The 144,179-nt window shown below is 40.3% G+C and overlaps 1 protein-coding gene and 1 long non-coding RNA gene across 2 annotated transcripts; one reads left to right on the top strand and one right to left on the bottom strand.

Annotated features, from left to right (window-relative positions):
• Positions 1–27,430: 27,430 nt before the first annotated feature.
• LOC140564598 (uncharacterized) lies at positions 27,431–61,802 on the bottom strand. The gene is made up of 3 exons (XR_011980538.1): positions 61,788–61,802; positions 61,414–61,498; positions 27,431–27,442 (listed from the first exon to the last, which is right to left on the bottom strand). It is a non-coding gene; the product is annotated as an uncharacterized lncRNA (long non-coding RNA).
• A 235-nt stretch (positions 61,803–62,037) lies between these two features.
• cdin1 (CDAN1 interacting nuclease 1) lies at positions 62,038–131,697 on the top strand. The gene is made up of 12 exons (XM_072690309.1): positions 62,038–62,145; positions 64,075–64,176; positions 80,591–80,636; positions 81,629–81,687; positions 82,339–82,399; positions 88,203–88,275; positions 97,369–97,448; positions 99,145–99,194; positions 100,982–101,049; positions 103,120–103,185; positions 103,502–103,607; positions 131,022–131,697. Exons 2-12 carry the CDS (start codon positions 64,076–64,078, stop codon positions 131,155–131,157), a joined length of 846 nt encoding a protein of 281 aa, XP_072546410.1. The 5' UTR covers positions 62,038–62,145; position 64,075; the 3' UTR covers positions 131,158–131,697.
• The last annotated feature ends 12,482 nt before the right edge of the window (positions 131,698–144,179 follow it).

Below are 144,179 nucleotides of genomic sequence, written 5' to 3'. Positions count from 1 at the left end.
GGTAAGATATAGAAAAAAAGCAAGCTGATGTGAGCAGCTCAGGCAGATATCAGCAATGGGGAAAGAATAAGCTTGTAAAAACTGATCAGAGGTCAGAAAAACAAACAACAACAGCAGCAGCGAAATCTAGAGTGGTGGGTTGCTTTTTAAAATGTTTGCTTCAAGATCATTTACTACCAGAGTCTATAAGTACAAAAGGGCCAGAGAAGATGCCCTGATAGATCTGATCTAATTCTTGCCAAAATACAAGCTAAGGCAGTTCCAGTTTAAGGTGGGCATTATGAGCACATTTTATTATATTCTGATCAATTTTATCATTTTTTCTGAGCATATTGTGCTTAAAGAACACTGCCCAACTGCCTGTTGTATTACAGAGAGTGTAAAGCTCATTGTAAATGTACCACTTGAGGCACCGCACCGTGTCCCGACCAACATGCTCCCATAATTAATATTTGTAGCTTTCCTTACACAGATTGTGCACATCATACTCAAAAATGAAGTCTGTTAATAGTTCATTAAAAAAGCTTGTATTCCAGTCACAGGGAAAACTTGTGCTGAGTTGTGTGAGAACAGCATACTATGGTTACAGCATACTATGTTCGCTGTGATGCTTCTGGTGTGAAATGGGGTTAAGATGTCCAGTTTTACTGGATGTAGTGCAGCAATATATTTTTTTATTTTACACAATTTTCTTCCTCAATTTGAGATTTCTTTTTAGCCAACTACCCAACCTACTCGTTAGTTACCCTTATCTTTTCTAACTGCCACCGATGCAAAGTCACAGGGCAACAAACGCACTCTGAGGAAAGCGCTGGGTACCCAGCTCTGATACATCGGCTAGCAGATGCCCGTTCCAATCAGCATCATACTTAAGTGATGTGGAGAGAGAGAGAGAGACATCTACCCACCTGGAGAGAACAAGGCCAATTGTGCTCTTTCAGGCTTTGGCTGCTGATGGCAGGCAGGATGACCTGAGATTCTCCTAGGATGTTTTATATAAAGATCACTGTACTATGTATAGGACAGAATTAGCAATTTCTCAAATCTGCTGTTGCTGGTGCATTTTTACCTGATTGTTAAAATGTCCCAATAAACACTGTCATTAAAAAATATTTAAATATTGTGATTGTGATTATATTTGCCATATCACATCCCCTATTCCCATGCATAGACTTAATACTGCTTATTCCTCTCTGAATAAAATTTTTAGCTAAGCATCATTATAAAAATAAAAAAAATAGGAACGTTATTTGAAGAATTCACACAATGATTCTGGGTAGGCAGCTGTTTATATTTATTCATTAGATTAATAGGCTGAAACTGTTGCTGCCTATTGAGAAGCGCATGGTTAAAATGTTTGCTCTAGATGCATAGGGCTTGTTTTTATCACTGGCACCAAGCCATTTATCATGATGTAAGAAGAATAATAAAACAAACAAAAAACATTGTCTTGTGTATCTTTGAATTAATATACAAAAGACAACTAACTGTATGCTTAGAATAATAAAGATGTTTATGTTGGGTGTGTTGATACATGGTTACATTTTGATGAAATGATGGTCTGAGACACTGATCTAAACCCAGCCCAAGCCTTTGCATGAGATCACACAAATGGAAACAAAATGGGAACTGTGTATTAAACGAGTAAGCTGTGCTAACCCAGCGCCATAAGGCAAATAGAGCAATGATGTGGAATAATCTTTCATTGGTTTTTGTGGCTGTCAGCACTAAAACATGATGCTCCATTCCATTTCCCTTCAAATGCCTGTGGACTTCTTAATGTGTTAACCAAAGACCCTGCAGGATCTAGACTGATGATAATGGATAAGGCAAAACAAGCTAAATCCAACTCCCATAAATTGATTTGATCTCAGATGAGAGGCAAAGGGATATAATATTAACAACTCAGGCATCAATAACGCACAGACCACTCAAAGGCTTTAGAAATAACAAGTCTGTTTGAAATACAATCTGAGGCTTTCGGAGAGAAAATTAGCCAACTATTACTGCAGCGCTAAGATGCGTATGTAGGTCCTGCTATTGACTGCAGTTTGCCTCTGACTGAGAACTCTTCATTTCTAAACAGCTACAGTATGAACCTGTTTATTATTTAAGTAATTATTTGTGTTACCAACGTAGCCATCCAGACCCAAATTGGTACTAATTTATCTTATCTCAGAATCACTCCTCAGACTTGCATCAGATGGCTCATAAATTAGGTATTGAATTAAGTGGTCAGATTACATTAAAAGCCTTTTTTTTTGTATCCGCAGTCCTCTGCTATAAATTAAAACCACGTGGAAGGGACTGGAGAGTGCATTTCATTTTGCGTTGATTCATGAGCAGTAATACAACCTCCCTCGTCTCCTGCTCCAGCGCGCCGGCGAGCGAGTCAGAGAGAGAGAGGGCCGAGATTAAAATGGAGAGAGCGGTGAGATTGAAAACGGGATGGAGGCATCAGATAATGTAGTAGAGATATAATGAAAGTGTAAACAAAAACCTGGCGCAAGAGAAACGGCTGCTCATAAAAAGCCCTCCGCCTTTTCCCTCACAAAAGAGATTTCACAAGCCCGCTGCCACCAAAGTTATTAACTGCTGACCAAATTACGTTCTGTTCAAAAGTTGAATCGATTTGATTTTTTCCCTTCCCCCCTTCTTCTGCCTTTCATAGACTGAGAAAAGGAGATGTGTGCGGTTGAGAGGGGCCTTCTTCATGTTCTCTGTCACTATGTTCCTCTGTGGTGAAGTCACAGAGGAGTCACTATGGGGTGGAGTTAAGAGTCAATGTTGAATAACCAGGCCCTATTTTACAACACAGATTATGAGAAAAAACTGCTGAGAAAAGAACAGCCTATTGTAAAAATCCTGAACTGTTCCTTCATCATCCATATCAGAGAAGGTTAAACACTAAAGACCACTACAACGCTAAACAGCCCCGCAGCCTCTGTTTTAACCTGGAAATGAAATGAACAAAATGATCAGCAAGGTATGTTATTAGCACTTTGCTATGGCACCAGGCATCATAAATAAGAAATGAGAAATCAATACAAGTCATTATACAAGTATGCAAGATGAAATATTAACAGGTTCTGAAACTGACCTGAGGATTGTTTCTGATGTAAGGTGGTACGGTGTGCTGGTAATACATACCTTCGGTGAAGCCGCAAGGAGGGAGACATTACACACTCCAAATAACACAGGAAGAAATCAAGACACAGCTGAACGTCCTTCGCCCTTCTTATGAAAATCCATATGGAGTTTTCCTTTCCATATAGAGATAATATCAACCGTTATTTAAAGGTATATTTTGATTGATGATGAGCTTCACCAAAGTCCTTGAGCAAGATTATAGGTGTGTTACAGTGCTAGGTGTATTTTAAGATACTGTGTATGCTGTGTGGTATATCTTCGAACGGGTAACTGTTCAGGAGACGGCAAAGTTATTCTTAATTTTTAATAATTAAGTTATAGTAAGAAGATCGAATTTCAACTCATTTTGAACCAATTATATTGATCCATTCATTATGAAGTTCACCAATATTGTCCTACATTGTCCTACAAAACAGCTGTGGTGTAAAAAAATGATAACTGGAAAAATGTAAAGTAACTGGAGATCCTACCAATAAGTATTTGACCACCTTAAACAATGCAGTAAATAAAATTAATTCATGTGATTATTTTACACTCCCTTTTAAAATCCAAATTCATATTTTTGACAATGGTATTTCCAATTGCACTTGGCCTACTTCCTGCAGTTTTCTGTTGATCAAGCAACATTTTTGCAGTTTTACTGTTAGATTTTAGAATAAAATCTGGCGTGCTTGATACTTTATATCACTATATTCTATACACTATACTATATATAAATTATATAAAACAACACGCTGGACTGATTCTTCTTAAAGAACATAAAAAGCTCCAGATCTCCTACTGCAGTACCATTGGTCCATCCTGCATGCCATATACATTCCTATTCTTCTAATTATAACAATCCCTCTCTCAATTTACTAAAGCAGATTTCGGGAAGGTTTTGGGAATGGATATTCTTAGCAGTCGTATCGACAAGGATTTCACAAACAATTTATTGTAAATTGCAGGAAAATTGGCTACAGATCTAACAGGAGGGGAAAAAAAGACTAGGTTAAGATGATCTCTGTATTTATTCACCGAGGCTCTCATGACTGTTCTACAGGGTTCTCCCCTTTCAAAATAACCCATGACTCCCCTCGCAAGCCTGCCAGCCCCCTTTCATTTGCCGTTTCAAATGTATTAATGGTCCGGAACCTTCCTGTATGATCTTGGACCTCTCCCTAATGAAAACACTCTGTGCCTGGGTCCCAGTGCGGTAATCAGCCTGGGCCTCTAGAGCACGAGGGCTGCAACTGCAGCGCAGGAAGAGCCCTGCCGTGACCTCTAGCCCAGGCCCTCTCACCCCGAGAGCTGCCCTGCCTCAGAGCGCTGCTCCTTCAATGCAGCAGAGCTTAGCCACATTCATAACCCAACAAATTGCAATCAATTTGCAGCGTTACTGTACCTTTCATTTCTTGCAAACTAAATTTCCGCTGCACTGCAACGCGATAACTCAAACTCCTCGCTTGGTAAGAGCCACAGAGCGTCATCTGTGAAATGAATCTGAAATCGCTTCAAAGGCATTGTAACATTCAAAGGGTCGTCACGCTGTCAGACGGCAGGTATCTGTGACTCAAAGTATTTCCTCAAATATTCAAACGCACACCGCAAGCTTTTCTACTGCATGGACCAATCACGTGTGATGGAGACTGGCAGTGCAACTGTACTTTGTGTGTTGTTAAGGAGTCTCTAGCCCTGTGTTTAGGCTGAGAGGTCTCCTACCGTCTGCAGTGCCATTCCAGAAGCGTTCGTTAAGCTCCAGGTGAGAGCGCAGATGTGCCGTCCCAGAAACCCATGCAGCTGCACGCAAACCTGCGCTAAAGCACTGGGGAGGCTGCCCCAGCTTGCGTCATCTGTTTTAACTTGTCCATCTTCCCTGACAGGCCTGCTGAGTGCTGCTTTCATTTCCCTCAGATAATATCTTTTACAGTTTCGCAAAAACCGTCAGCGGACCACAAGCACAAAACACCACCTGCCCACAACCAAGCCCATCACCCGTAATCATTAGCAGATAAACGTGCACACCGAGTACACCCAGGTTGACTGGAGTTAGTATCTCTGTGTTGGATTTTAGAATAATTGCATTATCTCTATTCTGAACTGTAGCTGAATGATCAAGTCAAAGTAAAAATGACAATATTTTAGCAATATTTTTCACTGTCACACTACAATTTCTCCAAAATGATAACTGTATAGGAGATGTTTATAAAATCAATATCAGAAATATTTTTTCTTTATTATTTACATGTGCCAAATGTTAATTAACAGTCTGAGGAGGAGTAACTAATACAGGCATAAAGTCAGTATTTTGAATATTCATCATTTTCAGAATGTTGCATCATGTGACTGCAGTAAATCTTCAAACATGCTAAAACACAGTTATGAAATTTAATGTTCAGCGGCATTTTCAGAATCTGGCTTGCAATACATTTAAAGTTATGACTGTATGGATAACTGGATTCATTCAAAATCATTACTCTACTACAAGGGACGATTTATGTCCACACTGGCCAGACTTAATCAACAATCACACAGTCACACTTCTAGTTTTGTCTCATATCCATGATTTCTGGAGTGGAGGTCATTTTTGGTCAGAGGTCATGGGCAAGTTATCTATGATCTTGGGCTCCAGTCTGCATCCCAATCGGCAACTGTAGTATTACTTGATTACATCTCTTTATTCAATCAATGCCCATCTGTCTCCAGCCCTTCATATTCATAACACTCATAGACCACTCCAACCTGTAATGACTCACTTATTTTATTTTAATTATTATTTAATAAAATAAAATAATAATAATGATAATAATCATAATCATAATAATAATAATCATCATCATCATAATAATAGAGAATCTACCCACATCATGATGGTCATAGTGTGTGTTGCCATCATTTACTTACCATCATAAATTAATAATCTGATGCATCATAAAACTTATGCGAGTGTATGTACACTGCGGTTTTGCTTGCTTGTCAAGGTTCTTATTTTTGCTGTACTGTGGGATGGTTAACCAATGACCTAATTGACATAATGATGGCAATAATGATTAAGGAGCGATACAGTATATTGTGCAGCCAGTCTCTAACTAACTCAAACTCTGCTCGAACCTTCTGTCACGAAGCAGGTCATTTTGCCCTTTATTTATTTATATATATATATATATATATATATATATATTTTTTTTTTTATTATTTTTTTTTTTTTTTATTTGGGCAATTTGTTTCTGTTTGAAAGCGAAGTCTATTTTGCTGCCAGGCTACAGAGAGCACCTCACCACTACACCACAACATGCATTATTCTTCCTGCAATATCTACTCTGACCTTGAGAATATATTGAGATGCTATGGCCATCTCTGGGCCTCTCCCTGGGCAAACACATGCATCCAAAAGAGCTGCTTCTTCATTTACCATGTGAGGGAAAAAAGGACTCTTACCCAGCATCATTAAAACTACACACCGCCACATCTATGAGCTTTGTGGTGCTGCATTGTCAATGCTCAGCTGAGCATAGAGCATCTCACTCTGTCGCTTTCTCGCAGACCGCAGTTCCATCTTCCCACGTAATCATTGTCTGGGAATGACGGAATGGAAAGCTTTCCGTTTTCATTTCAAACGTCCCACCAGCTCCATGTACCCCCTCGTCAGAAAGCCTCTCCTCAGATTGCTCTGCAATGTTCAGCAGTCCGGCCCTAAGTTAAGAATCAAATTTGGTGGGCGGCAGCAGGGAATGAATCTCTAAGTCAGAGCGAGACCCACATGAAAAAGCCTCAGCCGGCATTATTCAGAGCGCACTGCTGTGTGTTTGCGGGGAGCCGGGCCCGCGCCGCACCTGCAGCCCACATTCCCTGACAGCTTGATAGACTCCTTAATAGTGATTCACAGGGTGTATCTTGGGAGATAAAAATGGAATTCTGAGAGAGCAATTTAATAACAAAATAAAGCACTTAAAGGTACCAAGGTCTTGGAGTGCCCTTATAGACCCTGCTCTGTTATTCATTCTCCCTGAATCAGAAAACTAGAAGATGTTAGAATTAAGAGGTTACAATTTTAATCAATACACTTTTAAAAAGTCCCTTAGATGCACAGTTCCAGATAAAAAAAGAAGACCTTAACATTCACTGTAAAAATCCCAGCATAACATTTTGAACAACTAGGGGTCAGAGGGGTCAGTGTAGCATAGTAGGTAAAAAGGTTCTAAGGTTCAAGTCTCCACCTGGGCAAGCACAACACATTACATCAAGAAGTGTCTTTGGACCAGATGTCTACGCTACACCCTTCTCCGTAACATGATTACAACTGTAAATTTGCTCGGATAAGAGTGTCTGTACTAGGAAGGACTAGATTTAACTAGTCCATCCTAGTTCTTTTTAGTGCACCTTCATTTCATTTACATTACTGCAGGTCATTTTTACAACTGCATAGAGTAATACATTTTGACAATACAAATTCCAATTATGGACAGCTGTACACGCGCATTTGTTGATAAGTAGAAGTGAAAGAAGCATGCGTACCAATGCGGTAGGGTAATATTACAGAATTTCACACAAACACGACTCAGGTTGGGCAGTATAATGCAGTTCTCACAAGACATTTTGTGCAGCTCCATCAAATTCTAATTGCTAAATGATGTTCCTTTATCATGATTTTAAACACCTCAATTAAAAAACTACTGTCATATCAAAATCATGTCTTCATGTGGTTCAAAGGTCTAATGTGCTGCCACTATGGCCTGAGGGTTGTAAGTTTGAATCCCGAGCCATTCCACTTTGCCATAAGCAGAGGAGTATATATGCATGTAATGGAGAAGACATATGCTTAGTCCTTACCCTTCTAGTGTTTAGCTCAATATTAAATGCTAGGGGGAGTTACAAACGGGTGGGTTAATTGGCAGTATCAAATTGGGAAAAAAAGAAAAATTCTACCAATTCCATTTTTTTCAGTGAAAGCTCCAAACTGACCAATATAAATGGTTCAAAATGTGTGAAATAAAATTCTATGTTATACCTTCTTCTGTAAAGTTTCCATGTTCTGTTTGCACAGTGATATTAGTACAGTGATGGAGTTAAGGAGTTTCCAGGAATCCAGTAAAAGGACAAGGAGAAACCTTTAGAGGAAGCAAAATCTCCATCTTCCACTACTTATAATGATTGATACAGTCAATGTACCACCAAAACTAATATAATAATAGTATGGAATAGAAAGAATAATGAAAGCAATAATGAATATTGGTGGTGATAATAATAATAATAATAATAGTAGCAAATAAAGAGTAGTAGTAGTCGGTACGCAGGTAGAAATAGCAGGAGGGTAAGCAACTGGTACGAAGTTGATAGCAGAAGAGCCTGGAAGTCAGTCTGGTGAGGAAAAAAAGAAGCTCAATTGAAGAAAAAAAAACTTAAAAATGACCAAAGACTTGGAGTAGTTCCAGAAATCTTGAGAGATTTAAATGTTTTAAATGTCTATACTGGGGTCTCAAAACTCAGAAAGAACGTCTCCCAGAAATTTCAAAGCAAAAGGGAACTTTAATTTTACCAGAATATTTATTAACACTTCCAGTGGCTTTAATAGAGTCACTGAGGTCTACCTGGATTAAACACCCTCTACATGGCACCTTTTCCTGGGCTTCTCTAGTCAGCACTGTAATGTATATAGACACTAAGTGGAATATATAATGTTGAACAGCGTGTAGCCATTAGAGCCTCTGTAAGGAGCTTGAGGATCTAACCCAGAGCCCCCATTGATTTCCAGTTTCATATATCTTTAATGAGGGGATTAAATACGTGTTTAGGAAGCACAAGGCTGGGCTTAAGTGGTGTTTGTCGGGGAAGCTCATAACGGAGAGGACCCTCGCAAAAAATCTCCCCAAGGTGAGGAAGCTCATTTAGGGAGAAGCCATTAGTGGAGTGATGTCATGGGTTCTCTCATCACCCAACCTGCCGCTGACCGAGGGCAGACCACCAGGCACTGCCAGTACATACACACACATGCACATACACAAATTCAAGCTCATGATCATGGAAAGAAAATCTTTGCTGTTGTCATTTCGGTCTATGTCATGTTACATAAAAACAGAATTATTCTCCAGCATAGCTTCCATTTATAACCTGCTGAGCGCTGAAAACCATAGAGGTTCAAAACTGCAAATCAGACGCCACATAGTGTGGTATAAGCAGGTTGAGCAGGGTGGATACTCAGCAAAATGAACGCATAATGCACATCAGTGTTATTGATCAGTCTAAAATCTGCCCTACACATCTCACCCGCGGGTTATCATAGCATCATTACCATCCGGAGTTTGGGGATGTGGCAATGATACGGCAAATGGAGCCACTATTGATTTTGCATAGCTGGCCCGAATGGCAGATGGAGAGCGAAGACGAACATGTGGATTGTACAGCAGGAGGAGAAGAGGGCAGACTGGGTCTCTACTGTCAGACGATACACAGCCGCAGTCCTCGGGGCCACAGCTCCAAACACACAGATCACTCATGTTTCACTTCCACCAGAGGAAATCCCCCCACAGGCCGGAAAAGTGGACAGCTCACTTGACAAATGATGCACATTTAGCATGGAACATAGCATGGATTTTTTATTTTATTTCAACTCCAATCCAAATCTAACACACCCCATTCAACCAATCAAGGTGCTTCTATAGGCAGAAATGTGTTGGATCAGGAGGGGTGGACTAGGGTTGGATCCAAAATCTGTGGGAAGGTAGCTTTCCAGGAGCAGGGCTGGAGACTAGTCTATACAGGCCATAAAGAGAAACTGCAAACCCAGCCCAGTTTAAATTCATTGCTTGTATAGTGTCTCCAAAAACATCACATTTACATAATTCCACCTATTTGGTCCACGGCAGTTTAACCCTTTCACAAGTAAGTTCAGGCTATCTGTAGGGGTCAGTACAGAGACAAACATCTACATGTACCTTTAATGTGTGGCATTTTAACAAACATGTACCAACAGTTTTAACAGGCTACACATGCAGGCAAAATCTGATAACCTAAGTTTGTTTTTTATTTGGCTTCTGATTCTTATACTGACTGAAACTGGAAGATATAATGCTTTAATGATGTGCTAAGCATGTAATATGACCCTGAAGTTCCATGTTATAATGGTGCCGCAGTTGGTGCCACACATACAACCTATTTGGCCAGTTTTTTTCTACCTGTGCACTGGTACACACATATGGATGAGGAAGAATTGATAAAACAGCGCTAAGAGATCATGTTGGGGAATATCCTGCTGTTTATTAACTTTTTGGAGTTAAAAAGTATTGGATTTAAATTGCCAGAGAAAAGGCAAGAATTGATCTTTTATAAGGTTAAAATAAGGGTTTAGAATAAGGTTTAGGTGTAGATTAAGATTTTACAGTTATAATGTTTTTTGCCTTGTTACAGTACTGTTGGATTTAAAAAAGTCAGCTCTCAATTGTGAGTCGTTTCTCAGTTAAATTCCCCGTAGTCTTCTCTTCGTCGCTAGAGGTTTAATTTCCTCTAAATGTAAAAATGGGTCATTTTCACAAGACAAAAACCAAATGACCAATGTGGACATTTTCACTGTGAGACCAGGCTGTTTTAGAATGAGGCACAACACAAGACAGCCAAACAAGGGTTAATTTACATTTACCAGTTTTAAATGGCCCAAAGTGATTCACTTTATCATGATTCATTTTAACAGACCATTTATCTTCCCTTTATCCCAGGCTGTATTATGTTTGGAGATATGATATTATGTTTTAATATATGTAATGATACACACTATATGGTAATGAGACACCTACACATTACACCTACAGGAGTTTTTATCACTTCTCTTTCTAAATGCATAAGCTTTAATATGGAGTTGGTCCCTCTTAGCAGCTCTAACAGCAGGTTTGGAACTCTGCAGGAGCTTTTATGCACTATGCTCTGAGCTCGGCACTCGGCCCTGACCCCGCTCTGTAACTTTACGTAGTCTTGCACTTAATGGTTGTGGTTCTTAAACGCTTCCTGTTTTCAATATACCACTCACAGTTGATCATGGAATATCTAGGTGGCATCCTGTCACAGTACCACACTGAAATTCAGGGAGCTCTTAAAAACCACCCGTTCTTTCACTTATGTGTGTAAAGGCAGACTGCATGGCTAAGTGCTTGATTTTATGCACCTGTGGCAATGGGACTGAATGAAACACCTAAATTCAAGGTGTGTCCTAATACTTCTGCCCACACTGTCTATGCAAATGGCATTTAATTGGTTGCTCTGTTTTGAGCTTAATTTAAAAAGCATTCAGTGTTAAAATACTCAATGTCAGTGTGAAGGGGTTAAACTGCTGTAGGCTGAAGGGATGGATAACTGTATATAATTACTTTTGTGACATGGCCTGTATTTGTGGCATTTAGCTATTTTTTATATTTTTACATACTAAAATAAAAGCCTTTATTAAAAAATAAACTTCTTTCTAACTTCTTTCTATATATAAACTTTATTTCTGTTACAGCTTATTTAAATGATTGGTTACAGTATGCAGGTAATTAATGCTATGAGCAGCAAAGATTTCTTGTCATTAGAAGCATTCGATTGCTGGAAGGACATGATCTTAAAGTTCAGAGCACGACATGTGATGTGCTAAGACACACGCATACACCCACACTCATCATAACTTTACCATTCAAATAGGTGTGAGAAAGCAAGCGAGGGGAGCAATACTTCCTGTCGGGAAAGGGATATCCTGAGGCACAGCGATATAGACCTTCAGTGCTGACAAAGAAGATATTGTGTTTTCCTGAGATTGCCTTTTGAATTTACTGGACAAAAGCAGAGTTCAGCCTGGTCATCCAAAGCATGACTGTTTTTACATGATACGCGTCCATGTTTAGATGACATCATCGTCACAGAAACACTGAAATAAGGCCCACTGGAAAACTGGAAAGGCTGCTCCTCAGCTTCATGTTGCAGCACATCACTGCTGAGGTAAATAAAGACAGCATTCTTCTGGGATCGACTTGTCCACTGGCCAGACTGTCTTTTTTTTAACCCCCTTTGTTTCCCCTTCACTCATTTGTTTTGTAATGGCTGATTAACTGAGAATGCGCACAACTGTATGTGTTGTTTCCGCGCTGTGAACAGTGCCGTAAATATTAGCTGTGCATTAAATACTTTTGCAGAGTCAGAACCCTTTCTCCCGCGTGTCCATGCGAATAAAGGCCAACAAAAATATATGTCTGGAGCACAACAGAGGAGGAAAACACGTCAACATGCAGCTCGCTCACCGAAGAGTTCCTGTCTGTCAGGTGGGGCTGACTGGCGGCTGAGATTAGTAGGGATTTGGTTGATGTAGCACAACCTTGACACTGAACTGTGAAATAGTTTCACGCAACATTCCAAACGAGCTGTCTGTCAGCTGCCTCTGATTCTGACAGACAATTATCAATGTGCTGTTCCACAGTGTAAGTCTGACAGAGAACTATACCCTGAAAAAAACCCCAGAAAGAATGAGAAAGAAAACTGCTTTTATTAATAGTCACACAAACAGTCACATGAAATTGGATTGCTGTACAAAATGCTGTGGTTTCATTTTAAGACAGAATAAAGGTTATTCTGTTGTTTTTAAAGGGATGTGTATCATGGATTCTGCTCTTCTTAAATAAAATACTTTCAACTAATATATATATATATATATATATATATATATATATATATATTCACTTTATCCAGTCCACACATGGAAACTACATACATTCTTACTTTACTGTTTCTGGTACATAAAAAGCAAACGTCACATTGAGGCTACAGATGCCCCCCCCAACACACACACAATGTCATTAATCACTGGATTCGATTGTATAAATGTTAAACTGCGATTTTGTATTCTAGCAAGTGATGAAAGAAAGACATCATAGGAGTGCACTCTTGCTCAAAACGCATGACGCTTATATCCGCACTTGCTCACATCTGTACTTGCTAAAGAGATCACCCTGCTGATTTACACTGACGTTATGGGGTATGTTTCAACATGAACTGCGTTTTCTGTGAGGCACAATGTCATTCACATACACACATTCACACATATGTCAGTCTTTTAATTGAAAATTGGAGATTGAAAAAGAAAAAAAAAAACTCTTATTGGTACATAAACATGCAAAATAAATCCCATTGATTTCTAAAGAATATATATATATATATATATATATATATATATATATATATATATATATATATATACACACACACAATTAGACACACAATTGAAGAACTAGAGTATTGGCCCCCAAACAGGCATACATGAAATGTGCACTGCAAAATATCCAAGTGCATTTATTGCATTTCCGTCTGTTCAAATGGATGGATGCCCCTTTGAATTATTTTCAGCTTCATTGTAAATTACATTTTGCTTGATTCTACATTGTATTTCTGCACATTTGGTATTTTAGAGTAAACTCTGAAAGTGACATGAACCTCTCAATGGTCTGAGCTCTGTTAAAAGACAAGAATATACAGGAACTTATTTGGTGACCATCTGTACTTTATTGCCAAATAAAACCATAAATTCATCCCAACATAAGGCAGAGTAATAGCAGAGCCTCACTTGGCTGTAACTCTTTTTCTTTGAACAAAATTGCCATTAGTTTGGGGAATCCTTCCTCTCACGCTACATTTGCGAAAGACGGCCTTGAGACAAAGCCATGTTTAACTGCCACGTCCAGCTGCAGAGGATGTGCCCTCAGACCCAGTGTCCATCAAGAGACTGTCTGTTTTTACTTTCTACTCATTAGAACCGGTGCAGGTGGATCCTCACGCTCTGCTGGGGACGCCAGCGTTAGCGTGCACTGCACACACACACCTAGATCCCAGGAAAACTCCTCCTGCCCACCTCTTCGTGCCTCCCCCCGACTACTGTGAGTGTCATTAATGTGTGAAAGGGAGGCTGTGTGAAACATGAGGAAACACATTTTTCAATACATTAAATTTCGGGAAACATCTTTCAAAAATGTCTCCGTTATTAGTTAACCTGCGACTAGGGGTCACGGAAGTTTCACGAAACGTTCAAGGTAGGGTAAAAGTACTTAGAGAGGGTGGGGGTCAGAGTGCAATGGCTTTCATAAAAATGCTGTTCATGTTTCGGCAGAAAAGATAGACGAAGGGAAGAGAGAGAAAGAGAGAAGCATAAAATTTTTTATGCTAAATGATACAACAAAAAGCCATGTGGTGAGTCCTGAACGTAAGGAATGGAGGGATGCGCAGATTACAGTAAAAAGAAACAGCAGGCCAAGAACAGTGGAGAATCTGAAGATCAGGTGGCTTTATTTCTGCACACTGCACAGACCATGAGAGTATAAAACTTGATACAGATGAGCTGGCACAAAGCACGCTGATGCGCTCTAGAGTCTAAAATGTGGATTTTACATTTATAGCAAAGATCTACAGTACACTATAATAAGGGCAATAAGGACCAATAAATACAGCTTTCTTCACTCTAACGTTTAGTGCAAATGTTCTCAGTGACTTCTCTCTGCGTATTAACAGGAAGTGTGTGTGCTGGGCTGCTGGAAGTGGGGTCTACTAAGGGCAGAGTCAGTAGGAAGAGAGGCAGGACCACGTTTGGGCCAAAGCTTGTCTCCCCACTGGGGTGCATAGCGGATATTGGTGTGTCAGCACTGATGCATGCTCCAGCATGGCCTCCTGCATGAGAGGGCACAGGGAAAAAGATGGATTGCCGTCTCATAAAGCACAGCTATTGTCAAACAGATCTCTGCTGATGTTTCTTTGGGGTTTCAATCCTACTGCATTTTTCAAAACCTTTTGTTATAAATAAAGGAATTTGACATAATATTCAAAGCCTACAGTTTACTCCTCCATCTATCCATTCCATTTACAGAAATGAAGTTGATTCATTTTAGAAATAGCTGATTTCACAGTGGTAACTGTCAAAGTGTGGGAGCTACAAATAAGGCAGCTAGTGATCAGTTCTTAAAGGTGGAAGCTGGAAATATGAGCAAGCATTAGGATGTCAGCCACCTTGACAAGAACCAAATTATGATGGCCAGATGAGTGGGTCAGAACGTCTCCAAAACATCAGGCAGGTCTTGTTAGGTTTTTGTTTCTGGTTGTGGTGAGTACCTACCAAAAGTGCTCCAAGGCAGGATAAGCACTGAACCGGCGACAGGGTCAATGGTGCCCAAGGCTCCTTGATGTGATCCATGGAGGCCCCACCTCACCACTTACAGGACTTAAAGGATATGCTGCTAACATCTCGGTGTCAGATACCACAGGAAACCTTCAGAGGTCTTGTGGAGTCCGTGCCTTAACAAGTCAGGGCTGTTTTGGCATCACAAGGGTGGTTTTAGTGTTATGGCTGATTGCTGCATATCTGCCTACTGAGGGTGCTATAGTGTTGCTCTCCAATTCACATTGAAGCTATAAGGAGTGCTTTAGGGTGTGCCGCTTTTTAAATAGGCTACTATGATAAAAAATATTTTTTATGACATGAGCATAGTAACAAAATAGCCTGTTCTTAAAGAATTAAATGGTCAAGTGAATGTGGATTGAACTGTTTTTGGTACATAAACCCAGAACTGTAGTTTTATTTATAGTTAAATTACAAGAACATTAGGATAAGAAGGATAAGGACCTTTTTACACAAATGTAGCTATTTGACCCATGTAATTAACTCTTTTCTGTATCTGTTCACACTTTCAATGCTTATTTCTTGCATTTATTTGATATGTAAAGATTTTTATTTTGTTTGTCTCACTACTAACTACATTTATGAACAAGCAAGACCATTAAAAGCAACTCAGACTCCACATTAGTAGCATTTTATTGTTACTCTGATGAATTAAACTAACCAAAGGTCTTATCAATCAAAACTGCACACTGAATTATGTTTTTAGAAAAAAAACAACAACATAGTGTATCCAACAATAAAGTCAGCCGTGTGGATCTGTAGAAAGTAAAATAGAACGTACAGGTTCTGCATGCTAAGATTTTTAATTGTGGACAATAAGGACATGCACCTGCACATGCAAACACAACTGTGACTCCACTGTTGGGAGATCTACCAAACACCAAAGGTGCCAAAAACATTATGAAGTTATGCTATAAGTTAACCTCTCAAACGTCCCTGAAGAACATTTTCACTAATTGTTTTGAGTTTAGTTTTTTTTTTTAAGAACCATCCGTTCGAACGTTCCTTAAAAAGTGAAGTGGTTCTTCTATGGCATTGTTCCAAAGAGCTCTCTTCTGCAGGTTTTTCATTTCTAACACTGTAAGTGAGTGACAGGCATACTTGATGCAGGACTACCCGATCCGACACCGACAACGGCGATAGATCACTGAGTCAGGATAAGTCACAACACTCTACAAGGCCATTCTGTCACACGGGCTAAGATGACAACTGCGCCGTCATGGGGAAAAAGTGGGTGAGGGACTCCCTCAGGAGGTTGGAATAAAGTTGTGCTGGATGAGCTATAAGAGCAATCAGCGTGCCAACCATGATGAGCCCTGGCATCCACTTTGGCGTCCCCCTCAACCTCCTCCAATGCCACAGGGGTCTTAGAGGGCATGAGAGGGGGGATGTAATTAGGAATACAATTGCCCACTGGCCCCATCCATGGGCGCTGCTGAGTGTGGAGGGAGGTCCGATGAATATGCATGCTGCTAAAAGCGTACAGGGCATGCTCATCAGAAAAGTGACAGTGGCACTTTGACTTTTCGGGGCTGACTTACCTGTCATCGGCGCTGACATTTGGAGAATGAGCCTGTGGAGACGGGACAGACATGAAGTATGAGAAGACATGCCAGCCGGAGGGCTCTGATTAATGACATGTTCCATGTACATGCAGAGGATTTGTCTCTGGAGTATTTACTAAGGAGAAACATCAGTGGCCTCATAGTAATGAACTAGAAATTAAGCTGTAATGTGAACCACATATTTCCTGACAAAGAAATCTGTAATTGGTATGTAGAAGATGATGTTTTGTTGGTTTTTCTGCTGGCAAGTGAAAAGTAGGGGCATTACTAGCTGAATTCAATGGGAAAAGTAGCTAAATTGACAGAGTGGATCTCAAAATACATGGTTTTCAAATGTAGAATGAAGTAAAGAATCCCAAACTGGTGATACCTTTAGCCTTATTCCAATAAGAAGCACAGCTACAGGAAAATAATGTGCTCATCCTTCTAGATCCACATAAACCTCATAAACCTCTCCCTGAACTTCCACTGGAACTTGGTTAGTCTGTGACAGAGGCACTCAAGCAATGTTAGCAATAAACAAGAAAGGACAAGCAATAAGAAAGCAAACCCCATTCTATGAGGAAAGTATGTCTCACTTAAAGAGAATTACATTAACATCTTGTGACTTGAGCCAGAATTGTGGATGATAGATTTGCCTGGACAAATGTCAACGAAGAGCCAGGTTTCACATGTGGTCACAGCATAGTAGTGGAGGGACACCAGCCCAGAGCTAACAGCTTACAGTTGAAATAAGGGATCCTTAAACCATTTCTAATTCTGGCCCCAGGCGTATCAAAGCACACACCATAAAATATGAGCCAATCAGGCTAAATCGTCCAGAAGGGGAAGAATTCTGGCTATGTTGAGCCTAGACATGCCCTATCTCTGCTTCTCTCACCCCTCCCCAGCCGCTCTGATGTCAGGATACCTTCCCAAGCTGATTGGGGTTAATGCGCCGGACAATGAGCGAAACACTGCCCTTCTGTTCCACATTATGCTCTTCAGAGGCCCAGTATGGTCCTGCTTTGGAGAGGACGTGAGCCATCACCTCAAAATAATATTTACCAGATACACAAGCAGCCCTGCATGTGGTACCACTCTCCACCAGGCCAGTAGAGTGGCTCGTATCATCAACCACGCTGTTTTCTCAGTCCAGTGTGCAGTTTTTTCACCGCATATAATCATTAAGAACCTTTCTTGCAATTCCGTGCCTTCCGTTTGCTGGGCAGAATAAACTTTTTAAGTAATGACCTTGATGGAGGCAGGGTTGGGAGATGGATCTCTTCTTGCCTGGGTTAATGTGGGGTCAGCCAGAGGTGTTGATTGGCCAGGGTGCTTTAGGCCATTTAAAGCCTTGTCTAGTCATGTGATGCGTAGCTATGTCATAAAGCACACAGGTGCTGTGATTAGTCCTGCATGTTCCAGCACAAATCCACAGATCCAAGGAAATACCCCCCTCCCCACCTCAAGACCATCTGCCCCGGGGACACACTGATCCCGTGTATCTTGTATCAACACAAATGTGGTACTTTTTAGTGCTGGTGGAATATGAAGCGGAGGAAATTGGGTTTGGGGAACACAAGGAAGACGGGTTGATGGGAGAAGACAGGCATTAGTGAGAACAGCAAAAGTGTGATCCAATTTTAGAAGTATGAGCACTGGGTCAACTGGGTCTGATTTTATGTTGGTTGGTTAATGCTTGGAGGCTGCTGTTATCACCAGTGATTTGATATTAATTATTTCTCATTCAAATTCTGTTGCAAGCAATACCACATTGACTGGGTGTGTACCCCACAATGGACCGGCGACCTGTCAGGCCTGATCAGACTGGTATTACTGCCTTGTTCTCAATTATTCTGGGTAGGCTCTAAATGCAGCATGGCCCTTTCAATGAAGATATGGATAATAAGACGAATGTCCAATTACTTTTTTTTTTTTTTTTTTTTACTTTTTCTTTAATTAAACTAATAAACAATATGTTGCAACAAAAAGAGAATATACACTGCATGGAAAAAAATATTGGGATCATGGGTATTAAAAAGATTTGGAGTAACTGTCTCTGCTGTCCGGGGAAAGATATCTACAAAATTTTGATGCATTGCTGTGAGGATTTGATAGCATTCAGCAACATGAGCGATATTGATATCAGGATGTTGGATGATCACCACCCTACTTCACTCCCAACTCCCCATCCCATCCCAAAAGTACTGGATAGAGCACCATTATTCCAGAGAACACAGTTCCACTGCTCCACAGCTCAATGCCCCTCTAGCCCACACCTGGCATTAATCTGCTCCAGAGAGTCCTATTCTATTGCCAACACTTCTCTACAGGGACAAGACAAGCTGTGTGCGTGCATTTGCAAACCTGTGTCAGCAATGTGTCACAGTTTCGTTATTATAATATTGTGGGTAGAGTGTTAGATTTGGACCCTTTCAAGAACAATTTCGTTCACATATTTTGCTTTTACAATTCATCGACACATTGACATCGGGACATTTTTCATTTCCATGTTTAAATGCAAAGAAACCTATTCTGCATTTTGTGCATCATTACTCCCCACTGTAACTAAGTATAAACATTTAAATGATGCCACACATTGACAGTAATACATCTTGATTTCTCAGAATCAATTATATCTTTTTTAAGTATCAAGTATTTACTAATTATTTATTAATTATGTTATAAGTCTTTATTCTCTACCTAGGCATATATGCATTAGGTACTACAGGGGTCTTTGATGGGCAGAAAATTGGAGTAGAGTGATATTTAAATATTCATCATTCTTGAGTACAGACTTACTACATGCACAGTAGCGAGACCAGATCACTTCCTCCACAAATAAAAGAGCTGGAAATCCACCAAGATAAAACATTCTCCAGTGCAATATGTAGCTCATACCATGGGGCCTGGCAAGCCACTGAAATGAGAGATAGAAACCCAAAGCAAGCCTGCTGCGCTGTGACGGACAAAAGCCCTCTGTTGCTCTCTGGGCCTTTAATATGCTTGTCTAGCTGTGGCAGGTCTGCATGGCACAGGCCCAAACGGCCCCGTCTGGCTAAAGAGCGAGCGGAGAGTCCTCTCTGTCTCCTGCGTAGGGGGAGAGGGAACTGTTTGCTTAGGACTGCCTCCACTCATTGAAAAAAAGGCAGAAAATGTGGAATTGATGACCTCATGCACAGTATGTTGGATTTATCTTACTAAAGTGCTTCCATGTCCACAATTCTTCACTGCACCAGCAGCTCTTTGAAAGCACCTAGTTAGCAACTTTTAAAGACAGCCAGGAATAAAAAATTTTTGTTTTTTTAATCCTGTTAGTTCATGTATTTGGTCATATTAAGCACCATCTACTGTATCAACATTCACATCTTTAATGTGAGTATAGTGACGTTTCCCAATGGATTTTGACATCCAGATTATTTACTGTGTACCAAAGGTAGGAAAATATTACATGAACCAATATCACCGCCTGTTTTCTGTCCCCCTGCCACCTTCCCCACCTATCAACACACAAAAACACCAGTCATCGCCCCCATTCCCTGCTGCATGTACAGACTCAAAGAAATAAGGACTTACTCCCAGTACAAAATCAGGATTTCACCTCCCTTCTCCAGTCCAAGAAGTGAACAGTATTTAACTGATTTTAAACTCACGCCAGGGTCTCATGATGGAACGCTCATTTTTCATCAATCAATACCTGATAGATAACATTATTTACCACTCAAATATCCTGTTTCACTGTGAAACATGCTACATTACGGATGTGTTTAAATCTGTAGGTCAGATCTCTTGACCTAGACTAAGGCTGAAACTTTTTAAAGGTTTGTTCTGGTAGTGTTCACACTGACACATTAAGTATCGAACCAGAAGACATACAAATCACTACTGTAATAACATCTACCAAACATCTACAATACTGATCCACCGTGTATTCTGGTCTAACTGAGCTTATGTGTTGTTTACTATGTCTGTAATATTCTAAATCAATATGTCATACGGGTCATGTGTTTTCAGGGTTTTCTGCGATGACAAGCAGGGTGAGGTAACAGTGTAACCTTAGCCTTTAACAGATGAAATACTGCTTAAAGCAACATTATGTAGCATTTTATCACTTTAAATAGCACAGCTTGTCCAGAAATGCCGGTGAAGAGCGTGTCCTTCTTGAGGGGTGAAAATTTTACTTCCTGGCTGTAAGGGGAGAACAAGAGCAAGGAATACCAATTCTTCCATACGCAGCTACTTTAAATAGAACAGTAAAAGAATGCTGCAATTAATACATAATATAATTGATGTGTGCATAATAAAATTGTGTGTGTATATCGACTGTTTGCATACCAAAACTCACTTTATGAGTGAACTTTATGATCAAAGCAGGTAGGAGAAACCATGAGTTGTCATGTATTTGCTCTGTTAACACATATTTGGTCCATTTTGCATTCATACTTCAAGTAAAGTCCTTTTTATAATCAAACCAAGTCTGTCAAGCCTGAACACACCCTCAGGATGATGGTGCGGTCGCCAAAAGCATTCCATCTCCATGACTGACTAAGCTTCTGATCAGTGCTCATACTGCACACTTCTGATATATTTTCCTAAACACTAAACTTGTAAAATGTTTGGAGAAAATGTTACACTGGCATAAATTCTGTAGTCAAAGTTGAAGAAAAATATTTTGGAAGGTGCAATGGATCAATGGCAGACCTAAGAACTGTAGGGAGCAGATGGAACACAGGCCTACACAACCTCCCCCATACAGTAAAAGTGTATGTGTGTGTGGGTGTGTATAAGACATATCTGAAAAGTTTAGCACACCTATGCCTCTGGCTGTCCTGTCACTTTGAAAGGCCCTCTGGACTCTGGGTGTTTAATGTAAATGTCTGCCTGCACTGTGCCAAGAATTGGCCCTAAAGCTTATCTGCCTTGATAATAAATAGACGTCGATCACCGTTTCAGTGTGAGAGTCATTAACATTAGACGCTGTAAAAGAAAAATGAGGTGAGGTGGGGGAGGCGGGGGCAGAGCGGGTTCAGGGGGCAAAGGAAATGGTGCACGTCTGGAGAGAGAGGGAAGAAAAAAAACATACTGCTATGCTTATTTTCCCTGCCCTCAACCTCCTCATGTGATCCCTGGCCTGAAACTGTGAAATATTGCCCATAGTGTGGAAGTGACCTAACTTAAAACGGTATGCCTCCATTCTTTGATCATCGTTGTTTCAGTTTTGTCCACAGTCCTGTTGGTTTAGCAAGACGATGCTCCTCCCATCCATATTTAGCGAAAAGCTAACAATGCAGACGCTTCATCTGTGGATTGTCTCTTTTTAAAAAAGTCAGGAGGCCAAGGGCTGTGTGCAGTAGGAAACTGCTCCGTATTCCCCACAGTGAACTTCAAACTGACTGGCCAGTCTATCTTCAACATGTCCATAAAGTGCTGGATGCAGAAAAGCCCAGCGTGAAACCCAAGCCCCGGGTCTGTGCAGCGCTGCACTATAGAGCACTCAGGGGACAGCTCGGCTTGCTAAAGCACTATCACAGCCAAGCCTGGCTTTACTGCCTCAGCCCTCCGCGGCGTGCACACAACTGGACCGGCCCAGCACTACCCTGCATGACATACTGCACAAATCACATTGATGAAATACACCATAAATAAAATGTGTGCAGTTGTTAAACATCTACGTCTCATCATCGAAACACAGCACCACAGAGAGAGCACCACAGTGTGAACCAGCAAATGGTGAACTGAGCCTTTCCCACCTTCCACACTGTCCCATAAACGCTCAGATAGACAAGAGTGATGAAACGCGTATGCAAGATTAGATATGATTCATTAATTGCCTCAGATGCACAAAGTGAATAAATCATATGAACAACCTTGGGATGAAGAGCAGGTTTATACTAGGTTTTAGTGAATGTGGCAGTGCACGACAGTTCTACCACGCTGAGCTCAAAAACGTTTAACAAAGATGCGTATAAGATGATTTGGCAGGACGTTCATGAGATGTCCATCTCTATAACTTTTGAGGACATAGAAACATCACAAAAAAATACATAAAAAAGTCTGAAATGTAAATAGCCTATAGTATTATAGAACAGGGTCTTTTTGCAGGGCCAATTTAAGTCAACTGACAGGCCAGGTTGGACCAAAACACAACAGCCAGAGACATTTCACATCACTGTGTTCAGTACGACCTCTGATGGTTTTTTCTGAATCAACAGAAACCAGTAAAATTGCTAAGGAAGGTTTGCTGCCAGAACTGCAGTTGATCAAGATCAAGGAGAAGTTTCTCATCCCAACCTTACACACATATACAGTGGAACTTCCTCCAGGTCTTTGATACAACACACACATATTGACTGAGTTTACAGGACCACACAATACAAGCCAAAGACTGCATTCAGTGTAATTAAACAAGACAGTACATCACCAATACAATACAATCAATACACAGCAGTGACATTAGCTTAACATACAACAAAAAATAGAACACAACACAATTAATATGCAGAAGTGAATATGTGAACTGTGCAGTCTGAAGCAGATTAATGGTAAAACGTAAATATAAACTGTAGATAAATTACTATTACAATTTGGAAAAAAAAAGATATTAATATATTATAACAAGAATGTGAAGAAAGGATGGCAGTGTGTCTTACATTTTATTCTGAGTTTCTTATCTGTTTATTCCACAGAAGAAAAGCCTAGAAAGAAGAAAAAGTCCAAAGCAGAGAGAGACTCTACTGCAGCTGGATTAAATGCTGTGAACATTTTGGTTTTCAAATAAGAGAGGACACTGAGGACAAATGGGTGTTCATCATGGTCAGGATGTTGTTCAATTAGACAGATGTTGTAGGACAGAAGCAATGTATACTAGTATGTGGGTTTCACTGGACACTTTTTGGTCATCCTGGTGTGTCCAACAGGTTATAATTATGGGTGTGATTGATTCCTGATTTAAAACTTTTTATAACATATATGTGGTCGGCCCACTTGGTTCCACCACTACAGGACTTCCTTTTTTTCTGTAACGGTTTTGTGATTTTGCATTTGTGTTTAGGCATTTTTACACAGATGCAGGTATATGTAGAACAATCGTGGTGGAAAGACTGTCCTGTTTAAAGCTAAAAAAAGTCACAGAATATGTGGCAACTGCAGAAACAAATGCAGACATGAATTCAATGCGAAATTCCAGACATTTACTTTACACTTTACTCATAAAGATTTAACTGAACATATTGAACTTTCAGCATGATTTATTGTTTGGTATTAGCTATTAGCTTATTAACTCCTTACAGGTTCACAGTTTTAAAACTAAAAGAATGAATGAGGTGGAATGGGATATGGCAAGGCTAGTAACATTGAAAGGTTAGTAACATTAGAGCTGTCTGTTTATCTTAAAGACTTTAAGATGACATTTCTGAGTGTAAATTTCAAGCCACATTTTTTTTTTTTTATAGATTTGTGGTCTGGGTTTAATATAGTGCAGTAATAGTAATATGTTCAGTGTCATCACTGTCTTCTCTGGTGTCATGTCCGGTCTCCGTTAGCCTGTAGTCTTAATAGTCTTCTAGTTTTCCCCTCACGTAACTCTATTTTTGTGAATGTTTTACATATTTTAATATTATAATTCTCTACATTTATATATAAATGAATCCCTCATATGAATTTGTAAATATTATGGCTGACAACTGACAATCATATCAGCCTGTGTAACCTAATCCAGTGGAGTCCACAGAGACCATTTAAACGTATACTGTCCGATATTGTTATGTGCATTTTTAGCTCCTTAAAATCAGTACTGTGACAAATTTTTTATACCAGTTGAAACCTAACAACACACACACACAGGTGAGCTGGAAACGAGCCAAATCCTTGCACTGCTTCAGTGGCACCATAGCCCCGGGGCAAGCTAAACATCATATCCCCATATCAAACCCAGGAGAGCCGAATGAAGGCCAAGCAGCCACAGGACTCATCCAGGCCTGCAGCTGAGGTTAATGCTGGGCCTCACCTTCTGTGGCTTCTCATATCCTCTTTCCTTTAGTGTGTGTGCACATGTATGTGTGTGTGTGTGTGTGCATGGGCAAGATCATATGACTCCACACACACACACACACACGTGCACTGCGGCCTTGCCAGGAGCTGTGTTTTACCTGACGCTTCGTTCCATTCCATCTCACTTTATCTGCCTGGGATGGGAGGAAGATTTCCCCCTTTTTCGTTGCCCAGGCTGGTGGGGGATCTGTGATGTACTTCACTCTATCTAGTAATTTCTTCCAGTCGCGGTGTGAGCTGATGCTGGGCCTGAGACGCAACCCCGGAGCCTCAGCCTTCCGGTCCGACTGCCATTAATCTCCCCGCTTCAGCCCGGCTCAGTGAGATCATCAGATGCTGCTGAGCGGCAAAGAGGAGCCATGCTCAGTGCCAGAGGGGCCTAGCGCTCTGCCAGACACCCGCCGTCCTTTTCCATTCGCCTCTGGAGGAGGGGTAAAGTAAAGACTGCTGGAAAATTGGACTAACCCGATGCTGAAATTAGCTTCTCTTTCTCTTCCTCAGCTTTCTGGCAGAGGTGGAGGCTAAAAGAGTGCATGTCACATGCAACCCAATACGAACAAAGCAGTATTCACCCTCGAAAACAGCAAGGCGCTTACAATATATCCTCCGCAGGAGTGTCTCTCTTTGGCTATGTAGCTACGCAAGGGGCACATCTGATACTTTTTTAAGGCCATCATCATCAATCTGATATTCATGTTGTTAAATATATTTATGCTCTTGTCATACAATCCTGGAATCTAATGCGCAAATACTTTGGTTAACTACACAAACAGACTTTTATGTGAGCTAAAATGGGCTCGGATTCAAAATCTGCTGATTGTGGGTCTTGGATGGATTACTGCACGTGGAAACAAGCAGATTCGTTCCTTATCTGTGACTTCCTGCATATGCAGGGTTCAGAAATATGAGGATACAGTGGAGTAAGGCAGTGAAGAGGCTTTAGGGAGACTGGTAGTGGGATTACAGCACTGCCCGCCAGAAAGAGAAGGCCACAGCGCAGCACATGTGCATGGCAGTGCAGTGTGGCCAGTTACTGATGAGCTTTGGCTAAGTTCAGTGGTGGGTTTTTCTCTAAGCACCACCCTGCCATAGAACACAGCGCTCGATTTTTCCTGCCTTCATCATTGTGGATCTGGGGGACAGATGAGATGGATCTTCTGTGGCTGCTTGATTATGAATGGATTCCTTTTGAAGGTCGACCCAGGGCACCATTGACGCACACGAAGAGTGACGCATGCAGAGGCAGGGACTGTAAATGTCCTGTCTGATATCTTCACCCAAAAGAAGTGAGTGAAGGTATCAGACAGGACTTATTATTATCATTTTTATTAAATTACAGGTCAGTCAAGGGTCATCTCATATCTCCCTATCTAAGAAACGTCATAAAATGTCAAGGTAAAAAGTACGTAATATAAAGGTATATTATTATTTGGAAGGTTAGATTGGAAGGAGGATGAGCTTCAAGCATAGCCAACATGTTGCAGGAGAAATGAGCAGGCACTGAGACCTAAGTAACATTGACAAGGACCAAATTGTCATGGTTCTGAATCAAAGCCCTTCCGAAATGGCCAGGTTTGTGAAGAGCCCCTGGTCAGTACTAGTGTGTACCAACCCACACTGGTCTGAGAAGGGATAAACCAAGAACCAGTGACAGGGAGTGTTTGGTGTATAAAGCTCATTGATGTGTAACAGCCACAAAGTATTGCCCTGGCCTCCAGATTCAATCCAATTGAGCATCTGTGGGATGTGTGCAACGAGTCTGATTCACAGCGGCTCTCGCAATCGCAGTGGTCTCCAATCTTTCTCCTGGAGATCAACCTTCCTGCAGGTTTCAACTCAAAACTAACACACCCCATTCAGCCACTCAAGAACTTCTGAACAGCAGTTATTAGCTGGATCAGATGAGTTGGATTGAAGGTCTGCAGGAAGGTTGCTCTCGAGGAACAGGGTTGGAGACCACTTAAAGGCTTTGCTGCTAATGTCTTATGCTGCATTCCATTTACCTCGGAAGTCAAATGTTGGAGCTGGGAATGTCACACCTGAGTTGACCAAAGATTTGGATAATTGTACACCATTTCTTAACAATTCCGAAATACAGTAAGCTGCAGACTTCAGAGTTTACCACAGCTGGTTTGACAATCCTTGAGTGGTGTTTTATGGCGACCCAAAATATGTCCCATGTTTTACCTAGGGTTAGCATTGTTAGCGATACCAGTTTTTAACAATGCATTGCTGTATTTTGCACATCCACATTGTGTGTGCACAAATAATAAATTAATGAGACACAAACAGAAGTGCTAATAAACTGTATAATACTATTGCTTTTATTACTGCTGACGTACGGTGCTGCCATCTTGGATTTTTAACTCTCTTTCCAAGTAGGAATTTTGAAATCAGGGTTATGGGGGCATTTCAGCAAAAAATTTCCTACCTGGAACTCAGAAAATCCAACATCCTGGTTAAAATGAAAACGCAGCTTTAGTGACAGATACCACTGGGCAGCTTCAGAGGTCTTGTAGATTCCATGGTTCAGTGGGTTGTTGTTCTGGCGATACACAGAGGAACAGGCTCATCAGTGTACAGTGAAAATGTCTTTAAGCATCACAGTGTAATATTTTTGCCATATGGCCCACCCATAGGTATCATTTCGAAGACATTCATTCAAATCTGCTATTGCAATTACTGATTAAGTTGTATAGAGATGCAGAGCAGAGCATCTTTTTTGGTGCACAAAGAACTTTGGGAACAAACCAGCGTTGGAGGATTGATACTTGTCCTTGAAATTAAATATGTTTCTTTCAATAAGAGAAGGCTCTTCCTTCAGTTTACACAGCCAGTTTAGGTTACCACTTCATTGTTCGAAACTCATAGAGCACCATTTAGTTGACTTAAAAAAAAAAGGCAGCAAAGTACGTGCTCAACTAGGCCGTTTAGTAGAAATACAGCAAATAAATCACTTTGTCAATCAATGTTCTCAATAATTAAATGCCGGGCAATAGGTTTTGCTGTTTGGAGGCTGTCGATACGAATGAAATTTATAACTATGCCCAAACAGGAAGTCAATTTTTACAGCAATTCAATTTTCAACTGGAAAGCGTATAATTTGAATATGGCCATAAGGGGGAGATTAGAGGCTGTGTGAGTCTATTTCTTTTTTTTCCCCAGCCAGCATGATCAATAAATTAAGGTAAAAGTATTGGAGACCCGGCAGGCATGAGTCTGAGTGAGGCCTGCCATGTATTCGGGGCTTATCCTTTACAAAACCAATACACTGAGCTCTAATATAATTGTGTGTGTATTATTTTACAATTTACAGGTGAATGCACTGTATGAGATACACTTGGCTCAGTGCATTGGCTTATCCAGGCTGGAGATTCCTCTAGGGCTGCTTGTCCCTCTGGACATCTCAGAATATAATCACACTCCTCTGGATTTTTAGCCCAAGGCTATTTACACATTTTCAACAAAAAAGAGCTTTCAAATCACGCTGATGCCCAAATGAATATCCGTTTCCTCAGCCCAAAATTAAATGTGACGCAAAGAGGCTGCTTTAGCCCCATGTATCTCTACTGTGCGCGGATGATTCCTGGTGAGCTAGTGGATTGCAGGCGATGACAGAGGGTTGAATAAGTGCAAGTACTTGAGCTAAAGCAAATAATCTGCACAAACAAAAATATGCAATGAAGCTGTCAGAGCAAGGATACAGACAGAGCTCCATGTACGTCACCCAGTTATCATAACACTACACCTCTTCAAATAGAGCTCCCTAGAGGAGCAGACAGAGAGAGAGACTAAAATATCCTCACTCTGAGTGTGGTGTAAATCATTCATACCTGCATTATAGGGGTGTAAAGACTCACAGTTCATAATAAAGAGTGAAAATGGTTTTCGCTTTTATTGTGTTAAAGAACTCAAGATTAGAAAAGTATGAAACTTTAACATCATCAACATCATCAGTACAGAGTGGGTTTCTTAGCAGCCCAAAAGCTGTGTTCTCTAATGTAACACAATCCAATTTCAATGAGACAGAAAAAAGGATACATCATCCAGATGAACATCCACAGCACTGAACTGATTAAATGCTTCTTCTAGTTATGCTGATTGACAGGAAGGAAGAATGATGTCTGAGCAGATGAGTGGGCATGCCACTGCTATCTTCTAATGCAATAATATGCTAGATAAGAGCTAATACACAAGCCAAGAGCCAATCACTTGTCTAATAGCTTACTTATGAGGAGCCAAAGCATTCTCTAAATTTAGTTTAGAGGGAACAAAAAACTCTGCAGACAAAAGATGATGGTGTGGGTATGTTCAAATGCATTAGAACAATACATAGGCATTATTGATATTTTTTCTATTATGTTTCTATATATATATATATATATATATATATATATATATATATATATATATATATATTAGTATAAAAGCAAATGTACATTCCTGGTACCTGTATTTGGATACATAATCAGAAAGTCAGGGAGAAAATGGCTCAGAGTTCAGAGAAATGCTCAGTTCATTTTAAGTGCAGTATTAACAGAGCTGGAAGGTTGATCAAATTTCTTTGTATATTTACTTTATACATATAAATGTATAAATGTGATTTAAGATGTTATTATTTTATATTATCAACAGCACTTCTTTTAAGAGTGATAGAATGGAAAAATGGGTTAGTTCCAAAACCCCAAAACTGTAACACAACAGTCTTGACTTGATTTCGATTTAACCACTGTGATAAAAATATTTCCTTGGGCTGTTTATGAATAAAATACATTATTTATTTTTTTCAGATGTACACCTCTGCTTTGCTGATGTTTACTGTTAAATGTTCCTTCATACTTTTTTGTTTTTGTATTATAAGGAAGATGTATGATATGGTAGAGTTAATCTTTTCTTTTTTGTCATAATAAACATTCATAATATTTTGGATCAGCCTACTGATTGTTCAACGTCATTAAATAAAACCAAAACAACATAGTACCACACTCACACCCCTCCCACATGGTCAGTAACTCTTGGCAACCTTGTAGTGCCTGTCCAGCCAGAGGAGTTCTAAAAAGACATGAAGGCACCGGCCTAATGTAGCCTCTACATTAACGACACAAAAGCAACACCAAACGCCCTGGTCGCTCGCTTACGTCAGGGAAGAGTTAAACAGCAAAGTCTGATTCTGGGACTCCATTTTCGATCCTTCTAGACACCTCATTGGAAAAGCAGGCCAGCAGGAGAAGAAAGAGCTGTTGATGGAATGCAGCCATTTTGTTGACCTTGTGGCCCTCCCTCGGAGCAAGGCCGGAGACAGGTAGATATATGGCCAGTTTGTTATTGTGAATTCCAGATCCTGTGATTATCTCGGACTACGCTTCTGGAGTTTTTTAATCTCAGATTCCTGAGCCGGTTCACCCAGGGTGCCGCCGCTGCCTCTCGCTCACCTTTCCCTGACCCACACGCTTTTTTTCCCCTTCACTCTCCCGCAGAAAAAAAGACAGAGGAAAAAAAAGTGCACCTTACAGATTCCAGGGCCAGGCTCGAGTTTCGTTTTAATGTCCGTTTACATGTGGGCTTGTTGGCGGGGGAGAAGGAGGGGGCGAGGGGTTCCCCTCGCAGCCATTAGTTTTACAGATGAGTGCTGATGTCACGGGCCCAGCCGTCGTCGGCTGGCTGACGAGAAGCAGCGGCGCGGCCGGTGCCGGAGAATTTATTTTCCCTGTTGACCAAGGCATCAAAACTTTCGAGCCTCTCGGCAAGCCTGACAGACAAGACAAACACGAAGCGCTCGGATAGCCACGCTGAAATGTGGCCAGCATCTAGACAAAAGGAATCACATTTCTGAGCCGTGCTCAAACGGCAGAGACCTGATTGAAACCAGATAAGGATAAAATGGAACTGTTGCGAGGAGTAATGAGATTCTCCGAGTGTATGTTTGGATTAGGTGATTACAGACCCCAGACCCCTTCCCTTTCCCTCTCTCTCTTTCTCTCTGTCTCACTCTCTCTCTTCCTCTCTCTCTCCCTATCCTCTAGCATCAGGCCATAGGCTAAGAGTTCAGCACTGGTAAAATGCAACACGGTACTTTTACAGCGGGCCGTAGCTGAACAAAAGGAAAATGGGTTATGAAAATAGACACAGCTGGCAAGATGCAAACAATGGGCCAGCTGGTTCTTTTTTAGGGTAATGGTCTTCAGATCCTACCAGACCTGACGAGGTCAGCAGAGTTACCGCGGCAGAGGACGGGCAAGATTAAAAGAAAAGAACATTTCAATAACAGAGGCAGAGGTCAGAGCGGCACCTGCTTTTACAGTAGGTTTACACTTTTGCACGCTGCCTCTCTCACGTCCTCTCTGATCGCGGCATAACGTTTCTGAGGTAGCTGTGAGGACAAACAGACTGTCTCCCAAACCCGATACAGCGTCCTTTAACCCCTTGAAGCCTAGGTTTATTAAGCGCTTATTGATCCTAATGCAGAGACTATTTCAAATCATTTAACAAACGTCGGCCTGGTTTAGCATAACTTGTGGAGCCCCACAGGGTTCTATTGTAGGGCCTATGAAATTGATGTTAATTATGACAGTAATTTAGCTATGAGAGTGGAGAACCGAAGTGCAGGAGTTAAAGAGAGCTGACGTCAAAGGGAGGACGACGTGTGCACATGTGTATCTGTTGGGGAAAATGTCAGAAAAGTTCAGCTTTTGCTACGTTTGAGCAGAATGTGAATATGGACGACTAAAGCAGGCAGTTGAAAAGGCTGACAATGGGCTCTTGCTGAACTTCTTCTCCTCAAACTACACAAAGCTAGATTTGCATCCTCTCCTAATGCGGCCCTTTCATCTTAGGGTTAAAATCGGAGATGAGACGAAATGAATTAATGCTTTTTTTTTTTTTTTTTTGAAATTATCATTTCAAAGTTTACCAGCGCATTGGCGGGCACGACACATTTTCACAACTTGGTGTGGATTTTACATAATATTTCCTTTCGGGCATTAGCCAGACATACAGAGAACTGTATTGACATGTGTTTAAAGTTTGTTGGCATATGTATGCAGAGCGCTGCGGAATGCATAATTTAGCGCTGCCTCCACTCCTTAACTGCAGGGCCAACACTGGGAGCGAGGCTCCAAGCACACTTCAATAACTGCACGTGTGCGCATTGTTCCTTTGAAAAGTTTGTCAGTGTGACAGCGTCACTGGGGTTTTTGACACCGTCTGTCATGCTGAAGATCACGCCTGCTTCTGTCGCCGTCAGCTCTTATCAGCACTCATTTCTTAAGTTTGTGCTTGCAAATATTCTGCCAAATATTACTGCACCCCCCCCACATCCTCCACCCCCCACCAACCCCTCCACTCCTCCATCTGGGAGGAAGAAAATATGAAAGTGTGCAATAATCTCTTTCTCTCTCTCAGTTTTATCTATCTGGGAGCCATCCTTCATCCGAGTGCTCAACATTCAGGATTTTCATCAGTCACTCAAATGAAAAAGAAGGATATTAATGTTTTGATGCTCATCTTCTTGAATATGAACCAGCGTGACAAGCCTACTGCTTACTGATTCTTTTAATATTTCCCAGAATTATTTCATTTCACCTCGGGTTAAATGGTAGTGTCAAGAAATGACTGCATGTGAATTTTTGCCGTGTGCCGCAAACAATGGCGAGGGGTTTGCGGGGGAGGCTTACATGTGCGCTTTAATTGCATTACAAGACAAACATTTAGGAGCATAATACAAAATCGCAGAGGCGCGATTTTACAGCACGCCCTCGCACAAAAAAAACAGCGCCTCAGATCAATTTTGGCATATCCATCACAATGCCCTATCAGCGAGGTGCAGAGTAACCTGATTTAAGGCTGACTTATTGGATTTGTGGGACGGACACAGAGGGGTGGAGGGCTCCCAGACAAAAAACAAAAGGCCCACTTTAATCGCTCGCCTGTGCCATGACAGTGCTTAGAAAAGCCAGTCATGAAACGGCTCCTTGACGAGAAAATGATTGCGCGATCCGCGAGTAACTGCCTGCCACCGGCGATGTTCTCCCTCCAACTCAGCTTGTCAGGTGTAATCATTTTGTTCAGCTTAATGTTTTATGCAAATGCACTGGGGGTAGGGTTAGGGTGCTGCTGGGTTTGGGGAGGGAGGGGGGTAAAATGGAGGAGGGTGAGTGGGGTTGTTGTGTAGTGTGTCTCACAAGGGTGTGTTGTTTTCTCAAGTGCTCTGAAAATATTTGCACTCCTCTGAACGTTGCCTGCGTTGCCCTGATTATTTCCTGTTTGCATCAGGGGTTTTGTCTTTGCTGCCTGCATGCATCTCGGATGGAGATCACAGGGGCGCGTGGCACATCACACGGCTGCCTGCAGTGCTGCACTGAGCTGGGGCTCCACTGCAGCTCTCACAGCCTGCTGGAGACTAAGCAGAGGACCAGCCAGGGCTGGCCTACAACAGCGATAGATGAATCCATAAGTATTGATTAGACATGGCACCATACCGAGGTTCTTTTTTCTGATACTACTGTACTGATACTTTAATTACAAAGCCACTAAGCTTTAAAAAAGCCGTTTCTAATTGAGCAAACACTGTGAAAATACTGAAATATATATTTGTTATTTAATAAATGCAAATGTGTGCAGATGTTGCCTACGTACAGTAAAGGAATTGCTATTTTAGTACATTCATGATTTTTTGCAATTTGCAGCAACCACAAGTGCTTTGCAACCCACCAGACTGTTGCAAGTATATAGCATTGTAATCTAGGTATCCTATCAAATTTTACTTGACTGTATAATTCAATATAATATAATATAAAACACATTAGATATAAAAATGGCCTTTTCTGTTTGTATTTATCTATTATGGCTGGCTTTCATACGAACAAAACATTTAAAAATACATCACCTCACACTGAAAACATGAATATAACTAAACCTATCAACAACCTTGACCAACATGCGGCCTTATTTTGGTACATTATCAAAATGATCAATTATATTTAACAATATGATTTGTCATGTGTAACATTGTGTTTGTGTAAATAAAATTATACCATAATAAAGTTTTACAGTACAACAAACAAACAAGCAAACAAAAACTCCTCTAGCAGTAGGAGGTCTGTGACTGATACTGATATTACTGATATCATATAATATTATAACTAATTAATGTTTCCAATCTATCCTGACATTCCCTTAAGATTTATCTAAATGTAATGTTTTACTTTTTGTAAATTTTGTTAATGATCACAACAAAAGCATTTGCCAAGTCATGTTTGGAGTTAATGGATGTGACTTTAAACAGCGTTGAACAACGTAAACTATGTTAATGGTATAGACAACATTTTACAGTAAAACAAACAAACAAACAGATAGATACACAAACAAAATCTTCTCTAGATAATCAATCCTTGCACAGAAATATAGAAATATTGAAACCAGTAACAGCAATATTTGTTTTAAGGAACATACATCCATACCAATACCTAACATAGCTGGAGCACAAAGTAGAAATATATAAGGTCAGGGGTGCCAGACAGGGACAATGCCTATTCCCTTTAAATGGAAAAACTCCATTGGAAATGCTGTCCAGAACTTAATCCAAGTCCGGAAACAGACCTTTAGACTTGGACTGGAAAGTTTATTTGAAACTTACCAAATGCTTTTTAAATATGTTTCTACTAACGGCTGCAATTAATCTAGTTCAAGTCAGTCAGTACTGGTAACAGAATGTTAACCTGTGCACTGTGTTGTCAGACCAAGACAGTTAAAATCAGTGAAATAACCCACATCTAGCCTATAGTCACCAACAGCCATCACAACTCATTTAAAGACATCTAGCTTATCCATGAAGGTTTTCCAAAACGTCCCATTACTTTGCAGTAATGTGGTCGCTATGAAATGGATAATAGTCACTCCTATTTCAATACAGCTGATTCAGTTAATCCAGCCTTCAGGGGGATCTGAATGTAAAGAAAAGGCAGATAATGCTTAGTTTGTACACTAATAGTGCTGTGTACACATTTTACAGAGAAGAGGAATTTGTGAGCAATGTTATATTAAAGTTATATTAAAGTCATATGAACATTAAAAAAGTGAGCTTGCCTTATTTGTCAATATGTTTATCTTGTCAAAGACTATCAAATTTTAGTCAATTGCAAATACAATAAAGATAGTTTGATAACTATAAAAATAATAATAATATAGATAGTAGTAGTAGTGGTGTTGGTAGTGGTAGTGTTGAAGGAAAGTTAACAATGGGCGTTTTAAGGGTGTTTATAAAAATAATAATAAAAATAACAACAACAACAACAACAATAATAATAATAATAATAATAATAATAATGATAGTTATTCTAAAGGAAACATTTCCTTACACAGAGAAACACTCTGTAATATCTAGGTCCAGCAAACCACTGCACACATCACTTAAATCAATTAATGCCCACATCAAACAGTATCTTCTCATATATAAGAAAGGTAATCATCTTGAAAAATCAATGAAGAGGAAAACATTCAGGGCATGAAGCCAGCTTAATACAGCCCCGGGTCTCACCGGTGAACACCTGCCTTTTTGGACTTTTATTGGCCTATATCTTTTTTATAGTTCATCATCATCATCATCGTCAGAGGACATCTAAAAATCAAAGAATAATGTCAGCATTGAGGAAGCCAGCGAGGCACTGAATGCAGTCCTAGCCCGAGGTTTTTTTCCCCCTCCTCAAACCCGCCTTAATTTGCTGCCAGATGCAATAAAGGGTTGTAGCCGATGGAAGGAGGGCGACTCTCTTATCTACAGAGTGATATTCTCTGCCTGGGTCTTTTATCACCTTTAAAACCCTGCACACTTTAATGCAGCGCACTGAGCCTTATTGAGCTGGAGCTAAACGATTCTCTTCCTGCTGCTCGCCTTTTCACTCCGCCAAGGCAGGAGCCTTTATAATACTTTTTTTTTTTTTTTGCAGCTGAGTTCGACAGTTTAACTCTGACAGTCTCTTTCATTGCAGTCGTAAAATGACAAACCACAGAAATCCACATTATGTCTTTTGTGACAATATTACAATTACTGTAATTCAGCCCAATCTAGCAGCTTTCACTTTCCCCCCTATTTTACTCCAAAATTATTTATTATTATTTCTTATTAACAGTTGATGATGTTGAAGGGGCAAGCCATTATGTTACGGAAATAAGGTGAAATGGGTGAAAAGGTTTCACTTCTGAAGCCATTGTGGACAGTGGTGCTTGTTCCATGAAAGAAAGCCAGTGTGAAACTTGTACTAACACTCAGTTTAGTCATTAAAAGAGGGAAAATGACACCACACTTAAACAGCCTTTAAAAACTCTATTCAGGAGCCAATAACCAAAACGATTAACATCAGCAGTTAATCAGAAACCAGGGGCTTAAGCCATGTCATATTTCACCACCAACCTGTCAATATGTCAATATGATGCTTAAATCAAACTTCCAGAGGTTGGATTTGTCAAAGTAAGCAGCAAATCAAGTCTAGTTAAAGTATAGTTTTTGGTGAAAAAAACAACAATTTTTACCCTACCCCAAAAAATAGTCAAGACATAATCAAATGCTGAGTTTACTAACTTGCTCAGTTTACCATTTGCTACACAGCTGCCATCGGTTGCTGCTTGTTTGGGTGTCTTTCTTGCTTCGGTTTTGTCTTCCATAAGTAAAAAGCTGCTCAATTACATTATGGTCAGGCGACTGACTCTGGGTTTTAAAAACATTACACTTCTTTGCCCTAAGACGCTCTTGGGTTGCTTTTGCTGTCTGTTTGGGTCATTATCCATCTGCACTGTGAAGTGCCATCCTTTCAGTTTTGCAGCATCTGATTGAACTTGAGCAAATTTCATAGCTCTATACACATCAGAATCCATTCAGCATCATCTATAAACACAACTGACCCAGCCTCACTGGCAGCCATGCATGTCCATTGCAATGACAGTGCCTCCACCATGTTTGACCGATGATGTGGTATGCCTTAGACCATGAACTATTCCTCTCCTTCACCATATTCAAGTTAATCTGGGTTTCATCTGTCCACAGATCCTTGCTAGGCAGAACTAGGGAGGCTTTTTTATGGCTGCTAGTAGTCTAGTCTGACCTTTCTGTTCTGGAGTGCTACCAGTGGTTTGCCCATTGAGGTAAGCCCTCTGTATTTACATTCATAAAAGCATCTCTTGATTGTAAACTTTGACAATGACATGCATTCCTCATTGAGAATGTTCTTGGCTTCACTACATGTTGTGAAGGTTTTTTTTCACCAAGAAAGGAAATTTCCCATTTCTTGCTTATCAGTCAGTTGTCCAATTACTTTTGAGCCTGTGAAAATAGAGGGCCTATATTTAAATGAGTGTAATTAAAACACTCCTTTGTAGTTGATTCTTCATAGCATCTAAAGAAGGAAACTGTTTAAGTACTATGCAGAACCCTTGTTGCTTTAAATGTTTATATACACTGATCAGCCATAACATTAATACCACCTGCCTAAAAAATACTGAGTAGGTCCACCTTGTGCTGCCAAAACAGATCTGACCATTTGAGGCATGTAAAGATGTCCTGTGGTATCTGGCACCAAAGCCTTAGCAGCGGATCCTTTAAGTCCTGTAGGTTGTGAGGTGAGGCCTCTGTGGTTCACATCTATGAGCCTTAGGTTGCCTTGACCCTGTTGCTGTCCTTTCTTGGTTGAATTTTGGTAAGTACTGAATACTGCATACCAGAAAACCACCACCACAAGGCCAAGATCATCTTCAAGATCTGACTGTTCAGTTGGAACCTAATATATCCCACTCCTATCCCACTGCCACTAAAGATGAAGACAATCAGTGTTTTTCACTTTCACCACTTTTCACTTGACAGTGGTCTTAATATAATGGCTGATCAGTCAAGTGTGATTAGTTTACACCTTGACCAACAATGAATAAGCTTCATACCAACCTCATAGCTCTAGTGCAAAACAACCTAGGCACCAAACCTGTCAGGAGAAAAGTGAATGAAGATGGTCATGAGTTTAGGGGCACGTGGCTTCCACATGCTTATTATGTACACTACTTAATACTGACAATCTTTGCAAAGGTGCATTAAAGCCATGTGTATGTGCATGCTTCTCTTACCCAAGGCCAATCCGTCTCTGTTTATGAAGAAATTGGAAAATCTCAAATGACTGTGTTTACACTCTGCAGTAGAGAGTGCATGAACAGACAGGCTACATGTTATCTGAGGACAGAAACACCATGCCCTCCTCCATTCCTGTCCAGCTCTACGCCAAGCCATGGCATGGAGAATGAAGCAAGTGATGATACAATTACATGCTTCAATAATTTGTGAATAATGACCAATGAGCATTAGATTTGTTCATCTTGTGTGCGGGTGTCTGCAGGCTATTTTTTTTCTTACATTTTTGATGCACATGCAAACCTTCAGGACAAGTAATTATAGCATGCATTCTCTCTCTCTCTCTTGCTCATACACACACACACAGACACAGAATCCATAGAGACTAACACACAGTATCGAGACTGACCTTACATGCCTGCCACACCAACGTGTCTGCTATGGAACATTCATTAGTTTTGCTGGCTGGTTCTGACGTCCTCTTCTACTAAAACTGAACAACTAGACACAGCTTTCTGTACGCAAGGCCAATCTGGGGATGTAGAGCTTAAATATGTAATATGTGTGTGTGTGTGTGTGTGTGTGTGTAAATTCCAGTAACAATGTTTCCAACTAAAGGATCATTATGTTCAAATATTGTACCCATATGGACCATTGCCTTGACCGCAGAGCTTACAACAATAGAAGTCATATAAAAATGCAAAGGATGCAATTAAAAGCTGAGTAGGTTTGTGAGACAGTGTCTGTCCCACTCATTAGGAACTGAACCCGTTTCTCACTAAAATTAATCTTATTAAGATGACCTTTACTCATTACTCCCACATTGCTCATTACGGCAAGCTGACATGTTTCTCTTCCTTTCCAAATCATAATGAGCTGGCCAGTACACAGACTAATGCATAATCTTATCAGCGGCCTCTGCCTAAAATTAAAAAGACCTTTTTAAAGTTCATCTCCATTACAGGCCAGAATTCATATGAATGACCCTGTTTCTCTGATAGAAGCTTCATAACAAACATGCAGCCATTAATAATGCTCTGTGGTTGCTGGTTCCAAATAAAATGGCTTTACATCACTGTGCATCCACTTACATACATTGACAAAAGTCTTGGGACACTGTTTCTTCTTTTTCCTTAAGAGTTTATCCTGCTTTTGTTGGAGAACTGTCTTTACTGTACAGGGAAGGCTTTCTACTAGATTTTGGAGCAAGTGTGGATTTGCTGGGGGCTTTATACCCCTTTGGCCATGCCTGACATTAGGCATGGTGCCAATAGGTTTTTGTTGATCTGTTTCAGAGAGTCTGATTCTACTGGCAGCACTTCACTACAGGGACTAGACAAGCTGTGTGTAACTTAAAGTAGCTGAATGTATTCATTAGAAGGGCTGTCCACAAACATTTGGACATGTGTATGCTCATAAGACATACTCTAATGAATGTAGTTGAAGATGGGTGAGCTAAATGCGAGATACACAGCCATACATTTGTGAATGTCATGCCGAAGTTGTAGGAAAAGGCCATTATTACACTGTCAGGAAAGTTGTGGTACAACACCTGAAAATGTCTGATGGAAAATTATTATTACTAAATTATGGAGGTGTCAAGCTCTGGAGGTTTTACACTGTCACGCTTTACTGATATAAGATTTAATATGCAGGCTTCAGCCGGGCTCCGCCACCGTTCCCACATGCATGATGCAGGTGTATTAGATATGCCCAGACACAGACACTCAAAGCAGAATCATGATAGCAACAGAGATTATCAACATAGCTGAAGTTCTGCTGCTTGACTTCAAGCCAAAACACGGATCAGTGTGAGTTAAAACAGCTTTCAGTGAGGGAATAGTTATATTTTGTTTCTGAAATATGTCAGTGACTAAACTATTCTAATGAATGCACTCAGCTACCCATCCACTGCTGACACAGGTAAGTAAATGCACACAAGCTAGTCCCTGTAGAGAAGTATTACCAATAGAATAGGACTCTCTGGAGCAGATAAACATGAACCTATTGGCACCATACCTAATGCCAGGTGTGGGCTAGAGGGTGTAAAGCTGTGGAGCAGCAGAACTGTGGAATGTTTTGGAATGATGGCGTTCCATCCAATTTGTTTTTGGATGAGTTAGGCATGATGTGGGGCGCTGATCATTCAACATCCTGACCTCACTATATTGTCGCTGAATGTGACAGTAGAGGACGGTAGAGAGTTAGGATCTAAAAGTAGGCTATCATGCTCAAAGTACATCACATTTAAAATTTGCGACTGCATTGGATCAGACTTCCCCAGCATTTTCTGCTGATATCGGCACAAAACGGATACCCATCAGTTCTAATACGCCATGCCTTTCCTAAAATCTCTGAAAAGATCTATCACTCGTCTTAACATAACCACAGCCAGAATGAAGCCAATCTCATCAGAATCCAAAGCTAAACATGCACACAAACAACATTCATGAACTAGATAATTATAGGGATTTCAGGGAGTAGCATTAGGGTTCACAATACAGCTATTTAAAAATGATTCTGCCAGTAAAACTTCAACTCGTGTAACTTGGAGAGTCAGATGAATTGCACATTAAAAGTAATGTGCAAGCCACATAACAGTGACCCACCAAAGACCCACAAGCAATTTGCGTCTGTGTGCACAGAGCTTTCTCATTTTCCATTTTAAATAATAATTAGCTCACATTTCAGTGTTTGGGAATCATTGATTTATAGAAATGAATTAGTTGAACTATGCATTTTATGAATATAATTTGTGAGGTGTCCACAGAGAAAAAAATCTGTACAACAAAACAATCTTAAAAACGGTTGTACTGTTGGGCTGTACTGTTTCTTCACAGGAAAGAAAATGCCTCCTGATTAGAAACTGCATTTAACCTGCTCAGATTGTTGGAAAGCTTTGTCTTTGGAAGGAGTTCTTGCCAACCTTCTAATCCTGTATAATGCTATGCTATGTATATTAGTTAAATGTGTCCTTGAATGTCACACTGTATTTATTTTTTATTTTTTTGGGACAGTTTAATAATGTGAGTTCAGTACGTAAAGGTGAATCTCAAACAGTCCCATCACTCCGGCATAGCAAAAACAGGGCTGGAAAACAGGTCAATTTCAAAACTACAAAAATGTTACATAACAGTCTTGACACATTTTATTAACATCCTTATTTAAATAAACCCAGTCTTCTAGTGAAAGCCCTAGTCAGAGCAGGTGAAGAGGTAAACGTGACAGCAGCTACAGGAGAATATCTAGTCACCTTCAGACTCTGGAGCTGTTACTATGGGTACCAGGCCTCGAGGCCGTGGCTTTTCCAGTTCCAGTGTCCACAAAAAGGGATCTTAAACTCGGCATGCAATATATCAAAGGTTGAGGAAGGAAATGGAGATCCGCACTAGGCTAAAAGCTAACAAGCTTTACATGAAAATAAAATCAGGAAAATTGTGTTCTAATAAAATCTAATAAAATAAAATCAGGAAATTATTTTATTGTTTATTTATAACAACAACAACAACAACAATAATAATAATAATAGAGTATCTGATTCTTTAGGTGATACTAAGTCATTTAAAACTCTCATTTGTTCTTTTTGTTTAGGTTTTAATTGAAATACTAAACATGGAGCACTTCCACACTTTAAAACAACTCTATTAGGCCCAGAAGTCTTGAAACACTACTATTGAAAGATAGTTGACTTCTTTTCAGCACTTTCATTTCAGACGATGTTGTGTAGCTTTGAAGCTGGGGGGGGCTGCTGAGGGCAAAAATGCTTTTAATCAAAAAGTCTTCAAGCCACACAGCCTCCATTCAATATGTGCAGCCATCATTTAGAGATGGAGACATTTCTCCAACATGAATAATAAACAAAACTGAGTATAAACAGAACTGAGTTTATTTATCCACCTGAAAACAGCATCCTACACACCTAATGGTACAGCATACCACAATAGCTGATTACCTTACAGTGGTCCAATGCCACACACACAACATTCGGAAAAACTTTCAACATGGATTTGCATATTTCTTACAGCATTGCTTATGGTTTGTATGGTTTAAACAGAATTCTCTCAGGCTGAAGAAAAGTGTGTTAGTGGCTAAAGAAGACTACCGAAGACCACAAACTAGCAAAAAACAAGTCCTGCATGCACTAAGGAAGGGCATCTATTCAGGAATGCCCCTGTGAGTCACAGGCTCTTACCATCGTCCTAACTCCCAGCCCCCACCCAAAATATGGTACCCCTGCATCCTTTCATCTTCTGGTACACTTCTCCCATCTCAAGGTGGGTCCAGAGCCACCCTGGAAATATTGGCAAGACAGGAATCCTCTGTTGTGGGATGTGGGAGAAAACTGGAGCACCCAAAGAAAACCCATATAGAGACCCCCCCCCCCCCCCTAAAAAAAAAGGCCCCCAGAACTGTGCAGCACATACATTACCTGCTGTGCCACTGTGCTGCCCAAGTGAGTTTGTATGCACCATGTTTCATGCCAACCCTTCCTGTTTATTCAACAGTTTTATTCACTCTTATTAAGAGTATGAGATGATAGACAGGACCATTAAAGACCAAAAGACAAAAGTCACTGAGGTCATACAAACTAAAACGATCCAGATCTTACATTACAACACTGTTTATTCAGGTTTTGGTGTCTTTGATGCAAATTATAACTATTTCTTATCCATTCCTTCTGTCTGCCCTCAACCTGCCAGTTGCTCTGGAGCAGCCGTGGTGCTTCACTGTGTTTACGGGGCAACAAATGAGACACAACTGTGACCAAATTCCTCACACTTCCTCCTTTCCACACCTCCTGGGCAAGCAGGCTCGGGCCGCCAGCAGCCCGCACTGCACGGCTCCGTGGAACTTTGGCGGTGCGCCGCTTTACCCCGCCACAGGTGTTTCCCATTGCTGAGTCGCTCTCTCTCTCTCTTTCTCTCTCTCTCATACACACACATGCTTACACAACAACACTGAGGAGCAACATTGTTTAAAGTGTGAGGACTGCGGGCCCCCTGCAGCAGCCACTGACAGGCCCAGAAGCCCATGTTTATCTGTATGCATAAAACCGCATTGCACTGTCTACCCTACACAGCCACAAGGGACAGCACATGGTTTTAACATCAGAGCGTCTTCTAGGCCTTTTTTTTGTCTTCTTTTTTCCACCCAACATTTAAAAGAAAGAACCTCGAACTGGTCCTTTGACAACATGGATGGGCATGGCTGAAGATTGAAAGAAGGAGAAGCTGGATCTTACCACTCGGAGCAACTCTTCTGCACCATGGTTTGTACTCTAGAGGCTACCAAACTCAGAAATTCAGAAACAAACACGCTTGCTCATCTAGGTCTTTTGGTCTCACCGTGCCTCTGTGTAATGAAAGCGTACTCTAAATCTTTCTAATGAGACACTCTCTTGTTCACCATTGAGATCTTCTAATTCTCCAATGGATCTCACTGCTATTGTCACAGGTCTCTGAAGTCTCAGAAAGCCACGGGCTATTATTCGCAAACTACAATGTAAACTGCATTTTCTATACCTTCCACTGTGAATTAATGTTAATGAGCTGTCATCCGATTCTGTTCAAGAGCTGCTACAGCTGAAGAGAAACCAAGATGGACACACAGTCCCTGGCTGATAGAGTTCTCAGGACTGATTAATCTGCAGTATATGCCATTAAAAAACACAAAAAGCTCTTTTACAAGTCTCAACAGACGACATCAAGAATACTCATAAACATAGAAAAGTAAGCTGACAAGGACACAATGAAAAGGTATCGATCTTCCCCCTCAGGATATGAGGCAGACGCTCCCAAGAGTTCTCAGCTGATATAAACCTTAAACACATGTCTAAGACAACAGCCACTATACCGCTAATCAAGTCAGGACCAGGCGACTGCTAATAGCACATCTGAATTACATCTTTCTTCTTCTGTTGCAGTTTGGGCGAATAACCCGTTCACCTCTGAATGCCTGTAATGTGGGTAATTGCAGCACAGCTGCTAACCCGATGCTACGAGAGTGTCAGCGATACAAGGATCCACTGTGGGCGGCCTGCTCCTATTTTAGCCTTCTACCTTTCAAGTGCGCTCTCACAACACACAGGCAACACCTCAGACGCGGCAGTGAAAGCAGGAGCGGCTGACTGAGATTGCTCAGTAATTCCAGGCACATGATTGACTTTATGATCGCTTTAGTAGCGCAACCAGTCGTTATGCTTTCAACCCATGCCAAAAGTTTCCTGTGAGAAAGTGATGGGGAATTAGGAGGTTGGGGGAGGGTGTGTGTGGGGAGGGGAGGGGGGTTTGGGGGGGGTTTGAGCACTCTGTTGAAGATGGTGTAAAGCCATTCCTTGGTAGGCCCTCCTCCTTGCACTTTTAATGGCACAGAATTACGGGCCTGGGTGGAAAGCAACCACTGTCTTCGTTCAAAGCACAAGACGTTGACAGGAGTGACACGGCCATTTTCTCCTGCTCCATTAGTGCAGGGGGAAGGCCACCTCCAGTGCTCTTAAAAGGCCTGACCATGGACAGCACTACATTACCTCCTTCACCATTATCCTCTGATGGCTGTTATTTTCATATTGACAAATTGGTAAAACTGTCAAGAGTTTGAGTGTAACTGTCACGTTGACGGAGTAGATTTTTGTGTGGGTTCTGTATGGGAGATTTTGGTGTGCACATTATAAATGCCTGTTGACAAAGTCAGTCATAATCAGAAGTTAGAAAAGAACAAAACATATGGATTACAAACAGTAAAATGACTCATTTTCTGTCTTCTTGGTAGATATAACCTTTGATATGTTTTAGGCTAGTCGTCAAGGTGGGAATTTTATTGTCATACTCAGATACTGTATCATTTATGTACTATTTGTTCACCATACTAGCAGTACAAGACATTACAGCAAGTTCATTTCATTTCATTATTATTCCTTTAAATCACAATAAAAAAAGAAACACTAAAAAAATCTGACATTTAGTCAGTCAGTTCACTTTACCCCTCACAGCAAAGTTACATTTCCTACATTATTATATATTTCAACAGTCAATATGCCTTCTTGGTAGATCTCACATTTTAAATGGGATGGAGGTACTAATATAGTGTGAGTACACCAGACTTATAATTATATAATTAGATATATATGTAATGTAATATTAAAGGAAAGTACAGAAGGAAAAAAAAAACTTAACTGGCAAATGGAAGTCAGTGTAACAATATTTTATTCCAAGTATTTAGAAGATAATTGACTTTTTTTCAGCACTTTCATTTTAAAAGATGTTGTGTAGCTTTGAAGCTGGGGGTATCGTTTTAGAGCATTTCTATTGGTCCATTCATCATGGAAAGAACAGTGGTGAAATTTAAGTGAAAGTGAAAAAGTAAAAAACAAACAAACAAACAAACAAAAACAGAATAAACAGCATACATGGAAAAGAAACAGGACAACATTGGCCATTTTTTCAGGATGAAAATACACAAACTCTGACATTTATTTGATACATTTAATCTCAAAAGAAAACGGACACACAGTGGTCCATCTCCAAGGTGAAAATCTCTGAGGGAATTTCACCCTTAAGCAGTGAGGAGGAAAGAGAAGTGACAGCGCGGGTCTCTGCTGGCGTGCATACAGGCTTTGGAGAGCAGGGGAGCAGAGTAATAACACAGCTTTCAGCTGTAAACTCCACGTCTATGGGCTCCTGTCAGAGGAGAAGAATCAGAAAGCTCCGCTCCACTGAGAACCACAGGTGTGAAGATGCACTGCCGTTTTACATTCAGGGTGTGTGAGAGCACATTTGCATGCGTATTAGGGATGGGAGAAGAAAAATATTTATGACATTTTTTAAGGAACAAATGGTACCAACGAGGTTTCATTGGCCAATTATTCATCTGTAACATGAATTAAGCCTATCAACAGACTGCTACCATAAATTACATTGTTTTTTAGTCTTCAAAGTGGAACTGATGGGTATTTTTTCTTTTTGGTAAGAAACAATAATAATAATAATAATAATAATAATAATAATGTAGGGCTGGGTGATATAAAATACCCTCTCTAAATATGTTTAAGAGAAATAGTGATCTAGGCCATAGAGTATGATGGAAACCTTAACACAGTATAATGTCATCAGTATTTATTTAACACCAAAAACCACAGCTCAGTTTAAATAGTAAATATCAAACTGTGTTTTTAAGTAATATACATTTATTTAATAAACATAAGGCTGCATTCTTCAAGGTATTTCACAGACTCAGCAAAAGATGGTGAGGTAATGTAATCAGGCCGCTCCTTTAATTGTGAAGTTTCTACGACATACTTTACACAAGATTGTATTCTGTTGAGTGTCAAACTGTTATTTTAAGAATCATGCCAATGACTACAAATTATATATAATTATAAATTACATTATACATATTCAGATTTTTTACAGACAAAAATATACTGTAGTGTTTTCTTTTTTTAATTAAATTCAAGTTTGTAATGTAAATGACAATAATTTTCTGTAATTAAACATGGAACTAATTATATAAAGGTTTATGCCTATACTAATAATTTAAGCTTTTTTCTTTGTAATTTTGCTTTTTTTTTTAAATGAATATCCTAATTTAAGCAATAAAGTTACTGCACTGATGGTGTGAGTTTTACTCAAAAAGTTTAAGGTGTTTTAAACAGCAATAACTGCAACACACTCATACGTTAACATTTAAAATGCGGCTTGGTTAATCAACGTTTTATTAGCTGTGATGTGCTGCTGTGGTGGATCTGAATAAACAGATCGGTGATAGTCTGTTTAATTCTAAGGAATAATAAGATGTTGGTACACAAACTCACACATAGATCGTAAGGGGGGCAGGAGACGGGGGACAATACGATAAAAAAATATTTATGATAGTCTTATAAATCATAAAACACTGTTGTCATCTTCGAAACTGTAAAGTTACAGCAGAAAGAAACATTTGTAACTTTAAAGTACATGAATGTGGTGAAATTCTACTAAGATATTTTGGAGTATTTCCAGTTGCGCAGTTTGATGCTTCAGCAACATTGTTTGCGTGTCCATGTTTGTGCCAATGGAAGAACTGAGAATTCACTACAAGATGCGATCATAGCAATACATCAGCATTTCTACACTACGATGTAGTGAAGGAAGAAAGGCTTCTTCTGTATATATCTGGTATTGTTATTTTCTTCTGTGTGTAGCTAGGAAGCATGCCTTCCCTTTAGTGCAGAGTTTCTCTGACTCCCTGAACAGTGTATTAGCTCTGGAGAGGGCACGTTCAGCTACTGTCTGAAGGGACTTTCATAAATCCCTCAAAACGTCGGCAGTGTTTGCCGATGACATCATTAATGTTGTGTTGAAAAGTCCAGTGCTGAGGCACGGAGCTGCAGGGCCGAGGTTGGCTGTAGACCGGCCTAAACTTCAGGACCGTCCCATAGAGCCTCCACAGCAGCTTCTGCGACTGTAGATCACTGTGACAGCTAAGAAAACCCACCAGCTCCTACTCCGACTGCTCTCGGGGCACAGAGAGGAAAACACAGGCCAGCCCCTCCACCGGCAGCGTCCCCAAAGAGAGGATAATCCATAATTACTGCACAGAGAAGATTAGTTACTCCAAAGCCCTATGAATTTCACTCACGCTCTGCAGTTGGCAAGGGAAAATGCAGAAAAGGGGTAATGGAATGCAATAAGAGGTCGGTAGAGGAGAAGTGGTGATCACGCTAAGAGACTTTCAGTATGGAGTGCATGCAGTGCGTGTCTCAGCTGTGACAACAGTTGGTGTACATTTCACCCAGCAAAACCATATATTGAAGCACACAGCCTAAGTTTTCAGTCTCAGGTTTGCTTAAAAAGATAATAGTGTGTAAATATCCCATGCAAAAGCATTCAGTGGTGCACACTGGCAAGTTCACCAGCAATGGCTCACATGCAACAGAAAAAAAGCATTTTGAAAGGAATTTTGCATATTGGCTTGTTTAGGTGGTTTCCAGGCCAGATAGAAGCAAAGAGAAGCAAAGAGCCACCACCATGTACTGGAACAAATGTTACATTTTCTATTGGTCTACTCTTATTCCATTACATTCTAATTATTAAATAAATGATCATTATATTTTTTTCAGTGTATGACATTTTGACATAACTAAATATATTTTGTATATTTAGTTTATTTTTGAGCATTTCTATTGGTCCATTTGTCATCAAACTTGTAAACAACACCTGCCAGATCACATTACGTCAAAAAGTGGAAAACAGCAACATTGGAGACACAAGGTTTGTGTGTGAGAACAACGCTATGTGCATATTAGTGATGGTAGTTACCGGATGTACAGCAATATCAAGATAACAAATAGCAGTCTTAAGTACATAAGTACTTCATTAGGTCACGTCAGTTAAGCTTATAGAAAATTTTAACTGATTCATGTGAAGGCTGGAGGCACTGAGATGACTAGCTCAGAACATCTAAAACACTTTTCTGAAAGCCAGACATTCTCTTGACCTTCTACTGTACTTGTGTTCATTTGCGTTTATCACACACACACACACACACACACACACACACACACACACACACACACACACACACACACACAATATCTATACCACAAACCACACAAGCAAACAAAAAAAAACAGGATCACACAAAAACACTACCTCTTTCATCTAATCTGTGATCTCGGTTAGCGCGGCACGATAAGACACTGTGACAGAGCTGCACTCAGAGCCTTGACTGACTTGTCAATGTATGTTGGCTCATTAGGAACTATGATGAATGGGCCACTGCCAGGATGCAGCTAAGTCATTAAATCATGAGAAATTAGGACTGTATGCATGTTCAGAATGTGCTATTCAATTAGCAGAGAGAGAAAGAGAGAGAGAGATTAATTAATATAAAAAAGGAAGCAAATAAGAGCAATAGAACGACTCTTCTGTTCATTTGGAGCAGCACTGATGAGGGAAAACCATCTAAAGAGATTTATTAATCCTTTGTTAAGAAACTTCTTTTCATAACCAAAACAATAAATCTCATTGAGCAGATACATCCAAGCCGAACTGCAGGAAGCATCTGCCCTATAGGCATCGATTTCTTTTTTTAATTATGTACAGTGCCAGCATACTGTGGGCACCCTTAGTACTTAATAGAACACTGAAGATTAACAAAAGAGAAAGAGTGTAAGAGGTCCTGTTTAGTTGGATGCAGTGATGTGTACACTCTAAGCAAAAAGGGTTCTATATACACTCTTGAAAGTAAAGGTGTTTTAAATGGGTTTTTAGGCCATGATCTTTTAGGCAAAGATTCTTTAGATCTCCAAAAAACATGGTTCTTTACAGAGCCAAAAGTGGTTCTTTAACAGCATAACTCAAAGAACCTATTGATGCACCTTACGCACTCTACTCCAAGCACAATGCAATTGCTGGTAAAATAACTTCAAATGGCAAGTAAGGTCTACATCCTCTTCAGGATAAAAGAGAGTATGCAAAACTAAAAATAAAGGATAAAAAAAGTACTGCCCAATTTGTTAAATTGTCCAAACATATGTATCAGAACAAAGCTAGTGTGAAAACAGTCATATAATATTTCTTTTCCCACCACCCTCTGTCTTTTGAATAAATGAGTTCAAGCTCAGGTACCAGGTGCAAACACAGGTGCTACCCTGATGGAAAGGTCAACCATTTTTTAAAATGTCACAACATGATCACATATTGGGGATGCATTCAATCAAACGCCTCTAAGGAGGCCACTGTCAGGGGCTTTGGCTCTTTCCCTAGGGGGAAGTAGGTATTAGAGTTGGACAGTATGTTGACGGTATCTCAAAATGAGGACGGTATTTAAAAGTTACGAAGTATCTGATGTGTCTAATTTCCCTTCTGTGTCTATCTAGTACATGGCCCAGTGAGCTCTCCCCCCCATATGCATTAAAGAGAGCCACAGGGTGGGGGCGCTGCAGGAGCTCACTGATTGTTGATGTCACGCTTTGAAAATTGAAGAGAAAAACAAGCCCACCGTAGTTGTAAGATTGTGAGAATGTATAGAAAGCAAACCAGGATGAACCAGTTCACTAACGGCTCGGCTTAACTCCCTGAACACAATTGAAAACACTCCCAAGACCATTCACTGGACTTTGTGCTCTCAGATATGAGGGTTTAACCTCAAAACATGTGTGGTTTGAGCCTCAGCTAGCTGGGACGTGGTCTGTGTGGTGGTTTTTAGCCTGCTGGCCAACTTGCAGTAGTTAATCAACAGCAACTGCTCTGGGCTGTCTGATAGTCTGTGTAATCTGTAGCTGAACTAGCTAAGCAAAGGTTAGCTTAGCACTTAAACTTTGAATTCAGCTTCATGTCCTTAAGACCAGTTGCTCGATCTGAGTCATTATTGTCCAACAATACTTTTGTTCATACTTTCATCTCAAAGCATCATATCTTTATAATCTGTATACATGGGTGGGCTCAAGTATGATACAATAATACATACAATATTTATTTGAGGATTTATAAAAACTGAAATCATCACATTTAAAAACTACTGTCAAAAATAGCAAAAAGGCCCACAATCACACAAAGAGAACAATCAATATTGTTTAATTAAATTTTATGCCCATGAAATGTTTCAGAAAATAAAAAAAATAAAAAATCACTGTACTCAGTAACACTCTGATTATTTTAATACATACTAATCGGTAACTCTGCATATAGCTGCTAGACATTTTTCAGTAACTAACACACAACTTGTGTTGCTGAAGTGTGAAGAATTTGATTATTATATTTGATTATACAGGGTACCATTTACCGTAAACCAACTTTAGGTACCATATGAGTGCTTAAATGGTTCTCTATGATGGATAAGCTCTTACATATGGCTCTTTAAATCATAAACTAGTCCAAGAGTCCTTATATAGACTCCTTTTTGCACTATACAACCCTGTAGCGTTTACATCTCTGCAGCCAATTAAACATAAAATGATCTTATGACTAGGGTTAGTTATCATGATATGATCCAAAAAGGTTTCCTTTAAAAACGGCTAAGCTTTAAAGTAAGCTGTTCATGGTTGAAGGTCTTTGAATGAGCATCTAAAAGTAGATTATGATGCTCAAACTACTCCAACACTCCACAGTCCCACAGAAAGAATCACAGCATCACATTAAAAGACGACTGAAACAGACTAGATCTGTTACAATGTCGGATTGGATCGGATTCATTCTTTTGTCCCATCCATATTAGTTTCAGCACTTTCTGCTGACATCGGCCCAACACCATTACCTGATATCATACTGGTTGTATCTGCAGTATTAATGATATTATCACAATCCCCACTCCGTACTGTAAAATATCCCCCCAAAAAAGTGTACAGAAATAGGTACCGTCCCTTCAGTAATGACCCAGAACACACCTGAATGTGTGGAGCTGATCCAGTGAAGTTTGTACTCTATCCCCACAATGAGCTCAGCAGTGCTTACACTTGGGAGGGGCTGTGACAATGACAAGAGGAGAGAGAGAGCGAGAGAGAGAGAGAGAGAGAGGGAGGGAGAGAGGGAGAGATCAGTGGAGAGGGCTGAGAGAACGAGGTAGAGAAGGAGATCAGACAGAGTAGACATGAGGAAAGCGCTGTCAGGTTCTTCATCATCATGTGCAGTCCCTTCTCTGGCCAGTCGTAAACAGTTATTTGGCCTCCCCTGAGACCAGTAATACTTTTCCATAACTAGCGCAGTTATAAATCTAGACTGTGCTACAATAAATTTTTTTCTCAGAGAATCACTTTGCCTTGAAATTCACACCCGAACAAAACAGAAAATTAACTTTGGCCGTAAAAATTAACAAGGTCCGTAAGAGGCGTTGTAAATGGACAGTGCAACACCTTGTTGTACTCGAGTCGTGCGACCTCACACACCAGCGCACAACCACACATGCCCACACATACCTTACTGCACCTATAAATATATTTAACTAAGAGAAATAATGAATGGCTCCTTATGGAATTAAATAGTTTATTATTGTACCGACAGTTGTTAAGGCCTTTCATTACTGCATGTGGCAGTGCCTGGGAGGACTCAACGGGAAGCTCGAGTCCAACGTCTGGACTCCGTCTCCCACGTCAAAATATTTATCCTCCAATATGACCCTAAAAAAATCTGTGAGTGCGTCGGTATTTTCAGTGAAATTCTATAACCAATAAAGCAATTATGCTGTGTAAGTAATGTAAGTCACACACAAGCTCGCAGACGTGTCGTTTTTGCACCTGCACTTGTGTGTGTTAGTTTTAGCTGGGGCAGATCCGAAGGCAGCTCCATCAAATCTGTGATCAACGTTTCAGGCTTCACTGTCCCCAACGCTGCGTGGCAATATGTAATTCCTCCTTGTCAAGGACACTGAGTTTTAAGCAAGCTAGAGCTATATATAGATAAAAGCAGCCACTCCCAGACGAGTGTGATGTGAATATAAAAGAATATAAATATAAATATAAAAAGCTGTGGTCCTCTGACAAACTGTCATGCTGCTGAATTTTGATGCAGTGTGGCTCTGCTTCACTGCCAAGTAGGAAGAGGGAAAAGGAAAAAGAAAAAAAAAAAAAGATATTTGTATTCCTAAAAGTTCCAGGAGACAGGGTGGTGAAAACAAAGCCGGTAGAAAAGGTTGATGGGATTTATCTGCGGGACTGAAGGCTCTCTGCAGTTCGGAGCGGCACGTCTGAGGTCAGGGGTGAACTGTGGAAGCCAACGATCCAGCAAACAGAAAGAGAGAACTCAGCTTTGTGTGTGGAAATGGGATGCTAATCCGTACGACGTTTGATCAATCTTAGCTAATGCGGATCTTAAAGACTAAGCAAATATATTAGTCGTTCGACCCCTAGAACAGGTGTGAGGCTCTGACATACCTATAATAGAACAGAAGTTGCCCAGCAGCAAAGAGTACCAGGCTATCATTTTTTTGTGATTTAATTGATTTGTTTTAAATAATAAATATATACATTATATATGTGTGTGAGTGTGTAATACTAATCACTAACATACTATTACTAATAAATATCATAGTTATACAGTTATACTTGTATATATTATGATATATAACAATATAATAATATAAATAAAAAGAACTGCATAACTATACAGTTTGATGTTTATGCTACTTAAACAGCTACATTTTACAGCATTTATAACATTATATAACATATAACTTTCCATTTCCCTGTAGTGCTAATCCAGATACACTCATAAATACAAACATGTAATACACATGGATCTTTGAGTGATGCTATAGAAAAAACATTTCTGTTTTTTAATAAAGGTGATGTATGAGTGTGAAGAGCCTTTAAATTAAATGAAGGTTCTTTCAAACCTTTAAAAGGTTCTTCACACTCACTCATCTCTGTTACATGGTTATTTTGTCCATTAATGTATTTGAGTGTATGTCAATCTGATTTTGATCTAGATCAAAGGTAATATTCTGCTATTAATCATGACAAGCTTTATCACAATTCAGTCTTCTGAATTTTACAGAAAGACTGTATTTGAAAAAAAAGGCAAGTCATAATTGTATTAAACACAGATCTGGATGACAAAAATGTAGATCAATGCCAATCTTTCCAGCTGCTATGGGCGTTCGTGTGGATTTTTTTTAAGTAGCCAAAATAATCATCTGGAACTCACACAAGCAATCACGCCATCTGATCATGCAATTTCTTTTTTTGTAATATTAAAATATCCAGTAAAACTGGAATATTAATAGCAACTGCTAGCCAAACTAGCTCAGTGTGCAGCATTCTAATGAAAAATGATGAGGATCTTAAAGGGCTAATGAATGAACGTGGTTTACATTTGAGTGATAGGGCTCTCATTTGATTGGTCTCCCAGGGGGCTCTAGGCACTAGAGGCCAGCTTGCCATCCTCTATACCCCATTTAATTGGTCATTTGACATGAGTGACTTGACTTCACATCCGTGAACTGTCAGTGGAGACATTTAACCCTCTCAATTATTAGAGGGATCCCTGAAAATCAGGGCAGCAAAGCCGAGCGATAGAGAGCTTCAGTGGAGCTAAACCCGTTGAAGAGTACAATTTCAGACATGCACAACTACACTGACTACACAAAATATTAGCGGCTGCAAATAACACTGCATCATTAATCAATCATAAAAGGAATTCGCCATGTTTCCAGAAGAATTCCCACAAAAACAAAAAAAAAAGAAACAAAGGTTTTAAAAGGTTTAAGGTTGAAACTATAGCGGACCTCCTCTCCAGGAAGCACGGTACAAAATGGTGGGTGGATGCGTAAGCTGTTCCCTCACAGCATTTACATTGGGCTTGTCCAAATAATCATACTTGCATTTTAGCACAATTATCAGCACACCCTATTCCACAGGTCTGATAACATTCTTGCCTGGGTTTCGATGTGTCACTCGGGGGAAACAATGCCTTATTGACACGAGTTACAGCTCCACAATGGACACAAAGCGTTAGGGTTCCTGTTTTTGTTGACACTGATTAAGCTCCCCATTGAAAGGAAAACCGCTGTGGACACACACATGCATAATTGGACCTTTCGAGCCCTTTGACATACAATACGACAAATATGTGCTTCAAATATTTGAGTTTGATAACCAGTGGAAAGAGGGCACCCACACATACACACACAGAGAGACACACACACACTTACAGAGAGAGCTAGAGAAGCAGCTGTACCACAAAAGTAGAGTTCTCACCACATGTGGGGCGAGGTGAGGAGCTGGCGGCCACTAGGGGACAGTAGCAAGTCACAAACCAGGGAGAGGAGTGCAGGGAAACTGCAAACAAAAGACTTTCTTTGTTGCACTCTCAGATACAGAAGAATACAGAAATAGCAACTTGACTGCTTTACAAAAGATCTTGACAATGCGTTGGCCCATAATGCACAGAAACAGCACCCAATTTACATAATCACATGAAATGTAAACCACCAAGTAATATGGCCAACAGCGGAAAGGAGAAGGTGGGGGGAAAATATCCGGCTTCCCCTGTGGAATTAATATTTCCACCAAAAGTACATTGTACGTAATGTACCTGCTCATAACACTTCAGAAACAAGCTGTTTTTTCACATTTAGATTTTTTTTTTTTCATTTTATTCCCTAGGAAAAAATAAATAAATCAAAAGTTGTAGCTCTTCATAACACACTCCGCATTATTCCTGTAGTGCATTAAAAAAGTGAAAGTACTGAGCCCATTACAACCTTCTATATGGACTTTTTTCTTAACAAAAACAGATGCTACATTTCAAACCTAACATGCATTAAATTCTCTTGCGTCCCTTAAAAATGACACTCGATCAACAAAATCTAAAAGACATTTGACAAGCAAACATCCAGCAAATATATCTGCTTGCCCAAACGCTGATATTTACATACACGCAAAAGACAAGACGTTTTCGGAAAGTGCCCGTGAGCACGTGGCCTAACCGTTAAGAGTTAACACCTCCTTTTTACCTCATACACCAGATAAAACTGTCAGGAAAGGTCCAGTGTTTCTGTGTCACTATAGCAACACAGCGCATACACTAAACATGCCTCCTTATCCGAAGAATAAAACAATATCAGCCGCTGTGCCTGTCCTTTGACGTCTGGCGTGTGCACACTTAAAAAAAAAAAAAAGGGGGGGGGTACAGTTTTAAAAAGGTGCAATGGTTAGAGAAAATAAGTAATTTTAAGTTATTTTTGGGAGAAAATAACACTAATAATGCCTTTAATAAAAATACTAAAACACACACACACACACACACACACACACACACACACACACAAAACTGAAATATATGGCTAAAATTATATATATATTAGAAACATTTTTCAGATATATTTAATATATAGCTAAAATTATATAAACAGAATATATAAATATATATAAAACATGCCAAACAACAAAATAAATATACACAGACACTAATTTCATATATATATATGGAATTAGTGTATACAGTATATTAGTGTGTATGTACATATATATAGTGTGTGTATGTATATATATATATTTTTTTTTTTTCCCTATGTAAATATATATTCTACTACATCTGAAGCTTTAGAAACAGTCACCATTCACAGCTCTTCACCAGCACCTATATTAACCTAAGTTAGAGTGGAAAATCCGAGAACATTTAGTGCACATGGTGAACAGTATTTCATAAAGGGATTGGCATTTGTTATGATAGGTGCTTTTTCAGCTCCACTCTAAATTTATTGTAACAACTCATCAGCAGTCCTACTTATTCAGGCAGGTCCCAAAAAAAAAAGAAAAGAAAAAAAGAATATACAAAATAATCTGGCGACATAATATTCAGCTGTTTGCACTTCATCGTCACCCTTCCAAATATCCGATGTGTTTCATTTTCACGTGATAGTCTTGAGTGACATTTGGCAGGCTGCTGGAGCTGAGTCTACAGGTCGCCTCTCTTTCTGCTAAAATAATTACTATTCTATTATTAGCAGAAGTATTTGTGTTATTGTTGTGGAGTGTCAAACACAGGCTCGAGCGCCGAGACGCTATCAGCGGGAGTGTACAAATACAAACACATTTGTCAGAGTTATTGACCTTTATCTCTCCACTTTCTTGACAGCCTTCTCCAGTTATTGACAACACAAACACACGGGGCAAAGCATAACCTTTCATTTACCAAGCCGTCTCTCCCTCTCAGTCTCTCCCTCTCCCTCTCTCTTTCTTCCCTCGCTCCCTTTTCACTCGCAATTTGTTTAAATAACACAGCAGACAATGGTGCTGTTCATTTCTGCCATTTCTCTTTCTCTCCAAATTTTACTAGATAATGTCATTAGGCAGATACAATGGCGCCCATTCAGCCCCGGCTACGGAGATATTTCAAGTCTTCAGTATAGCTTTGACATGGTGACATTACCGCAGAGTGTTGTTTCCCTATTTGTTTGCTTACAATGTCATAAATATCATGAGTCTTGGATCGCTTAACCCAGCTATCCATCCTCGGAAGCCACTCAAACTATCACATTCATGTTAACGGGGCACCCGTGCACTCTGTCCGGAAGAAAATGATTTCACACAAAGCACAGGGGTTATGACTCAGCCGCAATTATAGTTTTAAATGCAAATCTTTCCGCTGGTACATAAAATCCAGCCGCGGCTATCTGGAGGAGGCATCTATCTGATAGGCTTGTATATGCACACTAAGGAAACGCTAAGGAAACTAAGGAAATTCGTGCTTCCATCTTTAATGTCAAGCCCAGTGCAGCCATATATTCATTTACTGAGCTTAAAAAGACAAGCAAAATGATGATAGATTACATTCCGAATGCTCTAATGATGCTCCTGGAAAATTACACATCCCTTTTTTTTCCCTTTCCCCCCACTGCATCCTTTTGCGCTTCGGTGTGAAAAATAGCATACATAAAATATGTGCATCCCCACCAGTCAGATGCTCTCTGGGCACTTCAGAGATGAAAATTAAATTTTAAACAATCCAGACCAGTGTTTGGTGACCACGGTTAATCATCAAGAAACAAAGACATCAAACAATATTTGATAATGAGAAAAATGCCTTCAGGATATTAGGAACGGGGGAGAGCAGAGCCCAGCGTGAGCGGCGGCGACAGAGGCAACGGCAGCCCAGACACGGAGCAACCCCTCTCTCCAGCTCTCTCTGTAAAATATACACATACACACACATACACACACATACACACACACAAAAGCATGCACACACTAGCCTGCACATGCACTCGCAGAGGGAGAGAGAACAGCATGTCCATTCTGAGGATTTCAAATGCCCCATTTTGAGTTGATGATGAGATAATTAGAACTCAGTGTGGGGACTCGACAGAGATATGGGGGCTTTGAGGAACGCTGCCTCTTCCTGAACCAAACGCTGCATCACAACTGAACCCAATTATTGGTTCAAATGGTTCTGTGATGACCTAAAATACACTGGGAAAAAAAAAGGACACAGCGAAGTTAAAAATTGTTTTTCATTAACAGAGCCGAGTGAAGTTCTGATGCCTCTCAGTCATCCTGCTTTTGTAAATCCTTCATTTTTACTGCATAAAAGCCATTTAGCTGCATTTTACTTAAAAACGCAGTATGCTTTAGCTTACCCTACCATAGCTTAGTACAGCCAAACCATTAATACAACAAAAAAAAAAAAGGGGCCATACCACTCTTTAAACTTCCCTGTGTCAGAGTAATTAGTGCTGAGCTGAAATGAGTGCTTTGGGGAGCAGGAGGAGAAGGGTGCCCTTTCCTCTCCATAGACAGCATATTACTAGGTTAGCCCTGATTGACGCACCGTTAACAGTTTGGAGAAATCAGGGAGAGCTCTGGCAACCCCGGCTGCTCTGCAGCAGCGCCACCTCACTCATGCAAATTGCACCAGAGCTTCCCTTTGACAAAGATTAATGAGCTTGCGCTGCAGCCTTTGTTTCAGCAGTTGCCCGTTTAGTATGAAATACAATCCAAAAACATTATCTATCCCCGATTAATCCAATAAATTTGCTCGTACCACACATGTTGTTTGAGGCAATTTACAACAAGGGGGGAGGACATTGTGAGCACAATTACATTTAATTACTTGCCATCTAATTACATTCATTAAACGCTAATAAAATAAATGAAAAAAAAAAGAAAGACTGCTTTAAAATCTTCAGCTAAGCTCACATCTTGTTCCTAATGGTGTGAAATATGGCTCTGCATTTTAATGGTTTAGTCTGTGATACATTTTCCAATAATCTGATCCCTTGCTAATATTATAGGCATTTCCTGGATTACAGTTTCACCACGTTAGACCCACCAAAAAGCTTCATATGTGAGACTCCTGTGGAGCAACACTGAGGTTGGATGCAAGAGTTTAATGGTGTCATTATTAATGGAGGATTATAACACGTAAACCTGAGCAAGGAAAGCCAGTGTGAATAGGACTCCCTCAATACTTATACACAATAATTATTCAACAGTGTCAAAATCAAGACTTTTTTTTTTAATTATCATTTTTTAAAATTATATTATACATATTAAATAGCAGTAGTAGTAATAATACCTTTTAGATATGATATATTTTATCATACCTAATATAACATATCTAGTTTCTGGGGATGATATATGGAAATTGTGGACAGATGACAATATTTGATATTTTTCATGTAAATGTGTGTCAGTGCCAATACATACATATTTGTGTTTTAAAAAAAAAGTTTAAAAAAAAAGCAGTAACAAGAATAAAATGGAGAAATGTTACGCAGTACCCCAGCAGTAGCCTAGTAGTAGCACATTGCCACCTAAACATTGTGCTTTTCTGCATTTCACCAAATATTGCATCAAATATCAGTTTGAAACATCGGCCCCAGCATCTGTTCATTATTGACACATTTATATTTTCAAAGCAAATACCTACTGATACTAAACATAACCACATAAACATTTATTAATTGGGACTAAATCCACCTGGATTAGCATTACCTAGAAATATCGTTTTTGTTGAGGGTTACAAATACAGAAAAATAAATAAACGCAGATATTTTAATGCATTAGCCCAGTGTTGTTCTGCTGGAACACAATAAATAAATAAATATAAATAAATAAGGGTTTGAAATATTTTTAATCTAACCATTGGTTAAACTGCATTTTTTAGACAACTTTCTCCCAATATTACATCCAATTTCATTGTGCATCCTTAATAATCTCAGTACATACAGAACATAAAACATTCCAAAATATATGGGAAAATACAAAAGAATGAAAGTATGAAACAATGCACAAAAACACAACATATTCTTAGTAAAAACCAATACATAAACACGAGCCCCCTTTAACAAAAGAAAGAAACTGCGCAAATGTCTGTGTCCACACACCCAGACAGGAACCTTCCACCTCCCATGTGAGAGTAAATGTAAATGCATCACAGGCGTTAAGGTATAGTGCTGCCATTAGAAGCACAGTGCTTAGCACTACAATGGTGTGCCGAGAGCAGCGGAGCAGAGATCAGTGGAGCGTCTCCTGGATATCAGAGGGAAACATCCTTTGCAAATTCATCTCCCACTGTGCGCAGGCTTCACAGCTGGTTAACGGCACGGCGTGTACCACTGCCCTGTTTACACGCCGCCTCAGAAGCCCCCCCTACACACCATCTCTTTCTTTCTTTTCCTTTCTCTCTCCCTCTCTCTCCACCTCCCAGCGGCTGTGCTTGCTTGCCACAGCTTCTCCAGCCAGCTCACACCCAAACCCGCCACCTCTGATCCCTGCCTTTAGAGCTATTACACAGCTTTGTCAAAGCTTTTTTATCTTTTTAAACCATCACACTACACTGATCCTTTCATTCCAGATACATACACTGCTTCCACAACCCCCAATTCTCTGATACCTGTAAGGGGAAATAGGCTTCATCCTGCCTGACCTCAGCCTTTCATACCAGTTGGCCTAACACTGCCTTAAGACCCCAGAGTTTTATCTGCCATGCACAGTCTGAAAGGAGGCGGCACACACCATCACCAGCACAAGCAGCACAGGTTCGGCTCTGGCACCACTGGCAGTAGGGTGGGCAAATATGACAATCTTTTATTTTTTTTATTGTTATTTTAATAAATGATGTCGCAATATGTTTTTTTTCTGACTATACAGTGGATTATAAGAAAGATTATCCTGAATCATTTATTATTTATTAATTTAAACTGCCTTGATTGGTCTTTTTTTATGTAGCACTATTAGGTGAGTGTCTGTTCTTACTAACTTGCTGAATATTGTGATGTATGTTGTTTATATGTAATACCAGAGAGTACTGTGAGTGAGACATTCTGATAAACATTTTTATAATGTGTATATCATTGCTGTTTTACTCTTTGACTGTGTGAATCTTTCAAATCTTCATCATATTTTGTTTTGCTAGAAAATGACTTGGCATAAAATCATTTTACATAAACTTCATTGATCATGAACTTCATCCTTCTACTGTAACGTTGCCATTTTGTAAATATGAGGTTTTCGCATGACAGCAACAATATACTGTATATTAAATACTTAAATATCCACAGCTTGGAGATCAATGTGGGCAGCTACTACAAACGTGGAAACAATAGTATAATAACACAATCTGCAAAAATCCTGTCATAGATAGACTTACATCAATTACTTTTTTTTAATGTATCCGTAGAATGTGTATATATGTGTGTAGATTTAGTACTCTAGAGAGTCAAACTGAACTGGATAATGAATCTAGATTGCATTATTATTATTATTATTATTATTATATGTTTTGCGGCCCTGCTCCTGCCCCCCAGTACTACAGTACAATGCTTTTATCACTGCCTGGTGTGTAAAGGGCACCACAGCTTTGTTAAATGCGGAGGATCTGAATAGTTTGCCAGTATTTGCCATGCATTTGAATAATTTTAGTAATGAGCAGAATTTCTGAATTACAGTCTCTGAATTGTAAGAGTAAGCAAAAGTGAGAAGTACACCACCCTACCTTAGACAGTCATGCATTCATCTATAACTCAAGCTCACAGTGGCTGGTATCCAGGGTTCAGTCAGGCTACTTGCCTCATGACTGACTGTGTCACACAAACACAAACACACACACACACACACACACACACACACACACACACACACACGGGAGAAAACACACATAGTAAGGGCTTTAGCACAGTAAAATATATTATTATAACAAAAAGAATAATATTACTGTTAAAAACAAGCATTAATCTGAAAGAAATTGCTTTATGACGATAAAGTTGAGAAGACGTGGAGAACTCAGCTTTCTCCTCCATCAAACAAACAGTATTAGCTATAAAGGAAGAAAGACAATAAAAAATGACAGCAATTTTAAATATCCCTTACACGAAACTGTACTTGGCACCAAGGAGGGGAGATTTTCCACAGTTTTAAATGTATCACATGTTTAAAAAGAGCAGACCGTCCATATGAAAGGATTTACACGCTGTTTCCCACGTTTGCCAAAGCTTGTTATGAGTTCACTTTCCCATCCAATCAGATTCAGCCATACTCAAATCACACAAGTCTAGCCAATCAGCGGTGGACTTTTTTGTGACGCCCGCCTTTCAACTTGTTCGCGGGAGAGAAGCAGGAAGCTGGTGGAGCGATTTTCGGCAGCGGCTACGATTTAACCCAACGCTGTGTTTCTGGAGCGGAATTCAGAACATAAAACTCACATAAGGTTGATTTAAAGGTGCTAAAGGTACATAGACGCATAAGCTGCGTGCGTTTGCTGCTGTCTGTTGCTTGGTTTAGCGCTGTGTGTTGTTAGCAGAGCTGCTAGTCAGTGCTGTGTGTTTATATAGGGTGGGAATCCCAAACGGGTAGTAAGGCTGTTTATGGTGTAGTTATACCACATATGGAGATATCCTGCGGGCACTGTAAAGCAATAATTACGTGGTAGGAAGACTGTCCAGTTCGCATAACTTCAACCTAGTGAGCTTCTTTACCCCTTAATTCTCCTCAGCCTGACAGTCAGAGTGAAGAGGTGTCTGTCGCAGGTTAAAGGGACAGTGTGCCTCATTCATTCATTCATTCATTCATTCATTCATTTGAGGGTAAATTGCTGTAAGGTAGTCATATTGACCTTTAGAGTTTACTGTATGGCATTCATGCTTTCTTTGTTTCTAACGTAGCACAACACTGTGTGAATGAATGTGAAGCTGGCTGGGATGTTTAATTTTTTGTTTTTAATTATTAATTTTACTTTGTACATAATATTATGCATTAGTTTATTTATTTACTAGCAGTACATTAATTGTGAGGCTGTAGTCTCAAGAAACTCTTTTACGTACACATTGTTTACATGTGCACAATAGCCAGTATTCACACGTTTTCTAAAAATCAGGAAAACCTGGAAATGCGAAAACTATTTTTCCACTCATGGAAACTCCTGGGAAATGAGAACTGCTAAAAAATGCCCTGGAAATATTAGTGAGCACCTGAAAAGTTTGAGCTGTTGATCTACTGAGATTGCATTTTAGGTACTGGTGCTCTGTTTATTTTAGTTTGTAATACTGCGCTGATGTGGACAGCTACACGATATGAAAAAAAAAAAAAGTATGGGGTCACCTGCTCATTTATTGTTTCTTCCCAAATCAAGAATATTCAAAAACCACTTTGTTGGAGTAACTATCCCTACTGTGCAGGGAAGACGCTCTACTAGATTTTGGAGCATTACTGTAAGGATTTGATTGCATCCAGCGACAAGAGCGTTAGTGAGTTAAGGTTGATCACCACCCCACCTCATCCCAAAAGTATTGGATGGAGCTCTGTGCTGGGGAGGCTCTGTACCCCTCTAGCCCTGCCTGGAATTAGGCATGGTGTCAGTAGGTTCGTGTTTATCTGCTCCAGAGGGTCCTATTCTATCAGTAGTACTTCTTTACAGGAAGTAGACAAGGTGTGTGTGTGTGTGTGTGTGTGTGTGTGTGTGTGTGTGTGTGTGTGTGTGTGTGTGTGCGCGTGCATTTGCACGCCTGTGTAAGTGTCCACATATATTTGGACATAGTGTATCATCCTGTCTTACCATGATAAATGTTATGAACAGATACATGCGTCACTACTCATTATGCAAATCTTTGTAATTTATGAATGACTTTGTTGCTAGCGAGCATTCGTCAGCTATATTGAGGATAGCTGCATGTCACTTGCTCCCAATTTGGTGACAGATATACGAAGTTTTAAAACTTGCAACTTCACCTGTCTATCTTCAAGGGCAGTTCTAAAATCAATGAGAAAAAAACATATAGTAGTGAGTGGTGAGCAGTACAGTACAGTAACCATGTGCATAAAACCAAAACCAATGAAGTCTAAATGGAAAATGTCTGGGAAAAGCCCTAGAAATGCTAAAACGAGTAGGATCCCTGAATTGCCCATCTTAGATCTGAGAACACAGGCTGCACTGACCCTTATAGATGTTTGTGTCCTAGTAGAAGGGACATTAGATTCAGTGCCTCATTTATCTCACATACTTCAAACCTCTTTGACCTGGAATGTAATTTGCTGAATAGTAGCACAGTGCTGTGTGAATGTATGATATAATTTGTATTAATGCTGATTTATATGGCAGTGTGAGTTGTTGTTTATTGTATGTGCATTATTGTGACTGAATCTTTTTCCTGTTTCTTTAAAGGATGAAGCTTTGCAGGGCGGAGTACAAAACAATAGCAAAATTCGTTGAGCAGCTTCGGCCCACTCGCCAATGTATGAAGATTCTGAAGGACAGATTCCCCAAGTAAGTGCACAGTTAACTACGCTCACTCATGTCTGCATGATGCCAAAGGATGCTCAGTTCTGCGGTGTTCTGTGCTGGTATAGACTCAGGGTAACGGGAATGTATATCAGAAATATCAGCAAATGTTTGGTAATAGTTATCATATATAGCAGCCTCATTGTATCAGCATCAGGTTAACTGTAAAATGTTGGCCAAGACATTGGTCTTTAACATTTACTATGTTTACATGTACTTAAAAGCCCAACAATGATCTTGGCCTGTGAAAATAAAAAGAAGTGCAATAGTGATACATCCATTTATAGTCACTATGGTATGTACACCTAAACTTAACTTCAACATACAATATCCCCTCTTCACAATCCACTAAACTTTACAAACATACGTTTCTGCCTTGCTAATATTGACTATATTGAATAGTCAGAAGAAATATATTGAATATATTTCTTCTAATCTCATTCTCTTAATTTCTGGCAAATGTTTAGAATGAGTGACCTCTCTTTCTCTTAAGGCTGAGGTGGTGTCTGTGGTATTGCAGGAGTTGCCAAAACATTTACATGAGAATCTGTGAACCAAGCCTTAGTTTGACCATCAGTAGCATACGTGCTATTTGTATGATACTATCTTGCTTAGACAAGATGTCTTGATCCCTATTTGGATGGGATTAGGTTTATATAGAGAGGTGGATTATATAATTTTACTATAGGACATCTGTCAGATTTATGACTAATTCACACAGAATAAGAAATCTTTACATAAATGACTGAGATGGGAGGGGCTGCTCAAATTATGCATTTCTGTCATCTCCCAAACAAATGTGGTTATAGTCTTATAACCTACTTGTAGTAATCATGTAATTTTTGTTTGAAAATCAGCAGCTATGTTCATAACACACATTTAGGCTATAGGTTATGCTACACAGTCACTTGTCTAAAGCTACCAGAAGCGTTGCAAGTATAAGGGTTGGAGAACGACCAGGGGTATCTGTGTATCCATATTTAAGATAACCCGTGAAAAACTTTTTCCACAGGATATGATGGAGTTTTCACGACAATTTGCATAGGATTAATATGATCTGACTCATTTTAAAGAGGGCAAATGATGCTGGAATCTTGGCTGACACTGGAGTGTTCAGTCTAAAAATAACTGACAGGACTAAAATCACTGAGAAATCTGGTAATAATTACATTACCCTATCTGCCCATATAAATCCCATCTGAATAGGGCTTTTGGCCAATATTGAACTGTTATTGTTGGTGTGAACATAGTAATACCAAAGCGTTGCACTTATTCTAACAATTCACATGCAGTAATTAGGAGGGCTGCACAATATAGCGTTTTAGCACCATTGCAATGTGCACATGCACAGTAGTCACATCCCAAGATGTGCAATGTCAGTTTATAACAAACATGTTATGCTTCAACTTTTTTGCTGCTTATACAAAAAAACAAAACAAAAAAAAAACTTCTCTACCAGAGACAGTTTATATCTGCCCAATATCATTTATTTCACTTCAATCTTGGATACACTGAGTGCATTATCAATATTATGAAATGTTGGATCATTGACTTTTGGTGAAATTTGGTGAAAATATATATATATTTTATATTGCAATATATATCAGATATTATTAAAATAATTATATTGCAATGTCAGTTTTTACAATCTCATGCTGCACTAGTAATCTCGCTGTCTGGAAAGTGTTACCTCTACATTACTGTCAATTAAAAACTTACAGTTTTGGAAAATTGGAGATAAATCTGTATGAAACCTTTTTATTCAGTGTTGGGTATACAGTGTGTTCAGACTAACAGTGCTGTTTAACCTATTGTTGTACTCTGCACCAGGAACACTGTTCTGTTGTTTGTGAGTAAAGCATTGCTGACAAGAACCATCATACATGCTTCATGAGACGAACTGTCTGTTTATACCGTTACCGAGTCTTGTATGTTGACTGGTAGCTTGTTTGAGTCGAGTAACGTCTAGACTACTTCTGTGAGCAGCATGTGCTCCTGTAGATGTTGAAAATCCATAAAAAACATTAACACAAATCATTATTCGGATCAGGATGCCTAGAAAGTACCTTCAGATGCATTGATGTGAATAAAGTAAAAGGTTTCAGGATCATCTGAGGCTTTAGAAAACAGGAATAGTGTCAATGTCAGTCAGCTGAAGTATTATCTCCATTGCTTGTTGTTTGTTGCATCTGTATACAAATATATGATTGCTGGTTGAAAGTGTGGTCTGAATACTTTCACATTTGGCAGTTTTTAGTCTTTGTGCAGTGCACTCCTGCTTAGCTTCAAAAGTGTGTTTAAACACTAACATCATCCCAAATGATGCTTCATTGCATTTTCCAGTAACAAAAAGATCCACAAGGCCCTGGACCAGTCCATGCAGCTCAGATGACTCTCTCATTGGCACCCCTCAAAGATGGCTCAGATTTAGGACATATTTTGCAGTCTCAGTTTCAGAAGCTTCACTCTCAGAGGTACATGCACCATCTGATATAGATTAAGCTCAAAGATATTTTCACTTACAGTTTTAAATATATTATAATATATACGTTTTCATTGAGACAGACTCCAGAAATGCTAAAATACCCTGTTCATATATGACCTACTTGGCTACAAACACATGTGGTTTACAGTACAGTTGCATTTTAATACTGTTTATTCAGATATGCCTGGTTGTGGTCAGAGGTTTACACTTGAATGTCACAATGGCTTCACCACCTTAATTTTGAATAGGAAAAAAATACATGCATGTATGTATTTATTTATTGGATTGGGGAGTTCTGAAATCAACAAAATTATGCATAGAGAATAGAGATGTAGCGGAACTGTGGCGGTTTGTGGCATACAGTGGCGCGGAAAATACTATTTATATAATGTGTGTGTATATATATTTATATAATTTTGTTATTAGGATAAATCTGGCAACCTTAACCTGCTGGTTTTGCGTGGTATTGTAGTGGTTAAGCAGTATCACTATGGTAGCTGTAGTCTTGTTTGTCCCCATCTCTCTCTCTCTCTCTCTCTCTCTCTCTCTCTCTCTCTCTCGCTTAATTTACACACTACAGAGTATTGCCGCTTCCTCAGAGGGGGCTATTCGGCACTAGATGGAATAGTTCATAGTATCAAGTTAGCCTGCTTTCTCCTTTTCTTATTTCTTTATACATTCCTGTTGGAACACTAAGTTGTCAGATTTCATCCACATAACTGATGGTTAAAGGTCATGCTGAAGATTTCTGAGGTAGTCCTCCTCCTTTATTGTTCATTGTTTAGTTTATCTTGTGCAATGTACCAGTTTCACTGGCAGCAAAACAGTCTCCACACTACAGATGCCACCACCACCATGCTTAGCAGTTGGTAGTGTTCTTGGGGTTGAGTGCCTCACCTAAACTCCTCCACTTCTTGCCATTGCTGCCAAACAACTCAAATATTCTTATCTGACCATTAAACTTATATATAGGTTGGAAGATCAATTTTTTTTTTTAAGTTTATTTTTGACCCTGTGTTCCACCATTCAAAGAAATTCATTCAAAGACATACATGTCATGTGATTAGGGTATGTAAACATCTAACCACAACTGTGGTTAGCTTGCAGTAAATGGCTGATGTTAACTTGAAGTGTGTGCCACTATGTGTTTTTAAAATGGGTTTACTGACATAATTTTTAAATTCATGTGTTGTTGAAATATTTTAGTGACCTTCAGTTGACTAGATGGTCAGATGACGCCACCAAGGGAAATAGACACCGAACCACTTATCACCTGTGGAATTCCTTCATTGTTTTCCCCATACTGCAAAAACACAGTGTGTTGCCAGACTGCTGCAGAATGTGCTTCTTTAGGGACTGGATAAGAGGGACAATCTAATGACTTGCACCTTAGAGTTACAACGCCGTTTCATCCATCTTCCACTCCGATTGAAAAAAAATTGTAGTTTGTGGTTTTTCGTTTTGCATGAGAAACTCTTTCTTTTCCAACTAGGCGATTCTTGTCCATGTTGAGTGTTGAAACCCACCACACTTTATGATAGTAAGCAGAAGTCTGGCTTGTTAACCTGCATAGATTGATGTATTCAATTTTGACACAGTGTACCTAATCTTGTTAACTTCTTCTGTGTGCATGGATATCTGATGGTAATGCAAAGTTTACTTTTCCAAACATGGCTTTGTTAAACCACTGTTATATAGTCTGTTAGCTTTATGCCTTTCATGTTTTCTGCTGATACACCGAGCTAAATACCTGCTGAAAATGTTCTCCCGCTCAAACGTCAAAATACAAAGCATAGAAAATAAAGCCATGATCTTTTGTAACAGTTTCTAGGAATAAACCTTGTGGACATATTGTCGTAATTCATTTGAGAATATCTTCTATTCAAAAATGTCCATTGGCTGTCCAACAGAAATACCATGGTGTTTCTGCTAGATGGGCAGTGGAAGTTTTGGCTCTGTGTAGTAGGTTACTGTTCAGTCAAGCCAACTTTTAGAGTTTGGGAAACAAAAAGAAAACATGGGTTATTCATCAAGAGACTACATTGCTGATATAATCCACAGTGACAGCGTTAAAGTTGTGTAATCCAAATGAATGTGCTACAAGGTCCAGGCAATCCTTTCTTCGTTGAATAATAATTGATTAACTGATGCAACATCAAACTTGGCAAGATTTAGCATACTGACATTGAAGGGGAAAAAAAAGCTTTTGATGTGTGTGATTATAACAAGACAGTGTGCTGAAGTAATGGAGAAAACAAGACTATTTGGTCCAAAGTCCAGGGCTGGTGTATTAGTGATTTGCCTTGAGTCAGTCTTCAGCTCTGGGGTATTCACTTTCTGTTTTGGGGGACAGAGTGCAGCACTATTCAGTACTTTTTCTGCTTAAACACACCTTCAGGACAGAGTGTGAACACCCCCTACCTTAATATTTCATGGTTGCATAATTGAACAAACAGCATCATCTGTGATTAATAGCTTACTTATTTTGTTGGTTTTAATCATCCAAATAAATAATTCACACAAAATAGTTGTTTTGTTGGGAAAAAAAGATTAAAAATACTTTTCTGTTCAAAACAAGTACTTCATCATTATAGAAACTTGCAGACTGCTGTATAACTTTACGTGCTTTGTAAGTACTTTGTAGTATATAGTAATGCTTTTTCAGTGTAAAAAAACAATTCAGGTTTTACATGGTTAGTAAATATGTATGAGAGACACATACAGTAACCGTTCATATCTAATTTATGTTGTTGTATCATTAGAATTTTGTTACATGTCTAAGACTATTCTTGGGTACGCTCTCATTTTTCCCATCAATCTGACTTGTCAATGGTCACTTTTTAGTTTTCATCTTGTGCAAGAATGTGACTAGAAATATAAACGGCATGTCCTTGTAGTTCATGTTTTTTATGTATTGCTTTACTACACTATCTGTATTGCGGATGCATTGTATAAGCTAGGGTTAATGGCTTTGTTTGTGTGTCTCTTTGACAATGAGGGACTGCTCTTTATTGAATGTAACACGTGTAATCCCCCAAGGCCACTGAGGCAGCCCCTGTTCCTTTAGAGGTCACTTAGAGACTCGCATGAATTGGGAGCTTCCTAGTTTCATAGTGCTGTAATCACTGCTAGAATAAGGCACACTGGGTCCCTAAGGGATACACAGCCTACCTTGAACATGCCTTTGTTATTGGCGTCAGCGTTTTATAGAATATGATATGTGCTAGGCTGATCCCCTAGCCACTTTTTTTTATATATATCCCATTGTCCTCATGGACTACCCTGATGTATGACCTAATTTTCATGGATTAAAGTTTCTTTTTTATTTATGTATTTAATAATAAATTGTGTGTAGGGCAGTTGTTCTAAACTATAATGTCATTCATGTTTGTTCAGTATTTTCCTTATGATTGCTTAAAAAAAACACACACTCAGTTCTTTGCTTGGATTATTGTACATGGCAACAAATGCTTGTTTTAGTAGCTTTGATTCGTCCTGCTATTATTGTTCATATTTCCTGCGTGTAAAGAATCTCAGCGAGGCCCTGGTTTTACAAACCTGAACGCCATCTAAGAACCTGACAGACGGGTATGGCGGTAATGTTTTCACAGCCTGCGAAATTATTCTGCTTGTCCAATCAGCTGAGCCGGACTCTGGAGGGTTAGTGATTGGACTGGCAGGAAATCAGGCTCTTAAGACATAACATATCGACTAGGCCATCCATCATCTCTTAGCATGCGTTGAGGCACGGCGATCCCCCACCCCACCTCCCTTTCCCAGCGCCTAGCAGCCCCCTCCACTGCAAGCCCAGGGCCTTAGTCAATGCTGGAGTGGAGACAGGCAGCCTGCCTGTGTTTTTGGGGGTCTAGGGAACAGGGAGTTCTGTCCTTCATCGGTCCTCATGCGGGCTGTCCCTGCTGGGAATGCCATGCTCGCAGAATCATATCACAGAATCCCTCCAATCTCCCAGACTTGTCACACTCCTCAAGCCTCGATCCATGTTGAACAAAGCTGTAATATGTGCCCACATGAACTTAATGAAAGAATATCTCTTTCTCTACCTTCAGGACCTTTTTTTATATTTCTGATATGTCAAATGCTGTAAATTTGCTGCTCTGAAGTTGAATGCATTTGAGGAGTAATACGTTGGAACACATTTACAGATTGTAGGGGTCTCTCAAAGCATCTGAAATTAAACTTTGCCTAGAACTCAGCTTGAGAGTTTCTAGAGAGTTTGATCTGCTTTGGCGAATTTTCAACTTCGCAGAAATTCTGAATACCATGCCCTGATGCATAACTGCAACATTAGAATTGTTGCAATTGGCGACTATGCCAGCCCCAAGCTAGTGCACACAGCACAAACATACATGCTAGTCACTGTGATCCACTGAATTATTAAAACCCTAACACACTTTTTGTGTGTTGTGATAAACTACATTGTAAATAATTGCATTACTGTATTGACCTATAAATAAATCAACGGTTGAGCCTGTTTAAAACCAGTATGCAGGAACTGGTCATTTAAAGCTAGTTTCCACTGGGTGCCTGAGCCGTGTCTAGTGGGGTATGAGTTTGGCTGCGAGGGGGATGCAAAGTCCCTCATCTGTATCGCTCACGTAACACAGATGTTGGGAGTCATCTGTCAGCCTGGCCTCTCCTGCCGGGCTCGAGCTGTTCTGAAGGGAAAAGAATTGGACACGGTGCTGTCACTTTTCCCCCTGCTCACAATGGAGGGACATGCAAATCCAGCATACCTCCTGCCTGGGCGGCCTGTCCTGCCTAGTGTCTGCGCCCCCTCTACAATGAGACTGGAGCGGGGGGCGTGATGGGCCAGTGGCGGGATGTGACATCAGTCCCGGGCCTTTTCTCTCCCTGCTTCATATTAGAATTGGAAATTAAAACAGGCTCTTGGAGACCTTGCCTGGCTGACTGGGATCATGTGGGACCACTGTCATTTCCCCCCGGCCTTTGTCCCAGGAGAGGGAGGCCTCCATCGGCCCTCTGCACAGCGCCATGAATGAATTTGGGTGTAATGATTACTCCCTCTTTATAATGCCATTCAGCTCATTTTGCATATGTCTGTCGAGTTTGGAGAGCGGGCCGGGTGAAGTATGGAGAGAATGGATCTGTGCAGATGCTCCGGTCTTGGATGCGCTTTAAAGAGAAAGTGTGCAGTGTCTTTTTTTTTTTTTTTTTTTTCTCCACATCTCCACACAGTCCCTGAACGTTTTCAAAACGGGCCCTAATGTGCCGTTTTCATCAACACTGAGGCGGGCTGCAATATGGTGCCAGTGGCTCGCTTGGGGAATATGAATGTTGATTAAGCATGCACTCAGCCTTTTGAAATTCTGAAGAAGTGTCAGAATAATGGATGTTGAGCAAATGTCAAGCATTTGTTAATTTCTCTGTTATTTGGGGTTTATCTAGCGTGATCTTTGGAGTAAACCCGAGGCCAGTGTTGTTGTGGCATGTGCCATTGATATGCTGATTTTCTTGGCTGCAGCCACTTTGTTTTCGATGGTAATGTTCAAGCTGGGGTTTGAAGCAAAGGGGCTGCTCATTGATTATTTATTGCAGTTATGGTGTTTATCTCTCTATTACACGCCTGTTAATCCAATAGGACTGAATTATACGTTAACTAGTCTCTGTATTCTCCTGCCTGCTCACAATTCATGAGACTTCTTTGTTTTTGTTTTTTTTTACCTCATTTTGCTCGTTTTCACGCCCCACCCCTTTGCCACTATAATAGGAAAACCTAATTAACACCTAAAATTTATACTTCTTGTTTTCCCATCCATTTGTTGGAAGTTCTTTTTAGTGCTAGTGCCACTGTTTGGACTAGTATGCTATTGCTTACTCAGTGCAGTAAGGCTGCAGTGATGACATTAGCCAGTAGCCAGTCTGGCTCCCAGAACTGCTGCCCAGGGCTTTGCATCCCTCCCGTGGAAGACCACACGTCTCTGGCTCAAAGCGCAAACAAAAAGTGGAGCTGGCAGCCTAGGCTTGTGGCTTCGCCCTGGCCAGTGGAGAGCTATGCTGTCAGGGATACGGAAGGCCTAATCACAGAACTGGGATTGTTTATGTGGTCAGGCATTGAACAGGCACGAAGAAGAAAGCCAAGGGCGAAAAAAGGGGGTTGGACACAAAAAAGACCTTTTCGCTTAGTTTACGAGAGTACGTCTGGAACTCACTCGATTTGGTGGAACTGGAATGAAATGTTTCCTTGTTAGATACAGTGCACTGTTATTCTTTTCTAAGATAAGTACATTAGACTGTAAATTATCTGCTGAAAGCTGTCTTAAAGCGACGGCCTCTGCAGCCAGAAATCTCTTGATGTAAGCTTTGTTTTGGAAGCTTTTGAATAAGTTTGATACGATTGTTATACGATTGTTTTTATACAGATTTTTTAATTATTGACATTTTCAGCATCACCTATGCTGAATTACTTAGTAACCAGTGCGGCATGCTGCATATTGCGCTGTGCAAAAGTGCTTTATTGAGTGTGGTACAGTTGGCCAGCTACTGTATGGGGTTTTTGCCTGAGGATCAATTTGCATGCTGGGATCAATTGCAGAAGCAGAATGAAACAAATTGTGCAGAATGGTACAAGCGCCGTAGCCGTGCTTGAGGGAGTCGACATTTGGTCAGTGTAACATGCTTCGTTGTCAGACTAAGGCATGCCCATTGCCTGATGGGTAATGGAGGCAACTGTTTTCCACTTTACATAAGATTTTGCAGCCAAAGGACCAATAATGATTTTGATCTAGCAAAATGATCACCCCATTCCACGTCTAACAAGTTCTGGCACCATAAACCCTTACCTTTCATAGCCGATCATAATTACAGCAAAGAATTTTTGCAATTGTTGTTGATCTACTGACAGCATGCAAGCCTCTAAGGCACTGATTTAAATGATTATGGCGATACTGTGTGCCTGTACTAAGCAGCAAAGAGCCAGCAAAAAGTTTTTGCTCCCTGTGCTGTTTGCTCCAGTGTTTCCTGAGGTTTTCAGATGAATATGTAAAACATTTGGAAAGTGTAATTGCTTTCATCTTTGCAAGGCTGTTCACTTCTACTTTTTAGACTATAATTCTCATTAATTTTGTGTTTTGGTTTTATAAAAATACAAATAAGTAGCTAAAGTTGTAGCAGACTATTTTTTCCACCAAAAGAATGAGACGTTCCTTAGCCTGCAATCTCTAACGTCTGCATCTGAATCTGGGATTTATTCTGAAGAATTATTTTGATCTATTTCTAAATCCAATTACTCATTTGTTCTTTTATGATGTTCAGTAAATCAATGTAAGCCATCATGCTTTAATTAAAGATTCAACATTTTCCATTTGCTGTATGCCACAAGTGCAGTGGGATGCCTGTTCATTCTATATTATTTATTATAGTGATTAAATTACTTGAACAGAAATGTTCCATTTTTAAGGGTATTTTGCAGATGTCATCAGCATTTCTTTGACCAACTAAATGTTTCACTAGAGAGAGCGTACTTAGTTCTGGTTAATCAGATTCCGTACAATGTGTAAAATGTTGAATTAAAATTATAATAATAGTATGTGTATGTATGTATGTATATATATATATATATATATATATATATATATATATATATATATATATATATATATATATAGTACTTCTGATGTGAAATTATTGGTTCAGTTTTTGTGTTCTAATTCATCAGATGTCGGAAAACAAATGTAAAAGAAATAATAATAAATAAAACAAATAAATAAATATTACATAAAAATAAATGTTTTTGCAATGTAATTGTTTTTCTTAAGTTATCAAAATATTACATTGTCTATGTATGTGCAATATATCCCAACTGATGTATCGATAGACTGATAAAACTGTCTGATGTATTGATGTCTGTCAAGTTTTTTTCCACTAGTGCTGGGCAATATGGTAAAAAATGTATAACACAATATGTAAAGACATTTTGACAATACTCAATATTCATTGTGATATTTTGACATGCACACACATACTCTCCCATAGTTAGTACAGTGCTCTTTATTCAGTACGTGCTACACTTGATCTAATTACGCAGGACGAATTAGACTATTTGTAATGTAACAATCAGTTGTTTAGTGTTCTTTAGCATTAACCAGTAATGGGTTAAACCCTTAAACAGCTATGCCAACAGCTATACCTTATCTAATATGAGAGTTCCCCTGTTTAACTGTAATGACAGGAATGCAACAAATCTGAACACCGTACACCAACATTACAGAAACTTTTTAAATGTATCCAAACCTAACCTTTAGAAAGAAGAGTTACAGAAGATAACTTCACCCCCAGTGGTACAATATTTCATTTATTCCAACCATAGTTTTAAGAAGCGTGAACATAAAACTGCTCCCATCAGTTATCAGACTTTTGAACCTCCTAAAATCAGTAACCATTTGGCCACAAAATGCCCATATTGGCCTTTGGGAAAAAGATCTGCACGTTGTTCTGCACAATAGATCTGTATTATACAACCAAGACAAGACACAATGAGTACACAGCGATAGAGTCTGAGAATGTGTGGTATTGTGGGGAAGAGAAAAAAAAAACCAAACACTCATTGATTTTATAAACTTTTTCTTTTGAAGCATATTAAATGTAACTACACAGCCCATGATACATGTTTATATTTTCGTTTTGGTGTGTCACATCTATCACAGTTGTGTGTTTTCTCTTCATGTTGATGCTGTTTGGGCTGAAGCAGATGTTCGCCTGCTCTTATCAGCATGTATAATTAGGGGCATTTACATATGCGGAGCATGAAGCAAAAACAAATCCAGCAAAGTATTTTCCTCTGGTGCAAAATATTGATTTAAGTACGAGAGAGAGAGCTAGAGAGAGGGGGGGGGGAAGCTAAAAAACACTTAAGTAGAAGCAGTCCACCCACTCTCTCCGTCTGTGCTTTTCAAAGCAGATCATATGCGGCCTGCACTTACTTCATTCACTATTCACGATGGCTTTTGACTGAAAATGTTATCAGGAGCAAGCAAGGTTTCTTAAAGTCTCATAAATGTCAGCATCAAGTTAACTCATTCTGACCTTGCCAAGCCTAGCCAATCGCGGAACAGGATTCCTCCCACCCCACCCCACCCTCCTTCCTGAAGCGTGTCTTAAAGTCATTAGGAACAATATTTGCTATGCTTCAGTTAAGTTCGGCACTATGCTCAGAGATGTGGCAAATGCTAATTATCATTGAAACATATGAAACGGATATCATTAGCCAGGTGGCATTCATTAGGTTAATTGCTGCCATTTTTTATTATTAATCATTTGTAAAAAAGATGGGCTTTGAAATGAGGGGGGGGGTATTGAATATTTAACAAAATAGAATAAAGAATGCAAATAAGGGTCCTAGTTTTGGTTGAATTACACAGAACAGAATATATTATGAATTGATACTTTTTAATATTTGTCAAATAAATCTGCAGTTTGTACACGCCTCTGTTTATGAATATGAGCAGAACACTGCAGTTTAACTTGTTCAGTTGACGCAAGAGATAAGTAGACATCATGGAACAGTTTGAGTGGGATATTTTAATCAAATTGGCTTCGATACTATTTTCAGCCCCATGCATATTAATGGAATGTCGTAGGTAGTAGAGAAGGGTAATTACGTTCTGAATGATTTCCAAGGCCCTATTCTGATTGCGGACCTTCTGTTTTTTTTTTTTCCCCTGTTTGAAATTATAGGCTAGAGGCAACAGGCTTAATACTGTTCTATGACCTTCTAATAGTGCTCTTTATTCTTATTCCTGTGACGTATTTTCCTGATTTTACCTACATGTTGTAAGCACACTGTTCAAATTGCAGTCATTTTTTTTCCTTTTCTTTTTTTTTTTGTCTACAATTGCAGGTCTAATTGAAATGAATGGCCAATTTTATTGTTGATGTGGTCATATGGTAAATTAATCTCTGACTTGTGCTGTTCACTGATCTCATTCTTTTCATGACTTTGTCCATTTACCAGCAGCTCATCAGAGAGCACACAAATTGGTCCGGTTTGAATGAATAGCACTCCAGCTGCTTCTAAATCACCTAAGTCTATTTTGACTCATTTTATGTATTTCCTTGTACTGTAGCACAGTGGTCAAGGACATTCCTTCAACAGCCATTCTTACACCCAGCCGCGCACACTGTTGACCCCATTGATGCGAAATTAATGTTACCATTAATATGAGGTTATGAGCAATTTATAATGTGTTTGTTAAAAGGTAGTAGTTTTACTCAGTCCTGCGACAGATTATCAGACATGAGAACTGCTAATCAATTAAGATTGTGTACATTCATCTGTGAGGGAGCTGATTCAGTGAGGAAAGAGGAAGTATGTCACAGTAGATGTGACCTATTGAGCATTTGTATGATTTTCCAAGGTCTTTAGCCTAACAGCCTCTTGAGTTAATGCGATGTAAAGTATTATGACATGTATATTATATTTTATAAATTATATATTATATATATTTATAAAAAGAAAAAATATATGGTTTAATCAATGCAGTTTCACATTTGCATATTGATTTATTCATAGACTATGTTGCATTATATGCAAAACAAAAAGTATTGGGACATCTGCCTATTCATTGTTTCCTCCATAAGCAAGGTTATTATAAGAGTTTATCCTGCTTTTGTTGGAGTAACTGTCTCTACTGTTCAGGGAAGGCCTTTTAGTAGATTGTGGAGCATTGCTGTGGGGAAATATAATTGCATTCAGCAACAAGCGTGTTAAGGTAGGTCAAGATGTTGGATGGTCATCACCCCACCTTATCCCTAACTCTTCTCTGAAGTATTGGATGGAGCATCACCATCCTTCGAGAGAACACCATTCCACTGCATCACAGCTCAGTGCTGGAGGGTTTAATACCAATCACGCCAAGCCTGGCATTAGGTTCATGGTACATGGTGCCAGTAGGTTCATGTTTATCTGCTCCAGATAGTTCTATTGCATTGGCAGTGTTTTTCACAAGGACTAGATGAGATGTGTGCATTGGGTGCAACCTAGCTGAATGCATTCATTAGAAAAGATGTCCACAAACCTTTGGACTTTGTGTGTGTATATACTCTACGCTGTTTCACAATACTACTTGAACACCGTTAACAGTCTAGCTATTTTTTATTTGCACTAAACCCATGTTTGACTGTTTCTGCTGGCTTGGGAAACCTCAATTTTCCTTAGGCCTATATTTTTGTGCCATCAGTGTTTTGTGTGCTAAATCCTGTACCTACTAAAGAACTTATTTATTCACAGTTTAACATCTATTGACTTAGGACAGGTGTGCTGAACCACAGTACGAAGTACTTAATTCATTGTATAATGATCCCTCTGGGATCCAACACAATTTCTATAATTTTCATAAAATGCTCATTGATGCAGTGATTTATGAGTAAATCTGCCTTCATCTTCATCTCCCAACTCTTTCAATCTCAATTTTAGCAGCACAAAGTGGTTTAGATGGACAAACTCTCAAAGATAAACTATGCCAGACTGCATAATCAGCACAATGTAAATAAACAAGCTTCAGCATTTCTGCTCGATTTATTTATTTTTAGCTAAATATTTGAAACGATCAAAGTCTTTTTGGACATAACTCTATTTTATATAACAGTTATGAAGAGATTGTATAAATGAATTAGAAAATGTACTAACTTCTTTGAGGGGGTTTGTAAACATGCATGGTTAAGAAGAAGTGCTGTCTGCATTTGATTTAAATGACGTAGGAAACAAACATGGTAATTAATTGTGGGATTGAGCCTTCATGCCGGAATTTGCACACAGGTGATCCTGTTTTGCTTGAAGGCCCCAAAACAGCTCAGGAATTCATCTGAATTGGCTTTGTGGAGATGGGCTTTGGGGGTGCCTCTCTTCAATTTGTGGGTACCCCCCCAACAAATAGTTGGAGGCTGAATACTGGTTTAGCAAAGCAGAGTTGGGAATAAACACTGCGTTGATGTAATATACAGTATAGTGGTGTTTCAGACTAGGTCTCCATTGTAAAGCCTGTTGTGCTGCTCTGTATTTTAGCGCAAAATGAGTGGAAGAGTACACTAGGGGACCCAGGCTGAATATACATTAAGGTGAAGGCTGCAACATCTCATCCTAATGTCTGTTCAGTGGAAAAGGGAACATTATATGCCGTGCCTGCATAGCCTTCACGGACACAATAGAGTGATCTGAAGGGTTATCTCCGCTACTGTGGCTCTGGATTTTTTTTTTTTAGTAAGCTGGAGCACAAAACAAGGTGCAGAATTCCAACGCGTTCTCCTGTTGTTTGAAACAGGTATGTTTTCACAGATATTTAGGGCAGTTTACCTCCCTTTAAACTTAACAGGGTAAAGATTTAGCAATTAGGGAGTAATCATGATCATTATAGGGAGTAATCCGTTTAAAACCTAACAGATGTCTGATTCAGGAGAGGGAATGGTCAAGGCCTGAGAATTGTGCAGTAATGTTGTTGAAATGTTCAGGTGCAAGGCTGAAGTGTAGAGGATTTTTTTTTTTTTTTTTTTTTTTCCCTCCCCATAAGTGTTCACATGTTGACAGTTGACCGCTTAATGGCCCACTTAATTGCACTGACCCTTTGGCCTGTGCATATCATTGTAAATTAATGCCCTGGCAGCCTTCTTTTCTTAGCGGTATGCTCACAAAGATGTTATTTTTTCCCCTCTGAAACTTTGTTCAGCTTGAGTTGTTGATGGTCAGCCACATGGCTGAAACACACACCAGGGACACTGTCCTGGGCTACATCCTGTGTTTTCCTTTCACCCTCTTTTCAGTATACTTTCACCTCTGTTTTTGTTATTCTCATTATTACTATAATGAGGAAAATATAAATATCTCAACAATAAAGCACCTTTCATTTCACCTTCTCTGATGTGTTCATTGGTGCACGTTCTGATTGATGGGATGAACCAATGTAGACTCAGTATTTCAATGCGTTTAGGAAGCCTTTATTTACTTTCTGTTCTCAGGTGACTTTTAAAGAGAAGTCCATTAAATTTAACAGTCTTGGACACTGGGGTACTATATGGGAACGAAACCACACGAGACAATAGGTACAGAGTCTGTGCACATGTGTTCTGGTTCTAAATTTTGTGGAGAAACCTCAACTTAGAATGCTTGTGTGTGTGGGTGGTGTTTTGTTGTTTTGTTTTTGGAAAAATGGTGAGGGGGGGGGTGGAGGGGTTTGGAAGGTAACGCAGACAGCAGCAGTGGAGCAACAGTCTTGCCCTTGCCAGGTGTTTGACATTGAATGGAGCTGGAGATGAATGTAGCTTATGGCAACCCATGGAATTGTCTGACTCCTGGGAGTCCCAGCTTCCTGCTGTGAAAGTTTCCATTTTCAAAGCCTGCTAGTTGCAGTGGGAATGTTCCAGACTGTCCCATATGCCAGCACTGACAATGTGGCAACTTTCTCCTACTCTGAAAACCTCTCTACATACAGCTTCTACTTTCCTGATACTGGAATGTTGCCTAGAAGTGTACTATTTTTCTGTGCTATTGAGATCTTGTTGTATTCATTTTATTGTTTCAATCAGCCTTCGATGTGGTCCTTGAATGTGCTGTCCTGAAGGTCCTGTGGATTTTTGCTCACTATAGGAAGCAAGGCCGTCATGCAGTTTAGTGGGCAATGATATGATGAGTGGGAGTGTTATATTTTCTCTCATTTCACACCAACCCGATTCTCTGAAACCCTAGCCCCCAACTCCACCCCCCCACGCAGCATCTCAGCAGGAACCTTTTGTCCGAGGTGTTCATCTGGAACAACTTTGCCACACTTGTTTTCATGTTCTTTTAGATTACAGGGCAGCCGGCCTCAGCTTTGAAGCGCCTCTCTTTCTTTGTCTCTGTGCAATGCACTCTGGTAATTAACTTTGTCCTTCTTTTATTTGTTCCAGTCACTCGCAGTCCACTCTTCTGAGCATCTTCTCCCTGGAGTACCAGGTTAGAAGTTTTCTTCCTTTGTGAGGCCTGACAGGTGCCTAATTGAATGATGAATGTCCCCTTATTTCTTTGTAATTGAACTGCCAGCTTTCTGATTGGTTTGGAGGATGCCCCCCTCCTCTTCACTGCCCCCCCACTTGCACGATGAGGGCCCTGCCTGAGTCTCGGTGGAATCCTGCCAAGCCTTCCCATCCATCTGTCTAATAACATCTAGCCCCTGCTTATTTGGTGGACCTGTAATAAATTATGCTAAACCATTATTATTCTGACAATAATAATTTCCCCGTGTAGTGTGACTCCGTGTGCTAAATGTTTGCTGACTCGCACTGTCACTGCTGCTTTCCCCGGCTGACAGCCGATGATGATAAATGGCCGTTGCCGGGAGTGGCAGAAGGCTGCAGAGGCACAAAATGGAGTCATTCATCATCCCCCTGACAGGTGTCACTCAAGTGGCGTGTCTCGGTGGAATTGCTTTTTTGTAGTTTTTAAATAAGTTGTTTTTAAGCAATGCTCCTTCTTTCCCCCTGGTTAAGATGGCAATTGAATCATATATATTATATAAAAAAAATCTAAATGGAAAAGCTGAAATGGATCGTAGTTTCCCTGCAGCTGAAAATTAATTGAAGGTTTGGGTCCTGAATGAATACGTTTTCCATGATTCACGTTGAACCGCTACACAGTTTGATGAGAGTCAATAACTGATCTTGCCTACTTATACTTAAAGATGCACCCAGAGCCAAATGATTATGCTTATAATTCCTGGCCAATGAAAGAAAGCTATATTTTCCTCTGTAATCTTTTAAATGCACAGTATGGGATATATATATATATATATATATATATATATATATATATATATATATATATATATATATATATATATATATATATATATATATAAAATTTGTTTTGTTTTTTGTTTAGTGTGAATTACTTACATATGGTATGAAGTAATGTAAAATGCAACCATTGTCTTATGCATCTTTTTTCAGAAAAGGATGAAAAGAAGTCTTGTGAAACACCAGGATGTTGTTGAAGACTACTACCAGAGGTAAGAATCCGTCCACTCTGCGTACTAATCACTAGACGAGTGTGTGAGTGGGTGGGCCCTGCTGACAGATATAATCTCTTCTAAACAAATCACCAGGCCTTCCAGATCCCCTCTCGCACCTGCTAAGCCTACAAAAGCGTACAGCCCCACTAAAAAAAATCTACACTTGGATATTTGCCATGATTGGGTGTATGGTGGCCTATTATCTGTAATTTCTTTCAAAAATCAAATCAGGAGAAAACAAAAAGGAAACTGGCTGAAGGCAAGGAAGCATTTTTGTATATCACAATTAGCCTCATGTTGCTTATTAGGTTTGTTGTTTTGCAGAATGGAAGCCGGATGATGCATTCGTAATCCACTTACCTAACAACAAACCACATAGGTTATCTGCGAGGGATCTTTGAAGGCTTTGTGGTTTCTGATGGGGAGGAGGCAGAGTCACCCTTTTTTTGTTAATGATCATGCTTATCTGGTTTGAGGACAGTCTGAGGTTTCAGATCTCTGCCGTTCAAACCGCGCCAAGCGTTCTAAATGCCGTAGAGGCCAAAGCCAACCGGGACATCAACATGTCTTGGCTGGCCTGTTCTTGTTGTCCTCTTCCCCCTTGTTTGTTGACTCTCTTCATGTTCGTTATTCTTTGTTGTAATGAAGGTACCGTAGTGAAGCCAAGAAACGTCCTTCAGACCCTGTCCTGCTGGAGTTGGCCAACGAGGTAATGACTTAAACCCTCTCAAGAGTCTCTCTCTCTCTCTCTCTCTCTCTCTCTCTCTCTCTCTCTCTCTCTCTCTCATTTTCTTTCTCTTTTTCTTCCCTTTGTGTGTTTTCTTCCCCTCAGTGTTATAGCTAGCTATTTATTTTTCTTTTGAAGTGCTCAGGCAGGTCTGCGGCAAATTTTGGCACAAACACAATTATCCCTGAATGCTCCATCATTTCAAAGACCAAATTGCTGTTTTAGATTTTTCCCCTGCCTGTTAGTACTTATGAAAATTGGGCAAATGGTCCTATCTATTAACCAATTATTTAATGCAATTAGGCCGTATCCTCCTTGGACAGATGTAAAAATACTTTTTGCGTCATTATCATAATTGACATTCATAAATGCCGCTGCATCTGCTGGTAAAAAAAATACATGATTGACACATGAAGGTCAGCTGTTAATATCTGGATTTTATGCCTGTTGTTTACATATCAGATCAGCTCTCCAGCTAAAAACCTTCATTAATTCTTGGTTGCCCATCACTGAAAGTGACACTGAAATGATTCACAATGATACTTCATGCGTTCCTGGTCGTATTTCAGCACTGAAAAGCAGCTCAAATAGTCTTAATGGTAATTAGTGGGTTAAAGTGGGCCGGTGGATGTTCTCTGTGTGTGTGTGCGGGCGCACGTGTGTTTGTATTGAAAATGGCTTGATGCTGTGAGCATTAAAGTGTTACACACGGGCAAGTTCCCACATTTCACATTAATAAGAATGAATGAGCCCTCTCCCTGACTAGCCAGTGTCTCCTGTGCATTGCAGCCAGTCAGCAAATTAACAATTAACATTGGGTTACTCTCAAGGTTTAATGGCTAGTGAAAGGGCCCTGCAGTGTCTCTGGTGCCTCCCATTAAACGCTGCTCTTCTCCCACCCTCTCCATTGCCACAGCCTCTTAAAATGCATCCCATAAAACCTTGAATTTGATGTTTACTCTGATAATAACAGTGACAATCAAGATGAACCGAGTTAATATCCTTTCTTTAATGATCATGCCTCGCCTCAAATGACCTGCTCCTCCTGAATAGATATTTAAGCATGAACTCAAAATACACAGTGCACATTCCTTTCATAAAGAGCCTCTACTTGGACAAGAGTACTTGACCTCAGAGTATGAATCATGAAGATTAAAAGGCTGATTAACAAATTCAATCAAGAAGTTGCTGTGTGCCCACGTTAGGGTATTTAATGATGTAGTCGGAATGATTGATCTGTGATTTTCTCAGTAAAAGGGTGGCATATGCCCTACTAAAATGCATGATGAACACGCTATCTCGTTCTTAGGCCAAGCACTGATAAATGATTAGTCATCCATCTAGTGGCAGTCTAAAACTAGAGTAGTTCTCATGCATCAGTAACTTTAGTGTCTGACCATCATTATTCATCCTGTTTAATTGATGTATTTTTCTTTTTTGACACAGGCTTAGATAAGTGACTATTAGCTGTTTAAACAAAAAAGCAAACAGCTTCCAATACTACGCTAATAAAACACATAAAGGGAGATTTGAATGATTCTTTAAGCAATACAAGAGAAGAACCACTTTTGGTTCCAAAAGGAGAAAAAAAATACTTGTAATAGAGACGTGTGAGAACCCTTTGAGTCTGAAGAACCTTTACGTAATGTAAGTTGTTGTTATTAGGGATGTACCTATCTTTTTCTGTTCCAATGCAGATACAGATACATCAGAATTTGCATATCGGCCGATACCCAATACCAATCCGATACCATTGTTGAATGAATAAACTTAGGGAGAGACGTAAGGTTTCAGGATTGATGTAATCATAGTTTACTATTACATACATACTATTAACTTTGTAAAACAAACTACAGTATAACAAATTAACACAGGTATAAATGAACCCAATTTTGGTGACCATTAAACAGAAATTAATAACTGTGCTGGACCTCGGCACAGTGCTGTCTGGGCTCAGGACTTTTATTCTGAAATTCATAGTCTATGAGACTAAGGAGGAGCTAGCAGCTCCTTCCTTCTCAGTTCTCCTTATATGGAAGAAAAGCTGGATTACTCCCTTATAGCTGATGACCAGTCAAAGGCACCATTCTGGTTAGATAAGGGGAGTCTTGCTGTTTGCTATTTTGTGTTTGTGTTTGTGTTTGTGTTTGTGTGTGTGTGTGTGTGTGTGTGTGTGTGTGTGTGTGTGTGTGTGTGTGTGTGTGTGTAAAATGTTTATAGGTCACTCTGTGATGATCATTTTGAGAGCTGCTCATGGGTTTGAACCCACTAGTAAATTACTTGGTGAACAGTGGAACGGCTGATTTTGAAATCTTTTTAAACTCTTTTCCAGACTCCTGCAATTGCAGCCTTTTTCTGAAAGCCTCACAGAGCCATTCAGATTTCACAATGGTGATTTTCACCACTCACTTCAACAATTGAGCAAACCAAACTAAATGTCTGATGTTTAAAAAAGACAGTTTCCTCCAAAAACCCTCTTTAACCATGTTCTGATCATCTGCAGCTGATGTGCTGCATCTGATTCTGATTTTACACATTTTAAATAGTGGGGGTGGTCAATTTTACTCACAAATTGCATTTCTATTAATTAATACATTTTATAAGTATTACAGTAAGATGCTCCTTCGGTTTTATGTCTTTAGTTATATTACCTTCATCTCTCAATATTATTGTCATCTCTCATATAACTGAAGATCTGAAGATCAAATGTCCACATGTTTAAGAATGTTAAAGGCAAAGGTTTTCATGGAGTGTCCTAATGTCTTCAAATCGTTGATGAGTGACTGCTACATTTATCTCAGACTTAAAAATACAGGAATAGGAAAATATTCTATATGTCTGTAGCTTTGGGTACTGTTTTAATCCTGGTCATTACAATGCCACCCCCCCAGCCTCTCAATGGGGCATGGGTTCATTTGGGGATGATGAATTTGAAGCATGGTTCAGGGGTCTGTAAATGTTACTCACACTTTGCAGGCGAGTGCTGGGGTCCAGCATTAGAGGGAGATGGGCTTGTGATTAATATGAAAATTAGGAGAATGCAAGTACCTGAACTAATCAGGGAGTCCTTATTCAGGCCGCCCCACCTTTGGTAATGTTGCCATTTTTCAAGTGTCAGTCCTGATGTGGGTTACTGCAGCGGCTATGCACTCCTTATCCTGCGATATTTAAATGTTTGCGCACGTGTGTGTGAGTGCGTGCACGTGTGTGTGAGAGAGAGGGAAAAAAAATAGGGGAAGAAAGATAATGGGGGAAGAGAAGGCAAGAGACCTGCAGGCTAAAAAAGACTGGAGTGTGCGCTCAGAGAAGGCAAACCCCTAATGAAGATGAATATTGTCTCCTTACTGCTGTAATAATTATAGACATGTTTGGTCTTTGTCGAGGCTACATTCTCTATGCAGAATTATGGAGATGTTAACAAACAGTACCGCTAGTAAATCTCTTTGTGTTGTGTGTGGACTGCTTCAAGCGGCTCTAGGAAGGATCACAGAGGAGATAAAACACTACAATCGGGCTATAAGCAGAGCAGGAATTCACTTTTTGGAGCCCCAATTATGCTAACAAGACCAAGGAATGCTTTCCGGCGGAGATATTTCCCAGTTTCAAAACAGAGAGGAGAAAAATGGCTGAAATACACCAAAGATGTTTAATGAACTAAAGAGGCAGGGGGATTATCCTGCGATGTTATCTTTCTTTTCCTCCCTCCCTGAGCGCATCTTATTCTGGCCAAATTCATACCGCGCCCTTGTTTCTTTTGTGTGTGTGTATATGTTTACTCCAGCTGATTTTATGCACTAATTATTTTTGCTGCTACATTGTATTCTCCAAGCACTCTTAGGAACAAGTTATTGAAAGCCATTAATTATCTGCCGCCCCAGCTCGGGATACAGGATGCGAGAGAGTAGGAAAAGGAGAGATCGAGGCAGGGTGGAGAAAACATGGATGAGTTGCCATTGGTGTCAGCCTCTGCTCACAGACAGACTTAAAATGAGCCATAGGTGCCGTGCTACATGTCAGGCTCTGTCTTGATCTTCCAACTTACGCTTGCACGTTTCAAGGTGTTTTTACCTTCAAAGAGCTTCTCTGCTACTGGTCCTTCCTTTCCTACTTTTAGTTAGAGAGTCTTCCTAGGCCCTGCCATCAGCTCCATCCTTCCTATTGTCTGCAGCGTCTCATTTGTTAGTCTTGTGCTCTGTGTTCTGGAAGAGTGTGTGTCATTAAAGTGGCTGTGTTTTATTGAAGTTGGAATCCATAGTGTTTAGTCTTCGCACCTTGGCTTCTTGGCCAGCTATAGACAATGATGTAATGGTCTTAAATAGAGAATTCTTTAATACATAATAATAATAATAATAATACACAACACAAGCCTTAAAGCAGATTATTAAAGTCATTTTATTCTCTGCTATAAACACCGCAACCCATCTTGTGGAGGCATTGCAACCCAATAAATGTACGTTATTTTAGTCAATAAAATGCAGGACGTTATTTAATAATGTTGTAACATGTCTTGAGATTTTTTTAATACAGTATGAGAAATGGAAGGATCAATCGGCTATCCGGATCCGGCTATCAGCCCAGATATGCGATTGGCCAATAATATAGCTGATTCTTAGAGCTGGTCAGATCATATGATCCATTTTTTTGAGAGTTACAGCAGCATTGTGCAAGGTCACAGGATGCTGCAGTTCCTTGTTTAACTGTTAGATGGGTCCTCACTCATGGCTCCAGAAACCCACTGAAGCCAGTGTTGAAATCCGAGTGTGGAATGTCCTCAGTCTTGCTTTTTACATTTTTTTTTTTTTTGTTAACCGCATCGGACTCAAACCCACAAAGGTGTATTTGGTAAAATGAATGTGCCTTGTGGAGGAAGCAGAGTAAAGACTTTTAACACTACTAACAAGATAACCCTTACTGAGAGTACACCGCTCAGCCGATACGACTCTCGGAGCTTCACAGTGCAGTACAGGAATAACTTTGTTCCCCAACTGTTATAACTCAGGAGCTACTCGACCAGTTCGCATTCCTTGCATGTAGTTACAGATTAGTAATCTTTAGGTGTAATAAAAGCATGAGAAACATGAGGGGGTTACTGTGGCATCAAGGCCTGCCCTCGATTTTGTATCGGCCAATCGAGCTGAAAAATTAATAAAATAGTCCTGCAGGCTGATTCAGTTAACATACAACCTTTTGACCACATGCAACGTAATTTCGGAAAGGGGAAAAAAAGCATGCACACCTTTCCAACTGTTAAGCGAAGGAGTGCATCGATCATGATTTGGGCTTGTGCTGCAGCCAGTACTATGAGGAGCATTTCAATGGTAAAGGGAAGAATGTACTCAATTAAATACCGGCAGATTCTGGAAACAAACCTCACACAAGCTAAAGATCAAAGGAGGATAATGATCCAAACATGCCTCAAAATCCATAATAAACTACCTCCAGTATTTTTTTTTGAGTGAGTAAAAGATGGACATTAATAAGCAATTGTGCTTTAAAAGATACAGAAATGTTTCATCTTTAACTTCTTCATATCTGTTAGCTATTCACAGTAACACTTTATACAGTAATACAGTTTTTGACCAGGGGTGCACAAGCTTTTGCATGCCACTGTAATTATGTGGTTGCATTTGTATGGTGTAGCAAAATGTGAGCAGTAACATGTTCTAAGGATTAAATAATAAACATTGCTTTAATAATAGATCTACTAAAAATAAGGCTGAAAGATGTGAAAGATACGTGGTCTATTAGAATAATCACAAAATTCTGTGTTTATCCTGTTCCTCAGGTGGACCTGTCACCATCTCTCCTAGCTCGTATGCTGGTGGAGCGCTTCCTGGAGGAGCAGCAGGGCTCAGTGTGTGAGTAGAGATGCTTATTTTGCACCCCCACGTTCCTAATGAGACTCGCACACAGGGCCTGCCAGTAGTACCTGCGGCACATGACTGACAATTAAGTGCTCTGCAGACCACCCACCACTTAACTGCTGTTTAGATCAATGCTCCTTCATTTCATCAGTGTTATTTATAACCCCCATTTTTCCCTCTCCTACCTTTCCATCTTCCCTTCCTCTGTGGGAAATCGAATTGAGGGGACAGTGAACAAAGGGGGAAAAAAAAGTTTTTTTTTTTTTTCTTTTTCCTCACATACTGTTGTATAAAAATATTTGGGGGTGAGATTTTAGCACTGATTATGATTTCTTAGCTGAACTGGCTGGATTTGTTTAAATAAAAAGCAACAGATTGTAACACTAAATCATTATACAATTTGATCTGAAACACAGATGTACGTCCTAACATTATTCATATAACATTTAATGATGATGATGATGATGATGATAATTAATAATTTGCAGTCACAAAGTATTTGTATGTGACATCAACATCAAACCATTGTAAAGCCTGTCTGCATAAGAACTCAGGCTTGTTTATTAACTAGCTTGGTAGATACTGAACATACTGACTAGTCGGCTCCTCAACTGGTATTTACGTTTATTCATAGATCTTATAGGCTAAAAATGGCAAAGCTTTCCTATGCATCCCTGTTAGCTTGGTGCTAGTGGAAATTAGCATTAGGCTAATTCTACAAGGCCACTTATGAAGTAAATGCATTGAAATACTAATATTTAATAAAATGTTTATGCTTCTATGACAGTAATATAAGTACAATTGTATTTACATTGTACTGGATAATCCCATGTTTTATGTTGGCACAGCTTCTGCTTTTAGGTTGTGGCGAAGGTGCTATGAATGTACAGTGCTTCATATGGACCAACATGCTGTAAATATGTTTCATTAGAAAAATAATAAATATAGAAAACTTTTTTCAATAACATATTGTCCTATATTCTTTGGATTTGCAAAATAACACTTCAGTTGTCTTATTTTTGGCTATCTCACATTATGTACTGTGTGATTCTGTTCAACGTTTTGATTATGGACAAAAGTCATGATTTGGTTCGCACAGTGGTTTGGACCTCACAATTTGGTATGAGTACAAGAAAAAGACCATGCCAGGTTTCCTTTTGTTTCATTTGAACAGGTAGTTGTGCAAGTACCAGTTTGTTCCATCTAGTGCTGTATCTACCCCCGAGGTAGTTAATACAGCCTTTAGTGTGTTAATTAAGCAGTAATGTATAAATGTTTGACTGTTCAGTGTGTTTTTGCACACAAACAAAAACTGAATTCCGCTGAAATACTTGTTTATTTTCAGTCGTTTCAAGGTACAAATACAAACCGTACTGTTACAACCCTTTGCACTACTTTTATATGTTGCTTTTTGTTAAATAAATGATTTTAAGTGATTTTAAGTGATTTTAGTGACCGTAGAACAGGAATTAGTGTTTCAATTCACAAATGAAAGACAATCTAGTTAACTACATTAAAGAAAATCATATTACATTTCTACAGGAAAAGATGAACAGATTCTGTTTAGTTTTTTGGTCTAGGTTTAAAGTTGTGTTTTTTTTGTTTTTTTTTTAATCATGCAAGATAAAAGAGAACGGGCACGGGTGTCTTTTGGCTTGCCTCTCATCTGCACTCTTATTGCCTCTCTTTCTTATTTTTCAGGGGTTTTCTTTTTTTCCTTTTTTTTTTTTTTGCACCTTGATGTCAGTGGGGGTTGACATCCCATTTCTTTCTTTTGAGTCTTCATTTGAATGCATTTTCTTTGGTTCTGTCTCTCTCTGTCTCTCTCTCTGTCTCTCTCTCTGTCTCTCTCTCTGTCTCTCTCTCTGACTCTGTCTCTGTCTCTCTCTCTGACTCTGTCTCTTTCACCCCCACACTTCCATCAGACACTGTACATGTGCACAATCGCATCCATGCACAGGCACATCTCTGCCCAAAACCCACAGTAGGTGCTTTATGAGACAATCACATGATGTCAAAACTGTGCGCCTTTGATTTAATCAAGAAAGAGATTAAAGTGGATGTGTGTTATTTTCAACTCGGCCATAGCACAGCCATTTGTCAAAGTCAAGCCTGTGATTGCTTTGGACCTGCCATTATCCACCGTTTGTCAAAATAGTAGTCCTGCTAGCGTGGCGAACAGGGCAATGTTCCAGAGGTGGTGATGTTTTTTTTTTTTTTCTTATTCTTCTTTTTCTTTTTCCCCCTCAGCTAAACCTCCTGTGGTATAACCCAAGATGGTGTATGCATCTCCCTTAGATTACCCCAAAAGAAACAGCTGTTCTCCTCTTCTTTTAATTGACTTATGTCTTTACCCCCTCGTTGTCTTTTTAAGCTCTTGTTTTCTTATGGGAATAATATTTGAACAGTTCAGATTGCAGTTTTGCGTCTGTGTGTCAAGTGTTGATCATATAGATGCTCGCTGGCAGCAAAGAATTTCTGCTCTGTTGCTGGCAGTCTGGTTGGGGTGACTTCTATTTTGACATCAGAAGCTTGTCCTCCCCCTTTCCACCGCTGACCTGCCTGGCCTTTGGCAATGAAATTCGGTGCACATGGGCTCTACGGTCAAATCTTTGAATCTCCCTGTGTGTATATTAGAGTTTTGTAATGTGTTTCCATTATGAAGCAATGCAAGGATAATTGTCTTTGGTGGCAATTAGCTAACAGGTTTGTTCAGTGCTATTGGCAGGCACATCCATCATTCCCTACCCCCGCATGCCCAGACCTTGTGTGTGTGTCTGTGTGTGTCTGTGTGTGTCTGTGTGTGTCTGTGTGTGTGTGTGTCTGTGTTTGTGTGTGTGTCTGGCAAACTGCATGGATCAATAGATTTCTGTATAAGGGACCTTGCCTCCAAGTCAGTGAGCGACTTGCAGTTACCCAGTGCCATCATTTTTATTCCCTTTCTTTCCCTTTTTGCATTTAAGAGACATAGAAATTGTACCTCTGGGACCGTGGAATATATACACAGTCACTTGGTCAGAATCAATAAAGAGTTTTAAATTGTTTCTCATCTCTTCCTGACTCTGTGTGTGTGTGTGTGTGTGTGTGTGTGTGTGTGTGTGTGTGTGTGTGTGTGTGTGTGTGTGTGTGTGTGTGTGATTTCCCCAGACCGCTAAAGCAGCACATAAACAGGCAGGGGCCGGGATTGGTTGGCTGTGCATGTAAATAAATCGATACATTCAGAGAAGTTTCATCATGTATTGAATATGATATCAACATCCATAATGCTTTCCTTCTGCCAAGAGTGCCAGGGGAAAGAGAGTGACTACTAGAGGAAGGAGAGCGGGACAAATGCCTGCTTGTTCTTAGAAAGCTAGCACAACATATGAAAACTGCATTGCCAGTGTGTGTGTTTGTCTTACTTGGTCATTTAAAAGGCTGGTAGAATGGAAAGCTTCTCCTCGCTTTTTAATGTCGCATATAATTAATAGGGATGCACTGTGATGTTAGAATTGGCTTTAAAGGTGACCTAAAACCTTTATCTTGTATTTATCTTGCCATCGTTGAATAATGACAATTCAGTATGTGAAAGTAACATACCATGAACCTCAAACACTGTTGTTTTTTCACTGCAAAGAAAATCCAGCAGAACCAAAACAGGGCTGTTAAATGAGTGGATTCCAATACTGTTACATAACAGTCTTGGCTAACTTTATTTATGCCCCAATATCTTTACACCCAGCCCATTAGCTAAACCCTTTTGAGAGCTAAATCTGGCAAATTGGTGAAAATGCAAAGGTCACTTTGGGTGATGCATGTTTGATACATGTATTTAGTTTTTTGAGGCAGTCTTTGCCACAGTTGTTCAGTAGTAGTTTGTCACCAGACTCTGCTAGATATTAGAAAACTGGCTGCTACACGAACCAGACCTCCTGACCACAGCTTTTCCTGTGCCTGTGTCCACAGAAGGCGAGATTAAAAGCAGCATACAATAAAGCAAAAGCCTGGGGATGGAGTAGGTATCTGTGCTAGGCTAAAAGCTAATATAAAAGCTAAAAGCTTACTATCTCTTCAGCCTGCTGGCTGCACACCACATGACAGGCTGTCCAGTAAAACGCATGGGGAAAATAATAGCAATGTTCTTGTTACAGTGCTTCATCAAATTATTCATGAAACATAATAAAAATCAGCATGGTTTATTCTGAGTTAAAACCCTAAAAACGTTTTACAACTGCATCTGGGCATTTTTCACTTTCATCAAAGTCACATTTGCACATGATGGAACAGTTTAAATTCCTAAATGGAGGCCCTCTGTGGCTTATTACCATTGTGTTTGACCGATATTTCAAATTAATATTCAAGGATGTTTTTGTTGTAGATAAGGACCATTTGGCCACAATGGGCTACTGTGTTCATTTAACTGCTCTATATTCATTCAGCTGCATTTTTAAAACTCTGTAATGTAAATTTACTCCCAGTTTCTTTTATATGTATTCATCACCATTGCCGGATATGTATGTTAAGAGAATTGGCTACATCTAGATCAGCATACAATTCTTATATCTGTACATCCTCAGAACTTACAGTTGCTCTTTGACTCCCTCACAGACATTATAAGTGGACCTCAGGGTGCTAATAATAATAATACAAGAGAAACTAAGGACATGGACATTCTCAAAATCGATCAGTGCTTTTTCCCGTTTTTACTTCAGGCTCTTGACCACATCACTGCTTACTTGCTTACTGAGGTCCAGTATTTGAGCATATCTGAAAATCTACCTCCTAACCGACTCTGCCTCTCGTACACTCTTACTCTGCTCTTTCTCAGGCTCCCTCCACCTCTCTCTGTGTGTGCCTTGCTGACATGATTTGAAGTGCTGCTAGATTTAGATACACTTTTTTTGAGGAGGCAATTTTGTGAGCTGTTTGACCTTTTCCATTTTCCCAAGGCCTTACATGAGATTAGATCTCTTCTACAGCCTCTCTAACAATGTGATTGGACTAGTTTAAGATTTATTGTCATATCGTGTTTGGTCACCTGAGCTTTATAGCACAGCACTGTGGGTGGAAAGGGGGCTAGGGGGGTCAATGTGAATGAGTGGACTTTAGTGCTGTATTTGTACACTATATGAACAAAAGTATTGGGACACTTGTTTCCTCATTGTGTCTTCTGAAATCAAGGGTATTAAAAAGGGTTTACCCTTTTTTTTTTTGGAAGGCTTTATACTAGATTTTGCTGCATTACTGTGAAGATTTGATTGCATTCAGTGATGAGAGAATTAGTGAGGTCAGGATGTTGGGTGATCAGCACCCTACCTTATCCCCAACTCATCCCCAAAATATTGGGAATACCAGAATTTCAGTATTCCAGAGAATGCAGTTCCACAGCTCAATGCTGGAGGGCTTTGTACCCCTCTAGCCCACACCGGTCATTAGGCATGGTTCTCATGAAATAGGAAATAGAATGTTTATGTGCTCCAGAGTGTCCTATTGGCAATACTTCTCTATGGAGAATAGACAAGCTGTGTCAGCAATGGGTGCAACTTAAAGTAGCTGAATGCATCCACAAACATTTGGACAGTATATTTGTGTATTAAGTTTACATAAACACCTTCTGATGGAGTGAAAAATAGAAATTCCGCTTCCAGTACCTCTCATTATACGGCCATGTTGGCTGTAATTGTAGGTAGAGCATGCGATTCAGACCGTTTTAGGTTTTGAATAATGAGATCCGCAGCCTCTTAATTAGCAACAGGAGCAGGGTGGAACAGAGAGGCCGACGCATGGAGACGGCTTGGTGGTGATGGTGATGTGGGTGGGGGGAGGTATGGGTGAGGTAAGCAGGCGCTTGGCACTTGCCTTGACAAGTATACTAATTACTGGAATAGAGCGGAGGAGCTGAAGTCAGGCTCAGTGCGAGGAGAAGCTCTGACCCAGGCCCAACCTGCTCTCCGCTATCAGCCACAATCAGGCACAGGCAGATCAGTTCTGCCCCACTAACCCTGCTGGGACCCAGCTCCTCCAGCAATGCTCACACACGCATTACAACCTGCATCTCCAACTGCCACCGCACAGAAAGGTGGAGGAGGTGGAGGAAGGAAAGTGCTCTGTTCCTCCAACACCACCATTACCACCCCCTTCCTACCCACCAACCCACCCACCAGAGAGCAAGAGGGAGGATAGATTTAAAAGAAGTAAATTGGAAAATCAAATGAGGGCTTTAGGCAGCCAGCGAGATTTGCAGAGCTGTCCGCCAGGGTCTGAGAGGCTCATCCATCATGTCCCACAAGTAGTCAATTCCTCTAGTATCTGTAAATGTTTTCAGATATTAGCCAATTTATATGCTCCGAGATTCATCATGGAAAATCAGCTTTAGCGGTGCGCGTTATCAGGGCCCGTCTCTCCTTTGCACCATGAAGTTTGATGTACGAGCGCCTCCGCAGCTCAATGGGTTGTGCACTGGAACCATGGGAGGGGGGGGGGTGTTGTCAGGGAGGCCGGGTGGGTGTTAAGGAAGAAAAAAAGGGGGTTATTTTAATTAATAAACAAACTTGCATAGGAGCTCATCAGTGTCAAGAGTAATAACGATCGTCATCCATTATTGTTTATTACGGTCCTCCCTCAACAAATGTTGCCTTCTAATGAGGTTTCTTTCAATTTTTTTGACTCGGATAATGACTTTTTCATCCTAGTGGAGAAGGAGAAAAGATATAAATGATAGGACTAAGGGGAGAGAAATCATGCAAGGTTAGGCTCATTTCTCCTGCCCCATTCATCATTTCATCAGAGCCTGATAAAGGCGCTGTTGTTTTCCTTTTCCTGTTCTGTTGTGTGTTTTTTTTTGTTTTGGGTTTTCTTTTTGTAAACACCAGTTCTGTGTTCATGTACAAGTCCCAGAGGAGGTGAAGCATTTCTCTTTAGTATTCTCCTCCTCGGCGCGCTTCCTCAGATAAGGATACCTCAGTCAGAATTTATGCCGACATGGGACAATTACAATAAATTTGGTGTGTATTTACAGTGCTCTGTTGTGTGTTGTTAAGTCGCGCTGCAGGGCTTTTTGAGAGTGTGTGCGTTGGTTCGGGGGGAGTTTTGCGTGTGTGTGTGTGTGTAAGGCGGAGGCGTCTTTAATAAATGTATGCTGATGTTCGAGGCTGCAGTGATGCGAGGATGTTAGGCTCTGTTGTTATTTACTAGGCTGTTTGGGCGCAGCGGCGGATCCTGGGCTGCAAATGGTGTTACGGCTGGTGATGAATGAGCATTAGGGTAAACTCATTTTAAAAGCAGCCTGATTTATTAGCACGCCGGCCTTCCGTTCTCATCAGGTCAGCGCATGGCTGAAACCCCACAATGTCAGCTCCAAGGTCACCCTTTTTTACGATTATTTTTAACCCCATCCTTTACAACATGGAGGGGGGGGGGGGGGGTGGACTCTTCCTCACTTATCCCGTCCAGCAGAAAAGGAGAGAAAAAAAAAAATCAGGCAAATGGAAGAGAAAGCGTCGGGCAAATGAAAAGCTGGAATGCAATCTGTGCAAACCATGGGCTGTGTGGTGTGAGAAGCACCAAAATTTGATGGTGGTCAACCTCCAATTATGAGTGCTAGTAAGACAAGAGCTTTAATGGCCGCTGTTTGCCTTCAGGGAGGTTTATTACACAGTACTGTTTTGCAGGAGCAGCGTCAAATCTATAAAACTACCATTAGGAGGAAAAAATCAATCAAAATGCCATTAAAGTGGAATAAGTTGCCAATATTGCTGATGTGGTTGTGGGTCCTTTGATTTTCTTTCAAATTATTAGGCACAGTCGAGTAGTGACTTTGTTAAGGGAAACGAGTGTTGTTGGGGAGTAATATGTCTCCTGGCTTCATAAAGTTTGCTGCCTCATATTTCCCGCTTTATTGATTATCCATTATCATTTGTCACGAGGTGTCCTAACTCAAGGGGAAAATATAACCCTCTTTCTTCAGCGCCGAGCAGAGCGGGAGCACTGTATAGATCTGTGTGTGAAGGTACCAATCTCAGAGAAAAATGAGCAAAGAAATAAGGTGTTGCCTGTGCCTGGCAGGCCTGGGCTCGGCTGTGGAAGAGGCAGAGGAATGCTGACTGGGCTTTGTTCTGTCTCTCTCTGCACCTCTTCCCCTGCCTCTTTTAGCAGCAGCAGGAATAGTGCTAAGATCACAGCCTCATATTTGTTATTCCTCCACCAGGAATGAGACACATGGAGCAGCACCTCAGAGAGAGCTGGGAGGAGGATGGGGATGGGGAGGGGGAGTGGATGAGCGTATAAGGTTTATAGTTAATAGTATGAAGATCATGGTGCAGGTTGCCAGAGTTTAAAGCAGCTCTGAAGTTCTTTGCAATAATTTTATCTCTTAGCATCGCTTTTCCTGTAAATCCTCTCAATATCTAAAGCTTCTTTCACACCAGACCTCAGGTACAGCTCCTCTCCCTACCATTAGCTTTAACACGCTCCTTCATGACTCTCGCATTGCAGATAGAAACATTCCTGGAATTGTCACCGCAGCTGCGTGTCTGTCATGACCATGTGCATATATCATTGGAACGGCGTGACTCCACCATTTCGTCACACAGTGATACAATCCATTTAATCGAATCTGTTTGAAAAATGATTTGGGGAATTTTGCCGTCGCCGTAATAGGAAATCAATCCAGTGGCTTGTGGCCCTGATTTATAATGTTAGTGCTGCTTGAATGGGGTGAGAGATGCAAAATATTCATCCTTCATAACACAGATAAACTGCATGGTGTGCTAGCTCTGCAGAGTGAAGCATCTATCTACGCAAAATCTCAATAGGCTTTGAGCTTCCACTCAATTGAGTAGCATGGAAGTACTGCACGTATCGGAGTAAGTGCTGTAAAATATGGCATTTGCTTCTGTATCTTCACTAACAGCAATATATCACTGCCACCACCTAGTCAATTACACCAGGCAGGTTATTCACCCCTTACATAAGTGTCTGAGTTTAGTTAAGGTTGCTTTGTGTAGTGACAGTGTTATTTATGTATGTTTTTTTTTATATATATATATAATTTTTTTTTTTACCTTTTTTATTTTTTCTTATAATTTTCCTTGTCGTTTCTGTCTTCAGCCTCCAAGCAAGTTTTGAACAGCATGTTGCGGGAGCCATCTTTAATTCCAGACATGCAGTTAGCCAAACATGTGGAACAGGTATGGTCCATTCTAGTCATTGTAATTTTACACAAAAAATTTTATTTGTTTGGTAATGAACAAAAGTCTGTTTTTGATGATGTTAATTTATACATATGTAATTAAACTGACAGCAATCCGCTCACTAGCTAGCTGCAAAAGTCTACATTTTGGTCTATGTTATTTATGGATATTATTCATAGGTCTGAATGATATGGCAATGATATTATGCACTTATTATGCAATTATGTCTGGATTAGGGATGTGGGATAAACTGTATTCTTAGAAGTTTCTCGATGTGGACATGGACGATTCTGAATCGATTCACAAAAAAATGATTTTCGAAATGCTATGTTGATTGAGTGCGAAAGGCAAAACTCCAAAGTGCAGTAATGCAGCACCTGGACAGTCTCTGGCAGGTAAATAACCCAGGAGTTGCGTTCCACAGCCTAGGCTGCAGCCGAGGTAGGGTCGTTCCTCAGTAGGACAGTCCTATAAAGACGCCCATCTTAGTAGCCTATTGGCCACACAAATGGAACCCTCTAATGAGGCAGCATGGTGACGTCACCTGACAGGTCTTGCCTTTTGCAATTGAAACGCAGAACTTGTGGGAGAAAATGGAGCCTAATTGTGCCTCTTGCTTTTACATTTCTTTACTGATTTAAATTATAATTAAAAATAACATTTTCCCTCATAACTTAACTTCCCCTCTCTTCACGTTGTACTAGGGTGCATCAGTTGTGTCCTTTAAAACACTCTGAACAAAGGCTGCATTTGTAGGCTGTATATGAAGGGTCCTCGGAACAGCATAGCTAGCAGCTAGTGTGCTCCAAACAAGACCAGTGAATGAGAGCCACAGGGGTGCAAATATGGCTGATCTATTAATGAATGTAGCAGAGGAATGGCAGATCACTAAGGAGGACACATTGGGGGTGGGTGTTTATTTCATTTTATTTTATTTTTATTTATTTTTTTGTCATTTATTTAATTAATTATTTTTATATAAAGCAATACTGAGCTTATGTTCGTGGTGCTTCTCCAGATAATCTGAGTTTGTTGTGTAGCAACCGCAGAGACTTGATCTCAAGATCCATTTGAAAGATTGACAGCCCATACCGTCCAGACAGGGTCTTTTTTTGTCATCTTCTTATTTTGCTTTCTGAACACACATCAATTTTTTGACCCTTCTCCCCAAGGTCCTACGAACATACGAGGACCTGAACAATGATTGGTCGGTGTCAAACGTGTAGCACGTGTAGCATGAATTTATGGCACAATCTGACTTGTTAAAATTGTGAAAGACAAAACATATTGTGTAGTCTGATCCTGCAGAAATGCTCAAAGGAATGTAATTATTTGGAAGGAGAATGATTACATCTCAGTCATTAAAAGATTTTATTCCAAGTCATGTTGAAGCATTTCTATTGGTCAGTAACTTCTGAAAGTAAAAATAAAAAACAAAAATAGAGATTCAAGGTTTTTTGTGACCACAACAATGTTTAGGTCTATCAGTGTGGCAGGCCCTGTATCTGGCTGCCATGAAGTGTATAATCCAACATCAGATATTTGCTAATAGCATCATGTGAGCAGCTGCATCGGTGCATGGCATGGAGTCATCTTCAGTGTTTCTTCTGTTTCTCCCATCATTTAAGTGGGTGCACCCCCCTCCCTACCCCTACATCCCCCAGTGCTGTAATATTTCTTCCCCTCTTTTCAGTGCACAATAAATGACTGCTGTTATGGACCGCTGGTAGACTGCATCAAACAGTATCCTTTCCCATAAAATTTTAAGCCTCAAATTGACGAGGAGCTATTCAGTGGGATGAGATGTGTCGAGCATCACCTAACATAAAAGTTCTGCTTGAGTAGGGGCAGTGTGTGCATGCCTGGATGTGATTGTACATATATAGAGATAGATATGTGTGGGTTGAGGGATATAGAGAGATGAGCAACTTTATCTATATGTATCTGCGCCATGTTCTGTAGCGCAGTGTGAATTTTTTTTTATGTAGTCATTCATGCATGGGACTTTTCGCAGGTGCATATGATGATCTTTTTGTCGTCTATGAGCTTCTAACAAAATATTTAATTCCTTACCTTTGAATATTTAAATCAGAAAGCTTTTGAAAAGAAATGAAAATGAGTTCTGGGTTCTCTGGAAGCCTCATTCTTGTCCTTCTGTGTTTATATGCAATTTATCAGCACCTTGGAGAGTTCTTCATGTCACCAGTTTGTCTTTCTCTCTTGTCCTTTCTCTTACAGTAATGATTCTTTTCGCCTCTTAGACCTTTCTTTTTCTTTGACCATAGTACACTTATTCTGTCTTCCTCACACATACACACCCACAGTTTTGGCCACCGTGTCTTATCAGTCTGCTGATGCAGTTCCAGCAATCAAAGAGCAGGAGATGGGCAGTTATGGGCTGTCAGAATCAGCTCATCACATACACACACTGCACCCATGAGACTTTGTGTGTGCTAGAGTGTCTGAAGAAAGAGAGTGTGTGTGTGTGTGAGAGGGAGGGTGGAGTGGTCAGTCTGCAGGCTGTTTAGGGCCATACAGCTGGGGACCACACTTGGCTCCTCTGTTCCTGGCCAGTCAACCCTGTCCCACCCTGCCCTCCATCTTCATCCTGCCTCTTTACCTCTTTTCACACATCTCCCTCCAGCATGGCTTCTCATTCTCTTGCTTTCCCTCTGAGGGTTCATCATGCCAGCCCACTCGGTCTTCTTCTGGCGCTACACCGTGACATCGGAGGACTTGCTCCAGTGCCTGCACCCAGACACTGTCATAATGACCTAACTACTGGCTCTCTTCAATGAAGTGTCTGTGTGAAAGGGGCTGTGAGTCTATTTAGTTGTGAGTTTGAGTTAAGCATGATATTAGACTTAGTCCAAGCATAAATATCAGTAATCTGAAATCTACACTGAGGAGGATTTTGAAAAATCTGAACAAATGCTTGCATCTCTGATAACTTCACAAGAGAAGCCAAAACAATGTTTAAATTTGTATTTTAAATTTGAGATATTTAATTAAATTCATTTATTTTTTTGTGTCTGTTTATTTAAGTGCATCATTATTTATTACATGTATTTTGCTTTAATTCAAATTATTATTAATCCATATGACTTTATAACATTTAACTTTCAGATCATCAATTGTAGTTGAGTGATTGTGATGTTCATATTAAGTATCGTTTAACTGCAAAAAAATATTCACACTCAAGTTTTTGGAAGTTGCCACTACCAGACGTACATATTGTTATAATAAATCTCACAAACAATTGTACATTTTCCTGGTGTTGCCACAGCAACACTGCTTAGTAGCCTGAGCGTTTCCATAGCAACCCTGCATGCAGGTAAAATGCCCTCATTTCCGATTCGGGCAAGTCAGATTTGAGAATGAGAGTCATTGTTTGTTTGTTTTTTCTGTTGTGGTGTTTGTTTTTTTTTATTAATCCTCTTTGCAAAGCCAAACTGTCTTACCTGAATAAGTTTTAGAAGCATCCTCACAGGCATCAAACGATCAAAAGATCCTTAACTGTGAACCAACAGTGCTATTGGTCAGGAGCACGAGGAAATTCTGCGAGAGAAACTTCGAGAGAAAAACTTGTCTTTTTTAGGTAAGTTACAGAGACTTTCCAGTACTCTGCCATTCACGAGAATACAAGTTGAAGTCATTAGTTGCTGGAACTGTTAATGGATGATTCATCAATTAGGGGAACTTTTATGCCTCCAGGTTAGAAATACTTTATTACTATTTGAATAACTTGGGTGTTAAATAAAGTATTTATTGCACTATTGCACCAAACACATTATGCACCCAAATCATTATGATTATAATTTTTCTTGTTTTAAATATGAGGTCCTCAACCTAGATTTAGGAAATTAAAAAATAAATTCTGATCAATTCATTAATAAATCACAATGTTTTTTTTTAAATAACTTGTATTATTGCATAACAATGTATAATCATATATCTAACCTTTGCACATGTAAAAAAAAATATATATATTATAGTCATGAGATTTCGGTAAGGATTTATTTAAAAGCAATACTTTAACTCATTACTTTGGAATTATATACCACACCTGATATACACCACACATTGAGTAGCTATAACACGCCATTACCAACATAAAACTTGAGATGGTAATGACAGATGTTCAGTTTCACCATCAGTATCTTTTTTTAAGGTTTAGAAATTAAAATTATATGCAAACTAAACCTCTTGACTGGTTTTCAATCAGCATGGCTAAGACCACTCAGTAGAGAGCAAGTAAACACTTTGGAATTTTGGAAAACCTGAATTTCTGAAGTACAGCAATTTTGGTAAAATAAATATTAAAAAATAATTCTAAGTCTTGGCCATCATTTAGGTCTTTACTCTAATGCATGTAAACATTGTCTTGACATAATTAAAAGCAAATTATTGCTGATTGTATTTTAAAGGTAATATGGTAAGAAATAACCCCCAATTAAGTAATCATCTTTATATGCTGTGAATATGAAACCAAATAGTACATAGTTTGTACCTAAAGCTACCAATGTTGGCTCATGCAGTATCTACTTATATCTATTTATATAAAAATAAATAAATAAAAGGACTTTAATGTAACATTTTACCCCCAGCCTAAGCATTGGCTTGAGGTCGAGGTGGTGAGTGGCCAGGTGTGAAATTCCCTTTTTCTTTCCTGTCTCACTACCCCCAGAGAAGAGAAAGAGGGGGCTTACAGAATCAGTCTTTCTGTCATTAAGAAGATATCATTTATTTGGGCCCCGAGTGCTGACCTTACTGGGGGCGGCTGGGAGGACTGTTCTAAAACTGTCAAAGTTTGGGGCGCAGAGGCCACAGAGGCAGCCTCACCCAGCTGATAAATGGATTGGAAATAAGCTCCCCAACAGTAGGGACGGCCCATTAATTTTAATCAAAGGTGATGTAAAAAGGCGATCGGCGCCGCATGACAATGTCAACAGCCCGGTAGGTGTTAAGAAAGAGACCACACAGCCCGGACCCTCTCACCACCAGAGACCTTCGCCTCTCTTCCCTCTCACCCCATTAGTCGAGCTTGGCTGAAGACAGAGAGGCCAGCCCCCAGAATTGAATGACCTGGTCAGCCTGAGATTTAATGGAGAAATCAGGTGTTCCACGGATAATGGTCGAACCGCGCCAGGAGTCAAGGACAATGGCTGAGGCACACACGCGCAGGGGTCATGCTTTCAGCTGCTATAATGCCAGCCCTATCCCTTCTGTTCTTTATGAAGCTCACCAGCCCCACACGCTCCACCACCAACCTGCCTCGATGGATTTTTGTGCAGTGGTTGCAAATAGTTGGCAGATGTAATGGCTTTGCTTTTCCAGTGTGTAGAAAAAAAAACGTGTGCGATATGTGGTGCATGTGGCCTTACCCACTGTGCTTTGCAGCAAATCAAGATGTAAGTGATGTAGCACAGTGAGCATCTGGATTTTTTTTTTTTTTTTGGTCCTTTTATTAATTTCAGTTTTTTTATTTTTTCCCCCACAAATGTCTTTGTATTCAAAGGCTTTTTCATTTCTGCTTTATGTGATGTTTTAGGTCAGTGATCTGGAAGCAACTCGAATACAGTAAAGGTCATGTTTGTCACTTAAGAACCTATGACTTTTGTGGAATTTGTTTATAACAATTTAATTGCTTTACTGTGTTTCCCCTCAGATGAGAATCATCTACGGGCCAAGGGTTATGACAAGACCCCTGACATTATTCTAGAGGTCCCAATCGGTGAGTTTCTGGAAAATAAATAATGAATGTTACTGTTTGTCTTTACTTGCTCAGGTCAGTAAGGTCAGTGAATGATGGAGCTCTGAAGTTCACGCTTACAACTTCAGACACGTTTACAACTGTAAAGCTAATTTTACAGTAACACCTTTCCATTCCTCAAGTATCTTTTGCATGACAATGTCACATCATCCAGAATGAGTTTTCTGCACACCTGACTTATACTTTCACTGTTTCTCTTTGAAAGTATTAGGCGTCAGCATTTAGAAAGCCATGTCCACATTGATCTACTCTGAACTCTGAATTTCTGAACCTACAGCTGTTGAAGGCCACATTGTCCACTGGATTGAAAGCAAGGCTTCATTCGGGGATGAGCAGAGCCATCGCACATACCTGAACGAGCAATTCTGGAGTTACTGGAACAGGTACAAAACGTTATCTTACCCTGAGCCACTCCACACCCCACCCAGTTACTACTTTTGTATTTTTGCTTCTTTAGACTATTGCTTAAAAATAGAACAAATAGGGGTTAGTAGTAGTAGTAGTAGTTTGTAGGGGTATATAATAGTAATTGGGGATAGGGATGTGGTATGGCAGGTCTTACATGGAATCGGATTTGGCTGTTCAATATAAAGATTTTTCTTTTTTTTTTTTGACTATCTGGCAATCAGAAAATCCATTTGTATTGAACATTGGATATTAACATAGTCAAATGCAACATATGAGTCATGAAAACATTTTTGAGCATTTAAAAATCAATAAAAACTGCATAGTATGCAGGATTTGAATTGTAGCTTTTCTGAATTGCTGATATGTAATGTGGTCTTCCATATGGATTTGTTGGAATAATGCTATAGGACGCACACGTTTATTTCTGTTTGCGTCTAGCTGTTATAGCCTATTTTTTAAAATCTAGCAAATATGCATTGTTTGCATTAAATGTATAGTATCTCTGACAAGATAACTGCTAAATGTCTGCCTAATTATGCAGCCTACTTGTTTCAAGTGGTTTGTCATGTTCAGTGTTGTTGACTGTTGAGAAATTCTTGCATACAGAGTTTACATTTCACTATTAGAGTTGCCCTTTATACGTTTGAAATTCTGGAACACATTAGACTACTTCTGAGACATAATTATATCTAGCCTAGTTCACCAACCACTCCATCTCAGCTTTCATTTTTTTAACATGTCACCAGTGCGGCAGCTAGCCCTTCTAGAATGTTTATTATTCCTTGTTGAAGTGTTATCCTTAAGAGTTTTTCCTGGTATTGTAATACAAACTGTTGCTGCTCGACTTGAAGAATCTGTCAATGGACAGGTTGAATGATTGCAGGGGGCAGCCTTAGTGACGATATCTGACTGGTGGTGGTTGTTGTTTTTGTTTGTTTGTTCGTTTGTGTGTTATTGGTGATACCATCTCAGCAGTGAGCAAATTAAATAAACACCTCTATAATCAATCACTACAATAAACAATACACTATCCAGTATCCAAATGTTTGTGGGCACCCCTTCTAATGAATGCATTCACCTATTTTAAGTTGCACCCATTGCTGACACAGATGTGACACACACACACAGCTTGTCTAGTTCCTGTAGAGAGGACTGCCAATAGAATAGGACTTTCTGGAGAAGATAAACATGAACCTATTGGCCCCATGCCTAATGCCAGACATGGGCAAAGGGTTATAAAGCCCCCCAGCATTGAGCTGTGGAACAGTGTTCTCTGGAATGATGGTGCTCCATCCAACATTTTTGGGATGAGTTGGGGATGAGGTGGGCTGGTGATCATCCAACATCCTGACCCCACGAACACTCTTGTCACTAAATGCAATCAAATCCTCCAAAATCTAATAGAAAGACTTCCCTGAACAGTAGAGACAGTTACTCTACACAACAAAAGCAGAATAAACGCTTTTTAATACCCTTGATTCGTGTGTGTGTGTGTGTGTGTCTGTGTGTGTATTATATTTATAGAGTATGATGTAAATAGCACTGATTTGTTGTTTAAACTATATCATAATCTTTCTATTGATGAGCTGTTTCTTATTGCGATAAGACTGAATATCATCATGTTGGCCAACCTTAAGCCCTTTTATTCCTGAGGATGTTTCAATTTCTGGCCTGTCAGGTGGAGTGGGTGCATGCCTTCATCTATTGGTTTGGAAGGGTAAGAGCTGATTAGGCCCATACGTCTCTGTTGTGGCGGACAGAAACGGCCTGTGGCTCTTTCGCTAAAGGCTGGATGCAGAGCCAACCCTCTACAGCATGAAATGAGATCATCTCCCCCTCTCCCTCATTTAGCTCTGTCTCTCTCTCTCTCTCTCTCTATTTCCTTTTGCATCTGTGTATGTGTGTGTGCGCGCATGTGTGTGAATGATAGAAAGAAGATGAAGCCTCATTGTGTCCTCTGAGATGAACATGTATTAAAAAAAAAAAAAAAAGCTGGAGCGAGAGAAACAAACTGCAGCGGGTCTTCTAAGCAAAGCTGTACGTTTGAGATCATGTAAACAGCTGTTTTTGGTTTTCGGGAAAAGCCTTTCTTTCCAAATGATTCATCGCTGCTGTGTCATATTCCGCATACAACAATGAAGAAATGTGTACAGCATAAAATGATTTTCACCCCACACAGACACACAATACGTGTGAGGGGAACATGCTGTGTGGTGAAAGGAAGTGGGAACCAGCTGGATGCCACCCATGGTTTTATCCACATACTATATAGTATATGTCCAAAAGGCAATGGTAATTTTTTTATGCAGTTTCTTCAGGTGAGAGTCTCCAAAATTTTAATCAGGCTACCTGGAGACTTCACCTTGCTGGGGAACAGATGGACTGTGCTTAAGTATGTGTGTGTGTTGGTATACTACTGTATGTGTGGAACTGTGGCTATGGCGGGGGAAGTGCTCAAACGTAGCCCTGTGTGCAGAGCTGAAAGGTCAGCCCCACTAGCCATGCTGGGGCTGACGGCCGTCTGACACATTGTGACATGCTGGTGCAGAGCCGCAAGCTCCTGACCCCAGAACACTGTCCAGAGACAGCCACTCACACCGCGTCTGCTGGGTCAGCCAGCCACGCAAACAGAATATTACCTGTATGCTTTGGGTTTTGTTAGCCCGATTGCTATTCTCATGAACCTAACAGATTAAAAATTCCCCTCTCAAAGTAAGTGACGTTGGATTTCGAACGTTGAAACAGAGATGACCTGACAAGCAGTTTGGCCCAGAAAGGGCAACCTTCATGTCTGCCTAATGATGTCTCCTGAATGTTATTTCATGACTGGGTCGTCACCTTCTGAGCAGGAGATTAGTGAAGTGATTATTGTCGTTATAATGATGAGCACTGCAGGCAGGGCTATTTCACAACGCCCTTAGATTTATAGACTTCCTCAACCTCTTCTTAATGGTCTAAATCTAAGGAGGCTTATTCAAGTCATTGTGAATAGGCCTCGCTATTGAACTGACTTGTATTTTTAGCCAGCGTGTCATGATTTCCTTAACAGATGCGGTGTCTTGGTGAAGATGGTTCCTGAAAAAAAGGCTGCAATGGGTCAAACAAATAGGCCTAGCGATGCCAAGGTCATAATCAACTGCGTGTTTTATTTTCTCCGTTTTCTGCGGTTTTATTTGGAAATCGTATGTGCTGGAATCATAAGCTGTGTCGAAGAGCTGTTGGACGAGACGCGTGATAGGCTCAACGTTTTAGCGAGCCTCATTAAAGTCCCTAAAACGTTGTTGACCAGAAAATTTGGCCTATGATTGAGAACATTCCTAGACTATGAGGGATATAGCATTTAATGAGACAATACTTGAATGAAAACTGCCCTAGTCAATCAAAAGTGACATGATATAAGACTAAAAACATATCCTTTTTTCCCATTATCCTCTATGATGAGAGACCCAGGCCCTGCAGGACGCTGCATAGGCGCATGATTTAGCAGCTCTTCTTCCTGTATCCGATACAGTTATGTCTGTAATGATGGAGATGGTTTAGAATTGCAGATTCTGATATAAAGATGTAACATGCGCGACAGTGAGGGACCTTGGCATCGCCATCAGCAGTGGCTTTCTGCTCGTGCACATAGAGACCTGACAGTGCCGATGCCGTCATGTTTGCGGGCTGCCTCGCCTGATAAACTCTGCCATGTCAAAAAAATGTCATTCCCTTCAAAACCCACCTTTTGGAGCTCCCTTGTAATTTTTAATTGACATTTACATCTGACATTTTGAGTGTGCTCTCCCATTGTTAAGCCTACTTCATGGGCTGAGCAGCGGGAGACCACCCCCCAACATTCGATCCCCCCCTAACAGAACGAACGACTGCCTTCATCGCACTGCCCAACCGAGCTGATGTCACCCAGTCGCTCTCACTGCGTTGACATCACTGCTTTCTCTTTTAATTCACTGTATGGTTTCGTTTTAAGGCGAGGGGCACTTGTAGACCGACATTGTTCTGTTTGGAGGGGGTGGTTGGTGATTCAGAGAACCACTAAAAACATGCGGGTTTCTTTTGAATGACCTCACAGTCACTTACAATAGCGCTCACTTTTTTAATTACTACAGCGCTCCTGAGCGACGGCTCCGGTGATTAGCTTGCTTTTTTTTTTTTACCCCGTTTTAATTTAAACGAACTGTAGCACTTGTAACCATTGCTAATTGTTCCTTATTTACCCTTAAGCTGAGAGGGGAGGGGGGGGAAAAGTGAGGAATGGTGTTGTATTTCTCTCAAAATGACACAACTAATTTTCTCTCTAAAGCCCTCACCAACAATATTCATCATCCAAACAATAGCCTTGCCAAAACACTAACCTCATAATACACTCTCCTCAGTGGAGTGAGGGGTAATGACGCTTTGCCTATGAAGGCTGCAGAAAAGGAGGGGGGGGGGGCGAAAGGCGATGAAGAAAAAAAGTGTGTTCAGGCCCACTGGCTGGATGTGATGGCGAAGAAGCCATTGGTCTCGTCTTACCATCAATCTTATCTGCAGCCTTCCCCCGTGCCAGGGAGCTGTGTGACGGATGTGCTGATAATTGAGTTATCCATCTCCCCCAACTATCAGAGTTGCATAAAAATTATTCACCTGATGGTGAATATTAAGCACATAATAAGCCTTGTGTGTGTTTTAGGAGACGTGGGTATAGTTAAACATGGCATGTAATGAAATACGGCTCCAGGGTAACCTGCCTCCTCATCATGGATGGAGGGCAGGGCTAAGCTGCGGTTGGCAGGCAGTCTGCCTGTAAATAAAAACCTACGCAAAACGAATGGGGAAATATGTCATTCTTCCTAACGTAACTCCCACTATGAATCGGACCCCTTGAGCCTCTCTTTGAATGGCTTGACGTTTTTCCGTAATACGCTTTGCTCGGAGGTTAGCGTCTCTGACTGGGTTTGGTCAGTTTGTCAAACATGGTCCTCAATAGGGCAGTGTGCGAGATGTTAGTCCTAAACCTGCTAGTGTTTCTTTTTCCTCTCCCTTTTTCTGCTTCTCTTTCTGAAAGCTAAAGCATGTCCATCCGGCTCCTTGCTGCCATGCTGGCAGTGTTCATCAAAGCTAAAGCTAGGATGCACCAGCTCTTATCCTTGCTTGTGCATTTATGTGTACAGCATGAATCATCTACTCTGTTTCATGCTGGTGAGGTAACACTAACCTCACGTGTGACTCTGTAGTGAGCTACAGACCGTCAGACACTGCCTGGACAGAAAAATAATACCCCATCGTACAACATGTCATTTTCTTTATTCAAATAAAATGATCAAATTTCTCTTTTTATTACTAGATTTTTTTTTTTGGATGAGAATGATTGCTTTCCCCCTCTGTAAGAGGTGAAGAGGGCTTTGCTGCAAATGAGATGGGCTGGCCGCCTGCCCTAGCCTAAAGTTAATCAGCTGTGCGATCCGTATGCTGCAGATGTGTCAGAGTTGAAAATGTTAGCGTTCCTAATGGAGGCTTGAAAAGGTTAGATCTGATAAAAAGCTGTCAGAGGTTGACAAAAATGATTTATGGCAGTATAATAGGACAATATGGCTCATTTCTCTCTCATATGAAATGGGGTTAAGACTTTTGGATTCGTCATATACATCATGCAGTTTGACCACTTGGAAGTGGTTGACATGATCACACGTCATCTGCGTGGTTCTGTTTTCTTTGTGGAATTTGTGGACGGTAGCAGAAAGAATCATGCTAACACTATTTTTAAGAACACAAATTAGGGGTTTATTAAGGTCTTATTCAGGCTTTATTGGACAGAGATTTGTAAATATTTATTTAATGTGCATTTGGCTTTGTTCGTTATGACCTTAATTAGTACAAAAACATTATTAAGCATGAATTGGCTAAGTTTGTATGTATGTATTTATGTGTATATCAATAGAAAATGTTTGTTCCTGCTTTTGTTGGAGTAACTGTCTCTACTGTCCAGAAAAGGCCTTTGACTAGATTCTGGAGCATTGCTGTGGGGATCAGCACCCCACCTCATCCCCACGTCGTCCCAAAAGTATTGGATGGAGCACCATTATTCCAGAGAACACAGTTCTACTGCTCAACAGCTCAATGCTGGGAGGGGGACTTTATACCCCTCTAACCCTTTAGACAGGCATGGAGATTAGACAAGCTGTGTGTGCGCATTCGCACATACGACACATACGTGTCAGCAAGGGGTAGTGATGTTCACATAACAGAAGTCCAGTTGTGTAGTAATAAAGGTTAGTGGAAAAAGGCGTAATGCATAGTGAATAAACCATTTAGAAACATCTAATTCAGGTTTTACTGAAAAAGGACAGTTTTATCAATCGGCAGTCAACTATTTACAGTAATATATTTAGTGTTTCCCTGCTGGAATCCAAGACTTTTTGCACTCATAGCAAATCTGAAAATTTGTAGTCTCTGATTATACTACTCTGATTAGCCTCTAAACTGACAGTTTCTGACCACCTTAACATTTTCCAATTAATTTAGTTCTTTACACTCTTTTTGTTGTAGCCTTATGCTGGTCAATCAGATTGCCCTCACACTCAATTCATTCTTGATAAGAAATTGGACACTGTGCTCATTTTTAATGGACATGTCCATCATACTTTCACCCATCTTCTTTATTCTGGTAAGACCAGGACAAACACTAATTAATAAATACATGCTATAATCACATCTGAGGCAGCAATCCTGTCTCTCTACATAGTCTATGTTTGTGTGTGTGTGATACATACATGCATTGTGTATTTGCCCCAGATAGATGTTTTGAGGGTATAGGTGTACTGGCCCACAGAAGGCCATCAGCAGGAGCATGCAGATAGAGCGTGTCACCTGAGAGAGAGGCTGGCGGCCCCACAGCCCTGTCTCTGCTGATCCCAATGAGGCTGGACATCACTGGGCAAACCCTGAGGACAGTCCCTCTGCCACTGTCATCTGTGACACACATACAAGCACACACACTCAGCCCTGCTCTGCCAGCCGAAAGACAAAAGCCATAGCAGTGCTTAGAGATTGAGTGTAAGCATGCAGCATTGAACAAGCATTATACGAAATGTAAAGTTTGTGGTTTAACTATGATAGACGTTTGATTTTTTTGTGTGTGTTTTTGAAAGCCGTGTGTGAAGGCTTAAGCTCTTTTCTGGCAACATTTTGATCCGCATGCCATGACGTTTTCATCTTGTGTTCCATCCCACACAGGCTAGTTCTTTATACCCAATATCTCAAACCATAATTTTTTCCCAAGTTCTCGTAGATGCAGGCTGTGCACCACGGAGTGCTCCTGTGACAGTTTAATCGTTAAGAGCTCTAGAGAAATAAAGTTGACATGAGATGGCTTCAAGAAATCCTCTTGGAATTTGCGACCCTCAGCACATGACATTTACCACCGCGATACGCCCAAGTGTAACGCAAGATGTATGACAGACAACTCCGAATACTAATGGCGAATGACAAGGTGGTTTCATGCTTTAAGGATTTCAATGCATATTTAGGCGCATTGTTTAACGCGCTCCGCATGTAATCCAGGCGTTTCAGCCTCCCATCGGCCACAGGATTTAGCCCCCACTAAGCCTCCATTTCACTTATTTATTCTGAGGGGTTTGTGCTGGCGCATTATACAAATTTGTCGTTTAAAGTTAAGGTTAAGAAGAGCTTTTGACGCGCAGGAGGTGCAGCAGAAATGAGCAATGGGACACAAAGAGGCACCCGGCTGGAGTTTCTGAAACCTCAGCCTGACAGTAAGTTGTAAAGAAAGCCTAAAGTAATTGGGAGCAAGAACATGGCTTTCCAAGGAATTCCTGTTTTGTTACAGAACTTCTGAGCAAGCTTTTTTTTTTTTTTTTTTTTTTTTTTACCCCTTCTGCAGATTTAGAGATTTATGTCGTTAGAGTTGAAGAAGCATATGCAGGATTTTAAACCACTAACCCCAACCCCCACCCCCACCACCACCCCATTCCTACACTCCTTCGCCTCCTTCGTTGACCTTCCGGGTTTCATTCCAGGCAGAAGTCAGCAACATTTGTCATCTTGGTGAGATCTTGTCTGGAGGCAAAGCGAGCAGTGTGACTTTATTAAAATGGCTGTTTGTAAAACCCAATCTAACAGGAGAATTTTGATGTCTGAAATGATTTTGAGCACAAGAGCTTCTCTAAGCCCAGAGATATTTTCTAACTGTGGGTTGGTGAACACGGGAGGGGGACATGAACTCTTGTTTTTCCGCCACAAAGGTAGCCTTGTGACAAATAGAGCCGGCGTTTGGAACAAGCTGTGTACTGTATTTCACACATTCATTGTAGCTGACTGACATGTCAGCTCGCATCAAAACACGTGGAAACAACAAGCGCTTTTTTTAAGGTGCATTTTTTTCTATTTATTTATTTTTGGACGGCTTTGGGGTACGAAGGTTATGTACAGTATAACGTGAAGGAAATAATTGTCATTAGTGTATTTCAGTATTTGATGCTTGGGGAGAAAATGGAAAGGATGTATATGTTTCATGAAATTAGTGTTGGGGAAATAAAAAGCCCCCATAGTTTTGTACTTTACACAAACACAGCATGGGTTGGAAAGAAGAGATTATCTGTTCTGAGTTTGCTAATCAAAGTTAAACAAACAAACAAATAATAAAACACATAACCATCATTCAAAACATGTCCTTAATTCAAATGAATATTAGATTATTTTTATATGATTTGGTTTTAGACACTTATGAATGTTTTGGAATTGAAAAGCTCCTTATCTGGGAAGTATGTGTTTATTTACATAGTAAAACATAAAACAAACTAACATCAGAATATGTACAAATAACATTCATACAGAAAGTTATGGTTTTCCATCACTGTGTTGATAAACACATCTCCAAAACTTTCCTCATGGGAGTATTATTTATAGTTATCATCAAATATCTGGTTTGGGACATCAGTGCTTAATGATGTTAAATCAGGTGAGCTGGTCATGGAATTTAACAAATGAATATGCTGACTAGACTGGTGCGTCCAGGATAAATAAAAAAATTGTTTTAGCTCGCAAAATTAACCACTTTCTTACTTGTTACTGTACTTTTGTTTCATTTTTATGACACTTTTTAAGCAATGCCGGCTACAGTTTAGTGTGATTATGCCTCTCACTCATTTTTTTCGTGGTAGTTCACATCACATATATGTTTATATTCCAGCTTTGTCTTTTGCCATGTTTGAAAGTGCACCTACATTAAAACACTTTTACTGTAAAAGATCATTTAACTTCAATAAATACATGACTAAACCTTGCTATATTTGTCAAACATTAACAGCTTTGTAAAATAAAGTTGATGCCTAAATAGCACCTTTCTATGTATTAAATCAGTATTAATAATTGTTTAATGAAGGGCTTATTAGTACCACATGTAGGCTTATAAGGTACAAGAGGCCCAGACTTTTCATCAATTGTCTTATTTTATTTTTATAGTAAAAGAGGTCATGCTAATATTTTATTGTGCTGTCACTAAAAATAAAAAAAAAATAAAAAACAATAAAATGCATTTTAAAAAAGAAATATAAATCAAACATTTCCTGTGCAGATCTTGCGCTGTTCTCACATCCTGGTGCAGGCTCTGTAGTACACAAATAAGGAATGGACATATCCTGCGTAGAAGAGCGTTCTTAAAAAAAAAAAAAAAAAAAAAAAAAAAAAATCACGGTTTACATAAGTGCTGAGAATCAGAGCAATAATATAATTCTTTAGTAGTGTCTAAACCTAGAAGTATATTTGAATTTTTAGTCTATTCTTGGGTAAATAGCAAAGCACGTTTGGAAGCTGCTCTGGATAAGAGCATCTGCTAAATGCCTTAAATGTAAATGTAAATATTTGCATGGCCCACAGATGCCCCACATTGTTAGAGCTAAATATGTGATTCTGCTTATGTCTGTCATAGCTCATATGTAAAACTTTATCCACCCTTGTTATTACCCCTTTTAGTATGATGAATTTGCTTTTAATAATTCTACCGTCCTCTAGTCTACTGCGTTCAAAGAACACAAAACTAACACAATATACCACTCAGCGATCCTTTTTAGAGGGAAATGAAATTTGATTTTTAAGAGATGTGCGTGACTGTAATCGGTTCCAAGCGACTCCTCTTGCATGTCCTCTCTGAGTGGTTGGAGAACTTGCCAAAGTCGAGCGTAAAACGTCCGAGTGCTAGTGGAAATGGGTTGACCTCATGTCCAAGGCTTGCATAAAGACTGTGCTATTGTACACTGAGGGCTAAGAAGAGCGCTGAAGCATGAGGATGAGGTCTGGATGAAGGACACCACAGCCCAGTTTTAAATTGGCCAAAAAAACGATCTGTCTTTTTGTTTCTTAGTAAACCAGTCCCTGATATTTGGTCTAATGGAATGGTATTTATTTATTTATTTATTTAACCAATATTTACCATTTCATTTTTTATGATATTGCAAGTATTATAATTTACTTTCAGAGGACATAGAAAAAGCAGTGTTTGTTACCTATGTTACCTAACCATTTCCAAAGCTCTCTTTAAGGCAGTCCACTATATAGAAAGTGATCCACTATTTACAATTACCACCCAATAACCAGTTTATCTAATCAGTACTCAGTAAGTAAATCAGGTGAGCTATTGGTAAAAGTTTCTAGGATAATTTATTTAGTCCAAGGTTTTGCATAGTAAAGTATGTTAAAAACAATATCATGATTAATGGAACTTGTTTTTACATTGCTTTCCATTGTTCCCAGAATATTGTCTCCAAAGTTCCCATTTCTGTTCTTACAACAGCTTGTCGTAGTGGATTTGGTTGTGTTAAAAATAAAAATGATCAGAGAATTATTAAATCGCTCTTCTTTATTTAGTTATGAGATAAGACCCATCTTTTGTTTCTACGGATGTAAGGCGTAGATGGTTCATGGTGAGAGACTGGGCGGCTGTGATAAGTAACTGTTTATAAATAACTCTGTCATATTCCTCTTTTAGGGCCACTGTCGCTCGCTCAGCCTTGTCCTTTTCCTGCCCAGCTCGCTCTGACTTCTCTTAGGTCTCGCCCAGACCATCAATTACAGCGGGTCGCCATCATGTCATCCTAATCGAGGAACAGATGTTGGCCTATTCCGACAGTCCTCATCAGGAGAACACATTGGTGCAGGGAATTGGCTTTGTGCTACAGTATCCATAAACGTCACTGCTGGGTTAGTCAGTCACACCCCCCCACCCACCCACACTCCCGGTTGTTGTATGGTGACCTCGTTGGACATGATCGCAGTGTGAAGGCCTGAGGTTGATTTGTTTCTGTAAAGAGCTTTTGAGTGTTTCAGGCTGAGAGGTAATCCAAGCAAACATGGGGTTTATAAAGGACAGCTAGCCTTCCAGAGAGCATGCCTGTATATATCACAATTAGCAACCTCATGCTTTAACCAAGCTAAATATCTATAAACAAGTCTCCACAAAAACAAACATGTCATGGTATACAGATCACTTTCTATATTGTACTCAGCATTAAGGGAAATCTGTGCAGCATTTGTGTCTGCAAAAGATGTGATTGCTTTTTGATTTGTCATTCTTCATTCGGTAGGTATTTTTTCTATATTTCCCTCCCATTGGATTTGGCATATCAAAAATAATAAAAATGAAAATTCCAAGTTTTTGTGCAGAACTTGGAAGAATATTATCCGCAGAATTTTCACCAAAGATCATAAGGTAGTAGATCTTGTTTGTTTTGATTTGTTGATATATAATAATAATGATAATAATAAAGTAATGAAATGTGATTATAGTATGATTGTTTTCTATGTATTATTGCATGAACACAAGTTATAGGAGAAATAATAACTTACCACCAGCATGGGTAATACGTAGTCATTTTAATGCTTTAAATCATGCTCAGTCAAACTCGCACAAATATACACATGCATACTCTACTAGTACTATGCAAATGTTTTAGGCACCTAAGCACATAATGTAAAATCATTTAAAGAGTGGTATTGTTTTATACTCTATAACTTTAGATAATGTATTATTTGCATGTAATACATAAATACAGCAAAAAAGTAACCATTTTTCCTTTTAAATAAAGTAGTTAATGTCTTGGGCTAGTTTAAGAATAAAGCTTGTTTCCAGATTTTTCCTGGATGTTTCCAGCCAGCGTGTGGATTGTTAAACTCCACCACCAGTTTATTAGTATTTATTCTAGTATTAGTGTTTTACTAAGTAAATAAACACTGACTGCCCAGATATAGAGCTCTTTACTTTTAATATCTACAAGTGCCCTAAACTTTTCCACAGTACCGTATACATCATAGATTGCTCAGTACAGCTGTGGTATTTTGGGGAATATACATAAATGTATTCCTAGCATTTAGTTTGAATTAATTTGTTAAAAAAAATAAAAACAAATCCATTTAAGTTTGTTTTTAGTTCTTTTAAATGTAAACGCTCCCCACGTACTTATCCTTTTAAGGGGGAAAAGATGTGAATATATCTGTTCCTACCTTCTAGCATTTCTGGTTTGGGTTTCACGTCCTTCTCTTTCTTCTTGATTGCCTTGTAGCTTAAACACGTCTAACCTCATAGCCATTGGTCAAAGCTTAATCAGAGACAGATGAGAACTGGAGCACTGACCTTTGATTTTACTCATCAATTCAAACTAATGTTTAATATCTATCAGTTCAGCAAATTCCTTCTGCCACAGCATATGTATAATCAGTTTAAAGCATTCGGTCGCTTTTGATGAATGGCAGGAAGAGTCTTTTGCTGCCAATGTGGCCCAGTAGTGGCCTTTGTTCTTTTATGTGCCATAAAGCAGGGCCATAGTGCACCCCTTCGCTTCGTACAGTAGACTGAGTGGAGGGAATTGCATGGATGTGCGTTCCTGCTCCGCATGTCATCGCTGTGATGTTTTATCATGGGCAGCAGGTGGACACCATGATGCCTCATCCATGCTACCATACTGGGTAAAGAAAGCAGTTCAGAAACTTGCCGCTTTGTTGAATGATTACTATGGAAATGTCCGGGAGTTCGTCCTGTCTGACCTGTTGCACGCATCAACTTGAGTGAAAATTGTTATTTTTATTATGAGTTTATATGTCAGGCAGGCTAAAATCTTGGGGAAAATGGAGCTGTCTGGTGAAAGCTATCTGATAGAACCTGCCACTTCAATTTCTCCACAGCTGTGGCTAGCTCAGACCAGCTCACTGTCCTGCCTGACTGCTTGGATTCTCTTCCTCTGTGATTATAATGAATGTGAAAACTATTAACTGCAGACTGAGTGTGGGCACTTCTAATCCCCCAAATTCTCCCGCTCTCGAGGCATTGTGGTCTTCTGTCAAAGCTATGCTGGCAGAAAGTATGTGAAATGTGCTTAAGAGTAGTGATGTTTTTTCCAAGCCTTGCTGAAATGTAAATTTAACTGATACGTAGCCATTATGACAGCAGGGAATTTGTCCATTTACTGTTATCATATACTGTTAATTTGAATACTTACTTATTTTGAAGGTTTGCTTTTTGATTGCTTTTGTACTGTTGAGGCTTCCATGTACTGCACCTCACCTAATTGGGCGATGAGGGGCTTCAGCAGTGAGTGGAACTGAATCCTTGGAACTGCTGACAGTCCGCAGCTCCCCCGGAGTCCCTGTTAAGGACCGAGCTGTGGTCAAAAAAGAGAGGGGGCAGCCTCTGTTGTGAGTGATCGCTGTGGTTTGAATTAGAAAAGGGATAAACTCTTTGAATAATGATTGCAAAACATTTTGCTTTAGCTGCCTGGGTGAAACCAAACACTCTGGCTTAAACCTTCGGACCTCTTTTTCTGTACCGTCGTGTTTTCATTTCATATCCCTGAGTTCATGGGAAACTTCTAGTGGAGGTTACCTGCGCCTGTCCAAGCAATGGAAAAAAATTGTCATGGCCTAAGAGAATGTTTTTGCAGTTCGCTGAAATATTACCGGCGTTGTCAAATGTCATTCCGAATGAGAAAGCAAACATTTTAATCAGCATTTTAAAAGCTGGACTTTTTTGAAACAGTTGACTCCGGCAGAAAGGGGTCGCGTAAACAGACCAGACGTGACGTTTGATGTCATGTTTGGTCCGTTTCTCCAATTTTGATGCCACTGCATGGAAAGTTAAAGTCTCCCTGTCCAAAAAAGGAAGACTAGGGGGATGAATGAGAAACTACTGAGAGGTCTTAACATGTTAAGTGTTGTAATCTTCCCAAAGCGTTCAGTCCCTTTTTCCTGTCGGCCCTCCTCTCAACTTCAACCTCCAACCTTTCCCTGCATGTATCATTGCAAATGAAGGCAGCCCACGCCAGGCTGACGTGGAGGACCCAAAGCCCCAGGGCCTTCTTCCTCTCTCTGTCTCTCTCTGTCTCTCTTTCTTTCTGGGCCTGCTACAACTAACTGACCTCCAGTCCGGGCCACTCCTCTCCTCTCCTCTCTCCCCTCTCCCAGCCAGACGTGCAGAGGCCCTGCCGTAAACACAAGCTCCTATCACTCGTGCGCCCGTAATGACTGTTTTAACAGCACCAGAGGAGGGGGAATATACATTGTAAATTGTGTTTGACAATACGGGCTTAGTGGTTTTGTCGTAGCTTGTCTGTAGTTATTACTCAGACTTCCTCCCGCCACAGATAAGGGCCGTCGCTGAACATACCAAGGTGCGCATTGTCGGCACGGGGGTCCTTATCGCTCAGATTGATTTAGGGCAAACCCCTGTGACAGAGGTCATTGTGCACTAAAGTTATCCATCATTCAGGCTTTTGATTTCTGTCCATGTCTGTCTCCAGAGTGTCTACACGTACACGTAGGCTGGGCGGGCGGGCGGGAGTGGTGGGGTGGAGCGTGCAGTGTGGAACACAGGGACTTGAGACTGCTTCTGAAAGCACAAGATCCCAGCATGCTGCAGAATAACTTGAATCAAAATGTGCAGCACTGTCTGTCCCATGTGCCCAAGACCACTAGTATGCCTCTGATATGCAGGTGGAAGCATTGATATGGCAGACACCATTACCTCCCTGCAGACTCCCTACAGTTGCTGTCTTTATCATTAAAGTTTTAAAACCACAGCCCAGTAGTATTCCTATTTGTAGCCATAAATCATTGCTGCATTGACAAAATCATCAATGATTGACAGAGAGCGTTCTGTTTTCTTTGGTCTGCATGTAGAACGTTTGGAATATCCTGCATGGAATATTTTCCAAATATCGTTGAGCCTCTCTTTTTCTGGAATATGCCAAGTGGTACTAACATTTCTTCCTGAACAGTGAATTCATACATATTTCTCATAAACCGTGTTATTTCAATGGGATTGAGGATGAGTATTTATTGGCATGCGTGCTGTCCATGGCTAGACTGTCTTGAAGCTTAAATGTCATATTTGTTCTGGCTTGAAAATGAGGAAATCCTACTTTTAGATATGCTATGAATTATAATGTTTGTCCTTGGAATATTTATTGCCAAGCTTTTCCGTGATTCTTAGAATGGCTTAAAGTTCACTGAAAGCATTTTTTTCTCCCTGTGCTTCATAAGTTGTAAAATGTGCAAAATGCCTTGGCAAATGAATCTTGAATGAGTAGTCTTTTCATTGCACTAGCAAGTGCTTCCTTCAAGGTTTGAAACAGTAGCTATTGACTGTGTCGACGGAGCAGAAGTGGCAGCGGAACTTCATGCTGCTTCTGACGCCTACAATCCATAAGGATGGCTTAAGTAATTACACCTCAGTCCATAATCAAAACTGTGTCAAGCAGTCTGAGAACCCCTGGATTTATCCACTGGATTTCTGTTAAATGCGAGGCCGCTTAAACCATTTTTAGGATCCTCGCCTCACACACGTATATACGTTATTATATATTTTTTCGCCTTTTTTTCTCCCCATAAGTCCCCCTCTGAAATGTCACATCCCATTACACAAATTTGGATATGCTAAATTAGCGAGAAAGGTGCTTATACTGAATGCGTTATAACCCCCCCCACCCCCCACCCCCCAAACGGTTTGTGGAGGGTTGGCTTGTTCAGGGGAAATGTAGGTCTTTAACTCTTGGAAGTTGTCTTGAATTTCCTCCCGTCGGAAGATGATGTGGTTTTGCAATTCAAATATTTGCTCCTTCTCCTTCCCAACGCAAAGCTGCTTTGAAGCTGGGAAGTTCTATCATCACCAATGACAGTGTGAGTGTGCAGCGTGACAGCGCACCAGGCAGCGCTGCACTCCTTCTTACCGCATATTTTAAGTGCTGTGGAAACGCCAAATCAAAAATGCATGCAAATGCCTGCATGTTTTGCATGCAGATATTTTGATTTGCGCCCCTTGCATATTCAGGTGGAGTACGTGCAGATAAACAGCATTAATCAAGGGTGCTTAATATGGCCGGTGCGTTGATCCCACTTATAAACAAACACCCTGGCAAGCTCTGAAGTTTCACCAATGTCTGCTCTGGCTTGATGAAAGAGCTTGTTTCTCTTTTTTCTTTCTTTTTTTAATAGAGTGTGCTTAAAATGCACTTGAGGGCCGAGTCTTTTCAGAGGTGTCAGGACTTGAAGCACTCTTGATTCCCCTGCTAATTAAGCTGCTTCCACTTGGGTCACTTCATCACAGACAATAGGCTTTTGGTTTTTTTAAAACCCTGATTTGCTGAAGTAGCTCTCCATTCATTACTGCACAAATACACACCGCCTCTTTAGAGGCCTGGGAAGGACAGGAAATCACCTGCACTTTTTTTTTTTCTTTTTTTTTTTTTTCTTTTTTTTTTAATGGTAACCTTAATGTCCTGTTCTGTCTTTGCAATATTTATCCTTACAAATAGAAATACCGATTTGGAATTTGCAATTTGGTGAAGTGTAGCATGCTGCACATTAACCTCATATGTAAACCTCCAAACTTGTCACTGGACTTCTCCAAACATAAAGAATATATAAGATAATTAAGAATTGTCATTGCAACAGGAACACCCTGCTCTCCAAAACCCTATAATTTCATCTTTTTTTTTTTTCTTTCCCTTTTCTTTTTTCGCCTCTCAACAGCAATTAATCTCATTTTTAGTACAATTTCCACCCCACTCCTGAAGTCAGGCAGAGTCCCCTGTTTTGTTCCTATTTGGCTTGGTTCCTGTGCATAGTCATTAAAGGTCCAATTAATGTCACCCTTTAGCTGAAGAGTGCTCATTTTTATTGGGGAGCTGACAGTCGCCGCCGTGAGTGCCGCAGTGTAATATGCATTAATTGCCCCGTAACACTGGTAATTACCAGTTCTTCAAGCCTCTCAGTAAACTGTCATGCCCAGACAAGACTGCTTTGAAATAGATTACTCATTAGGGAGACCTGCCCTGTTTTCCAATGGGGCTCGCTGTGTTGGCACAAAAAAAATGATTCTGGTGCTGAACAAATAGTTGCCAAAAGCAATTTCCTATTACAACTTCCCTGTGACGGGCCTTCTCTCGCTCGACACCCCCCTCCCCCTCTCCTTTTTTCACCGTTCCGGTCGTCACTTGGGGTGGGGGTCAGGAGCTGAGACTGGGTCCACCGTGGATCTGCCACGCATTCTGTAATCGTCGCTGACACACACAAGACTGGCTCTCATTGGGCACCTGCACTGGAGGGCTGTGCATCTGAGAACGGCGCTCACGTTACCTGGGACCCCTGTTACCTGGGGGCCTGATCAAATGCCAGGTCCATTAGAGCTTGGGTGTATTTGATAAGTGTGGGTTTTTGGATTCAGCTGAACTTGGGGTTTTATAAGTGTGATGTTGATGCATTGCCATTGATATGTGTGTCTGTCTTTTCAGTTAGACCATCAATCTCAATGATCTCACAAGTCTATTAATAATTATGTGGACATAACTGATTTAAAAAAGGAAAAAAAAAAGCATTGTAGCTGTCAAAACTAAACCTCTCATCTCCAAACTAGTAACTTTACTGTAGAAAGAAACATTATTAGCTTTTAATGTCAGTTAATGAATGGTTTCTATTGGCCATCATCAGATTTTGACAGTTTAAAACAGCTGGCAATTTCAAATTGATATGCAATAACAAAATAATAAAAATAAAAATATTCACTATGTATGAATATGTATGAATGGGAGCGAAATGACTGGATTTGATTCCATGGACTGCATGACACTTATTCATGCAGTAGTAGCTCTTGGTTACTCTTTCATTTAAAAATAATTAGGTAGTGTTCCATTTTTGATATAAAGACATATTTTAATTACTATAATTACAGTAAAAAAAAATTTAATAAAATAAAATAAATACACTTATTTATAAAGCCTGTTTTTTCCCCAATCACTAAAGAAAAGAACCCGTTACTCACACATGCGCGCGCACACACACACACGCACACACATGCACACACACGCTCACACAGTGTCGCACACATTTGTTTTATCTCCCTTATAGCACCTGCTTCAGGCAATCTGCTCCCACTCCCTTTAAATGAATTTTGTCACAGCCTTTCAGATTCTCACTTGGCTATGTGCTAATGAAAGGAGATGGTACAATTTGAAGTGACCAGGTAGCAGAGAGCAGTGCACAGCTGAGCATGCTGGGACACTGAGAGACAAAGAAGAAGCGCTGTGCATCATCACTGATAAACCTATTACAGTTCTCATTAACAGGCACGCATCCGCACTCTTTGGTGCTCTGCCTTTTTTATGCGGGTTTGTACGTGTGTGTTTATCTGTTTGCGTTGGGCGAGCACTTATCAAATTGTTTATGACAGGACTAATTGGGATAATTGAAGACATTAAGATTACCTGTCAGCTATGTGTATCCAAACTCCACGTCTGGCTGACAACTTGTGACAAGCGAGGGACCCCGTAGCATCAGTCATGATGGCATTTTCCCAAGACATAATAAGGACAGTGGGGGCCCACTCTAATTTGACATGGACAGGCTTCTCAGGACAGAGGGGCTGGCTAAATTAAGTGCGGGTGGGGGTCGGTCTGGGCCTAGCTAATGGAGTCCCCTTTGGCATTCTGATGGGGAGATGAGGCAATTTGGGGGAAAAAGTGAAAAGGGCTCCAGCCTTTTTTTTTCCCCAAGTGTTTAGGAACATCAGAGGGGGAAATGGCCAAAGGCTGTAGACCCTCCACCCCTGACAGAATACAATATGATGTGAAGGAACAAGGCAGCCTGTTTATGTGGGGTAATATTATTGCAATAACTGACGGCCCATAGAGTGGACAAAGAGATGCCTGTCCTTCTGTGACCTCAACTGGGACTTTGTGTAACTGGTCCTGTAGTAGGTCCACCAGTTTAGGAAAAGATCTACACTCTTAAAAATAATGGTGCTTCAAATGGTTTATTTGAGTGATACCATAGAAGAACCACTTTTGGTTATTGGTAAAGAACAATTTTAAAGTGTAAAGAACCTTTATGTGATGTTTAACCCCAATTTATAGGTTTTTAACACTTACACTTATTGTGTTTGTGTGTCTCATATATATATATATATATATATATATATATATATATATATATATATATATATATATATATATATATTCCTTAAGTAGAATTAGTACGGACTACTGGTGTTGCACTCAGCTTAGTTCTGCCTTGTTCATTGAGCACCTGTAAACCGATATGTCATGCTGTTTCTAGGCCAGGCTCGTGGTGGCCTGCTCCTGGCCAAGGCCTGCTGTGCGTAGGGTCTGTTCACTGATGTCCCAGATCCCACTCTCCCGCCCCACTCCCCCTGTCGAAAGAGCAAAGTGTTGAACAGGGATTTGTATTGTCATCGTGACCACAGATCAGTGCTGTCAACTGAAGAGATGGTCCTGTTTGTTTCCTTTGGAAAACGGGGTTAAACTATCAGCGTCACAGCCCTGAGCCCAGCGCCCTCACCTTCTCCCTCCCACCCTCAGTCCCTCACCCTCTAAATGAGCGAAAATCAATACCAGATTGCCTGAGGACCGGTGTTTGGCGTCGGCCTGACCCCTGCACGTTACCCTTTCATTCTTCCATTACATGTTTTGAAGTATTTAACTTCCAGTTTGATCCCTTGGCTAATTAGTCAGACCAGTCCACTCGGAGGAGCCTCTGCGGTGTCTTTGAAACCCCACAGTGCTGCGAGTACGAGGAGCTGAAGACCTGGCTGCCGTGATCCCACCCGGGGCCATAGTCTCGCTCATGTTTTGTTTGCTTTGTAAATGTTTTAGAATGACAATGAAATTTGATTTGCACCCTGGATCTTCAGAAAAAACACTGGCTTCATCCTGTGCAGAGTATCAGTAACAGAACATGCCCAGTGAGCTAGTCCCTTCTTTCTGTGGTGTTGGATCGTAATATTGCCATGTGTATGTCTGTCATCTGTAATGTCATGTATTCAGTTATTTAAAAATGCATAGGGGAAAAGAATAGTTCAATATATCATGTATATGTGTCTATTTTTCTTTCTCAGAGCTCCCTCTTTCTCTTCTTTTTTCTTTAATTAGCAGGTAAAACTTTTATGTAAATTTAGGCACTTCCGTTTAGACAAGTATTATATTAGATTAATGTTTAGTTAAAGTATGTGCATGTATGGTAATCATTACATTTGTGTGTTTACGCACCACCCACAAGCCTAAGGGTTCTGCGTTGGGCCAACTTCCTAGTGATGGAGCCAAATGACATTGTGGCCTTTGTGTATCCCCATGGGGCTGAAACTACCTTCAGGAATGTAAACATGGTGCTGACTTGGCACACGGCTTGCAGCCTTCTCCTCACATCACCTCCATATTCAGTTCACATAGTCAAGGCCTAATACTGGCCTTCAGCCTCTTTTACTTGCTGACACCCCGTAGCTGCAGCGTGATGATTATAAGGTTTAGTCATTGGACCAGTTATGTCTAAGTAGTAAAAGGAAGAGCCGTTTTGTTTCTCTACACCTTTCTCTCTGGTGCTCTTGTTTTTGTGCGTCAGGGTGGCTGAAGCAACAATTCATTACAGTCGCTGAATAGCTGTAAGCAATATGGAGTGCAGGAAAAGTTCAGATGCCGTGGTGCTGACATGTTGATTTAGTGGCAGTAACACCACTGTGCACTTCCAAAGGTGGCGACTTGGACGAAAGCCAGGTCTGTTTTCACACAGGCTTTTTTTTTTTTTTTTTTTGGCTGCTCTTATTTTGGGGGGCCTTTCTCCCTGTTTTTTTTCTATGTGGGTGTCAGACACCAACTTTCACACCTATTTATAAGCACTGGTAATTTTCTTCCTCCATCCTCCTCCACATGAATGCAGTGTCTGAAAATACAGAGGTGGTAATGTTTGGTTTTCTGACAGAGCATTCACAATATCCCAAAAGTTTTGTGCGTCTCCAGCGTTCACTATTGTTTTGTATTTCTTTTTGTTGTTGTTGTTGCTGCTGACCTGCACATCACGCAATTGCAAGTTTCTTGGACTTCAACACTACAATGATCTTCAAGCACACAGCTAGTGTCAGTAGGCTATGCATTGACTGTGTTTTAGGTTTAATTATAAAATAGTCGTTTTCATTCAAAAATCCAAAGTTTTATTATAAATTGTATGTATTGGTAACTATTTGTTAGGAGACTAAATGGACCAAGATGTTCTATTGTAAGATTTAAGTTTTAAGTTTCATGCAATCCACAAATCCATATATATATATATATACGCACACTCACCTATATACACATATATACACACACGTACATTATATATATATATATATATATATATATATATATATATATATATATAGTGTGTTGTGCCAAAATCTGATTTTCTGATGTTTTTCACCCTGTCAAAATGAACAAATCAATAGAAATTCTCAACAAAAAAAATTATATTTACTTCCAATTTTGTATTATTTACTGCATCTTTTATTATGCATGAAAATGCAGACCGCTTCTGCAGAGGAAGAAAAATAAACATTGCATCGCTTAATCACTGTATGGCTAGGAATTTTTTCACATTTCTGTGTGTGTGAGGTCAGGTCAGTCAAACCGTTGGGCACCAGAACAGTCCCCTATAGCCTGAGAGACGGAGGCTTGTTTATCTGAATGGAACACGTCTGCTGCAGCCCTCCGAGCACCCGAGATGCTGGACACTCCAGCACAGAGGCGCCTGGGCCGGCCCAGTCAGACCCGGCTTAGGTTACACTCCAAACTGTTGTTGATTACCGCCATGGCTGCAGAGGGGCTCATCATAAATTGGAAACACATTAGCGTTCAGAGTTAAGGGCAGGATTAGGCCACAGTCCGTAGCCAGACCTGTTTAAAACAAAATGGAGGCTATTCATGGGGATTTGTTCCTGTCCCCCAAGAGAGGGTTGCTAATTATTCAATGGGGGCTGCTGGGAGTTTACAATAACTGGTTAAAGGAGCTTGTATCCCCTTGACACGGTCACTGTAGTCCCACTGATGCTCATCAGCAAGCTAAGTTCTCCCTCATCACGCTACTGAAGGAGAGATGCCTATTCATCATCATGACATGGGCTCATCTGCAAATTAACACCAGGGGCAGTTCTTACCTTTCACGTAGGAGTGCTTTTCACTAGGAGTTTCTACCTTTCTGAGCCTATAGAGGCTATTCTTCAACTTTTAATGTGCTTTCCATTTTTTGTAGGGCACGTTCATTTAAATAGGGGTAGAAGATCCATGACCATAAAACCTACGTATTGAAATTGATATTATTGATATCGTTTTTCTTAGCAAAGGACTCTTAACAATGAAATACCTACTGAATCATCATCATCTCTTTTATGATTTCACTCTTAGTAAGTCTTAATGAAAGCTTTTGTCCATTTGCCTAAGGGAGAGTGCCATTTAGGGTGATCGAGAACAGACTGCTCTTAAAGATCTGCTGAACTCCAGGTCGCCCGACACTTGATCCGGAGCGAGAAGGTGAGCCAGTCCCTTTTGTGAGCCCAATCCTCAGAGGAACCCGATCACGCTGGAGTAGGAAGGGGGGGTTGCTGTTGTGTAGTGGAACATTGACCAAGCTGCACATGTTCTGCTGAAGATCTTTTATCAGAAACATCAAGGCGTCCGTGTTGCCCAGGCTCCTCTGAGCGGCCCCTTCGTCTGTGCTTTAAAAGGCCGTAGACCAGGCCATCGGTTGTTTGGCTTTACCGCATAGCCAAAGCAGGCAGGCGTGTGTCAGAGTGAGTCGGAGCGTGACGCTGCAGATCTGAGCGGTACGGGGCACGGCACCAACAACTTCAGCAACAAGGGTAACGCTGCCTCCCGACAGAGCATCAGTGGTTTTCCACCTAATAGCTGCGTTTTATTTTAACGAAGACCAAATGCAAAGGGGACATCCTGATTTAGGTTCAGACTGATTGGTTTCTGAATGGGTGCATTCATGAATAGGTGCTCCAGATTACTGACCCCTTTGGTGTCGGCTGGTGTCTCCCCATCTTTCCACCCTGTCATTTCAAAGGAAATTAAGTGGCTAAAACTGGAAGTGCCATCTCCTTAGTCATTATCGCGGACAGACCAGGTGTTTATTGGATCTCACCTCACCAATAGCACGGCAATCATTAATACATGAGCGAAGAATAATGAGTGCAGTGCAGTTTTACGCAATTATGGCCGCATGCTGGATGAGGGTGAGGGTCTTTACCGTCACACATTAATGAGGTTATCAATATGTGTGCTGGGCAGGGCCTCTGCTGATGCTGCCATGGTCAGCCTGGCTACACTGTAAGGACTCAAGGCAGCTCTCCTCATCCAGGTCATGGTGGTTCCTCAGGTTTACCAATAAAAATCACCACAATCCCCGTTTAATCTTTCTAGTGATATTGACATGCCATGCCTGTGGGTGTCTATTGTTCAAGCATCCTGCCAATAAACCAGAAGGAAATAAGGGCATCTGCATCTGCATCCCACCCTGTTTTATAAACCTTATTGACAAAGGTAGAATGAGAGCATAAATGTGTCCGTTAAAATTACACCAGGAACAGGATGGGCTTTTTATGGCACTCTGTTCTAGCTTAATCACAGGGCTGTTGTTTTTTTGTTTTTGTTTTTTTGGTAGATCATTTGAAGACCTGGTGTTGCTCATCAGGACCTTGTGTTTGTGTTTTACATACATTGGAGAATTGAATGCATTCAGCACAATGTCATTTTTTTTCTTAGCCGGGAGGATGTTAAAGGCTGGTCACTTGGCTGTTTGTGATATTTGTGACGAGTGGACCAGCACACAATGCTTGTTTACCTTCTGCAGTGTTCTGTCCAGGCGAGGCCTTACCTCTTAAAATATCCTGTTTGTGTGGAGGCTTTTTGTTATTATCTCTGTGCTGCTGTATCCAGGGCCCCAGGCTGGTCCAGTAAAACATGCAAGACAGAGGTTCTGTGCCGATATCGCCTTGCTCGCAGCCTTGAGTCGGCCCCCGCCCCCTGTCACCCAGTTCAAGCCCTATAAATAAACACCAATTAATCACCAGCCGAGAGCCAGGCCAGACCAAAGCTGTGACAGCACAAGCCCTAGTCTCTCCTTCTTCTCTCCCTCTCTCCCTCCTTCTCTTTCACTCTACAGTTTCTATCTTTTTCTTTTGTAAGGCTAATGCAGGACATGGCTTCATAAAGGGCCCTAGTATTTAAAGCATATCTGAGCTGTGTATATTGTGGGGCATCCTGTTGTGCCCCTTTGTTGTACAGTGAATTACAGTTAAAAATGCAGTGACTTCTAGCAGATCCTCTGGAACTCTGTAGTCTGGGTTTCGCTTCAGCACCAGAAGTTATCAGTTTAGGCCTTCGGTGCTTTTATGATGAAAAGGTATTCTGTGGATGTTGCGAAGAGCTGCTGGGGAGAGCTTGAGACGACACCATGGAGGGCTGTAATTAGTTATTTAATTACGCTGCGATTACACGTGTGCATTGAGAGGGGGAGGAGGCCACACTAATGGCAGCTTACTCTCTCAGCACCTCCATTTGGGTTTTTGTTCTTAAGTGCTGTGCTCTCATTAAGCTGCCGTTTTAACCAGCATGGCACCTGCTTCAAAATCAAATGCAGGCCGCTCGTTACGGCTAATGGCTGTGTGTCTGCCAGCAGCGCTCTCCATGGCATACCACTCACTCTGCCCGCCAAAGCTAGCACGCTCCAAATTAGCTACATTTCACAAACAATTTCACCAACTCGTTACGCAGTTAGATGTTTATTGGAAGATCACCGACTTCCCCCGAGCGTTGCGGGTGCCAGCTTTAGGTGATGGAGCACTGGCCCACATAATAGACCGCAATTATGATTGGAGCCTTGTGCCGTTTACTGCATTATTTATGGAAACCTTTCATTGAGGTTTTTTATTATTATTTATTTTGAAATGTTCACAGCCCCTTCTCCTTAACCTCGGACCCCTGATGTTTGCCCTTTACCTCCTTCCCTTCCCCTGCCAACAACCCATCCCTTGTGTTAGCTCTTTTTTTCCAAGGTCTCCCTGGTATGGACTTTATTAATTCAAAATAGAATTCAAACTCCATTTATTTACTTTACGGCGCAGCCACACTGGCACTGTTCCCCAGTGTTTATAATTTTGCTTTTGTTTCAATTTGTGCCTGGCTGCCCCTGACAACCCAGGGACATGATGTATCGTACGCTGGTGCCTTATCTGTTGATGTACAGTTTTAACCTTTTCAGAAGGTTGCCCCCCCCCCTTCTCTCTCAGCCCCCACCCCTTTCCTCCAGCACCCCCTCCAACCTCACTGTCTGAAAAGAGCAATGTGCACCAATGCTCAATAAAAGTCTATCTTAACCTCTCTCCAAAGTTATCTAATGTAAATGTTTAGATTTTGTTTCCATAACATTTCCATAAAAAGAATGGCCATCCATACAGTGGTGGAACAGAATATGGGACTCTTTTAGAGTTGGGGGTTGGGAAAAGGTTTGAAGGTGGGGGGTGGTGACTGGAGGACGAAAAAAAAATGCACCCTGCAGACTGTTCTGCTGAATGGCTCAGCTATGTGTGACTTTGTGGTGAACTTGCAGTGCATCTGTGTGCTCTCTCTCCAGGGCTGTTAGTTTTGGCCTGTTTGCCCAGAGATACTGGACTGTAAATCACAGCCTGTAAAACAGGGAATGCAGGGCCGCAGTCGCATGTACTCGCTTTTCTTCATCCTGCAGCCTCCGCACCTCTGCTGGAGTTTCGGGTTATTTATACAGTTCAGTTGCCCCGACACGTCCGATACAGGTCAAACAGCTCATTATTTATAGATATAGCGACGTGTAGCATTCAGGAAGCACTGATGGAGGAGATGAAGGTTGTAACAACTGTGGGGAAGGTTTTAATAATTGTTGTGGTTATGATGATGATGATGATGTTGACGATGATGATGACGATTATGATGACTATGGTAGTTGAGATGTATGTGGTAGATACCATGTAGCTAAACATGATTATAATGTTGACAGAGACATCAGTATTTTCTGATGGCTTGATTGATCACAGTTGGAGTTTTATGAACTCTTCCTGAGGGGCTGAACTTCCTGCTGCGCTGCACAGCCCCGTCAGGCGGCTTCCTGTCTGACTCGGTTGGGACCTCTAAGACTCATTTATTGTCTCTGGACATTGCATGTCACTAAATAATGCTATTTTCAGTCCCTTTCTGCACACAAGTCTAAACCTCAACTCTGACCTGGCTGTATGCCTGTATCTGGAAGTTCAAAGAACATCTATGATCTTTCCTCGATGGATGAGCCTGTTGCCATTCTTCAGGGCATTGTAAACAGCTCCAGAAGTGATTTATTGGATGTCAAGAAAATTGTGAAATAACACTACGCTGTTCCAGCAAAGCGTGTTGTAATTACCTCTGCGCTTTCTCAGTGGTATGTGAATATATGATGTGACTAAGAAAACACAGAAAGCTGTGAAGATGGAAAAAGAGAGGGGGCTGAAAAAGGTAGATTTGAATATTGTCTGAGCGGAGCTTTTCTCAGCAAGCGTGTGAGTGCTGTTATTTATAGCTCTCTAGAAGTGCAATGTGAGCCAAGGCAAAATGGCTGTACTTTAAGTGTCCATGTGAATGAAACAGCTGGACAGTACTGGAAGTGCACTGACAGATGCACTATTAGAGGGAGACTGCTCCCCTCCATCACGGCCTCTCCGCTCCACTCTGGGCTTTCTCCGCAGCACTAATCTCCAGCACTGTTCCTCTCCAGAGTTATTATTGTTGAAGTCCCATTGTAAAGAGATCCTGCTTATGTATCGTCTGCTGATCTTATCGGACAACGGCTTTTGTTTTATACTCTTAGTCATGTTTCCTAAAGGGTGGATCAAAAGCAAGTGCTTTTTTCTCCACCTCCTGTCATATGTAGTTTTTCACCATTTGATTATACTAGCCAAGAAAATTCACTTGACCTCTGCATGATCGTTGCTTTGAAAGCGCTTGTACTGATTTGTGTAATGCTAATGTGAACCCAACGTCTATTTTACACAAGTTCTAAACCGAAATCCTTGTTTGCAGGTTTGGTCCAGGTCTGGTCATCTACTGGTACGGCTTTATTGCAGAACTGGACTGCCAACGGGACAGAGGGATCCTGCTCAAAGACTGTTTCCCTACGGACATCGTGACTCTGTGCCATGGGTCAAGCCATTGCTGATGCTAGCCAAGGGTGATCCTGATGCAGAGGAAGGGGAGGGGCAGTTAGGCCGTTTGTCGGTGGAGACATGAATCCCGAAGAAATTTAGGTTTCCCGTTGCGCAAAAGCTACTGGCAAACATCTACTCTGAACTCCAGTTGAACTCCCAGGGATCAGGGTCAGGACAGTACCTTTGCAAAATCACGCCAGGAGGGTTGGGCTCTGCTAGGACTGGGCCTGGGTACTACAGCACTGTGGGAGTCCCCCGAGGTAGGAGAAGGGGGCAGGTAGCATCTCTTGTCATGGCTCTCTCCTTCGTCACTCTGACCCTTTCACTCTCTCCTGAGACTAGTAGAGGGGTCATCACTGTTATCAGCTCTTTCACTCTACCCCTTCTCTCTGTCTAATAGGGTGTGGCACCTTTGAAACCCTTTACCCCTCAGTATTTTGGAGTCCGAATGTTATAATGCTTTGAAACGTGCAAAGTCTGTTTGATTGGGAAATGTCCCTTAGCTTCCAGTGACTTTTTACCTTCTTTCACAAACGCAAATTCAATAAAAGTAAGTCATATATCATATCAGTCAGACATATCAGTTTCTTTCCAGGATATAATATATTATGGCATACTACTAATAACAGAGGAAAAACAGAAACAAAGCCACCATTTCATTGATATAAATAATAAGTAAAAAAGTTACTGTATATGTTTAAAGAAAAAAAAAAAACAGCCAGTTTCCTAATCCCCCCACACTGAAGGGCACAGAGGTTGACGTTCCTGGAGCCTCCTTCTGCGTGCTGTCTGGATGAAAGACGAGTGCAGGCCCTCTGCGCTGGAGTACCATGGTGAGATATGAGGGAGATCAAGAGCTTCCCTCTCTCTCCCTCTGTTCTGTGTTAATCGGGCCCAGACCTGCTCTGACCTGCTCCTCTCAGGGCAGACTGTAGTGGAGCTTTACCCATCCCTGACCCCAGTCTCCCATCCACCCTCCAGACCGTACAGCTCTCCTCTGGCCCGCACGGGCCTCGGCGCTCCACTTTTAAATAGCAGTAAAGTGTTGCATGATTTGTTACCCTTAAACCTCTAACCCTAAAGCAGCCCCCACCCTATTTAGGCCTTGAGGACCGGGGGTCAGAGAAGGGTCATGGGGCGGCCATGGTTTCCTCTGCCGAGCCCATTTCTCCGAACGGTACAAAACAACGGCCCCCCAGCGTCCAGTTAACAGAGCCTTATTGCACAGCCATGGAATGCTTAGACATCACTTTACAGCTCCTCTTGGACACGAAAACAAGCTTTTTAAATGGGCAGGGGATGCAATGTGGAATAAAGAAGGAGAAAAAATGGTAAACAGCAGATTCAGTTCCTCTCAGGTTTCAAGTCTTCCTGCCATTGTTTTTCAAGATGGCTGTTGCACAAAAGAGAAGCTTGGGTCAACCTCTATAAATTACTTTCTGCACACAATGCAAACCAAATACTGCCCTTCTTACTTCACTACAAAGAACAGTAATAGATGAGATGAGGCTTCTGAGATTTCCACAAAGCAGATGCAGTTTTACGTCACTTGATTTTTTTTCTCTACTTGTACTTAATGTCTTAATGTTGTCTTTTAATTTCTCTGGTTTTAGATTAGATCTTGTTAGAAAAAGAGTTGTGCTCCAGTGCCATCATGGTCTCTAATGAGTGCTTTTATGGCCAGAAATTGTACATCATCTATACTAACTGTCACAGTCACAAAAACACAGCATCTCCAAAAAAGCAACTTTACAGGAGACAAACAAACCTTCTTTACTTTCAATGGTTAGTAATGTTAAAAGACTTTATTCCAAGTCATTTTGAAACATTTCTATTGGTCCATTCATCATCCAATTTTTACACGATGCAAAGAACAACTGCCATATTTTGAGTAAATTTCTACTTCCAGGGTCATCTTATCAAATGTAAGTCCAGTCCTCCGTTCCTGATGTGCATTCTTACCACAGCTATACATCTCCTAACAGCAGACTGCTATACGCTTACCCTGACAATACGCCAAAGAATGGCCGTCCGCAGAGAATTGTGCTTATTAATGTGGGAGGGAGGCTCACATAATGGGCTGCAGCAGTGCTCAGCATGCTCTCCGCATTACTGGACCGACCAAGCACAGAGACTGTTCAGGAGAGGGCTGCGGACAGGCCCGAGGCTCGATGGGAAGCATGTTCAAGAAGCTCAGAGAGATAAAGACACTGTGCTTACTTCTTTCCCCTGTATTTGTTTACACTCTAAAACTGGCTCATGACCCACAAAGAAAAGAGTGCAGATCTAGACGTGAATTTCCGAAACCACATCTGTCAAAAGCCAAACATAAATCATACTTTACACTCCGTTGGCAGAGGCGGAATCACGCTCCTGGCAAAACTGTAAAGAAAATATTCTTTATCTACACACTGCATCTGTATAAACCTCTTACAGAAAACGTCCTGCAGACCTCTGCTGAAGCTTTTCTGTTCGAGTCAGATTAAAAAGAAGCAGCATTTTTGTAAAGTGAATGTACAGCCGGTGTAAGTAAAGCTTTTATTAAAAAAAAAAAAAAAAAAAGCTTGGAGGGGGGTTGGGGGAAAAAACTAGTCGTCCCTTAGGCGTGAATAGCTTCACATTGTTATTACAATCTGACTGGATATATGTGCAGGCACGAAATAGCGTTTCAGCTGATGTTTAACTTTGGCCGAGGTTGTAAGCAGTCTGAGCACAGCTGTGTTCACTCCACCATTAACATATCTATCTTTCACTGCCACAGCAGGTGTGCGATCATGTGCTGCTTTAGATTTAGCTCTGATCCACTCTGGTGCTCACACACAGGCAAAGGAGGGGACAACCTAACATTTTTTTAGTAACAATTAGAAATCCTTCTGTGATCTCTTTCCAGCACCATGGAGAACTTTTGATTTTAAATCCTGTTACTAAGAGCGCTCGGCCAAGTTCACCCCAGGTAACATGTATGCGTTTCATCATGAAGCTTGCTCCTTTTAGGATTGATTTTCATATTTAGTAGATTCTGGACTCTGAGGCAGCCTGAATTACTGGTTGCTTTTACGGTTTTAGTGGCCATACACACTTCACAGGAGTTGTGAAATGTTCCACTGATTCCTTACGTGACTTTCTGTGGGAATGGACGTCATTTTGGGAATCAAAGATTGATCACTGACTTATTTTGACTGCAAGGCAAAAACAACACCGCACTAGTGACAGTCATTGGAATGTCCACTTATTTGATGCTGCAACATGAGCAGTCTAAAGTATCTTCAAGATCCCTCCCTGTAACATTAGCTAGCTTCTGTAGGAGGGATTCCCAGTTTGTGGAACCCTAGATATCCTGCACAGATTCTGTGTTGGAGTGTTGAAACCCCAGTGCTTGCTAAGTGAGGTATGGAATGGGTATGAGGGCCTCATACTGTTCAAACATAGAGGTGTGGTCTGGAGTTCAGATTGACCGTTTTGCTTTTTTTCATGGCTTACATCTGAAGTGCAATATAATATAGGTGTAAAAGCTACCACTACAGTAGCAAAACTGCATATCTATCAGCGTAAGTAGACAAATGTACATTGCTCATTTTGAGAACTAGCATATGTAGGGTTTCATAATACATACATGAGAACTGAATAACATTTTATAAAGTGATATTTGAATATTTCTATACCGATTATTTGAGACTTGAACAGTTGCAGGATGAACTGTTTCACATAGTAAATAACATTTCACTGTAAGGGCCTTTAAACTGAAGTAAGAGTAATTTGGTCTGTTTACCACACTGTCACGAAGAAACATAAGAGCTTAAGGAACTTAAAAGGAAGATATCTACCTAAACCACAGTCTACAAGTTGTGTGAGTTAATGTACAATAATACAGCTTCTATTAATGAGACCTACATTGGTGTGCAAACATTTGTCAGAATTGGTTGCTGTAAAGAGTTTATAATACCTCCAAATTCTGTTTAGCATTTAAGTAAGTTAAGTGTATTCATTTTCTTTTGCACAATTGTAGAGAGGAAGAAAAATGAAAGCAGCACCATGCAAAAGTTTGGTCACCCCCCAAAAATTTCAGCTCTCAGATAACTTTTACCAAGGTCTCAGACCTCGAGTGGAGTTATGACATGACTAAAGTTTGGGAGAAGGACCACACCCTGAACTCCTCCTCTGAGCAATATGTACCATCCACTTCTCCACCCCATCTCCTCCATTCCTTTTCAAGGCTCACCTTAGCTACTGGGGATCTCAGCCTCTCGCTCCTACCACAAAGCCACCCCGAACTCCACCCTTAAGGTTCCTGGAGTCGGCCTCCATGTTTCATCCCTCCAGGCTGTGGTCCTTACTAGAAAAATAGCCGTTTAGGACTAGGACTTGTTCATAGTCAGTGTTAGGAAGGTAATGCAAAGTTCAAAATGTAATAAATGCTCATCAAGCCTAATTTAATTGATGCCCACACAGCAGGACAAGGCTGTAATTAATAAATCTCAGTTGATGGAAGCGACAGAGGTAGAGTTGAGGTCTGAAAGACATAAAAGCTTACCTGCTTGTAGAAGTGCTGGGAAGGTAATTCAAACAATTTGTCCCTACATTCACTTAAAATTCAGCGAGATCATTTTATCAAGGACCATCTAAACAAGGCTAAAGTTCTTTGGCCGCAGTGAGCCATGGTATGTTTAGAGAAAAACAAATGAATGCCTTTCCCCACTGTTAAGGACAGGGGTGGATTAACCAGCTTTGGGCCTGTGTAGCAGCCAGTGCACAGAGATTATTTTGCGGACAGTCACACAATCAATCCAATTAAATACCAAAATATCATACACTTTAGTTAAACATCATACTGTCTGTTTAATAAAATATGCCAGCATTTTGTTTGTTATTCAATGCTTATGCATGTAACAATATTGGCAGCATGTAAGTTTTCCTGTTAGATCAAATGGCAGTTATTACAATCAAGATTAGTAGAAATGTGCACAACATGAGTATATAAGTGAAGAATCCAGCAAGAAACACATTTTTAACCATAATAAATGTTAAAATTGCAAGCAAGGAGGGGTTTACTTTTTTAGGTCTTGTAGTAGGCTAGCTTTTTCTGCTAGACAGGAGACATATGTTTTTATGCTCTGTTTAAGAGCGCTCTGTTCTCTGACCTCAGTCTAACGTACAGTTGCTATATTGTCCTGTCTGATTTGATTTGCTCTTTTTACAGTACGAGTTTAAGACATGAGGGGAAACCTTGAAATAAAGGCTCTTTTGATTCCACACCTGAAGAAAGTACTTCGGGGGGTGGAAGGAGGATGTGGGACGGGACAGTTGCTTCTTCCTCAGCGGTCAATATGTTGCCCCCCCCCCCCCCTCCCTTTTTTTTTTTTTTAAAGATTAAGAACTGAAGTGGGATTTGGACTGTGACAGCATGCACCTAGGTCTGTGGAGCCTGATTCATGACGAGGAGGGGACAGCAGCATGCGGAGGGGGAAGCTGGGGAAGGCGTGGAATTCTGGAATATGTGTGATTAAAAGTCTGAGCTAGGAAAATGTGATTGTGTAGTTGGAGGGAGAACTGAGGGAACATTCGATACAGGAAAAACAAACTGTGGCGCTCTCTGCCCACAAGTTCACAATTGTGAGCGAGATCTCCTGATGAGAGCTGTCACTGCCTTGTTATTATGAAACAAATGTTCTTGTTCGATAGTAATGCTCCGTGCATGTGTGTGTGTATGCATGTGTGTCTCTGCACACTTAACCCTAGCTTTCCAAACACAATCAGAGCCACCAATCCTGCTGATAGTGGAGAGCCCAACCCTGCAGGCTGCTTCAGACGGTCATTCATAAGTATCCTCTGCTATTGCCAAAACAAGCCCAATGATCATTTATCACTATGCAATAAATCGTGTTGAGAACTCTCAACACGGAGATGAGACAACGTACCATTACGGACGGTCTCTGCCTGATTTCGGAAATGTTTGAAAAGGCAGATGTGATTGGTTATTTTATTAAATTGTTGCCAGTGGCAACATAATATTTTTGGGAAGGGTAGGACAGTGGTCAGGGGAGGAGACCATGCATGTATAAGCAGGGGGTGGCAATGTGCACCTCTCCCCTCCCCTCTAGTCCAACTCCTTTATGAGCATTGTGCTGGGTTGTGCTCTAGTGAGCAATTAACTGTTTAGCTGGAAGCATTGTCTGCTCCTAACGAATTAACGTGGGCACTTGTTTACTTTTAGTGATACATTTTTAATAGCTCATTAGATCTGAAACCTCAACTATACCTAGCCGCCCATTCATATAATCAACTCATGCCAACTCCCTGCTAATAGCACTGAACTCTTAGGAGGCCTTGACTGTCTGCTTAACAGTGCTAGTGCTGAGGATCCCTTCTCTTTGTGATTATGGGGCATTTTTTACTTAATGCATTATAGCACCATCAGTGGCAGGCTGATGCAAAACATCTGGTTTATTTCCATCTGGTTTACTGCCATCAACAAACGCATCTTTGTGTTTAGCAGTAGAGAGAAAAAAAGCTCCTCACTCCTCATTTATTTCATGTCCAATGCAAATCGTGTATGATATTTTGTTATTCCTTTCTGGCCATTCTAAATATCGATGCAACCACTAAAAGTTTCCACTAAAGGCTACAAAAAAAAAAAAAAAAAAGAGAGACAAAACATTTGATCACATTTCCTGCTTGTTCTTTTTCTCTCTGTTCGTAGCTGATTTGCATACCACCTTCAGAATTTTAGATCTATACACTGAGGCTTGTGAATGACCCAGGGTACATAATCAGTGCCCGTAATTACTGTCATTACATTAGCACAATAACCAGAAAGGTATAATTAAGATTTTGCATTAAACCACCTCACTTTACGTCTTCCTGTCTCCAGGTGTGTCAGTATATGACAAACCACCACCCACCCACCACCACCACCACCACCATACACACACATACACACCCTCATTTTACCATTAAACTTGCTATTGGGCCAACGTCAATTACAGCTAGCTATTCTCTTAGCTATCGCACCAGCGTACAGATAAGATATGCTGCATTGCTAGTTCAACTAAGCTTATCTGAGCATTAATGCTGGCCGGGTGAAACGCACAGTGTTGAGAAAGCAGCTGTTTGAATTTGTGACTTGCTCCGTCTCTGCAGAACGGACCACTCCACTCCGCATATGATCCATGCCGGTGGCCTGAGCTCACGAGCTGTCTTATGTCATAGTTTGGACATCTCTTGTTGCTATTTATTGCCACAAGCTGCCCGGATAGGTCTAAAACAGCTCTTGACACCAGCTATTGGTTTTCAGCACCAGGGCTTCCAACTGCTAACAGGGTCCCCACTATCTCTCTCCTCCTTTAGCTGGATACACACTGACACACAAGTCCACTGTGCTGTATTGTCACAAAGGATCTATGAGGTGGTGTGGGGCATGGTTCCCTGCCCAGTATTTTCCTTATGTGCGTAATCCTGGTTGAGGGTTGATGCAGTAGGAAGACATACATGTGCAGTACAGTGTGTTTATATATGTTTTGAATTTATATACAGCAATATATATATATATACAATATTTTAGTTGACATTCATTTCAGTGTTTTATAATTATAATGTGTTTTGTAATCAATTCTAATCCATCTGTCTAGATCTATCTAGCCAGCCATCTAATATCAGATAGACAGACAGAAAGACAGACAGACAGACAGATAGATAATATATGCAAAAGGTGTTTCTGATTTTGTATAAGTAAAAACATCATAGTCTACACAGAGACACACTTCTGCACATTGTAAAGCAAAAGTTATTTAACAGTTAATAAACTTAATGGTTATCTACTTATTACATACAACATATGAAGAAAGCAGTGATGGTGTTGCAAAGTAATGGCACATTTAACAAAATGTTAAATTCAGAAATTAAATTATAATTTTGTGTAAAATGTACAGAACATGTATATTCATATTTATGTTTATGTTTATTTATTTGCTTAATGTTGAGGATTTATTCTCATGTAGGAAATAATTCAAATGTGTCTTTACTGGCACCCAATTTTATCTATTTATCTATCTATCTATCTATCTATATATATATATATATATATATACATATATATATATACATATATATAATCATATGCTGACGTAGTAGTGCAGTATATTTTCTCTAAGGTGGGTATTTAGAGGAATTGTTCTCAAAAGTGGCCAATTCTAATTCGACCAGATTTGTCTTCCAAATGTGGATTAAATCTCGTTATGGGGCTGTAAAGCCGCAGAGCTTACATGCTTACATTTTCTGCCTCTTTGACCGCTTTTCTCTCTCTCACTGAGTAGCCAGAAACGCGCTCACTTCAAAGAGCCTCAGAGCTAATCTGATGTAATCTGCATTTACACTGTTTACCGTTTGAACCTTCTTGCAATTAGTATCAGCCCTCATTCCCACAGAACACACACTATCCAAAGTATATAATACATATAATCTATATATAATAGATGTAATAATATATAATGATTTAACATTTTTACATTTTCACAGTATACAGGACAACGACATTTGCTTACTTTTTGCTAGCATTATTATTGATATTGTATATAACATACTGTTAGTACCGTGGCTATTTGTTATAGTAGTAGTAATAATAATAATAATAATAATAATAATAATAATAATAATATATTCCCGTGATATTTCGCTGTGATATAAAGCTATGTAAATAACTAACAATCCTGAATCATAGCTACCCACCCGTTCGTGCCCCCCGGTCGGTTCGGCCACGCCATTATTTTGTGTTGGAAAATAAGGAGTGGTTTTAACTGCCATCCCAGAAGATAATGGTTACTGATCCCATTCTTTCAGTCATAATGTTCAAGTGGCCCAAAGATGAATGGCTGGGCCGTTATTAGCAGGAGTGCAGCACTAGTGCCTTCCCCAGGCTTTTATTCCCATGGCTGGGAGAGGTGACAGGCCGGATAGTGCACGGCTGTCTGGACAATCCGCATAAGCAGGAAGGTCATTCATTTGAGGAGGATACAATGAACACGTAACTGTGCAGCACGTCGAGCCGGCGCTGCAGAGCGCGTGCATTAACACTAGACACGATTATTGATATTATTGATCAAATCATCTATAGAGTGCCTTCATACAAGCTACCTCTGGAAATTTAATAGAGACCCTTGATTATTATTTTTATTATTATTAATAATAATAATAATAATAATAATAATAATAATAATATGAATAATAATAATATGAATATGAATATGAATAATATTATGAATATTATTATTATTAATGATATGAGACACTATATTAAACATGTGATTGGAGAGGTGCTCTCTGTGGTTGGACTGGCTGCCAGGAGGAAGCAGTGATAGATGAGTTACACGGTTTCCTCCTCTCGCTCTGTTGTGCTCGGGGTGTTCAGGCAGGTAAGGGCAGGTGAGCTGGGCAGCTTTTATGGCTCGATGATGAAGACATGATAAGACTGGGCACATTTATGCTATTGGTTGTGTTGAGAAGCCTGGTGGACGATGGAAACGGCGCTCGTCTTCTTGCGTCTTCAGCACTCGGTGTAGCCAGAGGAACGCAGTCTACCAGCAGGGGGCGCCAGGACGATGCCACAGTACCGGACTCAGGGGTCCTTTTGCTTAGCATGGGCGGAGAACTCACTCTCTCTCTCTCTCTCTCTCTCTCTCTCTCCTGCTGTCCTCCATGGCAAGCATTTTCTCTTATTTACACTTCTTGCAAAATGTCTCACTTTTCTGCCCTGAGCTGAATATTTCTAACCTTTGTTTAATTTGTTCTTCAAATAAATAAAACTATATTTTAATCAAAGTTATCGACACTCAGCGACTGGTGATCAGCATGCTGCTGCTGTTACTTCCACCCATGTGGGCAATAGTTATTCGCCACGCTAGCCGCTCTTCTGAGCGCGCGAGCAGATCTGAGCCCAACATTAGCAGGAAAGCCTAATGAGGAAATATCAGCTCAGCGTGCCGCGAGCTACCTAATTAAATCTCAACTGATTGCGGAATAAAAGCTCAACATCCTTGAGGCTTGACTAAAACTCACAGCCATTTTACTCTATTGCTCTTTAGCTATTTTCAAGGCAAATGGCCCCGTTTTGTTTTGTCTCTCCTCCCTGTAACTGCTGCTCTGACCGTTTCAGCCTGTCCCGGCCTGTGTGTTCCTGAGTCCAGCCTTCAGCCTTCAGCCAGGAGACCGCACTCATTAACTGCTCTGTCCATCGCTGAAGAAACGGGGAGACTCGGCTCGCAGTGAGGCACTCAGGAGAAATGAGCTCTAATTCAGAGGAGAGATGCTGCTTATGGAGGTGATCCTTTACTGCACACCTCCACACCCTGCCCTCTGTCACACTGGCTGGAACACACACCACACACACACACACACACACACACACAGTGTGTTTTATGCTGGAGAAGAAACCTGTAGCCTGTTTAAGAGCAGTCTTTCTCCTATACCGACACGTGTGTGTGTGTGTGTGTGTGTATATGATTATATATATATATATATATATATATATATATATATATATATATATAATGATAAAATAAAAGTAGAAATTAAATGTAATGATTAAAAAATTACATATATATATATTCAGCAAATATAGTGTATATATAGTGTATAATATATCAAATAAACTATAATAATAATGCAATATATAATATATAAAATAAAAACACACATATAAGTAAATATATATGTATTATAGAACAGTATATGATGTTCATATTGTATATATGCTCGTGTGTGTGATAAATATACATGTACTAATAAAATAATGATAAACGCTGCATGCCGTACTGAATACGTAACAAAATAAATAAATAATAAATAAATAAATAAATACAAATTAGAGCACTGTGTTTTAATGTATTTCCTTCCCCATAACAAAAGTGTTTATGTGCTATATCATAAATGCTAAATTGGCTCTGCTGAAGTGTCTCGCGAGCGCGTTGTTCAAGGCTGAATAAATGCAAGTTGGCATTGAACACCGCGGAGAATTAGGCTGGAGGAGAGAGTTATAGACATTCCTGCAGGGAATAAGTTGTTGACAATTAAAACACACACACACACACACACACACACACACACTAAAAGCATCGCTGTGTGCCCTGTGTTGAGCCTCGTCTGTTGAGCCTCATTATAAGAAGTGTTGGTCTGCTCTGAGAATTTCTGACCTCTGCCTTAAGACCCACCAACACTGCTAGAGCAGCTCAGCTGCAGCCATTCTGCATGAACCCACACAGTCCTGCAGACACTGAGGACAACATCAGGCTGGGTGAAGGACAGGGTTCGGATTAAGGGGCTTTTTAAAAGCAGACTGAAGTGTGTGTATGAAAGATCAGGGTTAAGGTGCTCTTCTGATCAGTGCTGAAAGGCTCGGTGTGTGTGTGTGCTGTGCAGGGCAGTCGCGAGCAGCAGAAACAAAGAGAGAAAACGCTGCTCCAGTCTTTCCTAAAACTCCTCAAACGCTCCGTTTCGCTGCTCTGTCCGTTCTGTGCTAGAAGAAAAACAAAAGAAACCGGGGGGGAGGAAGAGAACAGCAAGCCCCCCGTCCCAGGGCATTTAGGTGGGTTATAATAAAGCATTTTCCCCGCGCTTTATTGATCAGTCACTGGGAGCTAATGTAATTATCCTCATCAATAGGGGGGTGCAGGGAGGATCATTATGTGGCTGACAGTGATAAATGATCACCGAAATGTGGCCTTTTCTCCGAGGAGCCCCCTCACATACATAACGCTGTCACTGAGACACCTCATGGCAAACGCGCAGAGAGAAAGTGCTGAAACGCTCCCAAAAACACAACAGCCTGCATCTGAATAGGACAGAGAGGCAGTCGCTGTAAATATATATATAAATATAAATATAAATATATATAAAAACAAGACCAAATAAACAAGTGCGAAGATTAAAAACGTGGAAAGACTGTTCACACAAAACATACACTGACTGAAAAACTGACGAAAAGCGCCCGATCAGGAACTAATACTCGAATAAAATATAATACCAACACCGAATCCCGAATAGAACTGATATATATATATAATATATATAATATATATATATATAATTAGTATATAAATCATTAGGCAATGAAAGCTAATGGAAAATAAAGTTCAGAACACTGCTAGTGTTAAACAACATAATGCACACTGTAGTGTCATTCAACAACATTAAGCACTGGAGCTTTAGTTTATATTTACCAAAAAAAAGGAAAATAAATGAGGATAAATGAGGATAAATGAGGATAAATGAGGATAAATGAGGATAAATGAGTACGTTGATAAATAAAAAAGGAGAAAATATCTGAGGCAAAAAAAGAAACATTCTAAAAAAATAAAATAAAATAATAGTATTTATTTTCTACATATATATATATATATATATATATATATACCCCCTTAATTGTCCCTTATAAATCATAACTAGCTAAATAAATGCTAAAAATGTAAGAAATAACAAATATAAAAATCAAAGCAACTCATTCCGTCTCTCTCTCTCTCTCTCTCTCTCTCTCTCTCTCTCTCTCTCTCTCTCTCTCTCTCTCTCTCTCTCTCTCTACCCTTCCTTTTCTCTTGAAATCAGAAAGAAAAGCTAAGAAAGCAGCAAATGCGAGTCCTGGTAAAGAGCGCGCGCTCGGGCCGGATTTCTAATTAAAGCTACTTTCATTAGCTGCGTATCGAGCAGAGCTGCACCCGGGCTTCTCTCCGGCGAGGGTCTGCAGTCTTCTCCTGCAGATCAGATATTACTCAGGGTTAAGGGTTTATTAACATGTTGCCTTTGTGCACACGGCTGCTCTCGTTCTCTCTGCTTTATTGTGGACATGTAATGTGGTTTGGGGGGCCCGTCGTGGGGGGGTTTTGGAGGGGGAAATATTGCGCGTTTTATTCCAGCAGCAGTGGCCCAAGTAGCTCTGACAGAGAGGAGATGAAGGGGTGGAGTTGTTTAGCTCGCCTGGATCATCCATCATTCCTGTCACCCCGAATCGGCAAAGAGAAGCAGCAAAGGCAGCCCAGCCTTCTGTCTCCCA

This window comes from Salminus brasiliensis, chromosome 10, assembly GCF_030463535.1.
Source record: "Salminus brasiliensis chromosome 10, fSalBra1.hap2, whole genome shotgun sequence".
NCBI classification, from domain to species: Eukaryota; Metazoa; Chordata; class Actinopteri; order Characiformes; family Bryconidae; genus Salminus; species Salminus brasiliensis.
This window is presented reverse-complemented; position numbering and strand designations above follow the sequence as displayed.

Coding starts and splice junctions, on each gene's coding strand:
- cdin1 (XM_072690309.1), top strand. CDS start 64,076: ATGAAGCTTTGCAGGGCGGAGTACAAAACAATAGCAAAATTCGTTGAG. Junction 64,177..80,590: donor CTGAAGGACAGATTCCCCAA/GTAAGTGCACAG, acceptor TATTTGTTCCAG/TCACTCGCAGTCCACTCTTC. Junction 88,276..97,368: donor GGAGCAGCAGGGCTCAGTGT/GTGAGTAGAGAT, acceptor TTCTGTCTTCAG/CCTCCAAGCAAGTTTTGAAC.